Source organism: Dasypus novemcinctus, chromosome 6 (genome assembly GCF_030445035.2).
Source record: "Dasypus novemcinctus isolate mDasNov1 chromosome 6, mDasNov1.1.hap2, whole genome shotgun sequence".
Taxonomy (NCBI): Eukaryota; Metazoa; Chordata; class Mammalia; order Cingulata; family Dasypodidae; genus Dasypus; species Dasypus novemcinctus.
The window spans coordinates 79,849,871-79,985,133 of record NC_080678.1 but is presented as its reverse complement, the minus strand read 5'-3'; the positions used below and the strand labels follow the sequence as shown (position 1 = coordinate 79,985,133).

Below are 135,263 nucleotides of genomic sequence, written 5' to 3'. Positions count from 1 at the left end.
TGTTCTCAGCTGAGAAACGGGGCTAACAGTGACAAAGCTGTGGAGACAGCAGAGATGGTCACTGTGTTTGCCTGGGCTGGGGACACAGCAGGTCTCCAGCCATTGGGATTCCTCCATCTTACCTGTTCCCTTCAGCCATGAAGCCAGCTTTTCAGCACGAGATCCCAGGGACACAGAGCCCCGGAGTGGGAAGTGCCCAAGGGGTGCTGTCGCCTAACATTCCTTTACTCAAGCCCCTTCACAGCTTCCTTCCCAGGTGGTCCTCCAGCTTCTGCTTGTATGCCCCAAGGGACGGGGTGCTCACTCCACTCAAGTCAGACATTGTGAGGCAGCTCTGTCTGAAGCAGTGTTGTCCTACGAAGTGGAGATGTGCCTCCTTGGAACAGCCGCATGTCCCAAGTAAACTTTAGCCTTCTTGGTTCCCTGGGACCCCCTTCACCCATGGCCATCACCTGGGGTCCAGCCCAGCCAGTCTCCTCTGGGCTTTCAAACAGGGTGCCTTGCAGAAAGTGAATCTGAGGACCAAGTTCTACCCAGGGGGCTGCTCTCCCCTTCCCCTCCCTTTGATATCTGCCTCCTCAAATCACCCCTTACCCAGAGCTTCCTCAGTGCCCCCAAAACCTCTAATTCCTCTACTCACATGGAATGTGACAGGCCTAACAAGTGTTCCTTCTCCTGGGCCTCCGTATTTTGGAAGCTGGGACTGTTTACCTAAATTCATCCAAAGGAATGACTTCCTAATGGTAGAATATAAACATCATTGCATCTTGGTAGGAGGGAGATTTGGGAATGAGAGTCTTCTCAATGCCATGCTCCCCTTCGGGATAATATTTTTCCTTCCCTGAGACAAATAGATGTAAAAGGGGATCACAAGTCCCCGCACAGCCCTGGGCATGCTTTGGAAGCCACAGCCTGCTCCTCAGCAGGAGGGCTGTGACTTTAAGAATAACTCCTGGCCCAGAGAGAGGAGAACTGGAGGGGATTGATTTTGAGGTCCTCCAGGAGGCTGGGATCCAAAATCAATCTGGCAATTAACAGGCGAAGTGTGAAGTGGCTGCCAGATTCCAGGCTCCCCACCCCCACTCACCCACCCCACCCCACCCCCATCCTTCCCTGGAGGAGGATGTCTGCTGCCTCTGGAGCCGGATCCTGAGGAGTGCCGTCGCCTCCGCAGGGCCACGGGGTGGACTGCGCCGAGGGAGCAGAGGGTGGGGCAGCCTGGCTCCTGAGCATTACCCTGGTCAGGGAAGGGACAGCCTCTACCACCACCTCCTAGGGAGGGAGGAAGACACAGCGGAGCTTCCGGGATTTTGAACTTCCTGAGAGCCAGGGCAGTGGGGGCGGAGTCTGTCCTGCTAACCAAGACAGAGAGGGATCTGGCAATCTTCCCATCCCGCCCGCTCTCCCAGCACCTGCTCCAGGAGCTCTAAGGGGAGGTGGCTTTCAGGGACTGCCTAAAGGGGGAGGGGACTGGGTTTCAGGAAATGGGGAGGGGGGGCAGTCTCGGGAGAATCACAGCGCTAGGATGTTGGGGGCTCTGGTTTCCCCTTTCTGCCCCTATCTTGTGCATTCTTTTTTTTTTTAATTATTTGTTTATTTTCAAAAATTACATTAAAAAAATATGAGGTCCCATTCAACCCCACCGCCCCCACCCCCCACTACCCCCACAGCAACACTCTCTCCCATCATCGTGACACATCCATTGCACCTGGTAAGTATATCTCTGAGCATCACTGCACCCCATAGTCAATGGTCCACATCGTAGCCCACACTCTCCCACATTCCATCCAGTGGGCCCTGGGGGGATCTACAATGTCCCATAATTGTCCATGAAGCACCACCCAGGACATCTCCTCGTCCCGAAAACGCCTCCACATCTCATCTCTTCCTCCCATTCCCCAAACCCAGCAGCCACCTGAACGACCCCCATCTCTACCCTGAGGTGGGAGAGTAGGGAGGACTCTCAGATCTGGACCATGATGCCATTTTGGGTTTGCCAAAGTGGGCAGCGGGCTAGACTTGGCCAAATTCAGCATCTCAGAGACCCCAGGAGAAACAGGCCTCATTGTTGTGACAAGGTCCTCTGCAGCCTTCTGCAGGTACCTCCACATCCCACATGGGTCAGGACTCATCTGGGGACTTGCACCCCATTTTTCGTGCTCCAGCTCTCTCCCCTCCCTCCTGGGCCTGGGCTGGGGTGGGGGCTGCTACCTTGAGGGGCTCAGCTCTGTCCTTAACAGGCATGACTGACCCACCTGCATTGCTTGCGGCTGCACTCCAGGATCTGGACTTCTCTTTGGAGCCACCTGGAGGAGGGTGGTTGGACCTTGAGATCTGTCCTGCTCATGGTCTGTCCCTGTCCTTGGAGCAACCAGAGCCTTCCTCCTTCATCTCCCAAGGGCTTTGCAGCCACTCCTCCTCATTGACGTGCTCTCCACCCATAGGCGGCAGGACAAGAGCCCTGAGTCAAGAACAAGCCTTCTCCGTCCTCTGACCCCAGACAGATTCCTTGAGCTGCACCACACACACACACACACACACGCATGATGGGAAACCTCTGGCTGAGAGTCCCACCTGCCACGGTCAGTTCCCCCACCTGTCCCGCCTTCCCCTAGATCTCAGTTGCCTCCCTGCCAGAGGACTAGGCAGGAGCTGAGGACCGTGCTCTGGGTGGAGGTGAGAAGGAGACCTCCCTCTTATTCAGCAACCCAGTGGCTCAGGTCTGAGCTAGAGGCGTGAGTCTTCCTCTTCCTCTGCCCTCTCTTCCTCCCCCTATCCCTCCTACTCTCCCTCTACCTTCACCACCAAGTGAAAGATAGAATTGTTCTTACACAGCTAACTTTGCCCTTTGCCAGAAGGCATACAGACATACAAATAGAATAGGTCACCTGCCCACCTATCTGACCTCCCATCCATGCACCCATCCATCCATCCACCCATTCATCTAATCATCCATCCATTCCTCGATCCATCTGCCTATCCTTCCATCCATCCACCCATCCATCCACCCAACCACCCATTCATCCACTTATCCATCCACTCCTCAATCCATCTACCTATACTTCCATCCATCTACCCATTCACCCATCCATCCATCCACCCATCCATCTATTCACCCATCCATCCACCTACCCACCCATCTACCCATTCACCCATACATACATACATCTACCCATTCAACACACTCTGTGTCAAGCCAGGGACTGGGGACAGACCAAAAAGGGATTCAGCAGAGCCTCTCCCCCCAGGAAGCCCCAGGCCAGCTGGAGAGAGCAGGCATGGATATGACCAAGTGCCCCAGACCTGAGGAGGGAGAACAAGGCTCCAAGGTACCCAGGCACCAGCATCTGCTCTTCCAAAGAGACAAAGAGAAGGCAACCAGCCTCACAGGAGATGATACAGGCAGCCCCTATAACAACCATTCAAGGGGCCACACAGTAGCTGGGCAGTAAGGCCCTGGGAGATACCCACCACACGGACAGGCAACCTGAGCTCCCAAGAATCAAGATCCATTCAAAGTGCCAAGTGGAAAGAGCCCAGTGTTCAGAAAGGGAGGAATGGGAATGATTGCTAGCCAACCAGAGAAGCTTTTCTAGGGAGGTAGGGCCTTAGCTGAGTCCTCAAGGATGGAACTTAGAAAGGCAAGAGGGAGAAAAGTGGTGGGCTAAGTGCAGAAAATAGTTCCAGCTGATGTCAGGAGGTCCATAAGCAAGTCAGGATACAGAGCTTGAAAGACAGGGGAGGACAGAATGGCCCAGCTAAAGGGCCAGGGCACAGAGAGGGAGCCTTTGAGATGTGAGCAGAAGGTGGTTGCCCCAGTTTCTGTCATTAGCATTCCATCAGTCAAATCTCTGCCCTGAATGGTATTCAGGGGTCACCCTAGACCCACTGATCTGCATCTATTCATTGTTTTCCAGGAGGCCCTTCTGTCTGGCCGATTGGCTGGCGGTCAACAGTCTTCATTATATCTCCATTGCCCAAATTTCTTTCCCTCGTTTTTCTTGCTAAAGGACAGTTTTTAAAAATGAGTCCCTGAGCTCAGCCCTTTTGCAGCCTCGTTAATTTTGTGCCCCACCTCATTTGTTCAGGGGACCTGCCTTCCCCTTGTCCACTGCCGCCTTCCTCCCGCTAGCTATATTCGGATCTCTGCTCTGTCCTTGGTAACCTTGTGTGCAGCTCGGAATTCTGCGGGTGGTTTTCTCTGCCAAGGAACTCTGGACTTGAAGGAACCACAAAGGTCATCTCTTCACTTCCAACCCCCTCCTCAGATCCAGAGCTGGAATCCCTTCTCCAGCATCACCTGCCCAAGGTTATCCGGTCTCAGTTGCATCCCTCCAAGGACTGTGGTCTCTTGCTGCCCACAAGATAGCCCATGACACAGCGTGTAGCTTTGAGCAGGAGAAAGTTCTTCCTCGACTGAAGTGGAATGAGACTGGTTGCTGTTCCCTTGCTGTAGTTCTTCTGTGTGTTTATCTGAGTCGAGGCTCCCAGACAATACATCAGCCCGTGTGAGCTAGGGTCATGTCAGATGTTTCTTGGGTATCTTCTGGCTGTGCAGCTTTGGTTTGAATGTGCAGGATATATGGTGAAGCATCACCTTTTGCTGGCTTTACTTCCAGTGACAGGGCTCTCCTCTCCTGTCCCTGGGCCTCCAGCAGCCAGTGAGGCCCAGTGCTGACCTAGAGACTTCTCATTTGAACTGAAAATTACCCATGCCCCTTCCACCTCTGGAATCAGCTGTGCCACCAGGAGTCAAGAGAGCAATTCAGAGTTCTCTTCCCTGGGAAAAGGTCTTCAGACACTTGAAATTATCCTCCATGTAGCCTCCGAGTCTAGCTCCTGCTTCCCTTTAGTCATTCTGTACCACCCCACACCTCCTCCAGGAGACACTGGCAGTTTGTCAATGTCCATCCGAGGGTGACGTCCCTTGGGTTGTGATCCAAGCAGAGCAGGATGGATGTCACCTATTGATGCAGCTCCGACTCACACCAGAGCTCTGGCACTGCCTCACACTGTTGACTCAAGTGAAGTCAATAAAAACTCCCCAGCAGATTTTGCATCAACTTCTCTTGAGTTTATGCGTGCACAGTCAACTCCACCTGGAGGCCAGACTTGACGTTTTTCTCCATCCACACCCATTTCATTGATTTGACCCAGGTGCCCCAGCCTCTGGGCCTTCTTTGGGATCCTGGCTGTGGCTTCTCTCTGATAGGCCATCCCTCAGCCTGATGACACTCCTGGACCTGATCAGAGGCTGTCTTTAGAGGGTCGATGGAAGGAAAGGACCCTGGGGGCACCATCACCCCTACCCAGCCCTACTGTCCAGGCTCACCAGCAGAGAGAGCTTACTGCCACTTGGCAATTGCACAGACTACAGTTCAAAAGGGCAGGAGGCCCAACCAAGGTTGTAGAGTCCTCAGCAGAGCAGAGCAGAGAGCCCGAGACCTGAGTCTGATCCCAATCCCACTCTTAACCCCAGACAGAACAGGTGGGTGCCAGGGGTGCGGAGGGACAGGCAGGGGATGCTAGGGTCATCGGCGACTTTTAAGGTCTAGACAGGCCATGAAGGCCCAAGGTCTAGAGGGTCAGCTGTTCCCAGCCTGGAGAACGATCCAGAAATGCACACCCAGACCTGGGCAGGAAGCTCTTTCTCCTCCCCCCTTTAACTCTCGCTGGGTGAGGGCCCCAGGGCAAGTCACCAAACTCCTCCTGATTGGAGTGGGGTGGTGGGAGGTTCCAGCAGGCAGCAGACAGAAGGGATCCCACTGAAGAGGGCAGGGGCCTGGGGGCCCTAGGCATGCCCCTTTTGGAAGCAGCTGTTTCCCATGAGCCCTCTCCTTTGACACCCTCAACTTCTGTGGTCATTCTTCAACTCTCCAAGGCCTCCCTGATGTTCAGAAGGAACTCTCCTAGGAGCTGAACCGGCCACCAGAGCCTCCACTTGACTTGGGACTGTCACGGGGTCGCACTCCACTCGGGGGTTGTCAGGATGACCTGCTCTGGCCCCCGCCCAGGGGTTCCCCTGACCCCACGCCCAAGCACAACCCAGGAGTCCCCGCCAGCTGAGGCCCGGTCACTGCTGTGAGTGAGGCTGATGACTGCTCTGGGAGGCTGAAGCAGGACAACGGCTGGGAAGTGAGGATCACCAGACAGGCTCCATCACTGGCAAAGGGGAGGCCGAGGCCCAGAGATGGTGGCTGAAGCCGAGACGGGAGACGGTCTGGCAGGGCAGCCCCAAAACCCAGCTCCTGGCCTGGCCCCCCGTGTCTATGCATCTCGCAGCCTCTCTGGGGGATCTGGTTTCCTTCCTGGTTTCTGTTTGACCTTGGGCTGGCCCCCCCTGCTCAGTTCCTCCTCAGCCTGTCGGGCACGTGGAGCTGTGCGAGCAGAGCCGCTGCCCAGAGCAGGCTGAGGGGTGGAGCAGGCTGGGAGAGCTCGAAGGGCAGAGCCCACTGCCACCCCGCAGGGGCTGTCAGAGGACAGCGGTGTCAGCTCGGGACTCCTCACCTGCAGGGCTGAGGGAGCCTGGCTGGCCTGCCTACCCCACCTGTGCCCCCCGAAGTCTCTGAGTCCCACCTGTGCACTAGGGCGAGCCTCTCCAGCCATTCTTCATCCTGACTTGTTCATTGTTGTTTTTTAAAGATTTTTTAAAAATTTTATTTATTTCTCTCTCCTTCCCCACCCCACCCCTGTTGCCTGCTCTCTTGTGTCCATTTACTGCGTGTTCTGTGTCTGCTTGCATTCTTGTCATGCGGCACTGGGAATCTATGTCTCTTTTTGTTGCGTCATCTTGCTGCGTCAGCTCTCCATGCGTGCGGTGCCACTCCTGGGCAGGCTGCACTTTTTTTGTGCAGAGTGGCTCTCCTTGCACTTGGGGCTCCCCTATGCGGGGGACACCCCTGCGTGGCATAGCACTCCTTGCGCACATCAGCACTGCGCATGGGCCAGCTCCACACGGGTCAGGAGGCCCTGGGTTTGAACCCTGGACCTCCCATGTGGTAGGCGGACGCCCTATCCATTGAGCCACATCCGCTTCCCGATCCTGACTTGTCTCTCTTGTTGCCCCATCACCTTCCTTGGGGAACGTAGCTCCAGGGGCTGGGGGTGTCTATGTGTGTGAGTGAAGGGCGAGTGAGTGTGGGAGGTTGGGGGTGGGTGTAAAGGGATATGGGGGGAATGGAGAGTGTGTGAAGGTGTGGGGTGCATGAAGGTAGGGGGTGCATGGAGGTGGGGGTTCTGTCTGTATGCGGGTTGGAGGGAATTTGCATACCGCTCAGGGCATGTGAGAAAGAGCAAGTCCGAGGCCCACCCCTTGGTAAGCCGAGCAAGAGCTAGGTCTGTGCAAGGGCTTTCGTGGTTGGACCCGCCCTGCGTTTCTCCGAGGGCTGGAGCTGCCGATCCTGCCACTGGAACCTAACAGCAAATGGCAAGGAAGGGCAGGCTTCCCCCACCCCCATCCCATAAGTAAGTCAAGGCTCGGAGCACTTGGTTTGCTTGAATTTATGGGGTCAGCATGGGAGGGGGTATCCCTGGGGCCCTCTGCTCCCCCTCTCTGGTGAGTGACAGGCGACATCCAGCCAAAGCCGCGCTCTGAGGGTGGTGCCTGGGAGGGCCGCTCTGGGCCTGCAGAGGGGCCGGGGGCTTCGTCTCCAGGTCTGCTCTCTCACCGGCCCACCCCTCACCAGCAGCCTTCCCCCCTCCTCCCAAGCCTCAGCCCAAGCCGGTGGGAAGCAGGCGGGAGTGAGGAGAGCAGCGGGGTGCCCTGGCTGGGGACAGCTGACAGACAGCGGGGGTGGGCCACACGTGGGAAACTGTCAGAGGACAGGCCTGCGTCCCTCCGGCTGCCCCCCAGAGAAGAGGAGGGAAGAGCACAGAGCCGCCTGCCCCTCACGGCCCTCCCTCCCCGGCTCCCGCCTGCAGCAATGAGCCAGGGAAGTTGGCCTCGTTTCACAGAGAGGAGCAGGGCTGCCTCCTGCGTCGGGGGATCTTGGACATCATGGGCAGCAAGTTCTGCAGCCGCCCACCCCTCCATGTGCCCATTTTACAGAACGGAAGAGAGATGCCGGAGAAGGGGAGGGAGGGACAGACAGACAGCAGGCGAGACTCCCTGGCCACCCTGGGTGCTCTGCTGTGTGTGCCAGAACCAGCTCTCACCCCCTCGGCCCCCAGCTCCACTCCTGTGACCCGCCCCCACCCCCCTCCCAGGCAGCCTATATGCCCAGAGGGGCCACCAGAGCTCCTCCACCAGCCCAGCAGGGAGGGTGCTTTCCTGCAAGACGATCTTCAGCAGGACAACCAACTCGTTCTGGTTTATCGGAGACTTTACTGGGTTTAGCCCAGAAAGTCCTGCATCCCCACAAACCCCTTAGTTCTGGGTAAACCAGGACAGAGGTTCATCCCGGTCTTTAACCACCTCCGCTTGTTCTCGCCAGCCTCTGCTTGCATGCCCCCGGATCCTGGGAGCTCACTACCACATCAGGTAGTTTGTTGCCTTATGGAGTAATCCCAAATGCTAGAGAGTTCTTACAGCAGAACTTCCTGTAGGCACTTGTCCCCTCCCTTTGCCCCATCTTCATCTGAGAGCACACAGAACCCATGTGACTGTTCTTTCTTCCAGGTCACCGCCATTCAGAAACGAAGGCTGTGATCACGCGCTAGGGGCGTCTTGGGAATGCCCTTCCCAGCGAGTGATTTCCAAGCTCTTCAGCTTCTCCCGGGCTTGATGTGCTGATGACAAGCAGAGAGCAGACACCCAGGTCCCACGTCGCAGCCCCACGCGCCCTGCTGTCCTCACCCCTTTCCCAGCTCCTTGCCCTCCCAGAGCCCTACAACCAGCCCCCCTGTCTGCAAATTCCATCAAGCCCCAGCTGCCCACTTCCTGCAAACATTGCACACAAACTGAGTACCTACTATGTGCCTGCCCTGCCCTCAGTGCTCAGATAAAACCCTGAACAGGATAAACCCCACTCCTGACCTCATAGCATGCCAGGTCCCTGCTGACCGATGCTAATCAAATAACCTCACAAACCAGATCAGCCCAACCCGGGATTAGGTGACGGGAGAAAGTCCAGGGTGCTTCCCCACGGGGCGGGGCAGCTGAGCTGTCTGCAGCTCAACGTTTGAGCTGAGTGAAGAGCAAGTACTAACCAGGGGAGAAGAGAAAGCTCCAGAGAGGAGCGCTTCGAGGCGGGACCCGCCAAAAAACTCCCAGGAGGCCAGCGTGAGATGAGGTCCAGCGGTCTGTGGGGCCAGGAGCAGGAACCTTGGAGGACAGGCAGGAAAGGAGAGGACCCCAAGTGCAAGGGGACCTTTGGGAGGATCTGTGCGTTTTGAGAACACTCGTTTTGGTGACTGCACAGAGCACAGCCCAGGAGGCAGGGCGGAGACCCCTGCTGTCAGCGGGGAGTGGCGGCAGCTGCTGGCAGTGGGGGTGGCAGAAGTAATGCAGAGCTGCCCAGGTCTGAGAAATATCTGGGAGCTAAACTCCGTAGGTGGTGGAGGTGGATTAAGTGCGGGGAGAGGAGAAAATGAGATGCACCGCTGAGTCCCCGTCCCCCCGACGCTGCTGCACTCACCTGCTGACGCCCCTTGATGTCCACTGCCCTTCTGAGCCTTGCACACCTGGCCTGGGGTCTGAACATCCTCCTTGCCCCACCCCCAGGGGCCAGGTGCGGGGCGGTAGCCTTGGGAGTCACCCATGTCCCCAGGGGTGGGACCCCAGACAGTACCATGAGCCCCTGAACTCACTTGCCAACCAGCCATCAGCCCTTGGAGGGCCTCTCTCCAGGGAAGTGGCTCTCAGCCCAGGCCACCCTCAGGGCACGGGGGAGCCGCTTCACCAGGTCCCACCCCAGGTCTACTGACTCAGATCCCAGAGGGTCAGGCCTAGGCAGGGCTCCGTTTAGAGGTACCCGGGTTATTCTGATGCTCCATGGGAGTTGAGAACCCCTGTTCCAGGCCATCCCCCATGTACTAGAGATGGGGAAACTGAGGCCCAGGGAAGGAGAGGAATGTACCCCAAGTTACAATGTGCGTCTGCAACAGAGCCAGGACGCAGACAGAGGTCCCTACCCCTGCCCCTTCCCACACCCTGCCCAGAGCTCAGAGGCCCAGGCATTGGTGGGCTGGTTTGCAGCCCCTGAGAGGGGCACATGGGCTTGCCCGCCCCCAGACTTCATGGGCCAGTCTGCCTCACTCCCTGCCTGAGCCCCAGTCCCAGGCAGCCCTCCCTCTCCCCACCCTGCATCCCCCGCTCCTCCACGCTGTAAACCTGTCTTGTAAAAGCCGTGAAAGGCCTGGCTGTCAGCCACAGTCTTCTCAGGCCTCCACTCTGGCCGCAGGTGGCTCCCGGAGAGAGCAGGAGGGGGAAAGACGCTGGCATTCAGCTGCTCCGTAAATCTATCGAAGGTATTTTTTATCACTTCCCGACATTCCTCTGTAAAAGCCACTCAGCTGCGTTTACAAATTATAGAATTCATTGGATGCTGGGGACCTGGCTAATGGCCTGGGTAAATCCAACAGGAACAGATGGGGGCCCTCCCAGCCTGGCTCCTGGTCTCTGTGCTGCCTTTGGCAGCCGAGTCAAGGCACTGGAGCCTCTGCCTGCCCATCTGTAAAGTGGGAGGCAGGGGGCTCTGAGCATCAGTGAGCTCACAAGTCCAGCACAGAGTCGGCCCTCAATGAAGGACAGTGGTGATGGCATGTATTGGAGCTTGTTTTGGGCTAAGGACTGGGGAAGCAGTCCTTGGCCTGGGTTCCCAGCCCTGATTTGCCCCTCCTGCCAGCCAGGCCGTCCTGTATCTCCTCCTCCACTTCCTCCTCTTCTCACACAACACGTAGAATCCTTGAACCTGCCCACATCAAAGCTATTTCAGCTCTTGGTTGTTCATCTCCCAGAACAACGAATAGCACTCTGTGAACTGACTGGTGGAGGTTCCCTGGAGCCCTGGGTTAAGAAGGATTCTGAGGCTGCCTCAGGTTGTTTAGTGATGGTTGCCATTGGCTTTGGAAAGGGTGGGTGGGCCCATGTATGGTCTCAGGCTTTGCCATTCTTCCAAGGTCCAACCCCCTTTCCTATAGATGAGGAAGCTGAACTTCAAGAAGGGGAAGGCTTTGGAGCAGGGAGCTAAGACAGGATGACTTGATATTTATTAAGTACCTACTGTCTGCTACACACAGCCACCATTCACAGAAACATATTGTTGGAGCCTCCCAACAACCCAAGCCAGTTGACAGATTAGGCTGTGAGGTGCTGAGCAACGGCCAGCAAGCCGGCAGCAGCCACAGCTTCCGGGAGCTATCCCACCGGATCTCAGTGTCTCCAAGAGCAAAGGACACCAGTGACCAACTCCTTGGAGCAGAGGGTGCCAGGGGCCAGACAGGCAGATCGAATGGCACAGGAAGAATCTCACAGCGAAAGATGGATCATTTCAGGCTGGGAACATCCTCTTGCAAGGGTTTCCTTTTCAATCACTCATAAGGTAAAATGCAGAGTAAATTAGCAGCAGTGCTGGAAATACCAATCACTCTTTCATTTGAACAGTGCTGGGGACATTCCAGAGCTTTCACAGCTGTGACGTTGTCCAGTCCACAGGGAGGCCTTGGGAAGGACAATGGCAAGTTCAGGCTGCCCCATTTCATAAGTGAGGAAAGCGAGGCACGGGGAGGGGGGGGTGACACAACCTGCAGGAGCGCAGAGAGAGAGCACCCCTAGATCCCTCACTGCAGGCTTCACACGTGGTGCCACAGGCGCCCTTTTCTCCAGGTGGGAAAGACAGGACTATGGGCTGACAGGGACACTCTCACGCTTCTTGGTGTAGCTTCTGGAGCAAGGGATCCAGGCGTGCTCTCCGTCCTCCCTGTCCCACTCTCCTCCTCGTCATCGCCTGTCCTCAAGACCTCCCATGTGCCAGCACGGACCAGGGGCTCATAGACCCCTTGCTCAGCCCTCACCAGTGTTATGGGATGGAGGGACCTCATTAACCCGTGGTGCAGACAAGAAAACTGAGGCTCAGAGCAGATCAGGGTGCAACCCCAAGAATATGACTCCAAAAGTCTGCTCTTTCCTCTCAGCCACAAGCCTCCACTGCCTTCGGCTCTGCTGCCCGACATATCAAGGAAAAGAAGCTTCTGCCATGGCCACATTTGGGCACAGACCCACCCCTGGGGCGTAGACATTCATCTCCCAGATTCCTGAGCTGAAAATGGGGGTAACAATAAAGGCACATCCCTCCCAGGGTCATTGAGTCAGATGAGATCATGGATATGAACCCGAACTGACACAAATAAGCAGTTTTATTCTTTTATTATCACTGCTGCCGCTGCTTCTGCTATATTGATATTACACAAGATGACAAACAGAATCTCGAGAATCTCAACGTGCTGTATCCAAGGCAGGGACTGAGGGGGTTGGGCCGCTGCCACTGCCGTGAGGATTTGGGGGAGCCAAGGGCTCAGGGGAGGCAGGGAGATGAAGGACTGTTGAGCCTTTACATTTTCAGCCAGGATTTCGTGGGAGTGGAGCCTGGGAGGGAGGTGGCAAGGAGCTGGGCCCAGATGGAGTCTGGCTTCCAAACGTCCCCAGCGACAAGCCCCGGGGCTCTGCCTCCAGCCCGGCCCCCCACGGCCCCACACTGTCATCTCCTTGGAGCGCTGACTCAGTCATCCTCTGGCTTTTCTGGAGCCCTTGGAGGTGCCTGCTTCTGAGCAGGAGCAGTGCCAGGAGAGGAAAGACCTGCAGCAGAGGGAGAGGCCCCCGGTTAAGCCCTACTGGGTGAAGCTTCATCCCAGCTCCCTCATTTCCTAGCACGGGCCCAGCACACAGGGGGTCCGCAACAAAGATGTGGATGAATGCACGATTAAATGAATGAATGAAGCAGTCTAGCCTCTCAGTTCCCTCATCCATAAAGTGGAACGGTGACACCTTCCCTACATGGTTGTTGTGAGACTCAGAAGCGGTGAACATAAAACAGCACGGAGCCCATGTGGGTGCTGGGCCAGCGGGAGCTGTGACCATAAGAAGGGACCTTCGCCCTCCCAGAGAGTACACGCTAATTTGCCTCTCTACGGTCCTTCACCTCCAGCTCCTGAATGACACACAGGTCAGACCGCAGCCCCTGACACTCGCTCACTGTCTAATAAAATCCAGGGGCTGCGCACACAGCCACGCGCTCTTGGGAGATGTTACGGAAGATCGGGGATGGCCAGGACTTGAGAAGTCCTGCACACACTTCTGATTTTTTTTTTCAGAGAATGAAGCCATCGTGTGTGTCACAAAGCCATCTGACACACCTGTCACCATCCTGGGGTGCAAAGGAGCCAGGCAGCTGTCAGCCTCCAGACTGCACCAGCTCAGCGCCTCCACCTGCACAGCCCCCACCCAGAAATATCTGGGGAGCCTGGGGAGGCAGAGGGGGCTCTCCCTTCTGCTCAGGCCCAGTCCACTCAGGTGGCCTCTTGGAAAAGTTGCTTTTAGTGATGGCTCTGATCCCAGCCCCAGACGAACCCCTGAGGTCCAACCTGGCTGGGTCCCTTTGGGCCTATCTGCATCACAGAGGCCCTCCAGGTCCTTGGGCAGAAGTGGACAGGGAGCGCTTCTCTCTCCAGGTCTAGGCACGCTGCATCCCCAGGGTCCTGAAGCAGGCCCTCTCCGGACTGCAGTGTCTCCAGATTCCCTACCGTATGGTCTGCCATTCCACCCTCAACTTGTCTCCTCTCAGCAAGTATTTGCTGAGGGCCTGCTCTGTACCGGGCAGGGGTGCCCCAGCTGCAGCCAACAGCCTCCTGGAGAGCCGTCGCTATTCGACCTGCTTCCCCGAGGCCAGGGCTCTGGAGGGCTGCACATTGCTGGGCAGCGTGGCATCACGGGGATCTGCCGGGGGCCGAGGAATTGCCAAGCAGCGTGACAGCAGAGGAGCCAGCACGTGCGAAGGCCTGGAGGGGGAGGAACAAGACACGTGCGAGAGAAGGAAGGAAGCCGTGGACTGGAGTGGAGAGAGGTGGCCACAGTTCCCAGCATGGACGTGGGATCAGATCTCAGCCCAGGTTCCGAGCTCCCCAGATCCATTCACCCCATCTCTGTCCCCACACAATCACTCATGAAATTTCTTTTTCCCAGACTCACTCCCCTTGTGCACTGACTCCTGTAAATGGGTGCCTGGGGCAGGGGCAGTGTGATCCTGGGTCTCAACATAGACTCGCCCAGGACCTCCACACAAGACCTGCCCCAACCACATTCCCTGCAGCCACCGCCCCTCACACGTGCAGCTCCTTCAACTCAGCCTGCACCTCTGACTCAAAGCCACACTGCACTAACACACTGATACGTCCAACCCACGGCCACTCATGACTTCACTAGCAACCTAATGAACTTGGCAGTGGGCACATAGCGTGAGGTGGGAGGAGTCTGTTAAGAACCAAGACCCTGCGCCTCATATTTTACTCCAAAAAGAGGTGAGACGGGCACTGGAGGCCTAGGCGAAGGATCTACTTGGGCTCCCTTTAGAGTCAGAGAAAGGCAGGTTGGGCTCCAGGCCCAAGCTCTCTGAAGCCCAACCTGAATCCCCACTGTCACCTCCTCCAGGCAGGCTGCCCTCCTCTCTCCATACCCCTGTTTGCCCCCATTAAAAGCTGGACTGGGGGCATCATTAATCCTCAAGGGCTTGGGGAACTGGATGGACCATCCTGCGCTACAGGAAGCTGGCCAGGGAGATCACAGTAAACAACAACTCAAAATGAGCTTGGAGAAGCAAAGCAGCTTCCACTGGAAAAGAAGGTCTCACTTCTCTGATCTAAGAGACAGTGACAAAGAAAGATGGAGGGCAAGAGAAGAATGAGGCAAAGAGATAGAGATGTAGAGGCAGAAAAAGGGGGACTAAGGTGGTATCTGTCTGTGTCCCCAAAAGGCACTTCACTTGTCTTACTCTGGCCAGCATCTAGATCCAGAGCAGGGACCAATGAACGTTTGTTAAATGAATGAGAAACCACAAAGCAAAGAAGGAAGAGTAAGAGAAAAGGGCAAGAAGTTGGTCTAGGAAGGAGCTGAGTGTCCAGATAGATAGAGAGAGACAGATATACTTTCATATTTGTATTTTTATTCTTTTGGCTAGAGGAGCAGGTGGATGTGTGACAGGCCTGCCCTTTAGAACTCAGGACATCAGGTGCATTGGTGAAAGGGAAAGCCCTTGCTCCAGCTTGGAGCCCTGAGTTCCTTTCTCACCCAATCCCCACCCAGCCAGGTTACCCCTCATCCCCATCTCCAGGTGAGCCCTGCCCACCCAGGAAGCCATGCCAAGACACTCAGAGCAGGCCAGGGCCGCCCCTGCCCCGCAGGGCCCACCGAGCCAGGCTCACCCCTCTGAGGCTCCGTGCTGCCCGTGTGCAGAGAAAGCAAAGTGTCCACGTGGCGTGGGTGACTTATTGCTTTAATCTCCCTGATAGAAGGCCTTTAAAGATTATTTCAGGGATGAAAAAAATAATCCTGGGTAATGAATCACAGCCTTAAGAAGCTGATAAGCAGCAGGCAAGCTGGCAGGGTCTGAGTTCCTGATTTAATTAAAGTCTTACAGATACTCCCAGAAACAAAATCTATTCTAGCCATCAAGGTGATAAAACGACTGCAGGTTCCTTTAAACTAACTCACCTGCCTCGTGAATCTTCTTCCTGGTGCAGAGGGTGGGAGAAGTCATGCCATCAGGCCCCAGCGCTGCATCACTGCAGATTGCCTGGGTGAGAGTCTGCCAGGGACCCTTGGGTGACAAAGGTGTGTCCTTGGTGCCCAAAAGCCAGAGGTAGATGGGAGTCTGCCCAGACGGGCAGTGACGACATCTCATCCTGGCCTGGCTGTGCTGCCGCCTCACCACGTCCTGTGGCTATTCACTGTCCATCTCTGGGACTCAGTTTCCACATCTCACACAGAGGGAGAGAGGTGAGGTGAGCTTGCTCTCCAGGAGTCCTCGCAGAGCTGGCCTTTTCGGCCCTGAGCCCCATGACCCCAAGGAAGGTGAGGAGGGATGGACCATGTCTCCCTGCGGGAGATGCTGTCTCCATGGCCACCAGCTGGGTTGTGGGTATCTCAGAGCCCCCTCTCCCTTCCCTGCCCTTTCTGGTCCCTCTCTTACCCTGGTGAAGGGACAGTGCCAGGCACCTGGACACATGACAGTGAGCCACTTGGGCCCTCCAAGGGGCAGGGGGATGGTATGACCAGCCAGAATGCACCAGCCAGAGTGCACTAAGGGAAGGGCTCTCAGAGCAGGCAGAGAGCCATGGAGTCCACCTGGCTCAGCACCCAGGCTCTGGAGAGAGGCCAAATGGACCACACCTGGAATGACAGAAATAGAGCCCTGGAGAATGAGTGGTCAGTGACCAGTGGTCTCCACAGCCTCAGAGCCTAGCCAGGGTCTGGCTAGAGAAGGGATTTAAGGCACATACCATACGGATGGATGGGCAGATGGATGGATGGATAGACAGATGGATGGATGGATGGATGGATAGACAGACAGATGGATGTATGGATGGACAAATGGGTGGATGGGTAGATGGATGGATGGATGGATGGATGATGGATGGATGGATGGATGGATAAACAGATGAATGGGTGGATGGACAGATGTGTGGATGGATGGATGGATGGATGGATGGATGGATGGATGGATGGACAAATGGATGGATGGGTCAATGGATGGATGGATGGATAAATGGATGGATGGACGGATGGATGGATGGATGGATGGATGGATGGATGGATGGATGGATGGACTGACAGCTGAACAAGCCTCCAGGGAGGCATCTGTGTGAGCTGAAGCTGGTCGCAGTGCACCCCTGTGCCATCTCCCTCTCCAACATCCCTCAGCTCTGACAGCCTAGGCCAGCACCCTACATTCAGGGCAGATGAGTGACTGGCCTTATCTCCCACGAAGTCCACACTGTAGGGTTAGGCTTGCCAGGTAAAGTACAGAACCCCAGTTAAATTTAAATTTCAAATTAATGATGAATAATTTTTAGTATAATTATGTCACAAATGTACTTTTATGTTCTAAATCTGGCATCCCTTTGGGGGTGTTCCTGTACCCCATGCCTGACCCAGAGCCGTCCCAGAGAGAGGCCCCCACCCGGGCAAAGTGGAGGGTGAGTTTCTCATTCAAGGTGTCCCCTTGGGCCTCGAGGCCTCTGGAGCCTCTGGCTGGGCAGGCGCTGATGAGTGGACACTGAGAGAAGATTCTACCAACAAACTGCAGGCTGGGACGGCAGCAGCCCTTAGCCCGGCCCTCTCGTGGGAACGTCCTTAGCCCAATCCTGGGGAGACGGAGGATCTGCTGGGGGCTGGCTGCCACCTAGAGGCCAGAGTCCGAAAGTCAGGCCAGCGGGCCAGAGACGAGGGGGCAGGTCTGTGTCCCCGCAGAACAGCCTGTTCTGCAAGGTGAAGATTATCACCTCACTTGACAGAAAAGGAAACCGAAGGCCAGGGTCACCCCAAAACCCAAACCCATGTCTGGAGCCTAGCTTGGCCACAGCCAAATAGCCACCTCGAGTCCCCTCTCTCCTGGTCAGGTCAGTAAGTATGCCCTCAAGGCCTGGCCTCCCCCTGAACAGGCCGTCCAAACTTAAAAGCTCACACCTGAGCCCCTGGTCCGCCCCCAAAACCTGCTCCTCCCCCAGCTACGCCCATCTCAGTGGCATCTGTCTTTCCAGTTGTTCAGGCCAAAAATCTCTTTTGCACATTCCACATGCAATCCACCAGCAAAGCCTCTTCTCGCCACCTCGGCCTCTGCCTCTGGTCCAGGGAGGCCCACGCTTTAGTGAGCACCACACAAGGGCACCGTCAAGGGCAGAGTGCGGGCTGCCTGCACCTCCTGCCCGCCTGGGCCAGTAAGCAGGCCTTGTGCCCTTCCGTCTCTTCTCCACGCGGGGAGGCCCACCTTCACTCGCCTTTCATTCATTCACTCATTCATCCATCCGCTCACCCATCCATCCATTCAAGGGCAGACAAGACCCCACTGTCATGGGACTTTCACAAGTGTGGGAGGGGCGTACAAGAGACAGATATTAAACATCAGTGACACAATTATTTCATTGAAATAGTCGCTGCTGTAAAGGGGAAAGAGAGGAAATGACAGCAGCAATCAGCAGTTGGAGCCGGCGTGGTCGGAGGCTCAGGAAAGGCTCCCCTGAGGAGGGGAGTTTAATCCACGCTCTGAAAGATGAGTCTGCATTATCGAAGTGAGAGTAGGAGGAGGGGAGGAAAAGAGATCGGAGAGAGGGAAGCCCTGGGAAGAAGCCTGAGGGGAGGACATGGGCCGAGCTGAGGCTGGAGGGCCAGGCGGGGACGGGACCCCCGGGCCCACGGGCGGGTGGGTAGCCCAGTCCTACCCTGAGGGCCGCCGGGAGCCAGCCCTTGGAGGACTCGCCCCTCCTTGGAAGGGGTCTCCGCGCCCATCCGTCAGGCTTCCCGTGGGTCCCCAGGGGTAAGCCTGCACAGGACTGCCCGCCTAGCCCCAGTTCTGCAAAGCCGGAGCCCTGAGGGGTGAGCAAACACACACTACAGGTCGGACGGTGATGTGGGGACCGCAATTCCAAAGCCCGGCAGATCCTCGCCTGCCCCTCCCCTGGGTCCCCAGTGCCACCCCTTGCTGTGCATTTTGTGAATGCAGAGACCCCCAGGAGGCCTCGGCAGGCCCAGACAATGCAGGAGACCACCCTGGGCTATGACCTGGATGGCAGCGCTCACCCTCCCCACGGGCGGGAGCATGGTGGGGGGGTCAAAGGACCTCAGCTGCCCCGTGGGGCAGGATGTGTGCCCTGAGTTCACAGCCTGCTTTGGGGCGAGTGGACTGAGTTTGCCGCGAGACAGCCCAGAGAAGGAGGGCGTGAGGGCGGGGGCTCGGAGGAGTGGAGGGGAGAGTCTTGTACATAGAGGAAATGGCAGGTGCAAAGCTGGGGGGGGTTCAGGGCTGGCAAGCTCCAGGAGGGCTTGCTCCCCCTCAGGAGGGCTCAGGAACTCCTTACGGAAGGATGGCTGAAGGAGTCGGGTTTGACTGTCAGGGGGAGGGGGAGGAAGGGGAGGACGGGAAAGCTGGCAGAGGGGTGTGGCCCTGGCGTGGGGGTGGGTGGCACTTTGAGGTCGCCACTGGCCTCCTCGGTGGGGCGGGAGCAGTGATGCCGCTGACGCTGCACCTGTCCAGCACCGTATGGCTGCACCCGTCTCCGCGGCCCCTGGGAAGGTAGTGGGCAATGGAACAAGGGCAGAGGTAGCGCCTGGATGGAGATTGTGAGAGGTGAGAGTCCTCAGGGCATCTGGGGCCGGGCTCTGGCTCCCTACCTCTTGGGGCCTCAGTTGCCTCATCTGTAGACTGGGTCGATGATCATCCCTCAAGCAAGTGGGGAGGGGGGCAGTTTGGCAGACACAGAGCTGGGCACCTCCAGGTCTCCTGGAGGGAAGAGGGCAAGAGAAGGGCTGGACAGGGAGAGTGAGCAGATCAGCAGTAGAAAGGAATCACCGGGTGGGGACAGGTGCCAGGAGCGGGCTGGGCCTCTCTGTGCTACAGGAGGCCAGAGGAGGGTGGGGCAAGGTGAGCAGGTGGCGGGGGGCTTCTCAGAGGAGGGAGAGGGACTCAGTGGAGCAGACCAAGGCATTTCAGTACCCCAAGGTATCTGGTAGAACAGACACCTCTGCCATCCCATCCCAACACTGGGCAACAGTGGAGGGGGTGAGCTCCCCATCCTTGGAGGAGTTCAACAAAAATAAACCCCATTTGCTGAGCCCTTCCAACATCCTTGGAGGGCCTGGCACACCGAGGGCTTGGCGGGAGCTCTCTCATCAAGCCTTTGAAGGAGGCCTTATCATTCCTATTTTACCGATATGGAAACTGAGGCTCGGATTGCTGAGTGGGGGCAGCAGGTCCCCAATCAGGTAGCCTCCCTGTTAACTATCATGTCAGACTGGAGTGGGGGCCACGTGGCAGGTAACGAGATGGCCGGAGCCTTCTGGCGGGACGAGAGCTTGGAGAGTGGGGCAGGGGCACCTGTACCCTCTCGGGCTGCCCAGGAAGGCCTGACGCTCGTCCCGGGTTGGATGACAGCACATCTGAGGCAAGAGCTCCGGACCTGGATGTTGGGCCAGGCACTGTCCTCCGCCCACTACCCCCCACCCTGGTCTAAGGTAAGGACCAGTATCGCCCCCATTTTACAGATGAGGAAGTGGAAGGCCGGAGAGTTCAGCCAGGGGGCGGCGAGGCCGGGACACGGGCCCTGCGGACCCAAGCCCTGCCCATCACGCCAGCTCCACATCTCCCCCAGGGTCCTGGGACCTGGGGGCCTCCACTGCCCGGCGGATGGGGCAGAGGGGACCAGAGACCCAGAAAATGAAAGAGGGAGGAAAGAGAGAGAAACAGAGATGCAGAGAAACGGAGAAAAGCAGGGAAGAAGCGGGGGGGCAGGGGCAGGCAGAACGGGAGTCAACAGGCTGCGCAGAGAGAGGCAGGCAGGGCGGGCGGAGCAAGAGGGCACGGCAGGCGGCGCCGAGGTGGGAGACGAGCAGATGTTCGCCCGCAGCTGTGAACTCTCCGGGGAGGGTGCCAGCACACACTGGGGGCGGGGCTGCCTGCCCGGCCCCCGCCCGCGCCCTCCACCCCCGCCCGCTCGGCCCCGCTGACTTTGCCCAGCAAGGGCAGGGTGCCGAGGCTGCACACGAGGGCAGGGTCCAGCGGAGGACCAGGCCGGGCTCTCCCAGGGAGCCCCGGGCACCTCGGGCAAGTCTGCTCCCCTCTCCGGGTCAGCGCCCTTGCCTGGTTAATGGGCCTCCAGGAACCCCCTGGCTGCGTGAGCCGCCGAGCCACCGAGGCATGGCCCCCCCGCCCCACCTCACCTGCTCCTGCAAGGAAGCCCTTGGCATGGCTCCGGCCCCCCGCCCAGCCAACGCCCCCAGTGCGGGGCCTGGCCACTTTGGCACCACTAACCTGGGGTCTTCCTTTCCCAGCAATGCAGCCAAAGGCTGAGTGTGGCCTCCCCACCCCAGCTTCCTCTCCTTCACCCAGGGCAGGCTCTTCCTGCGAGTTCTGAGGAGGAGAGAGGTGCTCTGGGAGGGAAAAGGGGCCGATAGAGGGGGGACGAGGAGGCTTCCCTGGGGAAAGCTTTCCATCATCACCGTCTCCTCCTAGCACTGGCTGGTTCAACCAAGTTCTCCCAGAGAAGTGCTGTGTGGCCTGAGGCAAGTCACTCAACCTCTCTGAGTGCTCAGCTCTAAGGTGGTGACCAGGCAGCCCATCTGTTTTGCAGAGCCGGTATGAGGCTCGACAGACCCCACACGTGGGAGAACCCTCCCAGCCCAATACCGAGCGCTCCATGGCCTAAGAACATCTCCCCAGCACGAGAGGAAACACAGTGGCAGAGCCGAAGGGACTTTCGAAGGATGCGAGGAAAACATGCCGGCGAGGGCAGCGGGGCGGCAGGGCCACACGGATGCTGCTGGGGCCGGATCACACGAGCCTGCCTCCCCCGCTGCGCTCGTGGGTCTGGAGGGGTGCACGGAAAGCATGGAGGTCACCTTAAGTCTCTCCTGCCTCTTCTGCAGACGCAGCAAACGCCTGCCCCGTGGCGGCATCTGGAGCTGCCAGGCAAGAGTGGGCACAGGAGAGCACGGCGCCGGCCCCGGGAACCGCAGCCCTGCAAGGAGGACAAAAGAACAGGCGTCCCGAGCACCGGGAGGGGCATCTGCAGGAGGAGGCCCCGTTGAGGGGGGGGTCCAGACTGGTGGGGGGGTCGGGGAGGGGGGCTTGAGGGCTGGGGCTCGGGGGGACCCTCTGCCGCCAGCCCTGCCTGCTGTCCGCTCAAGCTCTGTCCCCTCAGCAGAGGCTCTGGGCTTGGGTGATCCATCGCTGCCGCCAGCCATGGCACGTCCGCCACTCCAAGAGGGCTGGAGGCATGAAGGTCACAGGAACTATGGGTCCCTAAAAAGGCTGCCCCGATGTCAGCGTCCTCCTTGGGTCTTTAATGCCAGCTGCCCTGCGGATGCCCGGCCCAGGCTCTGCCCGGCCTCACACTGAGGAAGGGAAACTGTTTACAGCCCCTGCTTAATTAAATCAATAAACCATCAATGCAAATCTGGCTGGGGGCCAGCTCTTTACGACTCACCACGCAGAGTGGGATACTGAATTAACAGCTGCCGCAGGAGAACAAGAGGCAGGGAAGGAGAGAGAGGAAGGAGAAGAGGGATGCTAACCTGGCACCAGCAGTGGGGGTTGGGGGATCTGAGGTTCAGAATCAGGGTGCCCAGCCCTCGAGGGCCTGCCTGTGGACCACACTACAGCCCACCCCTGCATTCTGCTCCTACCTTCAAGCTCTCTCTCCCCTCTCCTGCCAACATAGCTTCAGAAAAGGCTCTCTATCAGTCATTTACACCATAGTGAGATTTTGAAACTGGACAGGACCACAGAGATGCCCTGATGCCACCTCATTTGAGGAATGAGGAAGCTGAGGCTCAGAGAGGCAAGCATCCCAGGGCATCAGTGGCCAGCAGAGAACTCCTGCAGCCCAGCCTCTGCAGTGGCCTCCCCTGAAGGCAGGGCCTCCCTCTCCTGACAAACAGGCTGGGTGGGAAATCAAGTGCCAACATGGTGGAAAAGAAAGGAATGTACTTGTGCCTTGCTGACCCAGGGCAGGCTACCAGAGACAGAAATCCTGCTAGCCACCTTTTTCAGTGTTTTGGGGTCTGGGCAGGTCTGGCCAAGTTCCTACTGCCCAGGTGGGGTCCCAGGAAGGGCCTAGGCAGGCAGCCCCAGCTGTCCCTCTCTGCATTATCAGAAATGACCCAGTTATCAGAAAGCCTGGCCATTAAGGGAGACTTGTGGTCTCTGCTTAGGTCCTGAGGGGCTGGGAATTGACCATCTGTAAGTGACTTTCTAGTTTAGACACTTTCTGCATCTGAGCCCATAAGGGGACCTCGAGGCCAGCCAGCCCATGTTTGGAACCAGAGCCGCTCCAGCCGCTGCTAATACAGGCCTGCCCCCATTTTCCCAGCTATCGAATGGGGATAATGACAGGTGCAGCCCACGTGTGGAAGGAAAGCACACTAAGGAATACTCTAGAGCCTCAGATGGAAAGAAAGGGGCACCTCTGCCGGGGACAGGAGATGTGGGGAGGCAGCCCGGGGACCCCTGGGGTCAGGCTGGAAGCTGGACCTGCCCCACTTGGGCCTGACCCACTGCTCAGGTTAAGGCAGCCGTAACCTCTAGTCCCTGGCTGAGACTCCCCAGCCCTCGCACCCTCTGAGAACTTGAGAAGTGCCTCCCCCTCTCTGAACCCCAGCTCGCCCACTGTAAAATGGCTCTGAAGTCCAGCAACCCAATATCCCAACTCCAGGGCACGTTGCAGCATGGTACTCGTCGTCAGTCCCCCCACCCAGGACTTACGGAGCCTCACGCTGTGAGGGGCCCAGCAGAAGATGAGGCCATGTGCCCACCATGAGGCCGAGTGCTCCCTGGGCAGACAGAAGGTAAAGGAACAAGGGAAGTTTAGCATCAGTGTGTGTACAAAGGATAAGACAAGGGGCCTCATGGCCCAGATGCTTCCATGGGGAAAGCAAATGTAAGGCATACGTATGCCAGACTCCCATCCCCTGACCTGGGCAGACATCACTAATCGATCCCACAACTTTTTGCAATCGAGCCTGAATGCAGCCTCACAGACCTTCTGCGCCAGGGCTCCAGGCAGCCCCCAGCCTGCTCACTGGACTTAGCAAGCAAAGCACAATGGGACTCACGGCCCTCAGAACTCAAAGGGCTATGGTTGGGACAGCCAGAGGAGGCTTCCTAGAGGCAGGAGTCTGCACCTAGGCCTTGACAGAAGAACCTGGATAATGGAGGGGAAAGGAGAGGTGTTCTAGGCAGCATTTACAGAGTGAATAGAGCTGGAAGGAAAATTAGCAAGGCACCTTCAAGGACAGTGGGATCAGCCACGAGAGGAGACCATGCACAGGGGGCAGAGGGAGCAGAGAGGGTGCTAGCAGGCAAAATCAGGAGCCAATTTTTGCCCTCTCCCCAATCTGGTTGATGCCACCCATCAGCCCCATCACCCCTGCACCCACTCCCCAGCCTGGGGAGAGCCTGGAGGGCCTTGGGAGTGAGCGAGGTGGTGCTGGCCATGGCTGCCAGCCTCCTTGGGTGACAAGGAAATTTGCAACCTCGTTAAAATGACATGTTGCTTCCCGTTCCCTGAGTTTCAGGATAGGGGCCTGGGATGCATAAACCATCTCTGTCAGCCCAGCCTCACGGGTGATTTACAACTGTGTCCAGCCCAGTCCAGCCCCTGGCCCGGGAGCACCCACGCCACAAGGGAGATGTGCTCCATCACTGCACACCATGCACCAAATGCAAACTCAGGCACCAGTCCTTGCCTGGGGCTTCTGGAGCCCCCGGATGCAGGGAGCACACAGGCCAAGGACAGATAGGCCGTCCAAGGTCAGGTAGGGAAGGCTCACCACCTGCACCCTCCCCTCCCTACTTCTCTTCACCCGCACCCTCCTTCCGAACCTATCTTCGCTTTCACCGCTATCAGGGAGCCTCCCAGGATTTGCTCCTAAGACTGCTTGTAGTTCTGACCCAACGCTAACATGCTGTGAAACTTGAGCAAGTCACCCTCTCCTCAGGCCTCGTTTCTCCAGGGTCACCACGGGAGTCAACCAAGACAGTCCCTAAGGACCTGTGGCTTAGAGTTTCCAGGTGGAGGAGCCGGGATGCCCAGCTGGTCTAGGTCCACCTGGCCACGGGGTCATCTGAAGCCCATCTCCCCTGGTCCAGCCTTGGGGACTGCCAGTGCTGACCGGCAACGCAAGGAGTGTCAAGGCCCAGAAGTGTGACCACCACAGCAAGGAGAGCCTAACCTTTCCTAGGTGGGCAGTGGAGGCCACCCAGCAGCCACTCGCGGCTGGGACTCCTGCCTTACTCGGTGCACGGCTGAGAGGTGCAGAGGCCCTGCCGCTCGCAGGGGCCCCTCTGGGCAGGGGCTTGCTGGGCCCTGGTTGAGGGGGGAGGGCGGGCAGGACCCAGAAGAAACCAAAGAAAGGCCACCACCGGCCAAGACGCCCCCAGGTAAGATGAGAGCAGTGATTCCAGCGGGCAGCGGGAGTCAGCGAGAGGGCTGCCCTCTAAATCCCTCCCGGGCTGCCCACTGCCTGCCCTGCCGCCCACGGCGAAGCGTTGCTTGGAGATAAAAATTGTCCTCTTTAGAGGAAGGTACAAAGTAATTTCCTAACATTCAGTGTAAATGAATTTGTCAGGAGTCCTTCTTGAGAGCAAATAAGGAGCCCAAAGAGAGATGCTCCCGCTTCTTGTCAGAGTACAGAGAAAAGGTCCTGGAGTCTTCTCCCCACGGGCAGCCTGGGCCTCATATCCTGGTTTAGTTTACCCCAGCACCTGCCTGCACACACGTGCATGCGCACACAACTACACACGTGCACGCACATGCATGCACACACTGCAGCCAAGCCAGTGAAGGCGTGGGCCTAGGGAGGACCTCGGCGCCCAGAGCAGGCTTTCTCGGGGTGCAGAGCTGCCCGGGCCTGGAGGCGTTCGAGGCGTGGGTGAGCTGCGCAGAGGGGACCTCTCTTCCCACAGGCTCGCTCCCCCCCCCACCAGCCCTGAACGCCTCCTGGCCCGGAGCACCAGCCCATTCACAGCCCCTGCCCCGCCGCGCCCGCGCCCGGCGCCAGCCTTCTCCCAACGGCCAGACGCCAGGCCACGGCACAGCGGCCACAGTGACACGAGGCTCCAGGGCCCCAGGGCCCCACCACGCGGCCACGGGCAGCCCCTGTGCCGCCGGCGGAGGGTGAGTCAGCCCCCATCGTCCTCTACAAGCACAGCCACAGAGCACACACAGGCCTCACACCATCGCACTCAGGTGCACACACACAGTGCACACCCAGGCCTCACACCATCGCACTCAGGTGCACACACAGTGCACGCCCAGGCCTCGCTCACCACCGCACTCAGGTGCACACACAAAGTGCACGGCCAGGCCTCACACCATCACACTCAGGTGCACACAGAAAGTGCACGGCCAGGCCTGCACACCATCGCACTCATGTGCACACACAAAGTGCACAGCCAGGCCTGCACACCATCACACTCAGGTGCACACACACAGAGCACACCCAGGCCTGCACACCATCGCACTCAGGTGCACACACACACAGTGCACACCCAGGCCTCGCTCACCATTGCACTCAGGTGCACACACAAAGTGCACGGCCAGGCCTAGACATCATCGCACTCAGGTGCACACACAAATTGCACGGCCAGGCCTGCACACCATCGCACTCAGGTGCACACACAAAGTGCACGGCCAGGCCTGCACACCATCACACTCAGGTGCACACACACAGAGCACACCCAGGCCTGCACACCATCGCACTCAGGTGCACACACAAAGTGCACGCCCAGGCCTGCACACCATCGCACTCAGGTGCACACACACACAGTGCACGCCCAGGCCTCACACACCACTGCACTCAGGTGCACACACACACAGAGCACGCTCAGGCCTGTACACCATCGCACTCAGGTGCACACACACACAGAGCACACCCAGGCCTGCACACCATCGCACTCAGGTGCACACACACACAGAGCACACCCAGGCCTGCACACCATTGCACTCGGGTGCACACACACAGTGCACGCCCAGGCCTGCACACCATCGCACTCAGGTGCACACACACACAGAGCACGCCCAGGCCTCACACCATCGCACTCAGGTGCACACACATACAGTGCACGCCCAGGCCTCGCACCATCACACTCAGGTGCACACACACAGTGCATGCCCAGGCCTGCACACCATCGCACTCAGGTACACACACACACAGTGCACACCTAGCCTCACACACCATCACACTCAGGTGCACACACAATGCACACCAGGTCTCACACACTATCACACTCATGTGCTCACACACACACAGTGCACACCCAGGCCTCACAAACTATCACACTCAGGTGCACACACACACAATGCACACCCAGGCCTCACACCCCCATCACACTCAGGTGCACACACACAGTGCACACCCAGGCCTCACACACACCACACACCAGCATCAGGTGCACGTACACAGTGCATGCCCTGGCCTCGCACACCAGCCTCAAGCTCAGGTATGCACACACACACACCTGCTCTCCGCCTCCAGTTTTTGTCTGTTTGAGTCTCTGCCAGCCGCGCCGTCTCTCTCCCTCTGGGTCTCTGTATCTCTCATTTCTTCTTTCTGTCTCTACTGCTTGTTGCCTCTGGATCTTCTTTCTTCACTCCCCCCCCACACCCCCTCTCTCGCCTCTCCGTGTGCCCCCTCCCACACACACGCTCTGCCTCCCAGCCCCGCAGAGCTCCTCACTGCAGAAGTGTGTGCTGAGTTGGTGTTTCTGAGCCCAGCGGTGAGCTCGCTGTCTCCCCAGCAGATCCAGCCCGGCCTGCCCCCGCCCATCTCCACACCTTTCAGCATCTGGGTTTTAAACTTTCCCCTGGGGCTGAGCCCTGAGCCAGGCCCTCAGGCAGGGAGGGGAGGGGCCATGCAGCCCCATGCCCTGCAGCAGGCGCTTTCCACCCATTATCCTGGCATCCTCTAGCGTCCAAGGACACTGAGGCATGGAGAGGTGAAGCGAGCACCCCAGCATCACCCAGCCGGCAGGTGGTCACGCAGCGACTCAAACCCAAGTGTGTCTGACTCCAAAGCTCTTGCCCTTTCTCACTCCATTTTTCCGAGCTGGGCTATAGCCAGAATTTGGATGCCCAGCCCCCCAGGCTCATCGGACCAGTTTTGAGGCAGGAGATGTTCATGCATCTCAGCAGAAGAGAGGCCAGGGGCCCCAGTGGGCCCTGCGCCAAACAAGAGGCCAAGGCAGAACACGAAAGGAGGTCCAGCAGGCAGGACTCGCCACGCTGGGTTCAGGGAGGCCTTACAGAGAGGGGTGGGGCGCCGATGACAAGAGGAGAGGGCCTCGGGGCAGTGCACAAAGTCTTGAGGTGGGGTTGCCCGCAGCCAGGGAGGGTCAGCAGAGGCAGAAGGGGCAGTGCAGGCCGACCATGTCAGAGGGAGGAGTCTGAGGCTGTGGGGTGGGGGGTGCAGGGCTCGGGCCCTCCCCTGTCCTTGGAGGCAGAGCCCTGTGGTTTGCCGTGAAGCCACAGGAATCAGCCGAGCCACGTGAGAAGAGCCCAGGCCATCAGGAAGTCATGTGCAGGCCTAGCCTGCTTCAGACCTGTGCTGTGGCTTCAGACGAGTTACTTAACCTCTCTGGGCCTCTCTATAAATGGAAGCAGTGGAGTTGGACAGTCTCTGAAGGTCCCCTACCCTGACATGCTGTTGATCCTACAAAGCACCCAGAGGCTCTGGGAAGCGTTCAGACAGCCGAAGGTGCCTGACACACCTCCCCCATCACCAGGAACCACTGCCCAGGGGCTGAGCCATCCCAGGAGGGACTCGTCCAGTGTACTCAGCATGGCCTTGCGGGTGCCTCATCCAGGAAACCAGCGGCCAACTCCGGGTGAGCCCAGGACCCTGGGCGGCCTCTCCTTTCTCGTCTCATTCCCAACATTTAGGAAGTGCTTGGTGCATGCCAGGGGCTGAGTTTGGCCCCCAGGTGTGATGGCGAGGACCAGGCACAGCGCGGGATGGGTGGGCACATCCTCAACGAGGCGCACCTGCTGCCGGTGCCTGTGCTCTTATGGAGAACCAGCTGGCAGTGAAGAGAGGGGCCTTCCTGGAGGTGACTCTTAAACTGAACCTGGGAAGAAGAGAGGGGTGAGCTGGAGGGGCAAAGGCTGGAGCGGAGGCTGGGAGGCGGGAGGCTGGTGCTGTAACCTCAGTAGGACTTGGAGGTGCCCCAAGTCAGGGCAGGTGCAGGGGCTGCGGGTGGAGGGGAGTGAGTTGGTCTGAGAGCAACTTTGGAGGCAGAGTTGACAGGGAGTGGTGACTTAGTGGGGGTCTGCAGGGGGCTCCCGGGCCTCTTGGTTGAGTCACGAGGAACCCTGGCTCTCCACTTATTAACTGTAAGTCTCTTAAGGCCTTGTGCTCCGTTTCCTCATTTCTAAGGCAGGCATAATAATAGTACCTGGTTCATAGTTTTGTTCTAAGGATTAAATGAATTTATATGTATAAGTTGTTAGGACAGTACTTGGCACAAAGTAAGCTCTCAATAAACATATCGTATTATCATCATTGTTGTTATGACAAGAAGACGGATGGATGGTTGGATGGATGGATGGATGGATGGTTGGATGGATGGATGGATGGATGGATGGATGGATGGATGGTTGGATGGATGGATGGATGGACGGATGGATGGATGGATGGTTGGACGGACGGACAGACGGACGGACGGACGGACGGTTGGATGGATGGATGGATGGATGGATGGATGGATGGATGGATGGATGGATGGAATGCAGGGGACATTAATCCCCAAGTTAGGAAGCCCTGAAAGACAAGGAACAGAGGTTGAGCTCAGCTGGGGACATACTGCATTTCAAGTGCCTCTGCAAGGCAAAGGTGTCTGGGGGAGTGGAAAATACAGGCCTGAAGTCCAGCAGTATGGTTTGACCTGAGAATTCTCAAATTCCCAGCCATAGGAAAGGGGAACCCTAAGAAAGCATGGGGGAAAGGGGCCAGGACTGAACCCTGGAAGGCCAGGCAAGACTATCACAGTAGTTACAAGCGTCCAAAAACAAAACTCCAAAAGGCTTAAGGAAACAAATATATTGGCTCATGCAACCAAAGCATAAAATCAGATACCATGGACCCAAGTGCACAGCTGAGGTCTTGGGAACCTGCCTCCTTTCATTTGGTTTCATTTCCTTCATCATTTGGTTCCATTTCTCCAGCATCAGCTGCTTCCACTTACAGGCTCCCTGCAGCAGCCAAGATGCCCCGACGGCTCCCGGTTTACATCCTACTAACCTGAGGGGCACAAGAGGTTTTCTTTCCTAGCTCAGCAAAAAGCCAGGATGGACTCTCAGTGGCCAGGCCTGGGGACTGCCCACCACTGGGGCCAAGAGGCGGGTCAGCCCAGGCCCAACGACAGGGACTGAGACTCGGGTGGGGGTTTGGAGGAGAATCCACGTGCTGGCAGCCAGAGGAGGCGCGAGAGCTCTGGGCAGGCTCCCCTGCAGCTGCCCGCTTCCCCAGCCAACACCAGCAGTTAACGGGAGGGGAGGAAGTGGCACCCACGAAGCTATGCCTAGCTAGGTGGGAGGACCCGGAAGTGTTCAACACCATAGACACCAAGAAAGAGCAGGTTTCCAGAAAGAGGGCGTGGCCGGCATCAGCGGCTCTGGGGGTCTGCCAGGTTACCCACCAGGGGTCAAGAGAGACTGTGGCAAGAAGAGGCACTACCCATCAGCTGCTCCCGCCGAGGGGATGCCACCCTGGGCAGGGCCAGGCGGGGGAGGGCACACTAAGAGGGGACAGCCGCAAGAGACGGAGAAGGAGGCACAGATTCAGAAGAGCACGGAAGCCAGGCTGAGATGAAAGGAGCAGAAGAAAGGCAGGCAGGGCAGGAGGGCCGGGAGGAGCTGGGGAGGGCAGGAAGGGCGGGGAAGAAGAGTGACACCTTGGAAAAGGAGAGGGAGAAAACCAGGGCCATCCACCCTTCCTCCCCCTCCCCCAGAGCCAAAAGTTAAAAATAGATTGGGTGGCGAAAGGGAGACAGAATGAGAGCAGTTGTGTTAAGAGAGAGAAGGCAGGAGAGCGGGCACCGGGAGGGAGTCCCCGGGAGGCTGACAAATGACAGTGGTGGAGACGGTTGCACCTGCCCCCACCCTGTCTGCGCCCAGGCGGCGGCCCAGACCACGCATGCTCTCTGCCCAGATGGCCGGTGACCACCCCTCGGCCCAGCCTGCGCCAAGCAGGGGGGCCACGGAGCAATCGCCCTGCGCAGTGCTGGTGGGCTTGGGGTCTCAGCACCCAGACCCGGCAGAGCGGGCCTTACAGCGCCCACTATACAGACGGGCGACACCGAGGCTTGGTGACTCCTGGCGACTCCAAGAGGACCGGCCGCAGAGGAGATTCCCCACGTGCCTCAGGTGCCCCCCACCCCCGCGCCAGCCCCCGGCATCAAGGAGGACAGAAAGGAAAGGCCAAGAAAGGCCCCCGAGCCAGCCGGAAAGTGATCTGGGGTCACACATCCATGATGCCTCACCACCAGCAGCTCTAGTGGGGAAACCGAGGCACAGCCGCCTGCCCAGGTCCCCACAGCAGCGGCAGAAGTGGGCGCTGAGAGCGGAGAGAACTCTCAGTCCCAGCCCCACCCCGTGCCCGCTGGAGGCCGGGTGAGACACCCCCTCCCGGAGCTCCAGCTCCCTCATCCCCCGTTGCCCGAGGAGCTAAGTGGTGGCTGGTTTGCAGAGGCAAAGCCCCACGTAAACACGGGCGCTTATTAGCCCTGGAGCCCAGGAGGGAGGCCAGCTCGGTGCTGCCGCCGCCGGGCCGACAGAGCCGCTTTCCCTGCCCAGCGGAGGGTGGCATTACTTTTGTTAGCAGGCACCATGATTATTGGATGTTGTTAATAATCCCTTACGTTTACAGACGGCCTTTCTTCCAAGGATCTTAAAGCTCCTCTGCATTTAGCTTCCCCTCATTGCCAAGAGGTCCATGCCGTAACATGAGAGAGGCATTTATCTGTCTTTATGAGGCACAGAGAGGTTAGGCCACTTGCCCAGGGCCACACAGCCAATCAGCAACAGCGTGGGAAATAGGACTCGAAGTCTGCTGGGACCCAGGTAGTATGTGCAGACACTCACCTGCTTCTCTCAGCCTCTCTCCTGCCACCTCAGGACAGGTCCACCCCGCACACTTGCCTAGTGTATTCTTTCAAGATTTTGACCCCATTTGGTCAAGGCAGGGTTGATGGAAACTTTACCATTGAGCAAATGAGGGAATGGAGGCTCAGAGAAGTGAAGTGACTTGCCCAAAGTCACACAGCAATGGTCAAGGCGAGGACTCAAATTCAGGTCTCCGGACTCCCTGTCAGGGTCCTAACCAGGGAGCAGCTGCCCCCATCCCTCCCAGAACTGAGTTGGGGAGGGTCTGGGAGCACCGAGGTTGGAGCCAATACCTGCGGGAGGGAGGGAAAGCTGTTCTGTTGGTCCTTCCCGCAGGGGCAGGGAGGGCAGGCAGAGCCAGGGCTCCTCCACGCCACGGCCCCGCTTCCAGGGGCCCCCACAGGCCGTTCTGAGCAGAGGGAGGAGACAGGCAGCACGTATGCTAAGAGGAAGCACTCAGTGGGCCGGCTGGCGGCATGGGTCTCCACTGGCCCCTCCAGCTCCCCCACTGTCACACACAGCGTGGGTCTCCACTGGGCCCCTCCAGCTCCCCCACTGTCACACACAGCGTGGGTCTCCACTGGCCCCTCCAGCTCCCCCACTGTCACACACAGCGTGGGTCTCCACTGGCCCCTCCAGCTCCCCCACTGTCACACACAGCGTGGGTCTCCACTGTGCCCCTCCAGCTCCCCCACTGTCACACACAGCGTGGGTCTCCACTGGGCCCCTCCAGCTCCCCCACTGTCACACACAGCGTGGGTCTCCACTGTGCCCCTCCAGCTCCCCCACTGTCACACACAGCGTGGGTCTCCACTGGGCCCCTCCAGCTCCCCCACTGTCACACACAGGGGGGCTGGGCAGGGGAGCCCCAAGGTTCCCTCTGGCTCTGCGGTCGCTGAGGTCACTAAGAGCTCCAGGTCTGCCAGCAGCGCCCAGCCTGGCCCACCCAAGCCCTCTGGACAGCTCTGTGGGGACCCCTGCCAGCCCCTCCTATCCTGGGTGGCCTACTGGAGAGGGAAGAACCCAGCGGGGGCGGGCAGGGGGAGCAGGACACCCAGACCCTGGCCCACTCTGCCACCTGCCAACAGGGACCTTGGGATCATCCTTCGCCATCTCCGGTCGCCTGTCTCCTCGGCTGTCAAATAAGGGAATACCCCGAATGTCCCTTCCGGGCCCCGGGTGGGCCATGAGTCCCTACAGCTCCTGGTCATGCAGCCCTTGAAGTTGGAGCTGGCGCGGGGCATGCAGGAGCCGATGCGGACACCAGTGAACCCCTGGGGCACGCCCTGGCGTCAGAGGGAGGTGGGGAGGACGGGCCTGGGGGCACGGGGAGAGCAGGCTCCTCCCAGCCCCAGTGCAGGCAGAGCTGGCCGCCCAGAGCTCTGGAGGTGAGGAAGGGTGGGCTCGCCTGGGATGGAGGGAGAGGCAGAGGTGGGCAGGGCTGGGACTAATGGGAACTGCTGGAGCTGGAGGGGAAGAAGTGGCTGACGATCGAGAAAGAGGAGGAAATGGAGCTGATTGGACGATGAGCACAAGGCGCCCTCCTGAGAAAGCGGCCCCTGGGAGTGCACAGGGCAGCAGCCCCTGAGAGGGCAGCGTTGTGGGGGCACAGGTTGGATGAGGTCCTATCCCCCTATCCACAGCCCTCTGGCTATGTGCGGGTGGTTTTTTGGGGTGGGAGAGAAGGGAGGGTGGGCAGAAGCCGCAGATTACCTTTGTCAAAAGCTAGGCTAGGGAAGCGGATGTGACTCAACCGATGGAGCGTCTGCCTACCCACGGAAGGTCCAGGGTTCCATCCCCAGGGCCTCCTGACCCGTGTGGAGCTGGGCCACGCACAGTGCTGCCGCACGCAAGGAGTGCCCTGCCACGCAGGGGTGTTCCCCCCTTAGGGGAGCCCCACATGCAAAGGAGTGTGCCCTGCAAGGAGAGCCGCCCACACGAAGAAAGCACAGCCCAGCCAGGAGTGGCACCACACACACACAGAGTTGACGCAGCAAGATGATGCACTAGAGACACAGATTCCCGGTGCCGCTGACAAGAATACAAGTGGACACAGAAGAACACACAGCGAATGGACGCAGAGATCAGACAGCTGGGGGTAAAGGGGGAAGGGGAGAGAAATAAATAAAATTTTTTAAAAGCTAGGCTAAACTAATCACGCCCCACCCCCAACCAGCAGGCTCAGAGTTTTAGGGTTTGCATATCAGATTCACGAAGACGGTCTCCCTAGAGCCCCGCAGCCGCTCAGTGGGGCAAGTGCTCCACTCATTTTACAGGCGAGAAAACCTGAGACCCAGAGAGGAACAGAGACCCGACCATGGCCTGCCGGCCCCAGCTCGGCAGGCTCCCACCACCCCAGGCTCCCACCACGCCGGGCCCCCACCACGCCGGGCCCCGAATCTGTAATCTGAGCAAGCAGGAGGTCTGCGTGGCCCCTGCCCCCAAACGAAAACTGCTCCCCCCACCCCGCAGCCTCCACCGGTGCTGGCCCTTGCAGGCTTCCCCTGGGAAGACCCCTGCCCAGGAGGATGGACGAGCCACCAAGTCCAGCTGCTCAGTCTCACTGCCCGAGAGGACAGGCCAGCCGGTCCTCCGTCCCCACCCTGGCCACAGACGTGGGATTTCTCGTGGCGGCGGGAAGAGAGGTGCAGTGTGGGGAGAAGCGCAGTCTGTTCTAAGGATGGATCTCAATGTCAAGCCCAGGTGACGCCTCCGCCCACGGCTGACCAGGCTGGCCAGCTCCACGTCAGGACCTGCGCTCGGAACCCTCGCCCCTGCTGGTGGGCTCTGCCTCCAAGGGCAAGCACTGCGCGGCAGGCGGCGACCCGTGTGGAGAATGCAGAACGCCAGGCCACGCGGGGAGAGTGGGGCCTGAGCTGGGGGAGCACATCTCCCTCCCTCACCCCTCACGTCTGGGCACCTGCTGTTGGCGCCACCTCTTTATAGTCCCAGCACCCTCGCCCTCCTCCCCATTCTGCTGCGCCTGGGCTAAAGGGAGGCAGTGCTTGCCGTTAGGAGGAGCCAGGGAAGACCTGAGTTCGAATCCCAGCTCGGCAACTTCATAGCTCAGTCATTCTGAGCAATTCTATCTCTCTGAGTCATCATCGCCTTGCCTGAGAAGGGGTGATAATGACACCTTCACAGGGCATGTGCGAGGGTTAAGACGGAACTTGGTAAGCTTTCCATTCCAAGTTCAAGTCCTCATTGTTTTTCTCCCAGGCCCTCGTGCAAGCCTCCTGGCCGCTGCCCCTTCCTCAGCCCCTTCTGTAATTCCTCCCCCACACTCCGCAGAGGGGCCTTCCCGAGGGGCCCATCTGACCCTGGCATTCCTGCGTTTTGAAATCTGTCAGTCCTGGGAGTGGGATGAAGTTAAAGAATGACTGTTAATTTGGTTTAAGACAGGTGTGATCAGGACATTGCGACTACATTTTTCATAGTCCCTAACTTTTAGAGACATAGTAAAATACTTACATATGAAGTGAAACGGGATCTGCTTCAACGTGACCAGAGGGTGGGGAGGAGCCGGGGTGGTGCTGGAGCTGAAACAAGCCCGGCAAGTCGTTAACTAGTGAGCTGGGGGGCACGTCTGTGGGGACCCTTCTGCTAGTCTCCCTACACTTGTGCAGGCTTGAAATTCTCTATAATAGCAAGTTTCTAAGGTGTGGAGGGAGAATGCATGGGCGCTAAAGGCTAAGTGGTGGGTACATAGGGTCACTAAACTCTTCTCCCTACTTAGTGCCCACTTGAAAGTTCATAATTAAAACTTTAAAAAGAGAAACGCAGCGGCCCCTCCTCAGCTCCTCTCCCTGGCCGCAGGGCCCCTGTTAGCCACGCCCACACCTGCGTCTCCCAGTCCCGTGGCCCCCTCCCCTTGGACGCGCCAGCAGCCAACCCCTCTGCTGTGTGCTCTGCCGGGCTCAGCGGCCACTTCTCATCTTGGCTGAGCTCATGAGTCTCCTCTGACAGCTAAAGTAGATACGAGCCCAGGTACTGGTTCTTCTGAGGGCTACAGAGACCCACAGGTTCTATGGTCATGGCAGATGGAGTTCAGTGCCATCTCAGTTGGCCCTACTTTGGAGTTTGTGTTTCTGTGTGATGGAGCTGGACTCAGATGTGATCTTTGTTCACAAGCCTCTCCTGTTAATTTTACCAAAACTGTAGTTGATGCTGGGGTTTAATGTATACACAGGGGACTTGAATCTCTGAATTGTCCATGTGACAGCCAGGCCTTGAGCCTCAACAGACTTGCAACTCCTACCCTCTGGTTTATTGGACTTACCCCACTCAGCTAACAGGGAGGTGAAGAAGGTCAACCACCACACCAGAGAGCCAAGAGTGCCTACAACTGCAAGCAGGACAACTGCATCCAGCATCCATGTGGAATCTAAGCCCCTTCTTGACATAGAGGTGGAGTGGACACGGCCATTCTAAGGTCCACAGGATGGAGGATTACAGTATAGAGTAGAGTGGACTTACTGATATTCTATTCTGGAACCATTGTGATTATTAATGGAAGTAAATGTAGCATTGATGTGGAGAAAGTGGCCACGGTAGCTGCTGAGGGTGGGGAGTGGAAAGAAGAGATGTGATGCGGGGCTTTTTCAGGACTTAGAGTTGTCCTGGGTGGTACTGCAGGGACAGTTACTGGACATTGTATGTCCTCCCATGGCCCACTGGGTGGACTGGGGTAAACTATAATGTGGACCACTGACCATGTGGTGCAGCAGTGCTCAGAGACATGTTCACCAAGTGCAATGAATGTCCCATGATGATGGGGGAGGTTGTGGTTATGGGAGGAGTGGGGTGAGGGGGGTGGGGTGGGGGGGGTAGGGAGTATATGGGGACCTCATATTTTTTTAATGTAACATTAAAAAAAAAAAAGACAAAAAAAAAGAGTCCCCTCTGGAGAAATGGTCCCCACTGTCCCCCGACCTCCCTCCAACAGAACTAACAACCACTGAACCCTGGGAGACCCCACGGCCCCTGCAGACCCGGGCACGCAGCAGGCCCGGGGTGGGGCTCGTCTTGGAGTGCCCAGGCCCAACACGGGGCTTGAAGCTCAGGAAATGTCCAAGCACCCAAAGTCCTCACCTAAAACGGGGCTCAGGCCAGCCACGGTGGATCTCATTTCCTGAGGTCGCCCTGCCCCCTGCTGGCGGAAAGAAGCATTGCTGGGCGCAAACCCGGACCCCACCGTTGTTCTGTCCCCGTGCACCAGTCCCCGCTTTGTTGAGGCTCCGCGGGGAGGCAGCACGGGGAGCCCGGCGCCACCAGCCTCTGGGGCCTCAGTGCCGGGTATGAGCCCGGCGGCCGCACCGAGGCCGGGCCTCCGCGGAACTCGCAGGCTTGCCGCTTCGGCTCAGCCGCCCTCTTCCGGGAGTGGCCGACCTGCCCCCCACCCCGCGCCTCCGCGCCGCTGCTTGGCCACCTCCCAGGGAGCCGTCAAGGCCACCAAGGCGCATCTCCACCGCGCGGGCCTCCCCCCCACAGGGGGCCCCTCTTCACAGCCCAGCCACGCCTCTCCACTGCGGCACCTGAAAGAGGGGCCTGAGGAGAGCCTGGTTCCCAGCCAGGGGTGAGCCGCCAGGGAACCCCGAGTGGGAAGCGGCCTTCCGCGCTGCGGAGGGAAGGCTGGCTCGTCAGAAGGGAAGCGAGAGCGGCTGTGCCTCGCCCGGGACCCCAGACTTCCTACTGCCAAGGCCCCACCTGCGCTGCCAGCACCTGACGGCTGAGCGCTTGAGTACAGCGGTGCTGCTGAGAAGCGAACTCGAAATGTTATATACATGCGAACACCGAAACACAAACTGGGGTAGGTGACACTACTTCTACAACTGTGACTTCTACGAAGTCTCAATACAGATCGGGTATTTCTGATGGAAATTTTGCGACCAAATTGCGATGTGCTTGAGTGTAAAATATATACAGATTTCAAAGACTGAGAATGAGAAAAGTTGGGAATGTGAAATACCTCAATAATTTTTTATATTGATTACATGTTAAAATGATAATTCTTGGCGTATAAATGAAGTATATATTAAAATTAATTTTGCATGTTTATTTTTACACTTTTTTAAACTCTGAAATTTTAAATTGCCTGCACAGTTTGCATTTGGCTCCCACGTGCTTCTATTGGACAGCGTTGCACTAAACCAGGGTTTTGTTTTGTTTTGGTTTTTAAAGGAGGTTTTTAAAGGATTGAAACTGGGACCTCGTACATGGGAGGCAGGCGCTCAACCACTGAGGTACAGCCCACCCTAGACCCGGGTTTCTTGATCTCAGCACTATTGGCAGCTGGGCTGGATAGTTCCTTGTTGTGAGGGGTGGCCTGCGCCTTGTAGGATGTTTAGATGCATCCCTGGTCCATACTCACTAGTTGCCAGTAGTGTCCCTGTCCCCCAGCTGTAACAACCAAAAATGTCCCCAGACACTGCCAACTGTCCCCTAGGGAACAAGAGTGCTGCCACCACCCCCCCCCTCTCCCTTCCCCACCGCCCCCTCCTTCCCCTTTCTGAGAACCGCTGTTCTAGACCCGCCCCACAGGTAACCGTAGTCTCCTATGAAAGGTGAGTGGGGACAGAACCCTTTGCGTTGGGGATGGACAGAAGAAAGTGGCACTGGCCATGGCTCCAGGGACCAAAAAAGCGGGCTAAAGGGAGCCAGCTTCAAGGTTCCACCAGGCCTGCCCCTGCTGTCCTGTCCATGGGCTCTGAAGCTGCGTGGCCTCGGAAGAGAAATGCTGAGGGTCCCCGAAGAGCTGCCTTGGCTGCCCTGGCAAAGGGGCCCTCCTTTGGGGCACGCTCAGAGAAGGTGGGTTGCTCGCAGAGCTGCCCCTGCAGGAGCAGGGGAAGACGCTCCCGGAGTGGGGGAGCACGCTCCCGGAGTCGGGGAGGACGCCTGGAGGAGAAGCATCTGAAGCAGAGGGAGGCGCCGTGGGCAGGGGAGCAGGGGGCTGAGAAGGACACAGCCAGGACAGGCACTGGGGCTCCTGGTCAGTGAAGAGCGGAAGCCCTGCTTGGGGCCGTGTGAGCCCTGGGGTTCATAACCCATCTAGAGAGGCAAGGGAGCAGTCCCAAGAGTGTATATTGCCCTTGCAACCAAAAAAAAGAATTGGGGGGGGGGAGTTGCTCTACCATGTTCTAATTTAATTGAGACTATTTTAAGTGACACTGCCTGCATCCCCAGGGCCTGAAGCATCTATGCCTGCAAATATCATCTCAGTCTCTCCTTCCCAGCCTCGCCAGCCCTCGACACAGTGCTTGGCACATAAGACATCAAACAAAGTGCATTTGAGGAAAGAAGGGACGGAGAGAAGGGGACTTGCCTGTGATTTTCTTGCAACGGAGGAGATCATCCCCAAGGGGACACAGGAGCCAGAGTTAGGAACTCCTGGAAGCTTAGACCCGGCCAGGGCCTGAAGTCATCTGGCCAGAAGCTCCGCCCCCACGGCGCTGTTCCTCCAGTGCTCTAACGGGGTCAGCACACTCGAATATTGCCATCCAGCTATGGTGGCACTCTCTGCTCTTCAGGGCAGCCCGTCCCACCTGGGACAGGCTCAGCTGCTTCACGTTCTTCACATCCACTGAAAAATATTAGAATTCAACAGAAAGTTCATCAGTGTGGCTGGAGACCAGATAGCACATCAAAACCTCTCCTAGACACCCCGCAATAACCAATTAGAAAATGTAATGGAAAAAATATCCCATGCACAATGGCCAACCTAGACTATAAAATACCTAAGAATAAACTTAACGAGAAATGTCCAAGTTCTCTATGAGGAACACAATAAAACTTTACTGAAGGACATACAAGAAGGTCTGAATAAATGGAGTGATAAATCAAGCTCCAAGATGGAAAGACTCAATAATATGAAGATGTCAATTCTCCCCAAATTAAATCTATAAATTCAATGCTTTCCCAATCAGAATCCTAAAGGGATTTTATAGAACTTGACAAGCTGATTTTAAAGCTCATCTGAAAGAGTAAACAAGCAAGGGCCAAGAGCATTTTGAAAAGGAAGAAAAATGAAATGAGACTTGACCTACCAGATGTCAAAACAAACTATAAAACTCAAGTAATTAAAACAAGGTGGAGTTGAGAGATCAAAGGACCAGAACAAAGAATCCAGAAACCAACCTATGGCAATTAGGGGAATTTAGCATATTCACAGAAGTGGCATTTTGAACCAGTGGGGAAAAGAGGGGTTGATTACCCAATGTATTTATAAATAGTATGGGATGATTGTTTACCTATTTGAAAAATAAAATAAAGTTATTGGGGAGTAGGTGTAGCTTAGTGGTTTGAGTACCTACTTCCCGTGTATTAATACAAAATTCTGGGTTCAATCCCCAGTACCTCCTTAAAAAATAAAATTAAAAAAAAAATTATTATTACCACTAATAGTATTATTATTCTAGTTCACATCATGCCCTAAAGTAAATTCCAAGTGTATTAACAATCTAAGCATTTTTCACTCAATTGCAATGGTATTAGAAGGCAAGAGAAATCAATATTTTCTAATCTTGGGCTAGGGAACTCCTTTCTAAACAAGACATAAAATCCTGAAACCATCAAGGAAAAGTCAGGCAGATTTGACTATGTTAAAATTAAGCATTTCTCTATGTCACTAAACTAAAAAGCAAGTGAGACTGGGAGAAAATATTTTCAAGATATATAATAGGCAAGATCCAACAAATCAATAAGAAAAGGACACTCCAAAAGAAAAATGAGCAAGGATATGATCAGGCAATTCACAGAAGAAAAACTACAAATGGAAGCTTATGAAATCATCATGTGCCTCATGTGTAATCAGGAAAGGACAAATTAAACCTACAGCAGCAGCCCCACTGCTGGGCAGATGTGGGGAACGGCACTCTGCAGCGGGAGGGATTTGAACGGCAGACGCTTTTTTGAGGGTGGCATGGGAGCAGCTATCAAAACTTAAAAGGACAGTCCTCCACGCAGCCATTCTGATCCGGGGACTCTGTCGTCAGAGCGCTGCCACGTACAGATGGCTGCGCACAAAGCCCCACGCCTCTCCCGCGCTGGAAGCCCTCAGGAGTGCCGACTTCCTCCGAGGGTGGTTGTCTTGAACCCAGCTCCGAGAGGCGGTCCGCGCTGCGCAGAGCCCGCGGGAACGCTGGCCTTCTGACTCGGCCGCCTCACTTCAGGTGGCACAGCCCTTTACTCAGTGGCCCCAGCTCGCTGCTGTGAGTAAGAGCCCAGCCAGCGGGGCTGCTTCACGGGACGCGCGTCTGCCGTCCTGTCCCAGGTTCTCCCTCGGCAGGACGACCTCCCTTCTACTGCCATAGCGGGCGTCTCAGCTCAGGCCCCCCGACCTTGCCCCCGGGCTGCAGGTTCTGCTCCTCGTAGGTCACTTGCTTCGGTTTCCCCCAAACCAGTTCATGCCCTGGGTGGTCCGCAAGGACATCTGCCGAAGCACAGCTGTGACCATGTCTCTCCAGCGCTCACCGCCCTGGGATGGGTCCCCTCTGGGGACGCCCCTCAGCTGGGCACTAAGCCACCTGCCATCCAGCCCCATCCTCCTTTCCAGGCGTCCTCTCCTCCCCCACCACGATGCACGTCCCGCACTCGTCTCTGGCTAGAGAGCACCCTCAGGCATTGGCCTGCTCGGGCCTGGCTGCAGGGACTCTGGGGTGGCCCAGGGGAGGAGTGCGAGGCACCAAAAGGCTCTGCTACAGGCCACCCCTGGCACACTCAGATCCACTCAGGCGCCACATTAAGTCCAGGCTGTTCTGTCACTGACTCGTCAAGGTGATAGCGTTTTTTATAAGAAGACTTTAAGCAGGTAACGAGCAGGCTACCACTGAGGTCAACGGGCTGCATCCTGCTGGGGACCCTGTGAGAGACTGTGTAGAACACATAGATTTGCTCCACCGAGGGTCAAAGAAGGGGTGTTTATCCACTGACTCCTGCCCCCGTTGCTTGGGGGGTGTTAGCTCCCCACTTCCAGGCTGTCTGGCACGTGGACGGAGCATGTGCTGTGAGTAGAGAGGGGCAGACGGCCACCAGCCTGATGTGTGCAGCCACGGGCAGGAGCCTCAGGCGGCTGGAGAGGGCACAGGCGGCAGTGCCCGGCCTTTGACATGCAACACCTCGTTTAATTACGACAATAATCCTCCAAGGCAAGTGTTATTATAATTAACCCCAGTTTACAGCTGAGGAAACTGATGAGCCAGAAGGTCACATAACCTGCTCAAGACCCCGTGACTAAGCGAGGGGAGAAGTCAGTCTGCAGAGCAGGGGCTGCTGGGAGCCTGGGTCACCCTGCGTCCTGGGCAGGCACGGAGCGAGGTGGGGAGCCGAGTGGGTCTCTCTCTTCTCCCCCAACTTCTTCAAATCCTTAGTGCAGAAGCTGGCAAAAGAGTAGGGCCACACAAATGTTAGGGGCTCAGAGGTGGCAACATTGAGCGGTATTTCTTGAATATAGTTTATATGTTGCTCAGCAGCCATCTCCACTACAAAACAAAACAAAACAAAAAAAATTCACCAACATGGATTTGGGAAACATTTGACTAAGTGTGAAGCAGAGTACCAGGGATTCCAAGGTTCCAAGAATGCCATTTTTCATCTTTCAGGGGCAAAGGAAAAAAGGAAAGGTAGTATGAAAGCACAGAGGAAACAGGCCGGATGACAGGCGGGCAGGAGTGGGATGAGGCTCACGGTGAAGGGTCCTGGGCTGGGTGGATTTCCTGGGAAGCTCAAGAAGCCTGAACCTCAGGGCCCTTCACTTGAATGGCACCCATCCAAGAACCAATGTGCTCTCATGGCTGTCTGTTTTTGCAAAATTTGCAAAGGAAATATATTTTAAGGGCACCTAGATTAAGACCCTTAGGTTTCCTCTCTCCAGCTTTCTCATCACACTCCCCCTCTGGTGGAACTGTATCGGAGTAGATGTGGGCGTGTTTGGGAATCTGGCTAAGGACGAGTTGAGTTGGGGATACATTTAATTTGGGTTTTGTGGGATTCCTGTATGTGACTCTCAAACACGTCCACATACAGATGAGTGGCCTCCTGGTTACAGGACTTCTCCCACCCCTCACTTTACAGACTCACCCAACACCGCGGCAGCCATGTGCAGAAGTTGTACGGTGATAGAAACGTGTTCCACAGCCCTGGGCAGAAGTGTGTGGGTGGTGGAAAAGAAACAAGGTTTGATACGTACAGAGTCAGCAACTAATCTTTGAAAAATTCTTCTAATCATCAAACATGTAATATTTGTAAACAGTGAATTTTGTTTTTCACCAATACCTGGTCAAAATAGATATTCTCTCTCATTAGGAATATTCCCAATAATGTAATATATTCAAGTATGAATGCATCATCACTTTTTCATTTTGTTTTACATAGAATATATCAGAATTTCACTATCTGTCAGGTACAACCAGCAAGCACATATGTAGGTAAAGTGTGTGCATCCCAACTATATATAAATTTTCTTTTGAAGATTTATTTATTTATGTATTTATTTTCCCCCCTCCCCCTCCTCCTGCCCTGCCCTGCTGTTTTTGCTGTGTTGTCTTTTCATGTTCTCTCCACTAGGATTCACTGGGATTCTATCCTGGAGACTCCTGATGTGGAGAGAGGTTCCCTGTCAATTGTGCCACCTCAGTTCCTGGATTCTGCTGCACTTTACCTTGATCCTCCCCTTGTCTCTCTTTTGATGCGTCATCTTGCTGCGTGACTCACTTGTGTGGAGCACTGGCTCACCATGTGGGCACTTGTGCAGGCACAGGCTTGCCATGTGGGCATGCTTTCTCTTCTTCTTTTTCATCAGGAGGCTCCAGGAATCGAACCCAGGTCCCTCCATATGGTAGGAGGAAACTCTATCAGTTGAGCCACATCCACTTCCCTGTATATAAATTTTTAAAGCCTTTCTTCTCATATGGTTATGAAAATTTATCTTTCTGTTCTCTTTAGAAAATCATCATCATATGAAGAGGCGATCATATTGCTTGCCTAAACTGTAGGAAATAAAAATTATTTCAGGTGTATTTCCAGCAGATTAATGAAAAATACTATATTATTTTTCTGAACTTTGTGATGTTTATAGCAGTTGTCAGTTCTTTCAAATTTGCAATTTATTGTGATTTCCTTTTTAAATAAATGTCCACACTTGTGCTTAAATTTCTTTTTGTAATTTGTTTTCTCTTTGTTAAAGAGGGCCTCCAAAATTGTATGAGGATCAAGTTCCAAAAATCCTGGATCTGCCCCTGCTCCCTGGAAGGGATGACCACTGAGTCATTTTAATGGAGGGGTGAGATTCTAGGGACAGAATGGAATGAGCAGGAGACAGTCCAAACAGCCCCAGACAGCATTAGCCTCTAGACTCAGCTAGGGTCCTGGTTTCCCTGGGCCAGACCCACTCCTGGAGCTGCACATATTCCTGGTCCCCGTGTAGCCTGGGTCGCTCTCCCTTTATTCTGAGCCTGCAGCCAGTTTCTCCAGGTGCTTCATCCTGGGTCGGGGGACTGTGGTGGACCTCCACGCTGTTTATCAAATCTTTCCAGCTCCCTGCTCTCCAGGCATATGGTAAAATTGCACTTCCCCACTCCCTTTGTAGCTAGGCACAGCCACAAGAGCTGAAACTTAAGGTCCAGGGCTTATCTGCCACATCTCTATCCCAATTTTACAGTGATCACAGATGCATGCAAGAGATGAGGCCTCCATCAGCGTAGGTCCCTGTGTGACAACACAACCTCCATTGTTCATGTTGCGAGAAAAAGTATACTTTGTTGGGCTGAGCCACTGAAATATGGGGGTTATTTGTTATGGCAGCATAACCCAGCCCATCCTGACAGAGGCATCCAACAGGGGTTAAGGCTACTTCAGCCCAACGTGGGTTCCCAAACTGCCTAGTTGTTAATTCTTCTATTGATATTCCACCTCCAGAGAGCCTGGCTCATGAGTCAAAGCATATGCCACTGGAGCAAAAAGGGATCACAGGGGAATTCAAATTTCCTCCATAAAGATGACATGGCACTTTCACATTTAAACCCACCCTCTTAACCCGCCCACAGCACAAGCAATGACAGGCTAGGAGAGCCACAATAAGTACTCCTGTTCAAGAGAGGAGGAGGCACACAGCAGGCGGAGGGCCACGGGCTTCTGAGACCCAGCGTAGCACACGTCAGCAGTGCCTGGATCCCTGGGAGTGATTTTCTATGACTCTTGTCTCAGCCAACTGAGCTCCTGCCTCTGCAATCTGACTTTTCTTTTTATAAGAAATAGGTTCTTTGAAATGGAGTAGCTTCTCACTCTGCTTTCTACCTCTAGGTCACAGGGACAGAGGATTCTTCATTTTTCATTGTCTCTGTCCTTTTCAGTTCAAGTTGGTAGTGCCATTCCCAGTACAATTACCTTTAAAACTTGGTGAGGTTCCAGTGGCTCTTACTGAGCTTTATTCTATTAGATGAAAATTACACCCACGAATCTTTTCAAGAGAGGCCCCCCTCTTCCTTGGGCCGAGAGTCAGGATGCTGCCGGATGCCCCTCAGACTCACGACTCTGAAGATTCTCAGAAGCCCAGTCACTTACCTGAGAGCGTCTAAAAGATGCAGTCTTACACCTGTCCAAGGTCTCAACAGCCTTTCCGCTTCTCCCTTCCCCTGATCTCTACCAAGCTGTCGTGGCTTACTTTGAGAAGCTTTTGCTGGCTGGAGACATTGTCCTGAGCCCTTTCTCTGTCCTCTAAATTCTGTTCAGAAACGGAACAGCTCATTTGATAGCTCAGTGTTCTCTCCCTTCTCAGTGGTAACACAGGCAGCTGGGAGCAAGGCGGCACTTTAATATTCTGCTGAAAATGCCTTAGCCAGCGCCAAGGGACCACTCCGTGCCCTTTCTCTCTTCCAGGTCCCTGAAGGTGACAGTGATCCTGATTGTTCTTGAGTCCTCTTTTTCCAATAACAATTTCCTCAGTCTTTTTAAAAAACGTTTTATATAACATACATACAAAGCAGGACATAATTCTTAGGTGCGCAACTTGAAGAATTTTCACAAATTGACAGCTCCACATTCACAATACACAGATCAAGACATAGAAAATACCAGAGGCCCACTCATAGCCTCTTTCTGTCACTAAATTCCCGACAGCAATAAATACCCTGCGATTTAACGTGATAGATTAGTGTTTTTAAGTCAGATTTATTGAGATACAATTTACATACAGTAAAATTCATGCTTTTTAGGTGAACAATTCTATGAATTTTGACAAAGGCATCCACTCATGTAACCACACCACAATCAAGATACAGAATATTTTGATGACCCCATAAAGTTCCCCTCTGGCCCTCTCGTCAATCCCCTCCCCTCCTGTCACCTCCAGGCTGGTGCAAGCATTGAGTTTTTCTCTCCCTATGTTTTGTGCTTTTCAGAATGTAATACAGAATGTAAAAGAAATTGAATTACACAGTACGTAGGCTTTTTAAAATTTTTATTTTATTTTTTGTCTTTATTCATTTTTTAAATATTACATTCAAAATATATGAGTTCTCCATATACCCCCCCACCCTCCTCACTCCACTCCTCCCCCCATAGCAACATTCTCCTCCATCATCATCAGACATTCATTGCATTTGGTGAATACATCTCTGAGCATCGTTGCACCTCATGGTCAATGGTCCACATCGTAGCCCACACTCTCCCACATTCCATCCAGTGGGCCATGGGAGGACATACAATGTCCGGTAATTGTCCCTGCAGCACCACCCAGGACAACTCCAAGTCCCGCAAACGCCTCCACATCTCATCTATGCCTCCCATTCCCCACACCCAGCAGCCACCATGGCCACTTTCTCCACACCAATGCCACATTTTCTTTGATTACTAATCACAATAGTTCATGAATAGACTATCAGTAAGTCCATTCTAATCCATATTCTATTCCTCCATCCTGTGGACCTTGGATTGGTTGTGTCCACTCCACATCTATACCAAGAGGAGGCTTAGATTACACATGGATGCTGGATGCAATCCTCCTGCTTTCAGTTGTAGGCACTCTTGGCTCCATGGTGTGGTGGTTGACCTTCTTCAACTCCATGTTAGCTGAGTGCGGTAAGTCCAATAAACCAGAGTGTAGAAGCTGAAGTCTGTTGAGGCTCAGGACCTGGCTATCATATGGTCAGTCCAGAGATTCAGATCCTCTGGGTATATATTAAACTCCAGCATCAACTACAATTCTGGTAAAGTAACAGGGAAGGCTTGTGAAAAAAGATCACATCTGAGTCCAGCTCCATCACACAGAAACACAAACTCCAAAGAAGGGCCAACTAACATGGCACTGAACTCCATCTGCCATGACCATAGTACTGTGGATCTCTGTAGCCCTCAGAAGAACCAATACTCGGGGTTGTATCTACATTATCTGTCTCTGGGACTCTGCTGAGGTGTGTATAAGGGTGACTCCTCCGATAACCTCCCAGCTCTTTTTTGGAGACTCATAGCCATATAAACTCATTTGTCCTTTCCATTTCCCCCTTGATTCAGGTCAAAAAGCATTTTTTAACTCCTGGTATTATATGTAGACTGAGATTTTCTGCTGGTCTGAGTTGAACCTTTTATTCAAGGTCCTTTTGTAGTTACTTCATCAGCTGATACTTGGTAGTAATCTCTCGGCACCAGGGAGGCTCATCCCTGGGAGTCATGTCCCACGCTGTGGGGAAGGCAACACATTTACATGCTGAGTTTGGCTTTGAGACTAGCCACATTTGAGCAACACGGAGGCTCTCAGGAGGTAACTCTTAGGCACCCTGCAGCTCTAGGCCTTGTTCTTATTTCAGGTGTACAGGCTCACAAGCATAGTCATTAGTGTCAAGGGCTCATTGTTGGACCTTCATTCTTTTTTGATCATTGTTGTAGCACTTAGGGGATTTGCTGTCCCTTTAGGGACTGTGATAGAGCTCCCCTGTCTAGGAACTCAGCACTCCCTCAGTTGTTTTTAATTGTATCCACTATGAAAATATCCAAACATTTTTATGTATCCTGGATATATGCCCTGGAGAACTCCCTGCCAATCATGTGTCCCCTGTCAATAACATCCCACACTAGTATTCCTCCACTGCCATTGTTGAACCGCTCTGTGATCCAAAACTTCCTGAAAAGTGAAACCCAATATATTCCCAGGTTCCATTAATAGTAAAATGGAATATAGTGATGAGTTTAAAGGTTAGATATAGAATATATATTTGGAAAAATTACAGTAAAAATAAATTGGGGTATCAAAAAATTTAAAAATGCAAAAGCTTTGTTTTTGATGTTTTGCCTTCCATCACTGCAATAAGTGTTGCCCTGTATGCAAATTGGCAAGGCAACTACTTCCGTCTTTTCCTCAGTGTCTATGTCCTATCTTTTTCTTTTCTTTTTTCTAATTATTAAGCTTATCTTCACAAGAGTTTTAGATCACAGTAATTCATATATACAATATACAGTACTCCCACATATCCAATATAAAACCTTTTCCCTTACACAGCAATAATCTTTTTACATTTTCATACTATATTTACTGAAACTGATATACAGATATTGAGACAATAGCTTTCAAACAAGGTAACATTTGTGTTTACACTGTGGTTTATATTTTAGACTATACAATTTTCTAAATTTTTAGTTATTTTATTTTTACATTATGACTTACATTTTAGCCTATCAGCCCCTATATATTTGTGGTGTAATTTTACATGTCTTATATCCATCCTTGCGTACTCTTGTGAAACACTTCTATTGCCCACACAGTTACATTGGTTCCACCTATTCAATACCTCCTTCCCCCTCCCCTTAGGGCCCACAGTGACAGTCAATCTTCATTGTTTGAAGGGCCATGTTCAGAGATACTTGCAACAGTGTTGAGGGTTTGACAAGCTCAACTGCCCTAATGCCCTGGGAGCCACCGTTTCTCTTGAGAGATACAGTTCCCTCTATTTGATGGCATCAGTCCTCCCCAGGATGTGGGTATACCTTCACTCTCATTATATGGATCTCTACCCAATGATATAACCGACTATGGCAAAATGAGCATTCACATATTCCCTAGGAGCCTGTCCTGTGTCAGATTATCCCCTTTAAGCATCTTAAAGAGGTAATTTTCCTTATTATATTTTTGGAAAGGTTTTCTCAGCATTATACTCTCAACCAAATACCTGACAATCTCCTATGTTCATATGTTGCTCCATCCTCCCCCCAATTTCTTGGGCAATATTAGTACATAGCCTTTTGAGTGTAACTTCTGTCCCTCAGCCTAATGCTTTCAAAATTCATGCAAGTTGTTAAATGCATCAGGGGGGAGTGGACTTGGCCCAGTGGTTAGGCGTCCACCTACCACAAGGGAGGTCCGCGGTTCAAACCCCAGGCCTCCTTGACCCGTGTGGAGCTGGCCCATGCGCAGTGCTGATGCGCGCAAGGAGTGCCCTGCCACGCAGGGGTGTCCCCCGCATAGGGGAGCCCCATGCGCAAGGAATGCACCCCATTAGGAGAGCCGCCCAGTGCGAAAGAAAGTGCAGCCTATCCAAGAATAGCTGCACACACACGGGAGAGCTGACACAGCAAGAAGATGCAACAAAAAGAAACACAGATTCCTGGTGCCACTGATAGAAGCGGTCACAGAAGAACACATAGCGAATGGACTGAGAGCAAACAACGGCGGGGTTAGGGGAGGAAGGGGAGAGAAATAAATAAATAATAAATCTTTTTTAAAAATGCATCAGGAGTTCACTCCTTGATATTATTCAATAGTATTCCAATATATGACTGCACCACCATTTGTTTATCAGCTCAGTTGTTGTAAGACATTTACATTGTTTCCAGTGGGGCTATTACAAAGAAAGCTGCTGTAAACCTTGCATATAGGTGCTTGTGTGGACATTTAGTTTTAGTTCTCTTGGGTAGAGAACTAAGATGGGATCACTGATTCATAACTGAAGTGCATGTTTATCTTCATTAAGCTACTACCAAATTGTCTTCCAAAATCAGTTTGTTTTTTCCAGCAGCAGTGAGGGTTCAGGTGGCTCCACGCCCACCGCACAGGGTGCCATCAGGCTTGGGGGTGTCGGGTCATTCCAAGAGGCGTGTAGGCGCATCTCACTGTGGATCTAGGTTCCCTGATCACCTCATGCGAAGGGTCTCTCCACATTATCTCCATGCTCTTGCCTTTCTCCCCGTGGCAGCCTACTGTGGCTTGCCACTCAGCCCTGGTGTGGGGCAGGGAAGGGATGCCTCCGTCATCCCAGGTGGTGGAGTTTTCCCAGTGTCCTGCCTCCAGGCTCTGCCTGAGGTCCCACGTCTTGTGCCCCTCCCCGGGGGCAGCAGGCCTGTAAAGGAAGGAGAAGAGAATCCTGGGCCCAGAACCGGTCCTGCAGCTCCCCCAGGGGCCGAGGGCTTCTTTCTCCTCCCGGAAATGAAGTTACAATGGGTCTTTGTGGCGCCCTGGGAGCGACAGGGTTCGGTGGCCCTCTCCCAGCAGCTCAAGGCTCCTCTGAGACAAAGGTGGGGACAGGGCAGCAGCAGCCAAGCCCCTCCTGCACACCTGCACCGCTGGGGTATCTCGGTCCCTTCTCCTGTCCTTGCCCGAGGCGTTCTCAGGAGCTGGTGGAGGTCCACAGGGTAAAAAGCCTGTTCGCGCGCGCACACCCTCCCAGCCCGGCCCAGCTCTTCCAGGCTGGCAGCCCAGGCATGGCTTCCACGCGTGTTGGGGTTTTAGCCGAGGCCTTCTTCCCGCTTTCGCGGGGGCTGCCCCTTCCTCGGTGCTCTGCCAGTCTTCCAGTGCAGGGCCCGTCACCCTGAGTTCGGGCTACTCGGTAGCTCTGTGTGACCTTAACTTCTTGATGAGCTCAAGAGACGTGCTTTTGTAGTATTTCCAGGCTTTTCTCATTGTTAGAGTGGGAGCAACACTCTTTCCAGGTTTCTACACCCCAGGTGGAGGTAGAAATCCTCCTTTCTGTCTTTTATGCCTTCCTTCCACCTGTTACCCACCGCCCACTTCAGGTTTATCTCATGGCAACACTCCACTTCCAGGTACTAATTTCTGTTCCTGTTATCTACTGTTGTGTAACAAACACTCCAAAAGTTGGTGGCCTGAAAAAAAAAATGTGTTGTTACTTCTCACGGTTCTGTGGGTTGCCTTGTCCCTGCTGGCTGTTTTCTCTTGGGGACTCAGGTGTGACTGCGGGTAGACAGAGGTGCGGGAGCTGAAGTCCATCCAAAGGCTTGGCCGCTCTTGACCCCCGATGGCTGAGGCAGGGGGCTGCAGATGGGAGCTCCCCGAGATGCGGACCAGTGCGCTACATATGCGTCGCCTCTCCCTGTCTCTGGGCTTCTCACAGCGTAATGACTGGGTTCCAAGAGAGGGCACCCCAAAGTGAGAGTTTCCGGAGACCAAGGCAGATGCTGTAGGCTCCTTCTGACCTAGCCTCAGAAGTCACACAGTGACACGTCTGCCACATTCAGTGCAATAGAGCCCAGATTCACTATGGGAGAAAACTATACAAGGGCATCCAGTTGGGGGCCAAGTTCCACGGGGAGCCATCTTTTGGAGACTTCTAACATATTCCTAACACTATATGCAGAAAAGGACCTTCCTCATTTAAGTCTTAAATTTATGTAACTATAAAGGTAACAGAAGAAAAAGATTATTTTTGTGACAGAGTTGAAAAAATACTTATAAAACCAAAATAAAGCTTCAAAAACACAAACTCATAGGGCAGAGAGAGAAAAAAGATGAATCCTATTAAATCAAAACAAAAGATTTCTACAAGAAAGGAAAGCATGGAAGCAGTTAGTGTACAAATGAGCAGAATGGGAGGAGATATTTGCAAGATCTAAATTAACAAGCAATTAATGCCCAGTTGTAAGTTCCTGCAAATCAACAACAACAACAAAGATGACACTCTAAATTTTTAAAAAATGGGCAAGGATATTAAAAAGCAATTTACAAAACAGTAAGCCCCAAATGTTAACAAGCATATGAAGAGGTGCTCAAAATCATTAGTAATCAGAAAACGCAAATAAAATGACAGCGAGCTATCATTTTATACCTATTAGCCTGGCAAAAATTAAAAAGCTAGATGATGCCAGTGCAAGTACATATGGACAAGGAACACAGGGAAACCGGAACCCATACACACAGCAGGAGAGAAAGAGGGTGGCACAGCCATTCTGAACAGCATCTGGGACTATTATGAGCTAGATAAATGTGAGGAGAATTGTGGGATTTATAGAGTATGCATATATTTAAGGACATCGTCTCAGGGATATTCACACAGGCCATGGGCTATGGGACGAGGCTGCTCACTGCAGGGTCATTCTCTGATGTTCTGTTTAGTGTGTGGATGCACATCTGTGCTTGGGGTGTGGGGTGGGCAGTGCAGGGAGTTGGAAACACCCTGAGTGTCCATCACTAGTAGAACAATGAGCCATGGTGGAGTCTCACCATGGAAGACTAAGCAGCCATTACCACTTATAGATTAAGTACCCAAATAGCAACATGGATGGATCTTAACTTTCCACTAAGTAATAAACACTTGTAAAAACAGAATGATATATATAAAATGATGCTAATTACATATATTTAAAATACATATAGAACAATACACATTTTTCAGGAATATATAAAACAAAATACATATTAAAATATTAGAAAGATTGTTATAGGGAGAAAGAATAAAAGAAGAGTATAGGGGAAAAGTTAATAAAAAAGAAATTCTTTTTTTTTTAATTAATTAAATTATTTATTTCTCTCCCCTTCCCCTCCACCCCAGTTGTCTATTCTCTGTGTCTATTTGCTGCGTCTTCTTTGTCTGCTTCTGTTGTTGTTAGCGGCACTTGAATCTGTGTTTCTTTTGGTTGCATCCTCTTGTTGTGTCAGCTCTCCGTGTGTATGGCGCCATTCCTGGGCAGGCTGCACTTTCTTTCGCGCTGGGCGGCTCTCCTTACGGGGCGCACTCTTTGCGCGTGGGGCTCGCCTATGCGAGGGACACCCCTGCGTGGCAGGGCACCCCTTGCGCGCATCAGCACTGCGCATGGGCCACCTCCACACGGGTCAAGGAGGCCCCAGGTTTGAACCGCGGACCTCCCATGTGGTAGACGGACGCCCTAACCACTGGGCCAAGTCCGCTGCCAAAAAGAATTTCTATTCTAAGAGGACTTAAACTGCCTGACTCCAAGGTTTTTTAATCAAGCTCCAGTAATCAAGACAGTGCACTACTAGGGAAGCGGATTTGGCTTACCTGATAAAGCATCCGCCTACCACATGGGAGGTCCAGAGTTCAAGGGCCTCCTGACCTGTGTGGAACTGGCTCACACACAGTGCTGATGGGTGCAAGAAGTGCCATGCCACGCAGGGGTGTCCCCCGCATAGGAGAGCCCCCCACACAAGGAGTGCGCCCTGTAAGGAAAGTCGCCCCGCACGAAAATAGTGCAGCCAGCCCAGGAGTGGTGCCACACACATGTAGAGCTGACGCAGCAAGATGACGCAACAAAAAAGAGACCCAGTTTCTCAGTGCTGCTGATAAAAATACAAGCGGATACAGAAGAACACACAGAGAATGGACACAGAGAGCAGACAAGTGGTGGGGGTGGGGGGGAAGGGGAGAGAAATAAATAAAATAAATATTAAAAAAAAAAAAGACAGTGCACTACTGGCGTCAAGATGGACAAATAGATCACTGGAAGTTATTAGAGCCTCCAGAAATAAATCCATACGTACAGGGTCAACTTAATATTTTTTTTTTTACAAAGGTGGAGAGGAAATTCAGTAGAGAAAGGAAGTACTGAATGTCTATATGCAAAAAGTAAATTTGGATTCATAATTCACACCATATGAAAAATCAAAATGGATCGTAGACCGAAATGTAAAACCAAAAACCACAAAACTTTTCGAAGAAAACAAAGGAGAAAATCTTTGTGACTTTGACTTAGACAAAGATTTCTTAATTATAACACCAAAATAGCAATCCATAAAAAAAACTTTGATAAATTTAATTTCATAAAAATTAAAACTTCTGCTTTTTGAAAGACGCTCAAAGAGAATGTAAAGAAAATATTTACAAAGCATATAGCTGATAAAATTCTTGCATGCAAAATTCAGTAAGAACACACACTCACAAACAAAATGGGCAGGAAATTTGAAAGGATAATCTGGCAAAGATGATTTGCCAATAGCAAATAAATACCTGAACAGATGTTCAGCATCATTAGTCATTAAGAAGACCCAAATAAAAACCACAAAGGGGTATCACTAGACATCAATTAGAATGGCTGAACTTTTAAAGATTGACTATACCAAGCTTTGGTGAGAATGTGGAGGAATTGGAATTCTGTATACCAATGGTGAGAATATTTTTTGGAAAAGAGTTTGGCAGCTTCCAAAAACATTGTAAACATACACCTACCATATGACCCAGCCGCTCCACTCTTAGGTATTTATCTAAAGAAATGAAAGTATATGTCCATACAAAGATGTTTATAAGACAAATGTTCACGGCAGTTTTATTTGTGATAGCTCCTAACTGGAAGCCACCTAAATGTCCATCAACAGGTGAATGAACAAACTGTGGTATAATATAAACAATAAATAGTGAGACACTATAAATAAAAAACACATTTTAGCAATACAAAGGAAAGAACTACTGATAAGAGCAACCACATGACTGAGTTTGAAAATAATTAGGTGGAGTGAAAGAGACACAGAGGAGTGCATACTGTATGATTAATTTCCACTTCATAAAACACTGGAAAATGCAGATGTTAGTGACAAAGCAGGCCCGCGTTGCGTGGAGATGGGCTGCGGGGAGGGAAGGGTTTCAAAGGGGCGAAGGAAACTTTAGGTTCAGAATCGTGACTGCGGTGTTGGCTTCACAGAAATATACATGTGTCGAACATACCAAATGGAACACTTTAAATTTGTGCAGGTCATCGCATCAATAATACCCTAATAAAGTGCTGTTTTTTTACAGGAAGTGTTCGGTGCTCTCGCGCCCAGGATGCCACAGCAGCGAAGGCGCAGTGCACGGCCCAAGGCGCGGAGTCTGCACTCGGAGCAGCCTGCACTCGGAGGCTCCCGGGAACAGGGCACCGAGCACAGCTCTGCGGGGAAAGTGCTGGAAAGGAGCAGAGCCCGGGGATCCGTCTTCCCGGGTGAGCGCGCCCGTTAATCATTACCTGGCTTGGCGGGACCCCTCCCCGGCTCGGGCTCCTCCCCGGCCCGGGGCGGCCCTTGCCTGGCCCCGCCCGGCGGCTCGGCCAGTGCGCGGCCCGCGGCGCTGCCCCTCGGCTGCTGCTCGCCCGCGTCCGCCCCGCGCTCGGACATGGTGAGAGGCGGCCCTGTGCGCGCCGCGCTCGGGGCTGCGGGGTGCGGGCTGGCGCGAGAGGGGGCCCCGCCGGCGGCTCGGAGGGGAGGCTGGGGCCCCGCGCAGGTGCCCGGCCCGGGCGGGCCTCTCTCCGTCCCGGGCCCGCGGGCCGCGAGGTCGGGAGTGGGAAGGGCCGTCCCGAGTCCCCTGCACACCTGCCGCGCGGGCCGCGGAGTGGCGGCCTCGAGTTCACCGCCTGCTCCCACCTCCCGGGGGCGCGCGAGGGAAACTGAGGTCCAGCGAGGGGCGGTGGCCGCGACTCCGGAGCCCAGGCCCGCGGCCGCTGACGCCCAGGCTGCTGCTCCCTCCACCGCAGCGCGGGGGTGAGGCGGTGGGGCCTGGGGAGGGGCCACAGTGAGCGAGCAGATTTCACCCCCCTTAGTGGCTCGGGTTCTTTTTATTGTTCTTTTTGTTTTGTTTTGCTTTGTTCTTTTGCTTGTGTTTTATTTTCTTCTGTTCTGTTTTGGGGGAGGTGCCTCGGGGGGCGGGAGCTGTGAATTTGCGTGTTCCTCGGCTGTCACTGCCCCTCCTGCACCTCTGACCTCGCCGCTGGGCACCCGTGCTCTGAGGCAAGAGGCAGAGTCCAGGCCTGACAGGTGATTTACTAAGCAGACAAGGCCCCTTCCCCCTCACTAATTCGAGATCGCAGAGGGGCAGTCTCTTCAGCCCCAGGCTGGGGGACCTGGGAGATTTCAGAAGCCTCTAAAGAAAAAGGGGGTTCCCTGGGAGCTACCCCTTCAGAACCAAGGGAGTAAACAGCGGGTTCTAATGGCTTGGCTGACGTTGGACATCTGGTTGCTTGGAAACACAGACCAGGCTCATCAGCCACCGAGAAACAGCAAGTTCTAGAATAGAGATGAGCTTCGGCAGATGATGGCAGTAAATTCTGCCATCTCTGCAGCCATCTAGAGGGGAGGGGAGGCAAGGGACCAGACCAGATCAGTCTGGACTGAATTTCAGGAGGGAGGACTTACCAGAACATTGCAATATGCCTCGGGTCCTACCCAAAACCTATGGTGTCCATCTCAAGCCCATTGGCCTCAGAAAATTTTTAATAAATGCAGATAACTGCTCGCTTAATAATAATGCAGTTTACTAACTTGTCCCACTGGGCCCTTAGGCTGACCCGTTAGGGGGGTTCTTGTTCCCCTTAACCTATAAAACCAAGAGAGATGACACAGCACGTGGCCCCATGGCTGGTAACGGCGGGCCTGGGGCTTGAGCTAGTCCTGCCGATGCAGCCCAGGTCTCCTCTTCGCGAGGCCTCACAACGTTCGGGGAACATCTCTCACATTCTCTCCCCAGACCAGGTGATTCATTTAGTTTTGCATTTTATCTGCTTCTGTCCTCAGTGGTTCTGTTGTAGGAGTCTAAATTCTGGGATCCTTTAGGCTCGTGGACTAGATCCTCCTAGAGGACAGAACTGACCTTTGCCTCCTGGTATTCTCAGAAGTTCGACACATGGCGTGCTCGTCCCAGTTTGGGCTGACTTGGGGCCACGTTGCACAATAAGTAAATAGGATGGGATCAGTGTTTGTTGCTTGCCCTTGGCCATTTCTGGGGCTGAACTCTGCAGTCTGGCAGTTCACGACCAGAGGCTGTGTGGCAAGCGTGCAGAGTGCCCACTGCGAGGTGGTACCGGTGGCTGTCAACTGTGGTGTGCCCAAGAACCGCCCAGGGAGCTGGCTAAATGCTGGTTCCTTCGCCAGGCTCTCAGGGATGTTGATAGAGTAGGTCTGGGACAGGACCTAGAATTTGTATTTATTGGCCACAAGTGGTCCACAGACCACACTCTGGGTCAGGGTATGGGGGTGGGGTATGGGGGTGGGGTGGGGAACGGTGGACAAGTTCTTTGCCTCTTGGCCCTCTTGTAGGCCTCAGTTGTTTTTTTTTATGCCTGAAAGAGCAGGAGTGGACAAGATAGATCATAGGAAAAGGAAAGTTGGAGAGTTGAGGGTAGTTTTCCTGAAAGGTTGTGTTGCAATACATTTGCCTCTGGGCTTAATTTCACTTTTATTCCTCATTAATGTAACAGACCTGAGGGAGGGGTGGTTCTCAGCCCAATGGCTTTCTGGTGATTTGCATGGCACTTTATTTCTCTGAATGAGATGTAAAGCCCAAGAAAAAGGACCCACCAGTGAATGAGTCAGGACCCTACCTGCTGCCCTCTGACAGTGTCACTCTGTGCCCAGGATCTACTGGAGGCTGCCCAAAGTCCCCTAGAGGGCCAAGCACCTTTTTTTTTGATCTGTGAAAAGACATGTCCTCAGGCCTCTGCTTTTCCCTCTCAGGCCGGCAAAGCACACAGGCTGAGTGCTGAGGAGAGGGACCAGCTGCTGCCAAACCTGAGGGCCGTGGGGTGGAATGAGCTGGAAGGCCGTGACGCCATCTTCAAGCAGTTCCATTTCAAAGACTTCAATAGGGTACGGGGCCAGCGTGGGACCGTTTTCTGACACCAGGGCTGACGGGGTCACGGTCCAGAACTTTTCTCTACCTTAGGCGCTCACACACTACACTAAGCCGGGGACTGCGCCAATGGGGAAATTAACTTCCCCAAATTACTTGGAAAGTAGTTGGGGAGTAAGGAGATGGCTCTTGGGCTATCTGGAACTTTTAAGAAAGATCCTAAGAGAAGACACTTCAAGCAGGGTCACATCTGGAAATAGAATGTAGTTCTGAGGCTGCAAGATTCACCAGCACTAAAGTTCTTCTGGTGTTTCTACTTTGTGATCAGAGTAACAAGACTTCCTTCCGACTGTGGAAAGGCAGCCTTCCACCAGAGCCTCAGAACCAGGGGCGGGCTGCCAAGGACACAGCGCTGAAGGCTAAAGGGTCTCCCTCTTGGCGAGCTAGTCCATCCTCCTGCACCTAGGCCTGAACCTGGCCGTAGAACGGTACCCCGGGGGCCTCTCTCTCAGAACACTAACCCGGGACCCTCTACTTCCACAGGCGTTTGGGTTCATGACAAGAGTGGCCCTGCAGGCTGAGAAGCTGGACCACCATCCCGAATGGTTCAACGTGTACAACAAGGTGAGTGACGGCGGGCACCTCTGTTCTGCTCGGCCCCCACCTGCTCTCAGAACACCAGCTCATTCCGAAGGCCCCTGCCTTGGACTTGACTCTGGGCCCACCCCACTCAGAGGCTGTCTGTCCTCACATTCCTGACCTCTTGAAGATTGCCCGCTCTTAGAATCAATGTAAACACCCCTGGAAAATAGTCTTACCACAAAGGAAAGAATGCAAATTAAAGCACACATAAGAGGCTGTGGTTAGACGTTGAAAAGGCAAACCCCAAGGAAGCACAGGCTATGGGAAGCAGGCATGACTTACTCATTGTTAATAGCTCTAAAGGGCTATTAACAATGACTTAATCTTTCTGGAAGTATGAAAGAATAAAGAAGGAGACTTCGTTTAAGAAAACCTGTGTATAACAAACAGATCTGATTGTGCTTCATGAATTGAGACAGTCATTCAGTGCCTGCCTTGTGCCAAGAGCTATACTGGAATGTTTATGAAAACATTAAAGCTGCAAGAGGCTATCTGTAAATTGATGATGTTTAGGAGCTGGGGTCAGTTTGGGGCCTTTTCTCAGCTTTTAGTTTGCTCTTGATATTTAGCTGTTTAATATTTGTCCTATAGCTGAAGTTACCATTTTTGGAAAACATGCCGGGGAGAGGTGTCCTGTGCTGTTGTTGCAGACACGTCCACAGTTGTCGGGAAGGCAGCCCAAGGAGAGCCTAGCTGCCAGCTGCTGACCTGGAGCTCTCAGTGGCTGAGCTGCTGGCTGCTGGCTGCCTCCTCCTCCCGAGCAGGCTGGGGCAGGGGAAGGAACTGTCCTGCATGTCTGGTTTTGTTTCAGGTCCACATCACCCTGAGCACCCATGAGTGTGCCGGCCTTTCAGAGCGGGACATAAACCTGGCCAGCTTCATCGAACAAGTAGCGGTGACCATGACATAGACCCTGTTCTTCCTCGTTTAATTCCTCAGGGCCAGGGGACTGGACTGGGAACCCAGGGAGGGAAGCGAGGAGTCCTTGCAAGTCAAAACTGCCAAGTCTGCTCTTTTGCCTCGGGGGTTGTATCCTGGCTGTGGAAAGAGGCCATGACTGTTTCACTGCCAACACCAAGATGGGAGCCCTTTCCCCCACCCACGCCCCTCACCCTTGGGGCCCTGTTACGTGTGCACTCATTTGAATAAGTTTTTCCCTTTCTTTGCAACCTTGCAGCAACAGTCATTTCTTTCCCAGCCGCATCTTGCTCCCTTCGTAATTCACTTCCAAAGAAACTGTGATAGAGGGTGAAACAAAGTCCTGTCTTAGAAACCAGAACCCTAAAGGGATGAAAACACAATGTGCATTTATGTCTCAAATAAAATTCTTGGATCTCTCAGTCTCAAGATCTAGAACGTTCTTTTCCACAGGTCATTCCAAACTGGAGTCAACTGAATAGGCATTTAAAGCTTTAAGTACTTTAAGGTACTGGGGGACAAGCAGGGACTAGACTACCCTGCTTTCGTGTTCATTCACTATCATCTAGGGGAATCAAATAAGGGGACAGTACAGAAGTGTGGAAGAATGAAAAACTAGACTTGTATTAAGCAAGCCCATAGCAAACCAATCTGTCTGCTTAATGAATCGGAACCATCATTAAATGCCTGCCATATGCCACACGCTACAATGGACTGTTTATGACTAGGGAGGATAAATTAATGCTAGATGGCAGGATAAGAAATAAGCTATGTGAACACAAAGAAGCAAGTAATGCTGGCAAGGGCAAATCAGGACAGAGGCTTTCATTTGAGCTATGCCTCCAAGACCCGAGTAGGGTTTTTGAGAGGCAGCAATGGCTGAGGAAGCATTGTAAACAAAACCAAAGTGTGTCGGGTGCTTGTGGGAGATGTATGGTGGGCCCTCTGATGAGCAAGGCTGTCTGGGGCCAGATTTCCGTCTTCCTGGTCAGTAACACAGCTGGGATTTCGAGCTACTTTCTAAGTAGTTTCCACTTAGAAAATGTTTCAGGACTTGTCTGCTTTTACTCTTCTAGAGAAATGACACAAGGCACATCTTAGGAGTTGACAGGCTGTTTACCATCCGAATAGTTAAGGAACTGGTTTGCACAGGTCAGTTTTCCAGCCTGGTATCCCTCTAGGACAGAATATTCTCACTGATGTGCCATGACTGGGATAAGAGGGCACAAGTTACTGATCCCTTTAGCCCTTGGAATGGCTGGGTGGGGGCTGGGAACACTCATCTCTATCCAGTGTGCACACCATGCAAATACATAAAGATGCAAAGAAGATTGGGAAGCCCTTCTCCAGGGTTCTCACCCGAGTATCCTAATTTGAAGCCTGGGTTTTAAGCTTTCTTACAAATGTCCCAGGTAACTGGGGAGTGATGCTGCTAAATGCCAGTGGTACCTGGAGAAGGCAACTAGCAGCATCATTCCCCAGTCCCCTGGGATGGAGCGATACCCCAACAAGGGCCTGAAAAGAGACAGGTTGGTGAATGAGAAAGCAGCACATTGTTAAGAAGAGGGACTAGCAGGCCCCCTTCCTAGCCCATGTGCTAGACAGGCGTATCAGGGCCCATGTTAACAGCAGTTTCTCCACACAGGTTAACATCAGAACCAACAAGGTCCAGACAGTGGTCTCTCTGCTACTTTTTTCTAAGTGTGTTTTGATCTGATGCCAGAGGATTAGGGGACAGAGGACACCAGACAAGGAGGTGCAGATTCATGTTGTAGTGACACCTTCCTACTTCTGCTTACTATTAGGGATCAAGGGTGGAAAGCTGCCGGCCTAGAGGACACTAGGTAAGAGTCAGTGTCATGTGGGGCAGACGCTCCCCCCCCGGCCATCCCATGCCCACCCACCTATTCACCTAGCTTCTAGAGCAGCCTCTAGGCCATTTTATGCCACAGCACTGAAAAGCAGCCACAAAACCTAAGTGGCAGTGATCACATTTCTTTCTGCTTTAAGACCCTTCTCTTAGATTATGCATTAACTTTCCTAATAAGTTTTTTCAGGGCATGGGCAGCTTTTCAAAATGCTGTGTGAACGGCATTGTGGGTCTGAATTAGCTGCAGAGCGAAAAGGTCATGGTCTCTTTCTGAAATGACTGTCAACCATCTTGTAAAGTACTCTTATAGTAAAGTCTTATTTTCTAGATAGAAAGACACAAAAACACTTTTTAGAAGTAAATACATTTATTCTGAAATTAATCCAAATAATTCAAATTATAGGGGAGAATGTTATAGAAAGAGATTTTAAGAGGAAGGCACAAAAGAAAGTAAGGCAATTAAGACTCCAAGGAAAGGCTATCAAAAGCTTGATTTTTTTGTTTATCCAACCTGTAGTTGGTGGCTATCAAATTAAGCCTCAGCCATTACTGCATCACTACTGGGTTTAGGGAAAAGCTGCTCATTGCTACCACGAGCCCGAGGGAAAGCAAAGGCACCTGTAGCAAGCCGCTATAGGCAGCCCAGACATTACTTTTACATGGGCCAGGCCTCCTAATCCAAGCATATCCTGGTCCCCCTTTCTCTGCGACCAACCCGCGAAGCAAACAGGTGCTTGGGGAAGTGAGCCATCTGGTAGAAAACTATAGAGAAGACAACGCTCCTTGGCTTGGTTCTGGCAAAGTCGGAATGCGCTGAAAGCCAGAGTGAAAAGATGGGTTATCTGAATGACAGCCTTCAGATCCTTAGCCCTTTGGAAACACTTCTCATTCTCATTCATAATGGAACAAGATGCCTGGCGGTTACTTGTACTGAGATCACTGAAAGGCTTGAAATGAGTGGCCTACAGTCTCTTGGTAAGACACAGCCACACTGCCCAGCTGAGTGGAGACACCCCAGGGTGCTCAATCCACCATTAAGGTGTAAGCAGAAGTGGATGAGGAAGAGGACAGAAAAGCTAAGGCAGGGCCCTGGCCCTGGCCCTGGGGCACTGAAGGCCTCAGTTCCAGACCTCCCTCACACAGGAACAGCCACCACTCCCACCACTCCTGACCGAGACAACCGGCTGTCTACTGAGTGCTTAGAAATCGGTGGGAATGTGGCTCAGCCATGTCTTCCTATGGGATAACTGTCACTGGCCACACAGGACCATCTCACCACGAGGGAGCGACCCCGAACCAGCTGCCAACTGAAGTGCTGCTACGGCCCCATTTGTGATCCCAGGTAAACAAATGAATACAACCATCCACAGTGATCGAGATTTGGAACATTTAATTATGTAATAGCTTTTTAAGAGGTTATTGCTGCAAGTGGGAAAGCAGTGCCGAGCTGGGAAGAGGGAGGTTAGGGAAAGAAATGGAAAAGAGTAAGAGGCAAGTACCATTTTCCAAGTATAAAACTGATACTATTAAAAGTAACATGGAAATATAACTGCATGACTACTTCTAAAACAGAAACAACGCAGTACAGTTTCTACAGAGCCAGTATCACATCTGCTAGGAACATGGTACAATTAAGACACCATCCCACCTCTGCCACAGATCAGCTATTACTATGTGTGTGCACATACACAAATACATACCAAAAACCTAAGAAGTTAAATCAAACTAAGGCTCTTACTCATAAGTTAAAATGACAGCAGTAGGTCCCTTTGAAAACCATGCTGACCCCCTGCACCAACAGGGACAGTGCAGAGGAAGTTGGTGGTCTGGGGGTGTGGTCCTGGGGAGCCTCTGGAAGCATGAGTGCACTGGAGGGCACAGGCTTCTGTTTTAGCAGCTGGTAAAGAACAGCAGTGCCTGCTGGGTGGTTCTAGATCCCTGGACCCCCTCCACATCATGCTGGAACCCCTAGACAGAATTCGTGCACAGCTCTGACTATAGATATTCCCTCAAAAGGACGTGCCTCCCAGTTCAGCAGCTGGGTGGAAACACGATTCCATGTCCAGAGGACCTCAGCCTCTCACCCTGACACACACACACACACCATACTAACTACCCTTGCAGCCCACACTGCACTACAGTGCAAACAGGAGGAAGACACACACACACACCACATCAGCCCTGAGGGACACGGCCAGCTGGTCAGTTACTGTGCAGGAAGTACAATGCTAACGAACATGTCGGGCAAACAGGCTGAGGAGCTTGGTACTCCTGGCTCTCCCGGCCCGCATTCCCAGGCAGGGAGGCTAGAGCCCAGCCTGGAGAGGATGGATGTTCAGGAAACCCTGAGAAAGGGAACAGAATGAAGTTTCTCCTGATTTGTCCCAAGAACTCCCTACCCAAATAAAACCCTCAAAAATGGATCATTTCCCCTAGGCCTGAGTCAGGAACAGCTCGCTGCTCACTGCTGAGAAGAAAGGCACACAACATGATGTCATTAGAGCAGGACAGTGGCTCAACCCGGGCCAGAGGCCAACATGGCAGAGGAGGGTAGGAAGCGGGTGCAGGGTCTGGTTCTGTCCCTGCACCACCCTGAGCAAAGAGTCTTATGAAGGAATTCCAGGCCTGAGGCCACAGCTGATGCTTGTCATCCTGCTTTCCTAGTCACAAAAATTCATCTTGGCCTCAGCTGCTCTCTCTTAGCCAGGGCTGAGAAATGTCCACTATCTGAGGCTGAATTGCCATAGTACCTTTGGGAGCTGAATAAAGGGAGAAGGGACAGAAGAACACACTGCAGGAGACAGAAAGTTTTTCATACCACTGGGGCGCTCTCTCCTCATACCCACCGGGGGTAAGTCAAGGCAACTCGTGACAGGGCTCTGAACTGTTACTTCAAGCAAACATATTCTCATTACATGTTAGCTTAGAGGCAACTAGGGAAGGGAATCACCACTAACTTTGGGGATATCTATTTGAACTTGGGTGATCATCCTACTGATACGCAGAAAAAGTAAGAGACAAGTATAGAAAAGGGTCTAATTTCTCATCATTACCACCCAGGAGAGGGTTCAGACTTGCATAAACCACTGACAATTCTAGATCCTCTGGTAACCATGTTCTCTTCCTAGTCCATGGAAATAAGAACAAATAGGAATATCATTTCAAACAAGAATCTACAAAGATGGTGGCAGGCAAGTGTGAAATGGGACTGCAAGCCCGGGAGGAGGCCAGTGGGCCACTCCAGCCCTGTGTTAGGCAAATAGGCCCAACCCCCCCAGTCCTGCCTGAGGGAACGATGGCCTGGTCAATCCATGTCCTGGAGAAATAAATCTGGATGCAATAAAAGTGACTCTAAGAGGGACAACTAACCTACTCTTAAATGAGGGCATCCTGCTTAGGGTACACATTAGACCCACCTGGGGAAACATCAATTACTTCAATGCTTCTACCTGACTAGTCAAAGAATCTGCCTGAGAGCACAAAGATAACCTTGAGCTAACTCAGAAACTGTACCCAAGGTCCCTAAGAAGCAGGACTGGTCAGAATCATCCCACAATGATTAATGAAGGTGAAAGAGAGATTAGAGAAAGCTATGGTTAAAACAATTCCTAGGGCAACATTTAAAACAAAGGCAAAACCATTAGGTAATGGATATCTTCAGGGTATTCAAATTAAAACCCTCAAAAGGATGAAAAGGAAATAAAGAAGAATCCTGAGAATCAAGCGGTCATGTAGTTGTCCCGTGCTCCACGGAGCACGACCAGGTGCTGAAGTTGCAGGTGCCCTGTTCCGTACCCCCAGCACCTTCTGAAGGCCAGAAGCCCCTCGAGGCTAGGAAGGGCCCAGGCTCAGCGGGGCTTTGGAGAGCCATTCATCTGGCTGCCCTGGGCTACAGTGTCTGTGTCGTAGAGGCTGTTCAAGAAGACGGAGGACAGTTCTGCTACCAGACTCCTGTCAACGGTTGTCTGGGCCATGCCATAGATGGCACCCTACAAATCAATCAAGGATGCATTCATTAGTGGGGATGGGAACAGGAACAAGAATCAAGCTGTGTTTCTGAGCTCCTTCTCCCCCAATCCTAGCTCCCCGTGTGTCCCTCTATCCCCCATCACATGCTTGCCCTTCCCATCCTACCCAATTTCTTATCATAAGCTGCCATTGTATATTTTTCACAGATACTTTTCTAGCCTGTCTTTCTGTCCAAACGGAACTATCCCATGAGATTTACTGTAGAAAATTCCAGAGAAAACAAGTTTTTTTGTCCTTTCCTAGGTCACAATTTTCTTTTCAAATGAGCATGACCACTGCCTACAGTGTACAGCATTCCTAGTTCACAAGTACTTTATAGTGTCTCATTTGGGACCCCCAACAGCCCCAGGAATGGCTGGGACCAAGATCATCAGCTCGAATTAGCAAATGGGGAAAAGAGGTTTGTGGGAAAGGGGCAGAAGGAGGAAGACTAAGAGTCCTCTGATTCTTTCAACCTCTACCCCCCCAACACTGAAACTTCCAAAGGAAGAAAAAAGTCCAGAGTCCCTACCATTCCTGTGGTCTTTGCCTTAGGGTTCTTCATGATCTGGGTGACAGATTCCCGGGTGTCCTTGAGGAACTGGATGGCTATCCGCTTCTGGGCATGCAGCAGCGTGATGCAGAAATGAAGACTGTGGGAGGAGAAGGAGGTAAACAGAGAGAGGTGAACCTTGGAAAAGGAGAAAAAATTCTGAAATAAAATAGCCCCAAATACAGGAATTCAGTGGTTGCCTCTTCACATCACTTCTGACAAATGCAGCCAACCAAGTTGTCCCTAATCCTGGCAATCAGGGTTCTAAAGTCCTCAGTCCTGGGTGTTGGGTATGGGCCGGCATCGGGGCTGCTCCCCGGGACCAAGACCCAGCACAGAAGAGAAGGAGCAGAGCTGCCCATCGCTATTCCTTCTGTTGTGTGGCACCAGTGGGATACTTAAATCTTCTAGGATGAATCCTCATAGAGACAGGGCCAGTGGCCAGGGTCTGGGAAGACTGCAGAGCAGAGAAGAAACTCTACCCTGGAGGGAGGACGGTGTACAGAGAAGCTGTGAGGTGAGAAAGGACAGTCCAGATGAGACTGGCAATGGCACCAACATGGGACAGGGTAAGTGTACACAGAGGCTGCTAAGCAGTCCTCTTCAGATGGAATGGAATATCTGTGTAAAGATGGCATGGAAGATTAGGTTACGAAAACATATTCAAGAAGACAGTAGCAGGCTCCAAATGATTAGAGACCCTGTGAAGGATTTTGAACTAAATATTGCTCAGATAACAAGTCACTGCACTCGAGAGTATAGAGGCCAGAACCAGAGTGGGAGTGGGGGGAACTCTCATGACCATCACTGGTCTCAGGAGGCTGTCACCTAACTTGACCTTGGCATTCAAAGCATTTAAAGTTAATAGCCTTCTCCAAGTTGCAAGACAGAAATCCTATACATGCCACAGTCACCACTGAAGTGCTAGGCTCTGCAAGTCAAAAATCTTTCCTTCTGTTACCTTGCTATCTAAGTTTGTCAAAAGTCATGGAGCAGACAAACAAAAAGAGTTTTTTCAAGCTTACCTGGGTGGGAACTGCAAATGGTTCAAGTGCCACCCCTTAGCAGTCAACAGGTTAAATAGTCGGTAGATGTCAAATTCACGGGAGCCCAGGGCAATGACTGACAACTGGGGATTCCCCAAAACATAGATGCCTTTGATGTTTTCCAGTCTTAAAACAAAGAAAAGGTGGGGGGTAGAGATTCAGTCACATATATTCCTCTTGGCACTGTCTCTTTAATCATCCGAAGTCTCCCTCATTATACCAATCCCACCTTTTGAGGCTACAGTTTTCTCATCTTGTAAAATAAGGCTAGAGGTTCTTATGGAAATGTGTCAAGAATTACAGGTGGAATATTAAAGCTACTCTAAGACCCAAGCCCCACCCAGAACTAATGCATCAGAATCACTGCCCTACCCCCAAATTAGGATATGCCCCCAGGGCATCTAAGGCAGAAACAGCTCTAGAGTTTTAAAAAGTTGAATGTGTAATCCTTAAAGCAAGAAACAGTACAGTGGTTCTCAATAGATGGCCAGATCAGAACCATATGAGGACCTTTTCAAATGAGCCTACTGGACCCCCTTCCCTTACCATCAAAAGATTCTGAAAACACCTCCAAAATCCAGTGACACAAAGAAAGAGGCAGGTAATGCATGAACAGAAATGCTAGCTAAAGCATACAGCCAGGTCTAGCCTTAGCTTCACCCCAGATTTCTGTACTCTCCCTTTCCATTCCTTCACACACACCCCCAAAGCAATTTTTTCCTTATTCCAGTCGTTTTCCGAATGTGATTCCTGGACCAGCAACACTGTATCATGAATTGCAAATCCCTGAATGCCATCCCAGGTCAAAAGAATCAGAAATTCTAGGAGTGGGGCCCAGCACCCTGTGTTTTAACAAGTCCTCCAGGTGATTATGATGCATGCTCTAGTTTGAAAACCACTGAACATCAGTAGTTGGTTAAGAGCTGCCAGTTTAGACATCTTTACAGACAAGGTGGCCTACAAAGGAAGCCCTGATCTTAGTGGTCTCTGGCTCTGAAGAACTTATTTTCCTGGGCCAGCACCACAGTCCTGGGCTGCTGCCTAAACCCTTTGACTCAGGGGGTGGAAAATGGGCTAGGACTAAGGGTGCTTAGCCAGGCAGATGCCTCAAACCTACCAGCAGAAAAAAGCAAGAGAACAGGCAGAAGCCCAATCTTCCATACATACTCTGATTTGAGGAAACGAGAGGTTTTGATGATCTGTTTGGTAGCGTCAACGTAGCCACTCTCACCGAAGTGCATCAAGGTGGCCCAACAGGCTGCGCTAATGCCACCAGGCCGTGAGCCCGCCATGGTTGGGGAAGCGTAGACGCCACCAGGCCAGTCTGTGGCAACGAAGTACTGGTAGTTCCTGTACTTCTTGTCACTGTATAACACCACTGACGAGCCTTTGGGGGCGTAGCCATACTGTGTGGGGAGAAAGCAGACAGGTGAGAGTGCAGTTCCACCTGGCACACCTTGACCCAGGATTCTTCTCACACAAAGCATTCCTGTTACATTGGTCAGTTCCTCTACAATGTTTCCCACAAACTTTATAGTGGGAGTGTTTGAATAACTTAGACTGTTAAAAGGTGGAAGGGGCTTAAGTGGTGGAGTTCCAAGTCTCTGTTTCAGAGATGGGGAATCTGAGGTCCAGAGAAGAACAGGAGTCTTGCCCAATTGGCTCACTTCCTCTTTCCAACACATGGTTTCCTGATTTAAAATTCTGCAGGGATGGTATGTCAGGACAGAAACAAGGATCATTTCCACTGGGAACCAGGAAAGAATGGAATTCAAGTACCTTGAAGCAACAATGTGGCCGTTTTCCCCACCTTTTTTGCTAAGTATTACATTTCCTTTTCAAGAACATCATGGTGCTCAGAATCTAAAAGCTATTTAATCCAGATTTACAATAAACCATGTGACTGGTTTTCCTTATAGACAATGTGTCCTCTTAATGAACTCCCAGTAAGGCTAACATGGAACTTACGTCACCCCTAAACCATCCAGAGGTGCAGGAAGGACACAGGGCTCAGGAGCATCTGAGTGGTAGGGCAAGAGAGACTGTGCTGGAAACTTTGTTGCTGATTTAGAGTGTGAAGAAGAGGTCTTAGCGCTACCATAGTTTAAATCATGCTCTGAAATTGCAACCAGAACAAGGCACACATTCCTGAGACTGCTAATGCCTCTTCCACATCTGGATATGGTTTCAGAAGAGTTCCCGACAGATCTTGACTTTGTCACAGTTCACTGGGGTGGCAGATATAGACATTTCCAAACATTTCAAGCCTGAAGTTCCCGGGCTTCCTTCCCAAAGGACCCTTCCATGAGCATATTGCTGTCCCCCAGGTTCAGGAGCCCCAGCAGCATGGCAGTCCCAAAGTCAGCCTTCTTAGGAACGCCACTATCCATCCTCATCCCCCTTTCTTCCTCCACCCCAAATAATCTTAAGGCTTCAGGGGACTTTTTCACAAGAGATACCACACTCGCCCGCCCCAGTCAGTCAGTGAATTCAGAAACTCTCAGAGCTAAGATGAGATAAAAGATAATAGGTTCCTTTTCACTATTGCACCTCTACCTCTTGTTGTGATCACTAAATCAACTGCCCTGGTAAAAGTAAAGGGTCAAAAGATGTCATTTGATATTTTGGGAGGAAGCTCTGCTTAGTCAGTTCCTTTTGTCTATATTAAAAATAATCAACTGGCCACTTTGGTGAACACTTGGTCTCTTCCTCAGCTCACCTTATGAGTATCAGCTGAAATGCTGGTCACCCCTTTCACCCGGAAATCAAACGGTTGCTCCAGTGGGTACCCTGCTTTCTCCATAAAAACGATGAGGAAGCCTCCGAGACAAGCATCTACATGAAGAGGTATTTTGTATTTGACAGCCAGCTAGTCCCAAAACAAAAACAAAGGCATAAGAGAATTTCACTTATAGTGCTATAACAAAAGACTCTACAGGACATGGGTGGAAGGTGAGCTATAAATGCCAGGCTCTTTTGTTCTGTGTTTCATATGTTTTAAAAAGCTGGCTACTTTTGAAATGACAATAAAGTTCACCTTGCAAATGTATTTAGACTTCAAAATAATTCATCTGAAATGTGGTATCTATTTTAGCTTCAAACATGCATGACCTTAAACTCACTGTAAAATCAAGTAGGAAATGGGCAGAGCTGCAAGGTATGCCAGAGGGCTGGTGAGAGCGCATCGTCACCACTGTGGTCAGCCCTAAAATCAAAACCGCTTGTTTACCAAGTACCGCAACACTGGATTCTACTTTGGATGCCAAATCTCGACCTGATTGCCAAAAGTAGCGCATGTCTCTCACGTACCTTGGCCACTTCAGGGACAGGATCTATCACACCATGAGGGAATTGTGGGGTAGAACAGACGAGCATGGCGGTGTTCCTGGAGATGGCTCTTCTCATGGCCTAGAGATTTAAAGTGCACAGGAAAATGAGCATCATGTTAGAGTTACTCTCCTCTTCCGCTGCCTCGGGCAACCTGGGCCACCAGCTTAGAGTTCCAGTTCCTCCAGTGCCCCGTCCTTCACCTCTTCAATCTGGGAGAAGACTGCCACCCACGCATGGGGGGCAAACACAAACAAGTCCACTTGGGTCCGCGAGTGGAAAATTAGTCAGAGGGTACAATATAAGAACAGCAAAATTGCTGTAGAAGTGAAAAGAATATCGGCCTGGAAGGTTAAAAGAGCCAAATGTGAGTCCCAGCCCCACAACCTGCGAGTAGTGAAACCTTGAGTACGTTCTTAACTTCATCAAGGCTGTTTCCTCGGCGGTGAAATGCAATACTACTAATAGCTGTGACAACCTCCCTGGATGGTCCAAAGGACCAGGTGTGATCCTGGTAGCACTTAAAAAACTAGGAAGTTTTCTACACAAATACAAGGCATAAAAATAATTACTATTATGACAATGGCACTAATTCAAGCTACTCAAAGCCACAGTGAGAGTCTTGGAGCAGGTTAGTCTGCGCTCATTTTACAAAGAGAAAAAAGGAAAATGATGGTTTTGAGAGCAAAACCCAAGTCTTCAAAGGCCTAGGTTAGGGACTAGATCAGCTCCCTATTAGAACTTGTTAATCTCTGAAAAGACCGCGGTTGCCATCACCCACATGAGGGACTGTTTTTGGTATTCTGGCTGCTACAACTAAAGGCATTTAGAGCCCATCCAAGTGTGACCCTGGAAAAGGCTAGTCAATCTGATGCACCTCCTGCTTCTCACGGCCCGAGAGAGAGCAGGCGCCGTGGAGGAACTCACCCGAACATCCACCTCCATCATTTTGTTCAACGGAACATGAACGATCCTCATGCCGAAATAATGGGCTGCTTTGTCAAATGCAGCATGGGCACTTTGGGGGACCACCCTAGAGGACAGGGAGAAGAACCATGAAATTCAGACCAAAACAGGGTTTAAGAAAGAATATAGTTAGCAGCTAACTGAAATCACCCAGAGTAAACTTCTGTTCTTCTCCCTCTAATTTATTTAGTCTTTATGTTGTCTTACTTTTCTTTATAAGGAGAAACAAAAAGAGGTTGATTTTCCACAGAAACCTGCCAACTACTTAGGAAATCATTTTGACAATTGGAGGAACTTGGAAATACTCCCACATCAAGAGATCCACAGGGTGAGTGATGAAGGGACAAAAACTGGGCTCCGATCAATATAAGGTAAAGCTTCCCACGGCTGGCTCTGCAGAGACGGGCGCCTCCATGGGAAGTGAGCTTCCTGACATCACACACATTCAAGCAGAAAATGTACAGCTTGACAGGGATGTTAGGCAGCAGTCAAGCACCCGATCAGTGCCCCTTCCCTCAATTATTCCACTCTTAATAATTAATCTGTTCCCTGAAAGGAAGAGGAATCTTTATTACTAAGTACCCAAGCACCAAAAGAAGATTTACATATGAAGTTGGCAAGCTGATTTCTTCTCTTAGACTGAAGTGTGAATCTCAAGATGAGACCAAATGCAACGAAACTCCTTAGTCACTGACACTTGTGGCAAAAACATTAACTCAAAAGATGGAGTATAAGCACACTGTATACAGAGAGGGTCTAGAGATAGGGAACAAAATGCAGGCAAACATCAAATTATGCCCATGGGGTGGCCATATGGGTAAATCTCAAAAAGATTTTCTAATTTTTCCTCCCAGAAAACAGCTCTCAGTCTGAAGTTTTCCTTGGGAGCCCCCAAGGCTGGCCTATTATGGCTGACTTTCACTGAGGTAAGACAGGTAAAGGGCTTTCTTCAGGCTATAGTAATTAATACTAAATATCAAGGGATTCCAAGATGTAGTTCTGTAACACTGTCACTTTTGGAAAAAGGATCTTATTCTTGCTGGAGAATATACCACTTATAACCTGGGGAAAGGGATCTTTAGATTCAGTGGCTGGACAATTTCAAATCTTGCTGGATGTGAAAAGATAAGGGCTGAGGGGGCAGAGCAGGGGGAAAGAAGACTGGAATTGCCAGAGGAAAACAGCTGGTCAGGCTCAGCTTCACACAGCAGTACTACAAACAGACACCTCAGGGGTTGGGAGGGGGCACAGAGATACATACATTTCTGGATTTTTGATTCCTTTCTCTAAGGCCAGGTCCCGATATGCTTTGCAGACCATCAGTATGCTTTCTGTCCCCCCAGAGGTCACCTGTAATAAAGAAGAGAAGCCATCTGTGGGAGGAGCCAGGAGCAGATATTAGCAAACACTTTCTGCTCTGGTCTTAAAGATGTTTGATGATGAAACAGACAAGTTCTTGGACAGATACTTCCAGGCCAATGTTCCTATGTATTCCAGGAGGAAAAATTGACTTTGCTGGCTATGTCCAATCTTGATTTAGGGAAAGGGTAAAAAATATTAACTATCAATGAGCTTCTGCTCATTTTTCCAACTCAGCACTGTCTAGACAAATGCACAACTGCCCAGCCCCACTCCCATGTACAGACCATTTACATCTCAGTGTTAGTGCATCTGCATACAGAATATGGCATTTCACTCCATTCAGAATCATCAAGATTGACTTTGATTTAAGCCAATCACTGAAGAACATGAAGCTGTGAAATGACCCCCAATTCATTAGAAGCTCAAAAGGGGGCACTTAGACATTCCAAAGTGAGCTGGTAGTTCTGAAGTTTGAAAGACAGAAAAGCAGGAATCTCTAATTATTAGTTTGTTATCTTACTTATCCGAAATCAAAACAAAAATCCTCATGTTTTTAAATGAGGTAAAATGTTTTCCTGAAGCAGCACCTGTCCCCTGATAACGGCTAATTTCTTTACCAGCATTCAATCAAAATGACTAGGCTATAAACTCCAGAGACTCATCTGGCCATCACAACTTTCCCAGTACCCAGCACAAGAGGAGATGCCTAATCACTCAGTTGTCATCACCTGATGACAGTCTTTTTTTTTCTTTTTTCCATTCAAAAAATATAAGAGGTTCCCATATACCCTCCACCCCCCTCACCCCTCTCCTCCCACATCAACAACCCCTACCACCACCACCACAGCACACTTGTTGCACTTGGCGAACACACCCGAGAGCACCACCACACCACATGGATAACATTCCACATGGTAGTTTACACTCTCCCCCGGTCCACCCAGTGGGTGACAGCAGGATATATAATGTCCAGCATGTGTCCCTGCAACATCATTCAGGACAACTCCAAGTCCTGAAAATGCCCCCACATCACATCTCTTCTTCCCTCTCCCTGCCCCCAGCAACTTTCGTGGCCACTTTCTCCACATCAATGCTACAATATCTTCCATTATTAGTCATAAAAGTTCCATAGTAAAATATCAGTAAGTCCACTCTAATCCATATTTTATTCCTCCATCCTGTGGACCCTGGGATGGTGATATCCACTCCACCTCTATATCGAGCAGGGGCTTAGATTCCACATGGATGATGGATGCAACTCTCCTGCCTGCAGTTGTAGGCACTCTCGGTTTCCTGATATGGTGGTTGACCATTTCACCTCCCTGTTAGCTGGCCTGGGTAAGTCCAATGAACCAGAGGGTAGAAGCTGCAAGTCTGCTGAGGCGCAGGGCCCAGCTGGCATATGGACAGTCCAGAGATTCAAAGTTTCCTGAGTACACACCAACCCTAGTGCCAACCACAGGTTCAGTAAAAGTGACAGAAGAGGCATGTGTGGAAAGGTCACATCTGAGTCCAACTCCATCACACTGAGGAACACAAATTCCAAAATAGGGCCAACTGACAGGGCACTGAATTCCAGAGCCATTAGCCATTACCATAGAACCTGTGGGTCTTCATAGCCCTCAGGAGAACCAGTACCTGGGGTTGCATCTACTTTGGCTGTCTCTGGGGTCCTGCTGAGGCATGCCTAAGTGCAACCCCTCTGATGACCTCCCGACTCTTTTTGAAGACTCTTAGCCATATGAACTCATTTGTCTTTTGCATTTCCCCCTTTTATTCAAGGTCAAAAAGCAGTTTTAACACATGATCCTACAGGTAGGCTGAGATATTCTGCTGGTCTGAGTTGACCCTTTTATTCAAGGTCTTTTTTTCTAGTTACATTACCAGCTGGTGCTTGGTAGTAATCCCTTGGCACCAGGGAGGCTCATCCCCAGGAGTCTTGTCCCATGCTGGGGGGAAGGTAATGCATGTGTGTGCTGAGTCTGGCTTAGAGAGTGGCCACATTTAAGCAACATGGAGGTTCTCAGGAGGTAACTGTTAGGCACCCTGCAGCTCTAGGCCTACTTCATATTTCAGGCACACACAGGCTCATAAGCATAGTCATCGGTATCAAGGGCTCATTGTTGGACCATCCTTCTTTGTTGGTCTTTGCCACTGCTCTTGGGGGATTGTTGCTGTTCCATTGGGGAATGTGATAGAGCTCTCCCAGCTAGGAACTCAGCGCTCCCTCAGTTGTCTTTTGTAATTGTAACTACTATGAGAATACCCAACATATATCCAAACATTTTTATGTACCCTATATACATGCTCTGGAGAACTCTTTCCCAACCATGTACTTCCCATCAATAACACCACAGCAGTGTTCCTCCCCTGCCATAGTTGAACCTCTTTGTGGTCTAATACTTCTTCAAAAATGAATCCTAATATATTGCCAAATTCAATTAATAGGAAAATGAAATATAGTGATGGGTTTAAAGATTAGAAATAGAATACATACTAATTTAGAAAAAACTAAAATAAAGTAAAAATAAATTGGGGTATTAAAAAATGAAAAATATTATAGGATTTAGTTTTGACATTTTGCATTTCATCACTGCAATAGGTGTTACCCTGTATGTACAGTGGCGAGGAAATTTCTTTCATTTCTTCCTCAGTGTTTACATCCTTTCTTTTTTTTCTGATTTTTAATTTTGTCTTTATAAGAGTTTCAGATCACAGTAATTCACATATACAATATAGGGGACTCCCATATATCCAATACCAAACCCTTTTCCCCCTTCCCCAGCAATGATCTTTTTACATGTTCATGTTATATTTGCTGCAGCTGTTGTACAGATATTGAAACATAGCTTTCAAACATGGTTCCATTTTGATTTACATTATGGTTTATATTTTAGACTGTACAATTTCTAAATTTTTAGTTACCTTATGTTTTACATTATGGTTTACATTTTAGCCTACAAACTTTTATACATTTTTGGTGTGATTTAATATATCCTATATCCATCACTGCATGATCCTGCGAACACTTCCACTGACCCCAGTTACCCTGATTCCATCTATTCTATACCTCTCTCCTCCTCCCCTCAGGGCCCACAGTGACAATCAATCCTCATTACTTGAAGGACCAGATTCACAGATAATTGCAACAATGCTGAGGGCTTGACATACTAGACTGCCCTAATCCACTGGGAGCCACCAACTCTCTCAAGACACAGTTCCCTCTGTTTGAGAACATCAGTCCTCCCCAAGGTGTGGGTACACCTTCACACTCACTGTGTGGGTCTCCACCCAGTGATATAACACACTATGACAAATCAGCACTCACACACTCCCTAGAAGCCTGCCCCTGTGCCAGAGGCCCTCCCTTAAGCATCTTCAACAGGTAATCCTTCCTTATTATATTCTCTAAAGAGTTTTCTCAACATTATAGTTTCAACCACATACCTGACAATCTCCCTTGTTCAAATGTTCCCCCAGCCCTCCCCCAGTCTTGGAGCTCAGTGACCCACGACCAGCAGAAGCAGGGCATGCCCCTCCAGTTAGTTACCTTTGATAATATCTGAGAGAATGAAAATTTTCAAAACAAAGTAAAGCAAACAAAAAGCCACAGTACAGACTAGATGGTCATTTTCTTAGCTTTCCCATCTCTGTAGAGTCACAGTTTTAGCAGCTAAGTTTTCATTTTATAGGTGAGCCCTGAGAGAATAAAGCACTTTGCCCTAAGTTATATGTTAGCATCTGTTTTTAAGAAGTGAAAACTGTCTACATTTTGGTATTTTGTGTGGTTTAAATGAGATGGAATGAGAGGGGGTGATTACTGAAGTTTCCCAAAATAATGCCCACATATTGGACAAAAGAACTTTTGGATACACAATCCCAGTATGGTCAGGAGTTATATGGAAGATAAGCTGAGAAAAGTTAGCCATTTTATGTCTCAGAACCTCTTCATGAAACCTCCATCCACAAAGTAATGCATTTAACTGGGGTGCCAGATACTTATCTGTAGGTCTCTGCATTTCTAAACTGGGGAAGATGAAGTGCTTGCAGTCCAGGTCAGCTCTGCAAATCAGCAGCATGTCCTGTGGTGTGGCATCAAACCTCAGAATGTCACATGAGGAGCCGAACCAGTTGTGAAGAAAGTCGGGGAAGGCCTAGCAAGGTCCAGTCTGCAGTGTCAGTCTCTTACTAAGGTCAGGCAATGACCTCAGCAAAAATATTTCCCTAAACCCTAGTCACCCACTTTGCATGTCCTATTTTTAGTCCAATAATTTAATCAAATCTATACCATTATTTTGGACAAACACCTGCATACTTTTGTCTCTTAAAGCACAAACACCTAAATTCTACTTCTAGGTTTTATTTCTGATTGCAAATTTTCTTTTTAAATATGCTGCTACTCTCCCACATCCCTCCATGCCCTAAGAAATATACCCAAAGAAAAACAGAAATTTGTGAAGTAAGAAAATAGAAGCCTCAATAACTACTTGTTAGGTTATTCAACTTCTTTCAACTTTTATTAAAACTCTCATTATAGTAAATGACATGTATTTCAGAAAACAAGAGTAGAACATAACCTACTTGGAAATTTGCCTTTTAGATGCTGTTCAGACCTGATGACCTTTGCAGAAGCCAAGAATATTCTACATGACAACCTAGTGTCTTGTAGTATAGCTGCCTCTCAGCCACTGTCACTAAGGCAAATGAAGTAAAGGAAAGGAAAAAGAGTTTGAAATGGAAGAACAAAGAACAAGAGTTTGAGATCTTAGTTGGGAATAGTCTAAAGACTGCCAGTTATTTGGCTTTGTCTTCTTCTTGCTTTGCATTGCTGAACCTTTCTATCACCAAAAGCTGCTCATCAAGAGGGCAATGGGGAGGGGGTGGGAGTGAGGAGAGGGAAAGTGGGAGAGAGGGGGTATGGATGAGAAGTTGAGAGAGAAAGGGAGGAACTCAAATAATCCTAGAGTTCATTTGTTTCTCTTGTAAAAGTCTATCAGAAGAGACTGTGGGTCTTAGACTTTCTTCTAAATCCCGACATACCCACTAAAAATGATCATAATGGAAGAGAGATGATTTAATTGTAGCAATGTAAAACATACTTAGGTTAAACTTCTAGATTAAGTTGGAAGATTAAAACTATTCCACAGATTTTCTCTCCCTCCAATACCTGAAAGAAGGAGCAAAAAAATAGTCCAAACTTGCAATAACAAAAACAAAACAAGGAAAGAGAAATGAAGGAAAGAAGAGAGGGAGGGAGGAAGGGAGAGAGGGAAGTGTCTGAAGCCAAGCAGAAAGGTACAGCAAAACACAGCTGCCCCTAATCCCTCCTCTAAGCCTGGTGACTATAGGGGTATGTCAGCAAAATCCTGCAAATTCTCATTAATACCCCTCAACTGTTCAGAGATGCAAGCAGAGTGGTTTTCCTTACCTCCTTCCTCTTCTGATCGATGAGCGGTGGAAATGGCTGCTAGTGAGAAGCTGGCACACTGGGGAGAAAGAAGCTGAGGACCAACTCCTTAAACGTGAAGGCTTCAGGGCTCCAGGATGAATGTAAAAAGAATCACAGCCTGAAGGGGTTTGTGGGAATGGGCATTCACCCAGCTGGGCAGAGTGAATTTGGTAGATAATTTTTAACAAAATCTCAGAAAAAAAACAGACCCAGATATTCTAGAAGACACAGAACAAAGCTTCAAAGCTGAACCCTGGCTTTAACCAAACAGTCCCAGATGAGAAGTGGCCCACAGTACATCAGAATAAATAAAATGTCTAGAAAGAGCCACTGAAGGATGGGTAAAATGAAGAAAATGACATAGCCACTATGAAAACATACTAATAGGAAAAAGTTAAGTAGCATGTAAAATGCAAAATAAAAGCCCAACTCAGAAGGAAAAAAACCCAAGGAACAGGAGGAAATCCTATTTCTTGCTATAGGGCAATATTATATGTACAGGAACTCAAGAAAACAGAAGTTGAAAAGAGTGAACAATGAATGATAGAATGAGATGAAAAGTGAAACTGCAGACCTTAAAAAGCAAAGTACCAGTAACACCAATGCAGAACTAATAAATACCCTGGGAAGAGCAAGGAACAGAAGAGATGCTGCCAAGAAGAACAATACTGACTCAGAGGAAAGGTCTGAGATCATTTTAGTGGACCCAGATTAAAGAGAGGGAGAGAGAAGGATCACGCTGCTCCTCACTTGTAGGACTGTGCTCCAGCTGGCCAGCCACAAACAACCCAAAGGCATTGTGAAAACAAAGACTGCAGGTTGGAAATAGCCAAAATCATCCTATAAGGAACAGCTGAGTAACCTAGGGAAAAAAATACGAGGAGGAGAAGATCCAGGGGAAAAGGGGCTTTGAAATACACAAAGGTCTGTTACATGTGAAAAGAAAGGAAGAAAAGAAAACCAATTATAGGACTTCCGCTTCCAGCAATACAGATATATATCCCAAGCAATCCTCCCAACTAATAAAATAACTGAAAAGCTTGATAAAACATGAAAAAAAAGTTTTAATCTGCCACTGAGCTAACATAAAAGGAATATGCTAAACGATAAAATAAAGCAAAATCAAGAATTCTGGAGAAGTGGGTATAAAGCTGGCTTCACACTGAGGCTTGGTGCCAACCCCTGGAGTCCTTGAGCTCCCACTGTGACACACAAGCAGAACAGGGCCCAGGACCTACATTTAGGGCCTGCCCAAGCTAAGGAATCTTACTGGAGATGGCTGAAAAATCTGGAGCTGTATGCATACTCTTAGGAGTAAAATAAAATAACCCCAGTGGCACAGAAGAGGCAAGCTAGAAAAATATTGCTTTTCCCAGTCCTTTTGTTCAGATAAAGACAAGAGTCTTTCAAGAATGTGTAACAAGACAGCTCTTAGGAGTGTGCATTCCGAATTCACACTACCTCTCTGGTACAATATACCAAGCTGAGAATTTGACTTAAATTTGTTCCATTATGGTGGTACTCACCAGCATTCCCCAGCAGCTGGCAAAAGTAATTACAAATCTTCCCTGGAAGAACTTAACTTCAGTCAAGGCCTCAAAGAATTCCCTGAGTTTTGAGTTTCCAGGAAGATGAGCTGCTCACAGTATTTAAAACACACATACACACAAATATAAGGAAATAAGACACCATGAGTGAAACCAGTAGATCCAGACAGGTAAAGCCCATGGATACTGGAATTGTCAGACACAGAATATAAAATAACTATGCAGAATATTTAATAAAGTAGACTATCCAAAATAAAAGTCAAGGAAAGCAACTACAAAGAGCAACCAAGCAGATTTAAATTAAAATTTAAAAAAAAAAAGAAACCACAATTCTCAAAAATGAAAAATTTAGTAAATTAAATATAAAAGCCCAATGGGAGAATTAAAGAGTAGATTAGACACAGGTAAACAAAGAACAGGCAATAGCCTGTCCCCATCATACAGTTCCAGAAACTGTCAACTCATGGCCAGTCTTTTCATCTATTCTACTCCCCACCCTGATCCCTGCCCTTGTTGCCATTGAGAATATCAGTTTTAATACGTATACCTTTATAAGCTATTTATTTTTCTTCTCTGGCTGCTCTTAAATAACAACCAGATGTATGTTAGCCCTTCTCACTCTGTTCTTCAGATCTCAAACCTCTCCTTCATACTTTCTATTTCTTTCTCTCTCTAGATTGCATTCTGGTCAGTTTTTTGGATCTGTCTTGTTCCATACACTTGACTTTGGAACCACATAAATATCTCAGTTATTAAATGAGCCAGGGCTCCTTGGACAAATGACAGATCCCAGGTCTACAGTGAGAAGTTTACAGGATGAACCTGGATTATTTCATCACACCAGAAAGGAAGTTTTCAAGGACTACTTGAGTCATGCAAAGGTATCCAGGAACCAAAATTGATTAATAATAAACAATCACATTGTTTGTACAATAAAATATTTTGTGTGGTTTTTTTTTATTATTTTTTATAAAATATTTTTAATGAACTCTTCTACCTTCAGCTTAAAAAGCGCGTGCGCACAAGAGAGGCTACTATTTGGGTGCTGCTTGCATATACTTACACATCCACAGGAATCTGGTCCTCCATTGAAAAGGGAACAAGCTATCCTCACAATTTCTGCCTCTATTTTACGTAGTCCTGGGAAGATTTCTGGATGCAGTGGATTACTCCATGCAAAATCTCCATAAGCCTACAAAGAAATACAAGCAGATATGAAGTAAAAGTTTACCACAGTGGGAAGTGGATGTGGCTCAAGGGATAGAGCTTCTCTGCCTTTTATACAAGAGGACCCAGGTTTGATCCCTGGGGCCTCCTGGTGAAAAAGAGGAAGAGAGAAAGCTTGCCCATGCAGTGAGCCAGTGCCCACACAAGTACCCGTGTGGTGAGCCAGTGCCTGTGTGAGAGCCTGCGTGGTGAACCATTGCCCGCGCAAGTGAGTCACACAGCAAGATGATGACGCATCAAAAGAGAGACAAGGGGAGAGTCAAGGTAAAGCGCAGCAGAAACCAGGAAGTATGGTGATGCAATTGACAGGGAACCTCTCTCCACATCAGAGGTCTCCAGGATTGAATCACAGTGAATCTTGGAGGAGAGAAAATGAGAAGAGAAGACAACAAAGACAGCAAAAACAGCAGGGTGGGAGGAGGGGAAAGGGGGGAAGTCTATCACAGTATGTATAGGACAAAGAATTATGCAATAAACAGAAGTTTCTAGGTATTAGGCATGACACTAGGAACTGGAAAAAGTGTAAGAGAGGTGTTCCACAGACTAAAGAAGACAAACACACAAATTATTTTAGCGCGTATTAAGGGAAGTAGTATAGGTGTGGTTAAAAGCACACTCTCAACTAACAAACCCAGCTTGAAGCCTTAGCTTTGCCTACAACCTCAGCTATGGCATCTCTGTGACAATCTCTCTGATGCTTAGTATCCTCCTATACCAAAGGTGGTAGTTATGGCACCTACGTTACAGGGTTCTAGTAATGATGAAACAACATAATGCATGCAAAGCACTGTTATTCAAAGCACTTTGTAGAGCATCTAGCACTATTAATACCATATTCATGTACAGTGCCCAGGTGCCTGGCTCTGAGCATGGCATAACCAGTACCCTGAGACATCTGGAGGTGTCTAGCCAGTGGAACCTGAAAAGATTGAATAGTTCACCATCTGGAACAGGTGGAATGAAGGAGGGGGAGGAATACAACATGATAACAGCGTGACCCATTCAGTAAAAACAAAAGGCAGGGGTTAGCATTTCTATGGGAAAGTAACAGGAGTGCCTTAAAAAAAAAAAAACAGGTGGGGATTGGCTCATGAAGAGACTGTATTCTCAGCTACAGTATAAGCTTGGGTAGTAGCCTGTAGATAATGGGAAGCCACTGAAAGGATTTTAAGCATAGAAGTAAGATGAGATCAGTTGAGATATAGCTAAGCAAAACCCATAAAATTCATAAGGTGTGAGCAGTTTCATAGTTCTAAGAATAAAATACAAAGACCTCAGAGATCATTAGGTCCAACCCTAATTTTATGCAGCAAAGTGGATTTCAAAAATAAATTTGATTAGAAATGGAAGAAGCTAAAGGCAATTCTAAAGTCAACAAAGAATTACTCAAATCACAAATGAGACCACGGCTTATCTCAGATCATCTGCCCTTCTACACAGATAGATGTCTATAAAACCTGAGACCATAAATATTCTTGTATTTTTTTTTTACAGATTGAAGATTTGCCTGTTTGGGTGAAGAGAAAAACTTTCTAAACCTCTGTGGTTTTATTTGAACAACAGGCTTTCCTTAAGTAAATTTTTTAATAGCAAAAATAAGGAGAAAAGAAACGAGAAAGTATCCACTGGCCTAGACAACACACACTCTCGGGTAAGCGGCCCCTGCCAGTCCTCCTGGTACTCAGCATTCACCTTCACGAGGAGTTCGGTGAGCTTCTCCTCCCCGCTGTACACGGTCCCCGAGGCTCTTCCCTCTTGCCAGCAGGTATCTGCAGAATAAATGAAGTTCACTGGGTCAGTAAGCAGGAACCTTTGGGAAGACAGGTTGGAATAAAGAAGAAACAGTCAGGAGTAACCCCTCTGGGTACAAAAGGAAAAATGAAGAAGTTTGAGTAGAAACCCAATGGTATTCTCATTTAAAATCAATAAAGAGAAGAATTTCAAAAAGAAGAGCCATCGCAGCAAAATAAAGGTTAAAGATCATCAACTGTCATCCAACAGTGCAAAAATGTTAACGGCATCTAGGTACAATAAAGAGGGTGCAGGCATAAAGCTGTCTCCATCCCTAACTGCCTTCTGACAGCAGAAAAAGGCCCCTTTGTCCATGCTTTTTCTGTTCCTGTATGGGGTAGTGTGACCTTTCTTTGCAATAGCATCCTTCTTCTCTCCCTTCCTATCCAGTTGAAGGGCATGGGGACCCGTTAAGATCAAAGGTGGCAGAAAAGAGGCATGAACAAAAGTACAGAATTTCCATATACGATCGTCAAGTCGGTACCAGGAACCTGACTCCAGGACCAGATAAACCACAGTGAGATACCGACAACCAGCATCCTGACCTCAGGGACCTCTCCTTTCAGGCGGGCCTGGAAACAAACGCTCACCAGAATACACTCCCTGATCCCAGCAGCAAGCGGGGGCAGCACTCACAATCAGGAACACAGGCGACCTGGGATGAAACTCAGAGGAAAGGCCCTGACCAAAAAGTAAAGATGCCCCACTTCCCCTCTGACGTGCCCCCCCTGGAGACTTTCTGATTCTGCCAGCAAATCTGATGATGTGGCTGTCTCGCATCCTTTGGCCACAACATAGCTGTGCTCTACTGAACGTGGCTGGTGAGAAAGCTGTACAGAATCATACCAAATGAAAGCCGGGTCATAGCAAAGACCTCTGGCCCTCTGACAAGGAGCACATGACTGGTAGTAAATATACAGACAAATCCTCATTCTCCTAGCATCTGCCAAGCTCTGGCTTGCTACCAGTTTAACTTCTACTCTGTCCTTAGCGGACACTGCTCTATCACCACACCTTCAGACCAGTGGTTACCAGTCTTTCAAAAACAGAATACATGGTTTCATTTCCTATTCTTTTGCCGGTACTAAAAAGTATGGCAATGGATAGTGACTTAAAAATTGAAGAGAATAAAATATGGTGGCAGTAACCAGCCTTCGAGTACTACTTCTACTTTATATCATAGATCACTAAACCCTGAACTAAATCTAAGTATGTACCATCCAAAGTCAAGAACTCAATTTGTGCCAATAACAAATATGGTATCCTGGGTTGGATACTATAACAGATAAAAAAAGGACATTAGTGGAAAAACTGGGGAAATACAATTAGAATTTGTACTCTACTTAACAGTACTGTACCAATATGAATTTCTTGGTTTTGATAAATGTGCCATGGTTATATAAAATCTTAACATCAGGGGAAACTGGGTGAAGGATATATGGGAACTCCCCATGCAACCTTTGCAACTTTTCTGTAAATTTAAAATTATCCCCAAACTAAAAAGTTTATTAAAAAAGCTGTAATATACATGTATGTGTTTGTGTTAATAGTAGTAGTAATAAGAGTTAATTTTTTTCAGCACTTAACTATATGCTGTACTGTAAGACATTTATGTATATGATCTCATTTGACCCCCATAATTATCTTTTCACATAAGTACTATTATTATTATCTCATTGTAGAGATGTGGAAACTGGGGCAGAGAGAAACTAAGTATCTCAACCATGGTCATATTTTAAGTGGTACAACCAAAATGTGAAGCCATGCTTCCATAGGTTGCACCCTTAAACATTAAGCTACTTGGTGTATTTATCCTTCGTATATGTGTGTGTGTATTCTTGTGTATGTGTGTATTAGCATTTTGTGTGTGTACATATATGCACACACACATACATATCACCTGGGTTTACCTATTGATCAGAGAATTACAGACATTTTCTTTTATGCCTTTATACAGGTTTCACAACTTCTACAATCAATCTGTATTTCATTTATTATATATACTCTCTTTTTTTAAAAAACACAAATGGATCCATTCTGTTCATGCTTATAAAAGGAAACAGGAAAAAGTTCAATTGTCCCTGAGGTTTGCTTACTTTATGGATGAAGGATCAATATTTTTTTTCAAATGCTTTTTTAATTAAAGTTAATAGATCACAAAGAAAGGATGAATCTTAGTACAATTTTCAGAATATGATATTCAGCCTTTAAAACAGGCTGGGCCCTCCTAAACCCGCAAGTACCAGGGAAGAGCTATTCGTAACCTCTGCCAACATGAAGTTATGACAACACTAGTCATTTTAAGGAAGCAGAATCATGCAGTCATACCTGTAGAGCTGTACTCCTTCAGCTTCTCCAGAACTGCAGATGCACTCAGGCCTTGGGATGGCAAAGCTTTCACATATTCTTTCTCCACTTTCAGGAATGACAAGTTCTTATTAATATCATCCTTGACCTTGCCCAATTTGTTTTTGATCTTGAAAGGTAAAAAAGACAAAGTTACCTCAAGTGAGTGGAAAAGGACCAAGACAGGACAAAGAGAAGGCAGGACACCATGTGCTGGGCACAGAACCAGTGCTACAGAACTAGGATGCATTTTTTTCTTAAAGTGCTGTGGTGGAATTAGAAATGTTAAGCTATTTTCTGGCATGTACAATAGCCTCTTAAAAGTTTGAAAATCCAATTTTCTTTGTCACAGTCAAAGATGCACTCAAGTTCCCTAGGCCCATTCTCTCTGCAGCATTGACATCATCACTGCTTAATTGGTTTCCATCTGCTGGAGTTAGCACTTCTCAGAGGGTAGTATTTGGACCTTGTTCCTGCCATGGCAGTAGCTACAGTCCTGTGTGCTAAAGAAACAAAGGCAGAACCAAGAATAGTAGCCAGACAACAGGTCAAGCTGAAGCAAAAGGGCTTCTGGTCCTTTTGCAAGTGCTGAGCCCCTTCACCAGAGAAGCACAGAGCACCAGAGCACCCCAAGAACACAGAGGCCGGGAAGCAGATTTGGTCCAACAGATAGGGCATCGGCCTACCACATGGAAGGTCCAAGGTTCATAACCCAGGGCCTCCTGACCTGTGTGATGAGCTGGCCCATGCAAGGAGTGCCGTGCCATGCAGGGGTGTCCCCCACGTAGGGGAGCCCCCCACACAAGGAGTGTGCCCTGCAAGAAGAGCCGCCTAGAGCGAAAAAAAAAGTGCAGCCTGCCCAGGAGTGGGGCCACACACATGGAGAGCTGATGCAGCAAGATGACACAACAAAAAGAGACATGGATCCAGGTGCCGCTGACAAGAATACAGGCGGACACAGATGAACACACAGCAAATGAGCAGAGAGAGCAGACAACTGGGGGGCTGGGGAAGAGGGAGAGAGAGAAAAAGTAAATCTTTAAAAAAAAAATTGTTTTCTTGTTTACCTGTTAGAAAAAGAGGGACTATTAAAAAATCACACAAGACCTCCCAGACTTCTGAAATTTAAAGAATATTTGGGATGGATGTCTTAGACTTCAATTTCCTAGGCTCTTTAACAAAGCCCAAAAGGTGTCCTTATTTTACATGAATTATGGGTAAAAGACCTTGCCCACAGAAGTTTTCTATCTGTATCCTTGACCATCTTTGCCAAAATAATGAGTGTACAGAAATAGTTCTGTATATTTCAGCTTACGACAAGTTTTAGCATCTATATAGCTTTTATTCAACTAGAGAACTTTCCTATGAAAGCTCAGTAATTTTCATTAAAAGATTGCTGTTATTCATGCAAAACATGAAAAAATTGTTTAGTGGAACGGACAGTGTGGATTTAGTGTGGGATTAAATATTCAGTATTGTGATTGCATTTAGAATTTGCAGGAGGAAATTATAGTGTATTATTTTTCCTTGCCCATATCCAGTTTTGTTCCACTTCCTCTCCTTCGCTCCAGACAATAAAACTTAACATCTCTACAGTAAGTGCCTCTGCCAGCCTGACCCAGGACAGCAAGTTGACTTTGCTATGTGGTATGCGGGGCAGTGCAATGCATTGCATTAGGCCACAACTCAAAAGTGCTACTGTTCTTAGATTTAGTAGATATTGTATTAAGTTGATGGAAGGTTTGTTTGATTTAAGATGTACAGCAAAAGCCTTTTAATTTGGGAGCCCTCGTGTTTTTCAAATGTGTACTTCATTTGTGCAATGTATCAGATTCTATCTGTGGGTTGTGCTTAACAGATAGGTCTTAAGTTGTGTATTTTTTTTTTTTTTTTTTTTTTGAGAAGGAAAAATGGTTTATTGACTGCCAGCCGGACTCAGGAGCTTTCAGTTTGAATCCCAAGCCTGTGTATTTTTTTTTTAAGTTTATATAATTGCTTGGAGATCATTGTGAAAGGGTAAAGAAATCAAAATAGCCATTTCTTTAATAATCATTTAAAATCTATTCATTTAATGTTAGAGGGACCATTAACTTGTCATCAATTAGGACTCTTATTTAAAACAAAATTTAAAACATTTGTTACCTATATGTGTTTAATCCTGGTTACAGATAAAGCTTCATAATGCTGTTTTTATTCAGCACATTAACAAGCTGTAAAACAAAGACCTTTCTCAATAGCAGGCAAAGAATTTCAGGATTCTTATACAGATAGCCTATAAAGTCATATAATTTGAAAAGCAGTGTTTCATTATGAAAGAGCTTTCAAGTTGCTTGTAAAGCTAATCTAATTAAAAAGAAGTATAAATGCTCTTGAGAATAGAAAAAGAAAAAGAATTTGGAGGCCCTACAAACCTCCTCATAGACAAGTACAAGACATTTTAAAAATTGCCTGGAACCCACACGGAATAGGCTGTTGGACACAACTGGGGCTCGGGGAGGAGAAGGGGCAGTGCTCCCTCGGCCTCTACAAGCAACGCAGTCACTTGTGGTCCGCAAGGACAAGACTGTTACGCGCACCTGAGGCGCCATCCCCATCCACCCCTGGCAGGAGAGGAGGGGTGTCGGTCCTTCATTGGTCTACTGAGGCAACTGTCAGTTTTGACTTCCATGGCTTAGTTTGCTGCCCACTCCTGCAACTCCATCCGCACCCCAGGTAGGGGAAGAAGGGGTCTGGAACTTCATTAGTCTCTCTAGCAACTACAGACATCTTGGCCTGCTCATCTTGGATTACTACATAGGCTGGACGTGATTACTACATAGGCTGTGGCTCTGTCCCTACCCCTGGCAGAAGAGAAAGGTGGGAAAGCTTTATCGGCTCCCAGTGCAACAGAGGCAGCTTCAGCCTCCACGGCTTACAGGGCAAACCACATCCTTAGCTCCTACTCCATAAGCAGCAAGGTAGAAAGGGCAAGAAACAGATGAAAAAGGGAAAAAAAATTCAGACTGGCTAAACACAAGCCGCTATAAAGTTCTAAACTAAGTTGAAACAAGTATCAAAGAGGGGCTGTAGCACAAAACCAATCAAATAGAATGCCCTAGACTAAAGAAAGAAACTGAGCCAAGAATAAATACATCAAGTAAATCAGATGCCAAGACACCAACAAAAGGAATCCATACCAAGAAACAGGGAGATATGGCCCAGTCAAAGGAAAAAACTAAGCCTCCAGATGACATAAAGGAGTTGAGAAAACTAACCATAGATGTTCAAACAAATCTCCTTAATAAATTCAAGGAGATGGCTGAAGAAATTAAGGCTATAATGAAGACACTAGGTGAGCACAAAGGATTTGAAAGCATATATAGAAAAATAGATTTTATGGGAATGAAAGGCATAATAAATGAAATTAAAAACACACTAGAGGGAAGCAACTGTGGCTCAATCAGCTGGGCTCCTGTCTACCATATGGGAGGCCCTGGGTTCACCACGTCCCAGGGCCTCCTTGCGAAGGCAGACTCACCCGCATGCTGCAGAGAGCTGCTGGCCCGGGCGCCACAGAGTGCCGCCTGGCCTGCCAGCACCATGGAGAGCCGACTCAGTAAGGTGACGCAACAAAAAGGGAGACAAGCAAAAACATAGGAGAGTGCGCAGCAAATGGACACAGAGGGCAGACAATTAGCAAACCTCAAGGAGGGGTGGGAAATAAATAAATAAATACAGACAGAGAAGAACACACAGCGAATAGACACAGAAAGCAGACAAAGCAAGCAAAAAAGCCACAAAGGTGGGGGAGGGAGATTTAAAAAATACACTAGAGGCATAAAACAGCAAATTTGAAGAGGCAAAAGAAAGGATTAGTGAGCTTGAAGACAGGGCCTCTGAAGCAAACAGAGAAAAGAACAGAAAAAAATGAAGTGTCTCAGGGAACTAAAGGACTGCAAGAGACATGCAAACACACATGTCATGGATGTCCCAGAAGGAGAAGAGAAAGGAAAAGGGGCAGAAGGAGTACTTGAGGAAATAATGGTAGAAAACTTTCCAATCCTATTGAAGCACAATGTACTCCCATCTGAAAATCCAAATAGACCAGAGAAAAAGAGAGAATCCTGAGAGCAGCAAGAGAAAAGTGATTCCTCACAGTCAAGGGATGCCTCATAAGATTAAGTGCTGAATTCTCATCAGAAACCATGGAGGCAAAAAGGCAGTGGTATGATATATTTAAGATATTAAAGAGAAAAACTGCCAGCAAAGAAGCTTATATCCAGTAAGACTGTCTTTCAATCATGAGGGTGGTTTAGAATTTTCACAGATAAATAGAAACTGAGTTTGTAACCAAGAGACAGGCTTTGCAGGAAATACTAAAGGGACTGCTTCTTCTTGAAAAGAGAGAAAAAAGAGAGGTTTGGAATAGTGTCTAGAAATGAAAATTATATCAGTAAAATTAACTAAAAGTGTAACAAGAGTGGTGAAAATAAGATGTGACAGATAAAACCCAAAGGTCAAAATGCATGAAGTTCAGCCTTGAAAGTAATAACGTTGACTGTTAATAGATTAAACTCCCCAATCAAAAGACACAGACTGGTGGAAAATTTGAGCCATCTTTATGCTATCTACAAGAGACTCACCTTGGACCCAAGGATACAAATAGATTGAAAGAGAAAGGCTGGAAAAAGATATTCCACACATGAAATAACCAAAAAAAAAAAAAAAAAAGGCAATTCACCAGGAAGAAGTAACAATCAAATTTATATGCACCTAACCAGAATGCCCCAAAGTACATGAGGAAAACACTGACAAAACTGAAAAAGAGATGTTTCAACAATAATAGTTGGAAACTTCAATACACCACTCCCAGCACTGGACAGAGCATCTGGGAAGAGGCCCAATAAAGAAACAGAGAGTTTGAATAATATGATAGATGAACTAAACTTAATATACATATACAGAACACAGCACCCTAAAAGAGCAGGATATACATTCTTCTCAAGTGCTCATGGATCTTTCTGCAGGATACCACATGCTGGGTCACAAAAGAGATCTCAATAAATTTAAAAAGATCAAATTACACAAAGCACTTTCTCTGATCATGATGGGATAAAGCTGGACGTCAACAACAGGTGGAAAAGGGAAAATTCACAAACAAATAGAGATTAAACAATAAGATTAAACAATAGGTAATTGCAAGAAATTCAGTAAATATCTCGAGACATGAAGATGAGAACACAACATTTCAGAACCTATGAGATGCAGCAGAGGCAGTGCTGAGAGGGAAATTTATAGCCCTCCTGCTTACATTAAAAAAGAAGAAGCACTAAAATCAATTACCTAACTACACAGCTGGAGAAACTAGAAGAACAATAAAGTATTCCTAAAACAAGCAGAAAGAATGAAATAACAGAGAAGCAGATTTGGTTCAACTGTTAGAGCGTCCTCCTACCACATGGGAGGTCCAGGGTACAAACCCAGGACCTCCTGACACATGTGGTGAGCTGGCCCACACGCAGTGCTGATGCACTCAAGGAGTGCCGTGCCACGCAGTGATGTCCCCCACGTAGGGGACCCCCATGCGCAAGGAGTGTCCCCCATAAGGAGAGCCGCCCCGCATGAAAAAAGTGCAGCTTGCCCAGGATTGGCGCTGCACACACAGAGGGCTGACACAGCAAGATGACGCAACAAAGAGAGACAAGAGATTCCCAGTGCTGCTGACAAGAATACAAGTGGACATAAAAGAACATATGGACACAGAATGGGCACAGAAAGCAGACAACTGGGGGTGGGGGAATGGGGAGGGAATAAAAAATAAATCTTTAAAGAAAAGAAGGAAATAACAAAGATCAGAGCAGAAATAAATGAAATTGAGAACAAAAAAAAATACAATGAATTAACAAAACCAAATGTTGGTTCTTTGAGAAGATTAACAAAATTGACAAACCCTTAGCTAGACTGACAGACAAAAAAAGAGATTAGATGCAAATAAAATCAGAAATGAAAATGGGGATATTACTACTGACCCCACAGAAATAAAAGAGATAGTAAGTGGATACTATGAGCAACTGTATGCTAACAAACTAGACAATAAAGATAAATGGACAAATTCCTAGGAACATACAAGCAACCTACACTGACCCTAGAAGAAATAGAAGACCTCAACAAACCAATCACAAGTAAAGAGACTGAAACAGTCATCAAACTACTCCCCAAAATGAAAAGCCCTGAACCAAATGGCTGCACAGGTTAATTCTACCAAGCATTCAAAAAAAAAACCTTAATAACCATCTTACTTAATTCTTCCAAAAAATTGAATGGGAAGAATACTATCAAATTCATTCCATGGGGGGGAAAAATCTCTTTCTATTTAGCCAATATCACCAAAGCCATATATACAGAAATCCTCAACAAAATACTTGATAATCAAATGCAACAACACATTAAAAGAATTATTCATCACGATCAAGTGGGTTTCATACCAGGCATGCAAGGGTAGTTCAACACAAGAAAGTCAATCAGCATACTGCATCACATTAATAAATAATATGAGAAAAATCACACGATCATCTTGATTGACACAGAAAAGGCATTTGACAAAATACAGCATCCTTTCTTGATAGAAACACTCCAAAAGATAGGAAACTTTCTCAACGTGATAAAGGGCATATTTGAAAAACCCAGAGCTAACACTGTAGTCAATGGTGAAAGACTGAAAGTTTTCCCATTGAGATTAGGAACAAGACAAGGTTGCCCATTGTCACCACTGTTATTCAATATGGTCTAGAGACATAGGCTAGAGCAATCGGGCAAGAAAAAGAAATAAAATGTGTCCAAACTGGAAAGGAAAGAGTAAAACTTTCACTGTTCATAGTTGATATGATCTTGTACCCAGAAAGTCTTGAAATACCTACAGCAAAGCTAGTAGAGCTAATAAACTAGTTCAGCAGGATACAAGATTAATGCACAAAAATCAGTAGAGTTGCCGCTGATTTATAAATATGATTGTGGTTGAAAAGGGTCATCTGTAAAAAAAGAAAGAAAAGGGTCGTCTGTGGATGTAAATGTCAACAGAAAGGAAACTAGAGAATAATCTATGGTAAGTACCAGTGATTTCAATGGTGGATAAAGATTGTGGTTAATAGTATAAATATAAAAATGCTCTTCTTTTACAAAGTGCTAAGAATATGGTGGTACCCAGGAAAATTACAACCAATGTAGCTTATGAACAATAGTTGACAGTACTATTGTAATATTTTACAGCAGTGGCAAGAAGATATTTCAATATCAAGGGAAAACAATGGGGGGATATAAAGAGGTATGGTATTTTTCCTTTTGGAGTAATGAAAAAGTTCTAATGTTGACTGTGGTGATGACAGTACAACTCCGTGATGAAAATGAGAGCTACTGAGTGTACACTTTGAATGGATTATACAAAGCATGGGACTGTACAACACAAGGAACCCAGTGGTGGATGATGGACTGTGGTTAACAGGACAAATATCAGAACATTTTCTTCAGAACAATAACAAATATATAATATTAATATATGGTTTTAGTAATTGGGTGGATTGGGAGAAAATACACCAAATATAAGACAGGGGCTACAGTTAGTAATACTATTTTAAGATGCTTTCATAATTTGTAACAAATGTTTCACGACAATGCAAGGTAATGGCGGTAGGGAGATATATAGGACCACTGTTTAATGATATTCATGTCCGTTCTATAAATTCACAAATTTTACCATACACTTATTGTTTAAGTAAGTTCATGTATAATAACATACTTAAATAAAATTTTATTTTTAAAAAATCAATAGTGTTTCTATACTCTAGTAATGAACAACCTGAGGAGGAAGTCAGGAAGAAAATTCCACTCACAATAGCAACTAAAAGAATCAATTATTTAGGAATAAATTTAACTAAGGACATAAAGCACTTACATTCAGAAAACTATAATGCACTGCTAAAAGAATCAAAGAAGACCTAAATAAATGGAAGAACATTCCATGTTCATGGATTGGAAGACTTAATATCATTAATATCATTAAATTGATAAGATTCAATGTAATCCCCCCAAAAATTGCAACAACCTTTTTTAAAGAAATGGAAAACCCAATTATCAAATTTATTTGGAAAGGGTTAGGGGCACCAAACAGCCAGAAACATCTTAAAAGGGAAGAACAAAGTTGAAAGACTCTCACTTCCAGACTTTAAATCATATTACCTAGCTACAGTGATTAAAAAAACAGCAGGGTACTGGCATAAAGATAGACATATAGGCCAATGGAACCAAACTGATGGTTCAGAAACAGACCCTCACATCTATGGTCACGTGATTTTTGACAAGGCTGTCAAGCCCACCCAGCTGGGGCAGAACAGTCTATTCAACAAATGGTGCTGGGAGAACTATATCCAAAAGAAAGAAAGAGGACCCCTATCTCATACCTAATACAAAAATTAACTCAAAATGGATCAAAGGCCTAAATATAAAAGCTAGAATCATACAACTCCTTAAAGAAAATGTAGGGAAACATCTTCAAATCTGGTGGTAGCTGCGGGTTTCTTAAACCTTATACCAAAAGCATGTGCAAGAAAAGAAAAAAAGAGTATAAATGGAACCTCCTCAAACATAAAACACTTTTGTGCTTCAAAGGTTCTGTCAAGAAGGTAACAAGATAACCCATTCACAATGGGAGAAAATATCTGGAAACCACATATCTGATAAAGGTTTGATTTCCATGCTATATAAAGAGATCATACAACTCAACAATAAAAGAGCAAGCAATCCAATTTAAAAATGGACAAAAGACTTAGACATTTCTTCCAAGAGGACATACAAATGGCCAAAAAGCACAAAAAAAAATGTTCAATATCATTAGCTATTAGAGAAATGCAAATCAAAACTACAATGAGATATCAGCTCACAACTCACAGAATGGCCATTATTTTTAAAAAAAGAAAAATAACACAGAAAGCAACAAGTGCTGGAGAGGATATGGAGAAATAGGAACACTCCTTCACTGTTCCTGGAACTGAAAATGTCTTGTGGAAGACATTTTGGCAGTTCCTCAGGAAGCTAAATATAAAACTGCCATATGATCTAGCAATCCCTCTACTAGGAATATATCCAAAAGAACTGAAAACAGCAACACAAACAGACATATGCACAAGGATGGTCATAGCGGCATTATTCAAAATTGCCAAAAGATGGAAACAACCCAAGTGTCCATCAATCAATGAATGGATAAACAAAATGTAGTATATACATACAACAGACTACTATGCAGCAGTAAGAGAACATGAAATTGGGACACATATGACAACATGGATGAACCTTGAAGACATTATGCTAAGTGAAATAAGCCAGACACAAAAGGACAGATATTATATGGTCTCACTAGTATGAACTAAATATGAAGAATAAACACATGGAGTTAAAACCTAGATTATAGGTTAGTAGGAGACAGGATGAGGACTGAGAAGGGGCAATGATGCTTAATGCATGTAGAATTTTCAATTAACTTGACAGTAAAAGTGTGGAAATGGATAGAGTTGATGGTAAGACATTGTAGAAGTTAACAAACGGGGCTCATTTATAAATGGAATTGTGGCTGAAAAGGGTAGTTAAGGGACATAAATGTCAATTGACAGAAAGAGAATAATCTAGGGACTGAAAAATAACCCAGAGGTGGATGAGAATTCTAGGTAATAGGACAAATAAAGAATGTTCTTAGATGAACTAGAACAAACGTCTGTCACTATTACAAGGTGGTAAGATAATGGTGATGCATGGGAAAAATACAATTAATGTAACTTATGAACTATAGTTAACAGTAATGATGTAATATTCTCACATCAGTGTCAAAGAAGGTACTATATCAACACTAGGGGACAATAATAGGGAAATACGGGATTTTTTTCCTTTGGATTACAGAAAATGTTCAAAAATTTACTGAGGTGATGACTGCGCAAATCTGTGATAAAAGTGAGAGCCACTGAGTGTACACTTTGGATGGACAGTACAAGGCATGGGACTGTATAACGCAGTAAGCCTTGTTATGGAAGACGGATTGTGGTTAACAACTATGAGAGCGTCCTCTCATGAACTATAACAAATGTACAATACTAATACATGGTTTTAATAACAGGAGGTCTAAGCAAAAAATATACCAAATGTAGGCTATGGACCATAGTTAGTGTTAACAGTCTGATCTTCCATAATCTTTTACAAATGTTCCGCAACAATGCAAGGTTTTGGTGGAGGGGTGATGTATGGGAACTCTGAATGCTATGCCTGATTGTTTTGTAAGCTCACAACTTCTCTAATAAAAATCTATTTAAATAAAAGAATATATAAAGAACTGCAACCTAACAACAAAAAAACAGCTCAATTTAAAAATGGGCAAAGGACTTGAATAGACATTTCTCTAAACGAGATGGTCAATTAACACATGAGAAGATGTTCAACATCATTAGCCATTAAGGAAATACAAAGTGAAACCACAAGGAAATACCATTTCAAACCCACTGGGATGGCTAAAAAATAATAATAATATTAATATACCTGTGCTAGTAAGGATGTAGAGAGTCTGGAACCCTTATATATTTCTGATGGAAAGGTAAAATGGTGCAGCAGTTCCTCAGAAAGTTAAACACAGAATTGCCCTATAAGCCAGCAATTCCACTCCTAGGTATATAATCCCAAAGAATTAAAGCAAATATTTAAACAGACATTTGAACACCAACACTAGAACAGCACCATTTCCAACAGCCAAAAGATGAAACAACCAATATGTCCATCATCTGATGAATGGAGGAACAAAATGTAGGCTTGCCATACAAAGGATTATTATCCACCCAGAAAAAAGGAATGAAGTTCTGATATATGCAACAACTTGGATGAATGTAAAAACATTATGCCAAGTGAAAGAAGCTAAACCCAAAAAGCCACATATGGTGTATGATTCCATACCTATGAAATGTCCAGAACAGGTAAAACCAGAGAGACAGAAAGCAGATTAGTGGCTGAATTATATCTCCTTAAATTGTCAACAGCTTATTGCTTTACCCTAAAATGCCAAGAGGAACTCAGGTCCTTTTTGCTATGTAATTCACCAAATATGATTATTTCTTTTTCATCTTCATTGCCATAGCTTTGAGCCATTTTCTTTCATTCACTCATTTACTCACTCATTTATTTGTTGAGCAACTGCTAAGGGTTATGGAGAGGGAAGGAGAGGAAGGGAAAGGGAGGAGGGGGAGAGGGGAGAGAGGGGGAGGAGGGGAAGGGTGGAGAGAGGAAAGGGAAGAAGGGGGTGAGGGGGAGAGGGGGAGAGAAATACCCTTGGCTCTGAACCTCAGAATCTGCTTCTGAAAAATGAAGGTAATTAGACGGGCTTTAAGAACTGTCCAATTTCATTATTTTAGAAAGTTAATAGTGAGTTCTGGAACCTTAGCATTTATCTGTCTCAAAACATGAGGACTGAAGGAGAAAAGTGAGAGGGATAGGACACAAAAAGTACTGAGAATGATAAGGGTAAATTCCATTACCCTTTGTGATGATATGAGCTATGGGTGGGGGCTGTGCGTCTCTTTGTAAATAACCTGGGCTGTGTGTGTCAGACAATGAAAGGCTGCAGCTTCACCTTTCATAACCATGCCAACCACCCCAGTCCTGGGAAGCCAATTATCAATGTAAGTGCTATAAACTTTGAATATTCAGCCTGCCCCAAATGTAGGAAATACATGTTAACTCAAGCTTATCAAAGATTCAACCAAAGGATCATTTGGTTCTTCCTCTGTATAAAAAGAATCCAAAAATCTTATTTAGGTTTTTGGACAGAGAAGCTCCCAAGCCTGGCTGGTCATAAATAAATTCTTCTTTTCCTTCCCAAAATTATTACTGAGTCCTGGCCTTCCATATGCAATTATTGAATCTCTTGACTTCTACAACAGTGATACAGTCAATCCTCCATCCCATCTTCTCTACCCACAACCTGGACCCTCTAAGGACTAAAGTACATTTACTTTTAGGGCTTAATATGATTTAAGGAGCAAAGAGAAGTCCACCCACTGCCATTCTTCCTCCCCACCCCTGCCACTTCCCTACAAGAAATGAACCTGAAGATACTTATTTCTGGGAGAGTTAGTCGCATAGGAGTCTGAATGGATTTCAGTCAAAGGCTAGATAACTACCATCTTTCCTGGTTTAGCCAGGAAAGGGAAAAGGGAATTGGAAGGCAAAGGTGAAAGAAAGGTTGAAGGCAGTGACAGGTGAGGCTGGGAAAGGCCAGGGGAAAGCTGAGGGGCAGGGCAGGGTCCTGCGGAGAAAGGAGACACCATGGCCTCGCCCCGCCTTCTTTAGAGCCAGCAAAGGGTCTGCCCTGTGTACCTTCATCTGTGATAAAGAACTTGTGATGCGCTACCCTGCTTATCCTCAGCAGGGTGGGGCAGAGGGGCACAGTGAGGCAAACACACGACACAGAGGTGCAAAGAGCAGAACTGCTCTGCTCTCCCTTTAAGTACCTAAACCTGGGGTGGGGCAAACTACAGCCCGAGAGCCAAGTCTGGCCTCCAGTCTGTTTTTGTAAAGTTTCAAAGGAACACAGCCAGGCTCCTTTTCTTCTATATTGTGTTATGCTTGCTATCCCTCTAAAATGCAACAAAGAGTATTATTTTAGACTACAAAATCTAAAATGTTTCATATCCAGCCCTTTACGAGGAAAGTTGGCTAAACCCTGATCTAAGCCATGTAAGTATCTGGTCCCTAGACAAATATCCAAATTTGACCCAGCCAAATATTGCTCCAAAGCACCACTTCACTTCTGCCTGACTTTCACATTTCAAATCCTTTTTCCTTAACACTTCTCATCTCTCTAGCCAAATATGGTGAGGCAAGGGTTAAGCCAGTGTATCTCAACCTTGGCACTCGTGACACTCTGAGTCAGGCAGTTCTCTGTTGTGGGTGCTGTCCTGTGCGCTAGGGGACACTGGGCAGCATCCCTGGGCCTAGCAACCAAATGCCAGCAGCACCCCAGCCACAGCAGTGACAACCAGAAGGTCTCCAAACATTGCCAAACGCCCCCTGGATGGGTAGAGACAAAAATCACGTCTCTGCATTGAGAACAGGGTAAGTAAACAGAAAGAAAGCAGTAACTGACCAACTAGGGGGATGCCGGCAGATCTGCACAGATTCTACTTACCTTTCTATTGATAAAAGGTATCTTCCTGATGAGCTTAAAAAGCTTCTTTTTAAACCTTGACCATAAACCTAAAAGAAATAAATGGTTCTGTTATCCAAAAAATTTTCTATGGCTATGACCTACTAGTTATAATGTATGAACTATACAATGTGTCCCCTGCAACCTTACTTGCCTTTGGATAACAAAGGAAGTTTCTTTACGCTTTTATAGAAGCTTTTTAAAATTACTTTTTTTGAATTTATTAACATGGTTCTAAAGGTACACACACACACACACAGACACAGTGTCCTCTCTCACTCATCCCTCACCCCAGATGAATACTACATTTGGTGCTAGTATACCTTTCCAGAGTTGCCTTATGCATATATAAGCAACAATAAAGATACATCCTTATTTGTCTCCTTTTTTACACACAAGGTAATATACTCTAGCACTGTACTAGACCTTACTTTTCTATGTAGGAATATCATCCGGAAGATGAGGGCTTCGTCATTCTGCAGAGTATTCTACTATACGGATGTGCCATAATTTATTTAACCTGTCCCCTACTGATGAACACTTAGGTTGTTTCCAGTATTAGCTATTACAAACCTTGCCTTGCTGAAATAAATAAGCTTTTAACATACATCATAGTTCATTCTAGTCCTGTGTTCTACATACTGTAATACAAGCTGAGATCTTACTAAATATGCACAATACTGTATCCTCTTCTCACTTACTAGTGTTTTTCTACATCAATAAAAATTCTTCCAAAACACATTTGAAATAGTATCATACTAGTTCCTCAAAGCAGTATTACTCCCATGCTGGATATTTAAGTTGCTTGTTATTAGATCATTTCTAACCATGTTAAGGCTGAAAGATTGAGACCCACTTCCATATTTAACAATAAAGTAATTAATGCAATAGAAAGAGGTCTGAAAGTCAGCAAACTGTGCCAGATATCCAAAAAGTCTAGTAATGGGAGGAAAGTATAGATAAACTTTATGAACTCTGACAAATGGTGCAGGGCAAACAGAAGAGATTACAGGAATAGAGGAAGAAAAATTAAAAATGAAAAGATCATGTAGTCATAACTCAAAAAGGATTATCCCAAAAAGTAAAGCCTCACAGGTACAGAAAGAAAAGTTCATTAGAATGTTTTAAGGTAAGAAAATAGGAAATTCCCATTTAAGAGCAACACGCATGGCTCCTTACACTTTACAAATCCCTTTCACGTGAATCAAGCCACTCAGTCCTCGTAATACCCCTGCGAGGAGGTAAGGCAGGTATTACTATGCCCATTTTACTATGAGGAAACAGCAAAGAGAACTTAAGAATATTGCCCAAGGTGCCACATCTAGAAACTGGGAGTGTTTATCCCTACTTCCCACTACAAAAAAAAAATGGATTCCTGCTGATCAGCAATGGACAATGGACAATCCCAACAGTTCAAAGTAACGACCAAGTGAAAGATAAGACCGACATGGGCAGAGTTAAGGAAGCGATGACTCGGAAAGCAGAGCATCCCCCCCCCCCCCCACCACCTCCAGCCTCCTGCCGACTTTTCCAATTCTCCTCTACCACAGGGCCACCTTTGTTCCAGAATTACCCTTTCTCCCCCTCAGGAAGGTATATAGAGTTTGAAGTCCAGTAAAACTTATCACTAGTCCAGACTTTAGACTCCTCTAGTGCAATATACTAAAATAAGTTGATTGTTTGGCAACACACAGAACACTTCTAATGATCAAGGTACTGAAAAACTGGCAACCCCAACAAAATTACCCACAATCTCTGGAGGGAAGATTCTTATCTGTGCCTAAACTCCAAGTTGGAAGGTACAAAATAAAAATGTACTGTGTTTGTATATGTGTTAAGCTATATGAAATTGCCAATATTCAACACTTTTGACCTACAAAACTATATTTTGCATAAGCCAACCTGATTTAGGATAAAAACAACTGCAGATAAATAAACAGTAGTTATCTTCAGGTGGCAAAATTTTAATTTCCTTCTTATGGTTTATCCATATTGCCTAAATTTTCTACAATGAACATGTATTACTTTCATAATAAGAAAAAATACATATTTATTAAAAACAAAACAGTGAAAAATGGCATGGAGGCTACCACAAAGATTTAGATGTCACTTCCCATTAATACACTGCAACTAGTCCTTTTCTCCTGGACTGCTCAGAGGCCAGCATCTTCCTTCTTGAACAGTGAAGGCAGGTAAGTACCAGGATCAAGGATGGTTGTGCCGTGAGCACCAGGTAAGCAACATGCACAGCACAGTGAGTGCACAACTGAAAGCAGAAGTGAATGCCTACAGCTAATATATAACCATAGCCAAGAAATGTAAATCTCAGGACCTCTAACCTTGGTCTGTTTTCACAAATGCACCATCTTAAAAAGAAAAGTACGTTGACTGCTGTTCTTTAGAGTTCTATGGAATGGGTCACTTCACCCTGCAAGATGGTAGGTGCCTCCCTCATCAAATCAAATGCTTCTGTTAAAGGAATAAACCTGAGTGGAGAGACATGGTCATGTCCATAGACAAACCTTGAGGCAGCAGAAGGTTCAGTCCTTCTAATTTGTCAAGCTTTATGACAAAATCTTTCAAAAACTAGGAGCAAAGAGTGAGGACATGGGGTTTTCTTAACTGCAGTGAACTGCAGTGTTTGGATGGGTCAGTCACATCTCACTTTCACTTAATTAAAAAGCTCTTAACACTGAAACTTGCTTCTTGGCTGTCACATTTTGCATCATTTCCTATGCTTGAACATCTCAATGGCTACCTGGATGGTAAAGAGAATCTGGCTTCTAAGCTGACCTTCCTGATAAAGGAGGAAGAAAAGCAGAGAAAGTACAGGTAAAGAACCCCTTCAAACTGATGCTATCAGAGAAGCAAATAACTATGGAAATTTCAAACAATGAGAAAGGACATTCTCTTCAATGTTATTTGGGGTCTCTTACCCCAAGGATGTTAACTCAGATACCCTAGCATGAGGGAAGTGTTAGGCGACACCCACCACCACTCCTGCCCTCTTTGTGGTTAGGTGAAATCAAGCAAAAATTACCAAGCCGAGCCTGCAGAAGGGCAGTAATTACTTCACAACAAGAACACGGGAGCAGTTTCAAGGTGGGCAGGAAAGTGTTAACATGGTAGAAGGGCTGGAGGACTCACACTGATCACTAAGAGAACACCCCCGTACCCCACCCTGCCATCATCTCTGCACTCTCTGGTTCCCTGCAACGCTACCCAGGAAGCTCAAGGTGCACGCCCCTGGCATCAGGAGATCGGCTCCAAGAACCTGCAGTCGTGTGGACATGCCCAGAGCCTAGCACAGCGCCCGCACGGGCACAAGAGCTGTTCCACCTCCACCTCATCTTTCTTGAAAAGGATGATCGAAAATGAAAGCAGTGAATTCCTGCTTTGGGAATTCCAGGTAACAAAAATACATTCTAGACAAGAATCTGGATCTAAGCTACATTTTAAGATATATCTGTAGATCCTTACAATGACTAATTTCTCCGGAGTTTTTACATAAGCTACAAATCCAGAAAAAGCAACATACACAGCAATAGTTTTTTTTTTTTTTAAGTCCTATTATAACTTTATGAACCAGAAGACAGTGGACTGCTTCTGCGGAAACCAATTTTAAATATCAGAAACAAACCAGAAGGAAAGAAATGAGTCTGATCTCCCAGTTGTGAGTGTCAAGGCTGGTGAAACTCCACTATACCTTTACTGAGGGGACAGTACACTTACTCTCTGGCTGGAAGATAAACTCGTAGACCCAGACTATCAGCAGGGTCCACGCAACACTCCACGCAATGAGCTGCCACGGCTCATACTTGGTGCAATGCCCATTTACATAATTCTTGGCTTTTGTGGCGTACGCTTCCAAAATCTCCAAGTAGGGCTCAAAGGCCTTCTAGAAGTACAAGAGAAAAAAAAGAAATATTACATTCAGAGAAAAAAGAAGTCTGCTCTTCGCTCTTTAATTCCCATTTTTCTGGCCCCACCCCCAATAATAATCTTATCTTCTACATCCCTCAAATTGGACTTTGACAAGATTTTTTATCTTTCTGCCTCTTCTGTAAAATAAAAGGGTTGAGCCAGATCATCATTTTAGCTCAAAAGCTTTTATATGACTGCCAGTATTCACTGTCCCACTCTCATAACTCAAACTAATCCTCGCAAGATGAATGTCCTTTCTTGGAATCTCTCCCATCCTCTAACCCAAGGGGTGGCAAACTGTTTCTGACAAGGGCCAGAAAGCAAATATTTTAGGCTTTGCAGGCCATAAGGTCTCTGCTGCAGCTACTCAACTCCACCATTGCAGCATAAAAGCAGTCACAGACAATATGTAAGCAAACAAGTGCAGCCATGTCCCAATAACATTTTTTATGGACACTGAAATGTGAATTTCATATAATTTTCATGTGTCACAAAGTATTCCTCTATTTAACAATTTAAAAAATGTAAAAACCGGGAAGTAGATTTGGCCCAACTGATAGGGTATCCACCTACCACATGGGAGGTACAGGGTTCAAAAACCCAGGGCCTCCTGACCCATGTGCTGAGCTGGCCTATGCTCAGTGCTGATGCGCACAAGGAGTACGGTGCCACGCAAGGGTGTCCCCAGCAAAGGGGAACCCATGCGCAAGGAGTGCGCCCCATAAGGAGAGCCGCCCCGCACGAAAAAATCACAGCCTGTTCAGGGGTGGCGCAGTACACATACGGAGAGCTGACGCAGCAAGAGAACACAACAAAAAGAGACACAGATTTCTGGTGCCCGCTGATAAGAATACAAGTGGACACAGAAGAACACAACATGAATGGACACAAAGAGCAGACAATGGGGGATGGAAAGGGGAGAGAAATAAATAAAAAATAAATCTTAAAAAAAAAAAAATGTAAAAACCATTCTTACTTTGTAAGCTATAAAAAAGAGGCAGCAGGCCAAATTTGGCCCAGAAGCCAAAGTTTGCCAGCCCCTGCTCTAAGGCCTTACTTTGTTGTAAAACTCTCCAGGCCAGGGACCTTATCTTACAGTTACCTGTATTCCTCACAATACCTGGCATCAGATAAAGAAAAAATCCTCTCATCCGTAAACTTACCAGAATACCCCATTCACTAGAATTCCTCTCCCCCTTTAAGACCCCTCAAGCAGTCAGCTGTGCACGACAGAGAGCCCCTCAGCCTGCCTTGCAGGTTCCTCATCTTATCTCCCTGACTATACAGTTAGCTCCTTGAAGAGAGGCCAGATCTTACTCATATTTACAACCCTCATACCACCTCATACCATGCCCTGCACAAAATAAGTTCATTGGATGGCTTGTTAATTCACTTCCTCAACATTTATTAAGTGCCTACAAGGTTTAAGGCATTAAGCTGGGAAAATCCTCAGGTAAATATCGTAGGTTCCAGGCCTTTCTGAGCTTACAGTCGAAGTGAGGGGTAGATGTGTGTTTGTATACATACATACACATACATGCACACACATGCAGACACAGAGATAAACAAGTCACTGAAATTCCTCAGGATAAATGCTATTAAAGATGTAAGTGGGGGGACGGACTTGGCCCAGTGGTTAGGGCGTCCGTCTACCACATGGGAGGTCCGCGGTTCAAACCCCGGGCCTCCTTGACCCGTGTGGAGCTGGCCCACGCGCAGTGCTGGTGTGCGCAAGGAGTGCCCTGCCACACAGGGGTGTCCCCACGAGGGGGAGCCCCACGCGCGGGGAGTGCGCCCCGTGGGGAGAGCCGCCCAGCACGAAGGAGAGTTCAGCCTGCGCCACACACATGGAGAGCTGACGCAGGATGGCGCAACAAAAAGAAACACGGGTTCCTGGGCCGCTGACGGCAACAGAAGCAGACAGGGAGGAAGGCGCAGCAGGTGGACACAGAGAGCAGACAACTGGGGCAGGGGAGGGAGAAATAAAATAAATAAAATAAAATAAAATAAAAATAAAGACGTAAGTGAAATCTTAGAGCCCTCAGGAAGGTCTATCTAACTCCACCCGAGGGGAGATGGGAAGATAAGACAGAACATAAAATTAAAGCATAATTTTAAAAGCATAAAACAATGAGAAACAAAAATTCTCTCGGGCAGAAAAGTTAAAATGAAATAAAAGTCACACAGACAGAGAAAATAGTAGCTGCAAATGCAAAAAATTCTGGTACATTCAGGGAATGGCAAAAACTTCTACATGGTTAGAGTGTCAGCTACTTGAGGGCAGGGACCACCTGTCTCATCTGGTGCTAAACCCAAAACATCAGCATAGCAGGTAATTCTGTCTGAATAAAAACATGTACAGGGTGTGACAGTGATTAAGAAAATGAGTAAATACATCAGAGAAATGAGGTTGGGAGAAGACCAAGTCCAGATTTAAAATGGTCTTGAAAACAGGTTAAAAAACACAAAGAGAGGGAGTACAAATTGAAAGGCATTTTTGCTAAGGTTATTTGTCAGTATCTATTAACATTTTAGATATGTATTCATTATGACCCATAAATATCACTTTTTTGGTATCTCTCTTTCGTGTACAAAGAAACATGTTAAGGACATTCATGTCAATATTCTTTGTAATAGCAAAAATATAAACGACATAAATGTCCATCAATAGGGGAATGGTTAAATAAACTATAAAATACCCCTTTCATGTAACCACACTATGCAGCATTAGAAAGAAGATGGATCTACACGAACCACATGGAAAAAGAGCCGGGACCTAATATTGAGTAAAAAAAGCAAATTACAGAATAGCAACAACAAAACAAAAGCATGAATTGTTAAACGAGAGTAATTTTTTTAAATTTACATAATCTGGTGGGAGATGAACAGGAGGACAAAGATCAGAGACAAGAGTTAAACTAGATTGCTGAACTAGCCTAAGGGAGAAATATACTGGGTTCGACCTTAAGCAGTACAATAGTAGGAATGAAAAAGTAGTATGGATTTGAAAGACAGATTTGGGGATGGAACAAACAAGATCTGGTAACTTACTGGATATGGAAAATATGGAGTTAAGTAGGAGGAGTATAGTTAATTTCAAATTTTCAAGTTTGAGATAATGGGTAAGTTGTGTCACCATTACCAGGGGTAAAACCAGAAGGGAAAATGAAGACGGCTAGGGGACATGTGGAGAAAAGATAATGATACTGGTTTGAGTTATATACCTGTTGGAAATCTACATGCAACAGTCTAGCAGGATTGTGAAAGCTAAGCAGGGGGCCAGGTGTTCAACAAGTGTTTGTTAAAAACATTTATAGCTTAGCAATTAGTCTGGGAAATAAAGCATTATTTATTAGGCAAGTATTGGGTTCCCTAGAGAGCATTCCATGGAAACACAGATTATCTGCAACCCCACCATAGTTCCTGGTGGCCTGTCCCTGGAGCCCACTGTGGCTATCAATCCACTGCAGTGGCAGTGCCAGTCAAGACCTGGGAAAGACCAGAGAGGCCTGTGGTCATCAAAGTTACTTCAAATAGTCAGCTTAAAAAGTCTTCTAGTGTTAAATCTGTGATCAAAGCATAAAGTTAAATAGTGCAGGGGAGCAGATGTGGCTCAAGGAGTTGGATGCCTGCTTCCTATATGGGAGGTCCTGGATTCGATCCCCAGTGCCTCCTAAAAAGCAAAAAAACCAACAAGCAAACGAATGAAAACACAAACTCAGGAGGCCGATGTGGCTCAGTGGTTGAGCTCCGGTTTCCCACATACGAGATCCCGGGCTCAATCCTGTGCCCACCGTATGTAAAAAAAAAAAAAAGTTAAATAGTGCATATGAACAAAATAATGGAAGGGCAATCATTCAGATGAGCTTTTCTTCTAATGATACTAGTTTCTAATTCACCCAGAAAAACAGTGATTACCAGTGTCACAAGTTAACTGTAGATATTTATCAACTCTTCACAGCACTCGACGAAAAAGTAACTCGTACTAAAAGTGACAGCAAACAACCAGCAAATGCAAACTAATGTGACACTGTGAAAGCTACAAGATGTAGAGGCATTCCTCACTGATATTTATAAACCATATTCAGCAAAAATATACTTTCTTGGTAAATGCTATGATAAGAAGATAATGGGAGTCCTTCAATTCAAAGGGGAGCCTTTGGGAAGAGATATATTTCCATATTCTCTTACTCCAAAGACAATGATTCAGTACTTCGATGGGTCCTGGCAAGCATTTTTAATTGTCAACTAGTTGGTCACCGAAATCAGGTCTCCTGGCCTCTTTCCAAGGTCTTTCACCAGCCCTGCGTTACCACAAACAACCTAGGCTCAGTCCCCAAAGATGAAGCACCTCACACACTGCCAGCTCACGGCATTATTGGGCTCTGTGGGGTAATGTATCCTATCTCCTTGGAAAAAAGGATAAGGCAGTTCCCCGGAGCCCTGAAAACAGCACAAACCCCAAGATGGGCCCTGACGCAATACTCCAGCCCTTGGGAAGTACAGATCTAAAAGCTGAAGAGAACCCTAGAGGGCAAGGCCAGCGTTCTCAGCTTACCAGCAGAGGCCCCAGTGTGACCTGGCATGCCTAAGCTCATCTGGATAGGTTCGCGTCAGAGCGGACAGCAGGAACCCCAAGCCTCCTTTCCATTCTTCATTCCCAGTGTTCACAGGATCACTTAACACATTACCATCCACTGGCATCCCAAATGTTTCCGTTTCACAATTTATGCTCTAGGCCACATCTATTTTGGATGTATGATATAGTTCATGAACTATACCATACATCATGACTACAGGTAAGCATCAAGAAAGAGATGGCATAAGAATTTAATGGAATTATAATGTATTTATAATTATTTCACACTATTTGCTTACAGCAATACCTTTTTATAACTCTACACATCTGAATATTTATAATTACAATACTTAGACTTCCATATATTTCAATATAACTTATGTAATGTACCCTCTGGAAACACAAGAACTATGAATGATCATCTGTGAATCCACCAACTTATTGTGCAACTCCAGGGAAATTATTTCATCAGTCTATGCTTCCATTTCTTCATCTAGAAGAACAGACACAAGACTAACACATCCACAGCATAAATAAACTTGGGGAGAGGGAGGGCTACCTTCAGCCCTTGCTTAACAAAACAGAGTTTTGGTAAAGTCTGCACAAGTAATGCATTCCTTCCTTCACACATCTATTATAAAACTGGAAATGTATTCCTCTAGAGGAAAAAAAAACCACTTTTCCCAATGAATGTATATAAAATGATAGTAAAGAATAGCATAAATCTTTTTTAAAGTATCATATCAAAGGAAAAACCAAGAGAGGATTATGAGCAGATGGAGGAGTAGGGAGCTCTAAAATCCAATCCTTCCATCAGAACAACTATTAAATAGGCAGGAACTGTCTGAAACCGTAATTTTGAAACTCCAGAGGCCAGTAGAGCACTGTATAGGATCCAGGGAAGAGTGCGAGGAAAAGATTTTGCAAATTACAGTAAGTCACAGTAAACTGCTCTCACCACATGCTGCCATGGGACCCAACCCTTGACTAGCTCGCTGGTGACAGGAAGGGACATAAAACCCTCTTCTCCAAGACCGGGGTGGGCATGACCCATCGTTGATCACAGCTTTTTTTTTTCTTAATATGGAAGGCTTCATGAATTTACAGGTCATCCTTGCTCAAGGGCCATGCTAATCTTCTCTGTATCATTCCAACTTTAGTATATGTGCTGCCAAAGCAAGTAGTAAGCAAGTAGTATATGTACTGCCAAAGCAAGCACTGATCACAGTTTTTGATCGGCAACTTCAGATCACGGGGGGCCTGGCTCTGAGGGCAGCCATTGTCCCAACCTGCTGCAGACAAAGGCGGCAGCAGAGGAGACTTAAAGACGCTGCGTTTCCTCAGGGCTGTAGAAGACATTTAGGTGAAGGGTTGCGTTTGTTGGGCAGGTCCAAAAAGCTCAGCTTTGGGGAGCCATGGAAGAAGCTCCTGGTATCCTTCCCAAATCCTCCCTACAGCACTTTGGAGCCAGTCTGCAGCCCCTTCATGGGTCCCAGGCCCTGATCCGGCTGGGAAAGACTAACCTGGGAAACTCCTTTCTGGTGTGCCCCCACTACAGGAATTGCCCTCCAGGCAAAAGCAGCTTGACACAAGGAAAGGAGTATAAGAAACTATAAAGGGAAGCAGTCTGGGGCAAAGGCTGGCTTGTTTTAACCACCTGAGAGGTCTGTCTCCTGGGAAATAGAGGGGGTATTCAAACTTCTCTAACAGAGGACCTCCCAAACAACTAAGCAGCACAAGCCCTGGACAAGACACAGACCCAGAAAAGACAAGAAGGACAGTCTGCATTCACCTGGACAGGCGGGCTGGAGCGCAAGAAAAGCTGTCTTATCACTTGCTAGGTACAAAATCAAGAAACAGACATCTCAGAGAACAAATCCCAGAGTTAACATTTTAAAATATTAAAACGTACAGTGTGCAACACAGGAGTACAAGGCAAACAAAGAAACAGGAAATGATGGCCCATCCAAAAGAGGATAAAAACCCAGAAAATACCAACAAAGAAGACCGAAATGGGATATACTAAAAAAAAAAAAAAAGAAGATTTTAAGAAAATTATCTTAAAGGGGAAAACAACTGATAAGCCTTAGTAATAAGAATATTCAATATTATACCTGCTTTAAGAAGTTAAGAACCGTTTCTCTATACTATAATGGGCCCTCTTCTCTCCCTATCCTTTTTTTAAAAATGAAAGAATCACCCAATACTTGGGCTTGACATATTATGGAGATGTAATCATCAAACTTAATGGCTCTCCATTTCTCAGAAAGGGGGAAAGAGACATCCACCAAGATTTCCTAGGAAGTATTAAAGTTAGTGCCCAGCCAAGCCAATACAGGACACTGACACAAGTCAACTAATTATTCCCCAATTGTTCCTGGTTAACAATGATTCTTTGGACAGATACAAAAAATCAGAATCTCCCATCTAGCAATCCTGCAGAGAAGAAAGGATTTGCTTTCCTTCCTTGCACATTCTTCACCTCTAATACAACTACACAATTCCAAACCCAAGTTTTCCCAAAGGAGTCGCAAATTTAAGCTTTAACACAGGACTGAAAAGAAAATCTGTTTAACCTGGTTCACCTACTGCCTTAAATGTCTTAAGATCAAATGGTAACCTAAGGCCTGAGACTCAGGTTAAGGAGTAAAGTTAAAAAGAGACCCAAAAAGGTCATGTATTTATTCTTACTCTATTTCTGCCCTAACAACACAGAAAACAAAGCTAACTGAATCTGACCCTCTTTCATATCACATTCTGCAGAACTTGAAAGTGCAAAGTAAAAGGGTAAGAAAACACTACTGTTTTCAGAGCCTCAAAAGGCATTACCATTTATCAGCAAAAACAGAGCACAAGCCCAAAGGGAAAATTCCCTTGGGTCATTAAAGAAGAAGTAAGAATTGAGCAACAAAATCAGACAAACATTCCCAGCAACTTCTAGAGCAACTGCTAGTGATCATGATACAGAAATCCTTAAAGAGACTGAGTCATCATTTCTTTGGAGATAAAGAGCAAACCATATACTTCCTCAAAATTCTGCTATGTGAGTAAAGAGATCCAGTATCAGCAAAGTCCATCTCAAAAATGTTAACTTGCCATATTTTCCCTTCCATATCTAGTCAATGTCAGATCAAGCTCAGTGTTACTCCACAGACACTTCTGGACTCTTAACTGCTCTTTATTTAGCCCTGGAGTATAGCAGAGCACCTTACCATCACTGCAACACAAAGCAGTCCTGGCCTCACAAAGGAGACAGACATGCAATGCGGCCCAGTCACTAGGGGTGTACTACTGGAGAATCAAAAGCTTCTAAGCTTATAAAAGCTGATGGCCCTACGTTATTCACCATCGCCAAACGATGGAAAGAACCCAAGTGTCCATCAACCAATGAATAAATGGATAAACAAAATGTGGTATATACATACGATGGAATACTAAGCTGCACTAAGAAAAAAAGAAATTGTTACACATATAAAACATGGATGAATCTTGAAGACATTATGCTAAGTGAAATAAGCCAGACACAAAAGGACACGTATTGCATGGTCTCATTAATATGAACTAAATATGAAGAATAAATGCATGGTGTTAAAACCTAGAGAATACGTTATTAGGAGATAAGAGGAGGGTTGTAAAGGAGTACTGATGCTTAATGTATGTAGAAGTTTTAATTAACCTGACCGTAAAAGTGTGGAAATGGATAGAGTTGATGGTAACACATTACCATGAGTAGCAGCTGGTTTATAAATGGGATTGTGGATGAAAAGGATAGTCAAGGGATATAAATGTCAATTGAGAGAAAGCTAGAGAATAATCTAGGGACTAAATATCACAGTGAGCCCAGAGGTGGATGAGAATTGTGGTTAATAGTACAAATGCAAGAGTGTCCTTCAGTGAACTAGAACAGTGGTACGTTACTTTTGAAGGGTGGTGGGACTTTGGAGAAGCATGGGAAAAATACAATTAATGTAACCTATGGACTACAGTTAATAGTAATACTGTAATATTCTTGCATCAATGCCAAAGATGTACTGGGTTACTAATAGGGAGGTATGGAAAAAAAATGCCAAATGTACACTATAGACCATAGTTAGTCGTAATAGTCTGATGATACTGTCTCATAATCTGTAACAAATGTTCCATAACAGTGTGGTGTGTTTGGTGAAGAGGTGTTGTATAGGAATTCCACACATGTGCATGACTGTTTTGTAAATTCACAACTTCTGCAATAAAAATATATTTTTTAAAAAATTAAATTCAGAATTACATTTTTTTAAAAAATAGCTTATGGCCCTCAACACTGCCAGATGGACGTTTTACTCTATTTACTTGTGGTTAGGACAAGGTTATCAAGTGAAAACAGATGCTGATTCTTTCAACTAATGATTATGAGCACTGCCTTCTGAAATCTATCAAGCAAAGTGCCATGGGAAGCTGAAACTGGTGGAGAAGACAACAATGCATAAAACTAAGTTCCATAAGCAGAGGAACAGACTGAGGGATGTAGGGGTGAGAACAAAGACGGTTTTGTTGGTAAATGTATATACTCTTAGCCTGAGGCAAGTAGTAAAGATGTGGGTGAAAAAGGACTCAGGACTCGCAAACTTGCAGGTGGCAGGATGCCAAGTGTGTCACCCAATCCCAGAGAACCCCTGCCCTAGCCAGATGGCCTCCTGTGAGGGTACACAGAGGCTCCCTTTGAAAGCACAAAGGAAGAGTGTTGGCATTAACCAGTACCCTTGAACACTGAAAGGAGAATTCCTTGAATAACTAGCAAGATCCCACAGGCTTCACACAGAAAGAAGTTTCTCTTCCTCAAGTACACCGCGGTGGACCAAGAAGTTCTCTCCCTCCCTTCCCACACTTCCATCACTAAGAGGATGATCTACATTTGTCACCCAGTTAAGATATCTAGACTTTCCAAATTTATAATCATTTGTAAAGACCCCCTTCCTGCAAGTCATGCTGCTATCAGAGAAAATAAATATTGGATATTTGCTGAGAAGCGTAACCTAAGGAAGTTACAAAGTCTTTCTCTGGAAATGTCTAACATGTAATCCTATTCAAAAGAATAAAACATAGAACTTATCCCAGGGTCTCTAATTACCTTCAACCTATATAAATAAACACCCTTTTGAAAGTCTGCCTTCAAAATCCAGTCACTTCATGCTAATGTGCTGGAGGTGCAGTTAACGTTGGGATTTAAGATATATTTAGGGGATTTGAATCTCTGGACTGACAATGTGATAGCCAGGTCCTGAACCTCAACAGACTCCAGCACCTACAATCTGATTTATTGGACTTACCACACTCAGCTAAGATGGAGTTGAAGAAGGACAATCACCACACCATGGAGCCTAGAGTGATTACAACTGAAAATGGGAGGATTGCATCCAGCATCCATGTAGAATGTGAGCCTCCTCTTGACATAGAGGTGCAATGGACACAACCAATCCAATGTCCACATAGAAGAGGTGGTATTGGATTGAGAAAAGTGGACATGGTGGACGATGGGTATGGGGAAAGGCAGGAAGAGATGAGAGGTGGAGGTGTCTTTGGGACATGGAGCTGCCCTGGATGGTGCTTCAGAGGCAATCACCGGACATTGTAAATCCTCACAGGGCCCACTGGATGGAATGGAGGAGAGTATGGGCCATGATGTGGACCATTGACTATGAGGTGCAGAGGTGCCCAAAGATGTACTTACCAAATCCAATGGATGTGTCATGATGATGGGAACGAGTGTTGTTGGGGGGGGAGAGGGGGGGGTGGGGGAGCGGGGTTGAATGGGACCTCACATATATATTTTTGATGTAATATTATTACAAAGTCAATAAAAAAAAAAAAAAAAAAAATCCAGTCACCATGAAGCTACTTTTTAAAACTGAAGTAAGCAGTTGATGAAATCCAAATTAAAAATTAAAATTTGGAGGAATTTCAGTCTCTTTTTATAATCTGTTCAAAGAACAGGAAAACATGTGCTTCCAATAGAAATTATGCATTTTCTAGGACACCCCTCCAACTTACCTGACTCTGATTCTATGGAAGCTATTTTACAAATCTGAAAGTTATAGATAATATATATAAACAGAGAGCAATGCAAAATAAATTTCATCTATAAACATGTAAATTCTGCCATGTCCAGTAGATAATCAATAGATTTCCCTCCCCGACTATGAAAGAAACCAGTTCTGCCTGCATCTGCAAAAGTCATTTCAGTATTCCTGATCTAAAAATGTGCCTGTCTTTGAACTTCAGCTTTAAACAAGTTATATCTGCCTGCATTCTTCATTATGAGTAAAATAAAATCTTTTACATGTGTTCATTTCATACCTATATAAGAATCACCACTTTACCATTCTTTGAAAATTGTCTTCTAAAAAAGCTAGAGATCTGCTCGGCACCAACCCCTCAACACCCACCCTCCAAATGCTTGCAAACATAAAATCTTGCAAATAATGACAAAGAGTTCAGAACATTCTGAAGTCACTGGGGTCATATGGGACAGGCTAATAACCCTGGCTCCAAAATGAATCACAGATATAGCCTTAGTATTAAAAACTGTCCTGTTATACATAGAGTAAGCCCAAGGCACCTCTGTCCCCTCAAGGTGAGCACAAAACAAATACTATTGGATATATCCATTACTTAAAATTCTCTAGAAAAAGTCTTATGACTGCAATAAGAATGAAGTACTGATACATGTTATGACATGGATAAAACCTGAAAACGTTAAAATGAAAGGCAACCACAGATTGTATGATTCTGTTTATATGAAATGTCCTGACTAGCCAAATCTACAGAGACAAAAGCAGATTAGTGGTTGCCTGGAAGCTGGGCTGGCACACCCCTCCCTCCATCCCAGCCACAGCCCAGTTTAGGACCTGGGGGTTGAGCGGAAATGAGAAGTGACTACTAATAAGTACGGGTTTCTTTTGAAAATGTTCTAAAACTTACTGTGGTGATGACTGCACAACTCTGTGAATATACTAAAATCCACTGAGCTGTACCACTGTATGCAAACAAAAGCTTTATGACCCAGCAATTCCATTTATGCTCACCAAATATTCTCTAAAGTAACACCAACCACCTATGGTTCTTTGGATTCACAGGTTTTACTACAAAAAAAGGGGGGGAAGGGATTGTGAAAAAATTTTATGAGCCACCAAAGACAGAAAGAAACTTTACAATTCCAAAAAGAGAGTAAATCTAGAGAGATTCCCAAATCATAAGTTTCTAAGAATAACTTGGAAATTTGTAGAGCAATTATATATAAGCCAGGCAAAAAAGCTGGTTATTGTCGACAGGCAAAATTTTTGAAAGGGTCTATAAACAGAATTACTGCCTGCTAAAATGATGAAACTTTTTTTAAAAAACACCTTCTTTTCTTCAGCCACTCATAAGCACATACTACTGCAAATACCCAGGTCAGCTGAAAAGCAGAATTACCTCTGAGTATTCTCCTAAACAGACGCCTCATCTCTATTCTTGGTGGACCTCTTTAAAAGCCATGCTAACAGTGTTCTTCAGAAAGCTAGTTACGGTGCAGTGGAATGTCTGGACTAGTACTCAAAAGCTTCGACCCTCATTTTAGCTCTCACTTAGAAGCTGGGTGACTTTCAGCAACTTGATTTTGATCATCTGCGAAAGGAAAGTTCCAAGCAAAGTCCCAAAGGTGGAGCTGGGAGAAGCTTTAAGCAATTTGAGTCCCAGGTCTATGTTGCACTTTCTCGTAAATAGTGATAGTAAAATGCACTTTACTAGTGGGTTGCACTTTCTTGTAAATGGTGGTAATAAAATGCACCTTTATAGTGAGCTGCACTTTCTTATAATGGTGGAAGTAAAATACACCTTAATCATGAGTTGCTCCACAGTTCTGTAATAGAGACATTACGTCAACTCTTAGCCTTTCATTATTTATTCTACCAGAAAGTTCCAAGTGCCCTTTTACCTAACAATAAAAGAGGATCAAGTCCCTTACCTACATATGTTTACAGATCATAAACCTTATTTCAGCAATCCAGATAGACTACTATTAACTGAGAAACCAAGTGAATCTTAAGTTTATCAAAGGGCTGGGTAAATATAATCCTAGACTTTCTCTGCCCTGGCTGCAATACAACTAGTCAAGCTGGTCCACCATGGTAGTCTTATATTTGCCCTAGATACCCTCCTATGATAGTCTGAAAACAGAATTTTCTACTGGGCTCAACGGTCTCAAAGACCTGGCACCACAGAGACTAGAAGTCAACATAGGAGTGAACGATATTCCTTTGCAGAACCATCTGCCAAAATGCATTTCAAAAGAGTGAATTTAAATACTTCAAGAAAAAGCTTCCAAAGAGCATGGTGCCCCCAACACTAAGTATAAATATACCACAACAGACATTTTTATTCCAAGAGTTCCAGAGGATTATGATTTTAGCCTTGGAATTAATGCCCTCAACAGGGTCCTTTTAATACTCAAAGAATCAAGGTTGCTTTGTACCCACCAAATGTTTGTGAAAATGTAAAGACTAGAGACATAAGAACACAGTAGGTTTCTACCCTGCAGGGAAATTACAGAAAAGGAAAGACATCTCACATTGTAAAATGTGAAAGGAAACAATTCTCAACGCTATCTCCAATGTTTAGTATGCAAGTTATAGAAATTTAAGGTATGTGACCCAAAGCTAAATCCAAAAGTTCTGTATTAAGAAAATCCTATAGGAAGGTAAATTGGTACAATCATTTTGGAAACCTGTTTGGCAGTATATACTTTATACCCAGCAATTTCATTTATGTTCACAAAAAGATATGTCCAGAATATAGCAACATCATTTATAATAACCAAAAGCTAGAAACAAATCTTCAGCTGTAGAAAGAATAAATAGCAATATTTTCATACATTGTAATAAAGCACAGAATGAGATAGGAAAAAAAAACTAATGCTGTATGGCAAGATGGCTGAATCTCAGAGATAAAATGTTGAACAAAGATGCCAAAAGAGAATATACTGTATGATGCCATTTGTAAGAAGTTGAAAAATCAGTAAAACTAATCTATGGAGGGCAGAAGATTACTTCTGGTAGGTAACAACTGGGAAAATGACATGAAGCTGTCCAGTGCTGGAAATTGCTTTTATCTTGATCTAAGTGGTAGTTACAGTGTATGCATACATAAACACTCACTGACTTAGACAATAAAGATGTTTACCCTTTACTGTATGAAAGTTATATCTCAAAAAAGAAAAACCTATACTTATTTTAATTCAACAGTAATTTACTCACTTCATGGGCTAGTGCCACTCGTAAATGACAGCGTGCCAAAATTTATGGGCTAAGAGGACTATTCTGCAGTTTCTGTCTACAGGCAAATCATTCATTCAGCAAGTATTTAAGATTTGCCTTAACAAAAGACTAGGGAAACGGACTTTGGCCCAGTGGTTAGGGCGTCCGTCTACCACATGGGAGGTCCGCGGTTCAAACCCCGGGCCTCCTTGACCCGTGTGGAGCTGGCCATGCGCAGCGCTGATGCGCGCAAGGAGTGCCGTGCCACGCAGGGGTGTCCCCCGCGTGGGGGAGCCCCACGCGCAAGGAGTGCGCCCGTGAGGAAAGCCGCCCAGCGTGAAAAGAGAGAGCAGCCTGCCCAGGAATGGCGCCGCCCACACTTCCCGTGCCGCTGACGACAGCAGAAGCTGACAAAGAAACAAGACGCAGCAAATAGACACCAAGAACAGACAACCAGGGGAGGGGGGGGAATTAAATAAATAAATAAATCTTTAAAAAAATAAAAAAAAAAAAGACTAATGTAGCTCTCTTCTGTTAAGGCAAAAAGCATTATTAGACTTTTTAAAAATCAACTTACAGGGTAAGATTTTAAGTCTGTATGTACCTATTAAGATTCAACAGAAACAAGACAATTGACAAGTCAAAACATAAAGCTGCACTCGTAAAACTGGAAATCCAAATGATCGATAAACATTTAAAGAGACTTAACCTGATTAGTAATCAGGGAAGTGCATATTGAAACTATAATATTTACATTTACATAGAGTGACAAAAAATGTACAAGTCTTATAAATACCAAGTCTGCCAAGCTGTGTAGGAAAGAACACATACTGCTGATGAGAGTAAAAATTTAATCACGCTCTTCAGAAAAGTTTGATATTACCTAGTAAAGTCAGATGTCTGTCCTTTACAATCCAGCAATTCCTCTCCTGAGTATAAATCCTAGAAAAACTCTTGCACTTGTGATCACGTGTCATAGACAGAAAGTTGATAATGTTCAAAACAGCCCCAAAGTAGAAACAACCATGGGAGTTGCTGAGGGCAGGGAGAGAGAAGAGGTGTGATATGGGGCATTTTCAGGACTTGGAGTTGCCCTGAATGATATGCAGGGAAGATGCAGGACATTACATATCCTGCCATAACCCACTGAATGGACTGGGAGAGGGTATAAACTACAATGTAAACTATAATCCATACTGTGCAGCAGTGCTCCAAATTGTATTCCTCAAACGCAATGAATGTGCCACATTAATGAAAGACGTTGCTGATGTGGGAAAAGTGGGGGGTGTGGGGAGTGGGGCATATGGGAACTCCCTGTATTTTTTAATGTAACATTCTGTGTGATCTACATATCTTTTAAAAATAAATTAAAAATATACTTTTTCAAAAATTCATACTAAAAAAAAAGTAGAAACAACCCAAATGTCTACCATCAGTTAAATGGATACATAATTTGTGGTTTAGTCATACATCGAAATACTATACAGCTATGAATATGAATGAACTAAGATATATATAACATGGATGAATCACAAATATTGAACATAGGAAAATCACCAAAAAATATACATAAGGCCATGTATACTAAGTTCAAAAACAAGCCAACTAAACTTAGGGAAACATAAGTAGAAGGAACACTATTTTTTTTTTTAATGCTAGGAATAGTTATTCTAAAAGCCAGAATAGTGGTTATCCCTAGGTAGGAGGGAAGGGGATATGAGAGGATGAGGCACACGGGATTGGGGGTAAATGTTTCATTTCTTAAGCTGGGTGGTAGAGATGCAGTTGTTTTTTATTATTCTTTAAAATTTCGATGAGAGCTTTACAAACTCTTCTCTAATAGATTTCATGCAAAAACATTTTTAATTAAAAAGAGAGGCAAGTCTTCCTCCCTTTCCTCTTTCTGCTGAATGAAACGTGAACATGACAGCTGGAGCCCAAGCAGCTATGCTGGCCAAGTGGGGCAGCACTAAGGGGCAACTGCAAGAGAGTGGCCTGGGAGTTAAGACCTGGGAGTTGCCACACCAGCCAGGAACCATCTACACCTCCAGATTTCACTTACTTTTTTTTTAAGATATTTTTTTTATTTCTGCCCCACCCCCACCCCACCCCTGCACTTCGTTGTTTGCATTTGCTGTCTGCTCTGTGTGTCCATTGGTTCTGTACTCTCTGTGTCTGCTCGTCTTCTCTTCAGGAGGCACTGGGAACTGAACCCAGGACCTCCTATGTGGGAGAGAGGCACACAATCACTTGAGCCACCTCTGCTCCCTCCTTTGTTGTGACTCTCATTATGTTTCCTCTTTCTGTCCCCTTGTTGAGTCAGCTCGCCATGCAAGCCCGTCAGGTCAGCTTGCTCATCTTCTCTAGGAGGACTGGAAACTGAAACCAGGCCCTGCCATGTGCCAGGCAGGCGCCCAAATGTTTGATCCACATCTACTTCCCGATTTCACTTACTTTAGAGAGATATAGTTCTATCTTTGTAAAATCCCTATTACTTAAGAATTTTCTGTTACATATTGCCAAACCTAATTCTAACTGAAGCATTCAGTGATTTGGTCAAACGAAAAACTTTCTAACAATGGGAGCAATTTTCTGAGAAAGAATTCCACACCTTCTACAGGCAGCGTATTATGGAAGGGATTCCTACCCAGCAGGGGAAACGAGGCTACAGGTTTTCCAAAGGCCCTTTAGGCAATTAAGATTCTAAGGCTACTCCTGGAACAAAAGCTCTCTGGACTTGCCAAAGTATGGGAACACTGCCTCTGAATCAGTCCTTCTGTTCCCATCAGTGAGAACACTCCTCTATAGCAATCCATATCCTACCTACTCTGTGAGACTTGCTCAACTGTTAGCGCCCCGCTTGTGCCTTTCAAAACTAACTCACCCTAATTCTTATTACTTCAGCATGCCGGGTATCCTCCCTTTGCTCTTCCAGATCCACGATCGGACCTTCACCACCTCAGCCACATGTCCCACAAGGCCGCCCTCTACAAATTAGATCAAGCAGATTCCCTTATCCTCTGGTTTCTACTTGGGGTTCACAAGTGGGAGGCTCCAGTACATCAGAGGGCAGGAGAAGAAAGAGTCCGAGGTATTTATTTTTTGTCCTCAATTCCCTTCCTGCTGGGCCACTGGCTGGCAGTGGCTGCCTTCCTACAAGGCACCATCTCCTGCAGCTACAGCTCCCTCCAGGGTTCCCTCCCTGTCCCTGCAGACCTAGGAGTCATGACAGCTGTTGCTAGCCCTGCACTGTTTTCTCTCTCCCTGGTTTACCTTAACTCTGCATAGCCTCTGTGACTATCCCTCCATCTCCTCAATCACACTGCTGGCATGTGCCACGAGATACATCCAGCAAGCTACTTTCAACCTTCACATACTTCCATCTTCTCAGATGGCTCCAATCTCCCCCTGGTTCCTCTCTCAATAATTGGGTTCTGTATGTTTACACATATTGACTGATTCATCTACAGTCCAATTCCCTGTGGAAAATTCTTAATCCCATGCTGATTCGCAATTGTGCCCATGTATACAAACTGTATGTTATTTTAGGTTGGGCAAAGCCTAATTAAGAAGGTAAACGTTACTAAAAACTTCTAACACATAGATTACAAAGTTAAGCCAAATACTGGCATTTGGGGTTTATCTATTTATAACTCCCCTTTCCCTTCGCCCAAAGGCTGGAGAAATTATATTTGTTATTACAGTTCTGCTTCATTAAAAGAGTGGCACAATGACAAGTACTGTGCTCATCCTACATCAAACACTCATGTGTCAACAAATTTTTAAATATCCCAACCTGTCAATCCCAATGAACTGTCCCTATCTCTAGCTACTCGTACCAACAAGACACAAGATGCAAAGAAGAGAAATGAGCTTTCAGTGCCAATTTTTCAGCTTAGCAATGAAATCTCATTTAAGACTCAGAAGTTGTACCTGAAAAAGATTCAAGGGTCAAAGATAAAACTCTCAGGCTTGGAGAGATTCGATTTTGGAACCCCCCCAAAAAAACAAAGCTGAGAGGCTTGCTCTTTCTAAATCAAGAAAAGAGTGCTGCAGAAATGTTGCAAAGGCAAGCATTTCTTCAGAATTTTACTCTGCTACAGAAGTTCATGCTGTATTCTCCAATACATACTGCAAAGCAGTGGGGCCTGACCACAGGCAAAACCACCCCAAATAACAAGATAACATACCCCATACCCATTAAATGCCAAGAGAAGACTTCTTCCTCAGGCCCTTTGAACTCACTGGCAACAAAGACACCCAGTTATCTATGTTAAGAAACAGACCAGGGTTTCCCAACTTCAGAACTATGGACATTTTAAGCCAGATAAACCTTAGGTGTGGAAGGCTGTGTGCATTGTCAGATGTTTAGGACCATCCCTGGCCTGACCCACCAGATGCCAGTAGCACATGCAGGCACACGCACTCTAGCTTTGATAACCATAAACATCTCCAGGACTGCCAAATGTCCCTGGGGTTAAAATCACGCTGGTTGAGAACCACTGCCCTAGATAAAAAGTATCACTCAAACCCTACCCAGTACCACCAAGGAGGCACATGATTTGACTCACCTAGGAATACCAGTTAGCTTCTTTGGGAGGGAAAAGAGAACGACCACCTAAGAAGTAGACCTGGTTTTAGGAAGTATTTTCTAACTTAAAAGCTACCAGTATTCGGCAACTTGCAAAGTGATGCCACTCCTTGAAGTACGTGGATAAAAAGGATGGCGCCCAAGTGGAGAAAGGTTGCTACAAAACTGTCTGACTCAAATTCCCTCTGAAAGTATCACAACTCTCAGTAGGTGAATGCACTCGCTCATTTTATTCTCTCTGAGACGTGGGTGGAAAGTATTACAGTCCATGACATGTTATATATGAGAAAATGGAAAAAAGTCAGGTAAAGCACTGAAATCAAATGAGGGTAAAATTAAGGAGGGAAGAGACTGAGGGCTGACAGCTCCTTAGGCTGGAGTTCAAGGTTTGTCATATATGGATTCCAGCCAATCTTCAGTTTTATATCACACGAGGGTTTCAATCCCATCAAACCCAATGCCCCCTTTTTATAACAAATATTTTGTAATACTTGTAATGCCCCTTAATTATTCTGAAATGAAATTCAAAGATAATAATATACCTATAGGAACAAACTAAAAATTTTTAATATAACACCCTAACTGTAATGTAAAGGAAAATAAAACAAGAATATTTTATAATAAAACATGTATTTTCAGACAAGACACACATACATTCTCAAAATGTCCCCTAGAGGGCAGAGCTCTCAACAGCCTTTCTGCTCTATGTAAACTCATCCCCCATCAGCCACAATGGTCAGCACCTTCTGTCCCTGACAGTGAACTTGGCCAGGAGGCAGCATCACACAGTAGAAAAGAATTGAGAGATTAGAAGTCAGACTAACTGGGTTAAACCTGGCTCCACCACTTAATGATTGTGGTACCTGAGACAAGCAAGTCATTTACCAGCTGCAAGTCTGATTTTTCACGTGTAAAAGGAGGACACCAGCAAATTCTTCAAAAGGTTTTTGTGGAAATCAAATGAGTATGTAGCATATCTATTTCTGCACTAACATGTAATACATGCTCAATAAATTTTAGCTATCAGATACATATTATTTCTGAATCTATTTCACATTGTTTCCTAGTTTTTGCTCATTTTATTCCCCCAGCAGAAAGGATAGATGGCTGGATATCCATTTATCAGAGATACTCTAAAAATGATCCATGCACAATACAAGAAATTGCATCAAATGACTTCTAAGATGCTCTCTCTCTCTCTCTCTCTCTCTCTCTCTCAGGAGATACCAGATATTGAACCCAGAGCTACACCACTCTGCCTAAGACTGTTTCTAATTCTGAGTCTATGAAATACTGCCGGCATTGAGGTTATTTTTTCATTCATTTGGTTCTTTTCTTCTCAGGTGGAGGGCATGTCCTATAAAGGACCTAGCGAAAGACCTTGAACTCAGATCATGATGGTATAGCGGCACGTCGAAAAGTCAGCCCTGGTCATTCGTTCTTTACCATTTAGCCTCAAATAGCACAGTACAGTTCAAGGAAGTGATGGCAACTTTTCCAGCAAAAGCACTTCATGCAACATGTATGCTGTCCTCAGGAAGTGACAATTCTCAGGGACAATTCTCAGGGCTGGTGTATCCGTATGAATTAGTTCTTGACAGCAACAAAAACAAAAGCAACACCCTTATGCATCCTTGATTATCAGGTGAGGAAGTGAAAGACAGAAAGGTTAATGAATTACTTCAAAACAAAACTGATTCCAAAGTTAATGTTCTGAGTAAAAGTAATCACTGCTCAGACTTAAACACAGAAGCCCAAGAAATAACAAGAACATCCCTGTGGGCAGAGATTTACATAGTTATCTACAATTTACATAAACATATCCACCTCTAAGAGGGAAAACAGGAATTACCAATTGTTACAAGTCACCTTTTAACCCTCCAAGTTACTAACAGTGGTTATCTCTTTGTGAGGGAATTATGGGAGGGAGGGGAAGGGAAGGAAAAGCTTCTTTTTGCTTGTTTTCAGTTTCCAATTTCCCTATTATAAACACATACTGTTCTTGTAATAAGAATGTAATATTACGTAAAGTTAGTCATTACTTTTGAAAATCCATGAAATCTGGGGCAAGAAACTATTGGAGGTGAACTCTTCATTTGGATTTAACTACATCTCTCACGGACATGCTAAAATGATTCTTGCTCCCTGCCTCCAATCAGAACTAATCACAACTTAGTTTCCTCTTCTTCACCCCTCACCACAACCTTACAAGTTTTGTCACTAGAGGAAATCAGCACCAAGTATAAGAAAACTGCACTATTAGTTTTTACCAGCTTCCCAGTGACAACAAGCAACTCTGAAATAGGGCGAGAAAGAGAGGATAAAGAATTGTTTTAAATCACTGACTTTGCACAAAGAGAAATGACGTATTAAACAAAAGCCAAGCCCTTACACTTTTTCTATACCACTATTTGAAAGCAATGGGTTCCCCATAACTCTCACACTAAAAAGCTTCTTTTTTGTCCCAAAAATAGTCATTTTGGGAAACACTCATTTTACAATACCATTCTCCCTGCTGGGTTAAAAAAAAAAAAAAAAAAAAAAGGAAAGAAAAACAGCAAGGAAAGATGTCAGGAAATAGAGCGCTTACCAAAGCAGCCATATTTCCCATTCCAACAACAACAAAAAAACCACTTAAATTCAGATTAGTTGACTACAACAGGCATTTGTTACACACTTCTTATTATATACAGAGCACTATGATAGGTGTTTACTCATCTCTAGACAAATAAGACCTAGCTGCCTTTCAGGGGGTCCTAACTTTAGTCTGAGAAACACGTATAAACTATGACAGACTGATAAAGTGTAATAATAAAGTTTTAAAAATCTCCTCTGATAATATGGGAAGGGAGAAGTTAAAACCAATTGCTAGAATTTTGAAAAAGATTCTTCAAGAATTTTCAAATTTTACACATATTCGTATATTTAATTCGGTCATTTGTCTATCCTGATCATTAAACCCAAACCAAAATGTGCCGTAAAGGTTCAGCTGCTCCACAGCAAACATTACAGATAAAGTGTAGACGCTCAGATTCTTTAGACTAAAACAAGTGCCTGGTAACAACGAGGGTGTCTGGGAAAGCCTCACCAACATCAGAAGGTCCGCGCTAGGCATCTTCCTCTTCCTACCGTCCTTCCAGCGCCTTCTGTCTGTAAAAGGGAACCAGCTTTATTTACTTCCAAGGCTTTAAAATCATAGCATCTGCCTGCTGGGATATGCCCAAGCAGTCAAGCAATGGTGTCTACCTCTTTTGAGAGCTCAGATTTCACTCCCAGACATCACGTTCCACCCCTAGCTCCCCAAATCAGCCAATCAGGGTCCTGTGGCAATTGTGTTTCCCTCCCACACACAACCAAACGAACCCAGACCCAGCCTCCTAATAGCACTCAACGCAGGTAGACGGCAGGGCAAGGTCCTGCAGCCCGGGGATTCAACCCAACCCGGCTGAAAGCAGCCCGTCCGGAACCCCAGCTTCCACCGGCCGCCCTTCACTAACCAGCTGACCTCGCTCTCGACCTCATCCCTCCCTCCCGATACTCCTCGCCCCGCGTCTGAAGGATCCGCAAATCCCGGCCGCCCCCAAGCCCACCCCCGCCCCGTCTGGAGTGTTCCAGCTCCTTCTCGGCCCGGGCGCCCGCGCTCCAGCCGCTCTCGGACGTGGTCCGGGCCCCCAGCGCCTCCCGGTGCGGGTTCCTCTCCAGCGGGTCCCAGACCCTCCTCCCCTGGACGGACTTTCCCTCCCTACCCGGGCAGGACCCACCCCCCTCCACTGAGTCCAGATCCTATCCCCCGCCCCTCCTCCTGCTCAGCCCGGAGCCAGCGCCCCCGCTCCGCTCCCCGGACACCGCGCAGCGCGCCGGGCTCTTCCTCACCCGGCGGCTGATTCGCGAGCCTCCACGCTCCGGCCTCCGGGACGCGGAGATTGAAGATATGGCCACCGCCGGCCCCGCCCCTCCCGGCCCGGAAATGGCTCGGGCGGTGCCGGCCGGCCTCCCCGCCCCCGAGTCCCGGCGTGCGCGGCCCCGCCGCTGGCCGCGCGCACGCCTCGACCCGGGCGCCAAGCCTCCCTCCTTCCCTCCAAAGCCCCGCGGCGCGTGCGCGCTTCCTGCTGGTCAGGCTGGGCGCGCACCCGGTCCCTCCTGCCAAAGTCAAAGCCGCGGCCGTTCTCTGCCCTAGGAGGTCAACAGTTTTTGGCAACCTTTTTAAAAAAACAATTTTCTGGTCACATTTCGGTCACTTGGAGATCCCGAGAGAGTCTGCTTGCAAAACACAGTACAAACTGGCCCCAAAAACGACCCTCTAGAGGTGGCCTTTCGGGTTTATTAGGTAACTCCGTGATTTACCCCTTGTCTCTTTCCTGGGTTAGAGATTTCTTTTTTTACCGTTGAGGTCTGTGGTGCCGGAAGAAAATCATGAAAGCTCCCTTAAATAGAATTACCATCCTTGTGCCCCTCTTACCCGCAACCCCACTCCACCTCCCAAATGGAGACCAGAGACAAAGGGTATTGGACAAAAATGCTACCAGTACTGTACTTTCGTGATCAATGTTGAGAATTATCTAATATTCGGGTGACAACATGGATCACCAGGATCACCTAGGTCACCCTTCATTTCCAGTTGAAGACATCAAATCTCAAAAGCATTTTCCATTACTTGCTCAGATTGCCATGAAACTAATTTAATGGAAATGAAAGGCAGCATAGTGACAGGTATCTATGATCAGTGATCTTTGATAAGATAAAAAGGCAAAGGGTGGATTTTTTAAAAATAGCAAACAGTGATAAATTAGAAGATACTTACCTATACACAGTATTTTTTTTTAAGATGAGCTACTCTTTATTGAAGAGAAAACATAGTACTTAGAAAACAAAGGCCCTCTTCAGGCAATACCAAAACCTTATGAATCTTGCTCTTTCTTTGCTCCCCACACCTACTTTTTTTTTAATCAAAAAAAAATTTTTGGCCAAACTTTTTATTTCGTATTCTTTAATTGTTTAACATACACTTAAGTGGTCTTATTGGGGGAGAGAGAAAAAGGAGGTTCTTGCAGATTCCTAAAGAAATATCAGAAAGACAAAATATGGCCAGCATTATCCATTTGTTTTTTTGGGTGTACTGGGTGAATAATACTTTCCTTGCATAAGCATCTGATCTCAGTTTTTCAAACTGAGAACATAGAGATTTCAGTTTGAAGACATCCTGAAATCCTAAAAGTAGCATTACCCCGACCATCCTCTAATATCTAGACTGTCTAGGCAGAAAGATTCATCTCTCCATTTTATTTTATTTTATTTTTAAAGATTTATTTTTATTTATTTAATTCCCTCCCCTCCCCCGGTTGTCTGTTGTCTGTGTCTTTTTGCTGCGTCTTGTTTCTTTGTCCGCTTCTGTTGTCGTCAGCAGCACGGGAAGTGTGGGCAGCACCATTCCTGGGCAGGCTGCACTTTCTTTCGCGCTGGGCGGCTTTCCCTACGGGGTGCACTCCTTGCACGGCGCACTCCTTGCGTGTGGGGCTCCCCTACACGGGGGACACCCCTGCGTGGCGGGCACTCCTTGCGCGCATCAGCACTGCGCATGGGCCAGCTCCACACGGGTCAAGGAGGCCCGGGGTTTGAACCGCGGACCTCCCATGTGGTAGACGGACGCCCTAACCACTGAGCCAAGTCCGTTTCCCCATCTCTCCATTTTAGATGGCGAGATATTTATGGAAGTTCTCAGGATTGCTTGCTGCATTTACTGGGGAAAATCAGATAGGAAGTGACCTTTAGGGACATTTTTACTTGGAAAGTTACAACACTAGTACACAAGTCATTGTTGAAAGCAATGTCGTAAATCAAATAAAATTAAACATGTTTTACTTTTCTTCACAAGATCATAAAAATTATGGAGGGGAACATAGGAAATTTTTAAAAGGTTGCAAATTTTTCTCTCTTATTAGTTATGACACTGTTTGTTTCTTTGAAACAGAGGGTTAAGCCCATAGTTTTGGTTTTTTTTAGTATCTGCTTTTTCCTTCACTTCTGTCAGATCAGCTTCCTCCATAGCCACCACCTCTTGGTGCTCCGCAGCTTGAACTACTGTAGAAATCACGTGGAGGAGGATACTTTCTGTAGAAGCAAGGAGCCCTCTTTCCTGTCTGCCAACGTGATCACGACCACTTGAGTAGAGATCACTTTGGCTGCTTAACTGTCTTGATTTCCACCATATCCATCACATGAGCTGCTGTAATCCTCATAGCAACTGCTTCCACCAAAAGATGGCAGGGCCCTCGTGTGGAGCACTAGGTGAGTTACCATAATTCTTATATGAATCTCTGTAGGACCCTCCACTCAGATGATCCGAATAGTCTCGATCACAACCATAGCCATCTCCATCACTATAGTCACTTGAAGGACAGTCATCACTGGAGAGACCATAATCACAGTATGGATAATCTCTTGGTAGTGGTACATGATTCCTTGTATTACGAGACCTTGGGTAATTGCTGCTTGAATAATGATCTTTAGTAGAATATCCGTCATCTCTTGGGGGCAAATAAACATTTCTACGAGAGCACAGGCCTCCGCTTCATGGTGGACCTCCATAACTGTCTATTCCACTTGATACAGGCGCTTTCCCCACCCCCCACCATTCCACTGCTGCTGCGAACTGGTCCTGAAGGGGCAGATCTTTTAGGAGGAGGCACCCCATTCGGTGGTGGTCTTCTTTTTACTGGAAGAGGTGCCCTGGAAGAACTCATGCTAAAATTCATGGAATATCCAACACCATCCATGTACCCTCACATGAGGGAGGTCCCGTAGTTCTTCCACTTCCTTCTCTTCTGCCCCTAAGACCTCTGGGAAGGCCTCTGCTTCTTGGCAGTGGAGGCGGTCCATATTTACCACTTTCAGATGATGCTGTAGTGGCTTATTCTACCTTGATGTCTTTTCCATCTAAGGACTTCCCATTCCTGTCTCTGGCATCTGCCAGGCTTTCAAAGGTGACAAAAGCAAAACCTCTTGATTTGTTGGTTTCATGGTTTTTCATCAAGAGTACTGGTCTTTCATCATGAGTACTTCCATATTCATCTCTATGTGCTAAATACTGCCTCAAGGGTTTTCTCATTTGTGTCTGCACTGAGCCCTCCAGTGAAGAGCTTTCCCAGACAATGCTTCAACCATTTGTTTTTCCCTGAGTCAGAGAGGTGAAGACCCTTTCAGTTTTCCAGGAGCTCGCCAACAGGCGCATCCTAGTGACTCAGCAGGCGCCAGGGCTGTCGGGTTGGGCCAGAGGACAAGGGGCGAAATCTCCTAGCATTACTGTGCAATGAGCTTTTAAATCAATGTTATTGAACCACATTCATAAACCATCCATCTAACATGTACAATCAATGGCATGTGGTATAAATCACAGAATTGTTACGAGGCCCCGAAGCAATGCTACTCCTGGCAGTTCCAGATGAGAACCTGGGACTGGCCTCGCAGCTCTGTGCATCTATGAAACTGGAGTGGGGAGCTGCTTCAGGTCCCCCTGTGCTCTGACCCCACCCCACCCCTGACTGAAGAATAGTATCAGGGATTACAAGAGAATATCTGTTAGAAGCAGCCAGAGACAAAGGACACGTGAGGATTAAGGAAGGAAACGTCAGCTTTCCCAGGGAATCACACTACAAGATGAGCTAATCCCCACTGACTGTCAGTTTTCCCTGCCCTAGCCATATTGTTGGGGGCTTGGAGCAGGGCGATAGAGAAAGGATGGGGGCAAAGGGGATATAAGTAAAAGGATTTTAGTTGATGGATACAAAAAAGGAAGAAACGTTGGCTATGGAGGGGACATATCCCAACTACTCTTCCTCCCCCAAATAACAGAATTTCCATGAAGGAGAAACTTGGCTACATGGTGGGAGGCACAGATGGGGTTGTCTACAGATTTAATACTCAAAATGTGGTCTACACCCGCTCTCTAAAAAGCAGGAGCACACTCCCCATGCCCCTATTCCTGTCTCGGAGACCTCCCCACCTCCGTGCTGACCCCCACCTCCATCCACCGGGGGCCTCTGTGCACACTCACCTCAGGACAAGGCTGTGAGCAGATCTTAGGGGGTTGTAGTTAGCCCCTCCTCGAGAGGAGTCGCTCACAGGAAAGCCCCTGGGGAGCCCCAGAGAGCCTAGAAGGCCCAAGGCCGAGCAACACACTTGGAGGTTCACGCCAGAGCTGCCAGTAGGGGCAGGAGAGCCAAGCGGCAAGCAGACGTGGGAACACCCACAACAAAAAAGCAAGTGCCCAGAATTGCCACATTGGAATGAGCAGGAAAGTACAGTGAGTCACTGAACTATAATGGCTTGACCAGTTCCCCTGGCCTTGCCCAAGTGCATGTCCAAGATGCCAATTCAATCAGAAGTCAGACTGGCCAACCCCTCAGAGGATCAGGAGTTATTTCCCAAGGAAGCCCCACTCTCCCAAAGAAGCCTGCTGTTCTTATTTAGGCTGCAAGGTCACTTAGCAAAGCATCAAAAACAGAACATGTCTGGTTATGAAAAAACAAGTAAATACCAACTCCCTTTGTCAATTGAAAGATTCAGTTTGAAAGGCAGGCTGGCAGGCCTTCCTTTACCCTCGAGCAAGTTATTCTGTCCAAGCCTTTGCTTTGTCATTTGTGAAATGAGGGCTGATAACATCAATCATAGGACAGCTGTGAGAATTGCAGATGGGTGTGAGAGCACCCAGCACCTAGCACAGTCCCTCCTGAGCCTGAACCACTGGGCACCCCAGAACTGGTAGCCAAATGCCTCCACATCCAGGGTGAGTTCCAGAAGACTCCAGCCCCAGCCTTCTGTCTTGGATGCCCTTGCCCTGGGTTTAGTCCCCATTAGAACCCGACCCCCACAAGTTGATTAGTCCTTCCAATGTGCCTGTCTCCCTCTTAAAGGACCCTTAGGCCTTTGCAAGCTTTTTCAGGGAGCCAGAGAGCAACTATTTTTCCCACAGGTTTTGTTGCTTGATCAGTAACTCCCAAACCAACCAGACCCAACATCCCCTGTTTATAACAAATATTTTTCACAACTCTCTTTCACTCACCTGAAATGAAATTCTTATGTGATATAACCTACCTACACGTAGGATTCTTTTTACAAAGAAGTTATAGTGCCCTAACTTTTATAAAGACATGAAAAAGTCATACTAAAATCCTACGTAATTTTATGTGTAATCCTCAGAATTCACCACACTAGAAGTGTGGCAGTGAAGTTGGCAGATACATGAATTTACTTACAATGGGTAAGTATGTATTTTAGAGAAGACAATATTTAATTAGATATTGTATTAGTCAGGGTTCTCTAGTGAAAACAGAATCAACAGGAGATATCTGGCAGTAGTGAGAGATTTTATAAGTCTCTCATGTGACCATGGGGATGCACAAGTCCAGGTTCCGCAGGCAAGGTGCAACCAGGGGCTCCAGTGAAATTCCAGTGAAGGTCTTTGACGACTTTCCGGGAAACGTTGGCAGTCCAAGGACGAGCTGGGAAATTCTCTCTGAATGTTGAAATCACCTCCCCTTTTAAGGCATTCAACTGATCAGAAAAAGTATCACTCATTGCTGATGGCAATCTCCCTGACTGATATAATTGTAATCAGCTATCTATGCAGTAAAGTCTCTGGTGACTAGAGTCCAAAAATGTTCTTGTGTTACAATTAGCCCAGTGCTTGCTTGACCAAACAACTGGGCACAATTACCTGGCCGAATTGACATGTTAGTCTAACCATCACAGTCCACCCCTTGTCAACTCAGCAACCATACATATTACTTTAAACAATACTAAGTCTCTAAGTAAAACAATAACAAACAGACATGTGTTTATATATATATATATATATATATTTCCACCTAACAATGTTCATCTCTCTTGCATATAATCAGTAAAACATTAATTCCCTACAGAATAGGGTGCAAGTTCTTAAGTAATATTCACTCTTAGATTTGACATCCTCAAACATTATGACATGAAACTGGTACAACTTATCATATAATAATGGAAAAGTTTGAGGAAGAAAACTAAGAAGTTCGTTTGTGTACATATACAATCATACTCATAACAAAATGACGCAGAAAAATTCATGGCCATTGCAGTCCTCATTGCTGTAACTGGTCACATGGTTGAAGTTAATTTTTATAACTACCTTCTTCCACTACCCATTCCATGTTCCCATTACCCTTAGCAAGCACTTCAGCTGGCCATGGTTCTTTACCTGGTGGGGTGACCCAAACTTTCATTCCTGAAAATTCTGGGCCATTGTTAGTCCTGCTTGAATTGGGTTGTTGCAACTTTCCATTGACTTTAATCGTAGGACATGGCAGTACTAGGAGATGCCCTAGAAGATCTCCTGTATTCCGGGCAAACTCTTCTTTACCCCCATTATGTAGATGCAGTCCTATTTTCCCTTGATATTCTGGTCAATCACCCCGACCAGTACAGTAATTCCCTTCTTTGCCTGTGGATTCAGAGGTAAGAGGAACGCAAAGTGGCCAGGGGGCTGTCTTAAATTCCAGTTCAATGGAATCATTGTGTTCCCTACTGGCAGCACTCCTCCTTTGGGACCAAAACCTGTAGAACAGCAGGGTTTGAGGTTGCAGGGACAAGAACCAAAACTTTTCCTAGTGGGTCAGTAGGGGTAATAGTGAGTGGTGCCACTCCCATTTCCACCCCTTGATTCCTGGACCCATGAATCCTGGCTATGGCGGAAACAGTATCATTGAGTGGATGCTAATTTAGAGCATACACAATCTTCTGGAGAACATTGCCCCTGTCCTGCAAGGTTTGGCCACCTAGTTGGCGCCATAATTGAGTCTTCAAAAGGTCATTCCACTGTTCTATCAATCCAGCTGCTTCAGTGTGATGCGGAACATGGTAAGACCAGTGAATTCCATGACCATCTGCCCATTCCTGCACATCATTTGCTGCGAAATGGGTTCCTTAATCAGAAGCAATGCTGTGTGGAATGCCATGGCAGTAGATAAGACATTCGGTAAGCCCATGGATGGTAGTTTTAGAAGAAGCATTGCATGCAGGAAATGCAAACCCATATCCAGAGTATATGTCTATTCCACTTGAAACAAATTGCTGCACCTTCCATGATGTGAGTGGTCCAATGTAGTCAACCTGCCACCAGGTAGCAGGCTGGTCACCTTGAGGAATGGTGCCATATTGGGGGCTGAGCATGGGTCTCTGCTGCTGGCAGATTGGGCACTCAGCAGTGGCTGCAGCCAAGTCAGCCTTGGTGAGGGGAAGTCCATGTTTCTGAGCCCATGCATAACCTCCATCCCTACCTCCATGGCCACTTTGTTCATAAGCCCACTGGGCAATGATAGGAGTGACTGGGGAAAGAGGCTAAGCATTAGCCACAGAGCAGGTCATCTTATCCACTTGTTTATTAAAATCTATCTCCACTGAAGTCACCCTGGTGAGAATTCATGTGGGCCACAAATATTTTCATGTTATTTGCCCACTCAGAAAGCTCTAACCACACACCTCTTCCCCAAACCTCTTTGTCATCAATTTTCCAACTATGTTCCTTCCAAGTCCCTGACCATCCAGCCAAACCATTGGCAACAGCCCATGAGTAAGTGTGCAAATGCACCTCTGTCTGTATCTTCTTACAAGCAAAATGAACAACCAGGTGTACTGCTCGAAGTTCTGCACACTGGGAGGACTTGCCCTCACCACTATCCTTCAGGGATATCCCAGAAATGGGCTGCAGTGCTGCAGCTGTCCGCTTTCAGGTGACCCCTGCATATCGTGCAGAACCATCTGTAAACCCTCACCCTCAGTCAACTGATTGTGAGGGACTCCCCACAAGGCCAAAGCTGTGGGCTGGGAAAGAGAAGGTAACATGGCAGGGGTAGTGGCGATGGGCATTTGGGCTACTTCCTCGTGTCACTTACTTGTGCCTTCAGGACCCACTCGAGCCCTATCTCTTTATTATGGAGTGCTGCTGTGCACACCCAACTTTATGGTTTGGTGGGTCAGACAATAACCAGCTCATGATAGGCAAATCAGGTCTCATGGTAACGTGATGGCCCATGGTTAAGCATTCAGTCTCTACTAAGGCCCAGTAGCAGGCCAAAACCATTCTCAAAAGGGAAGTAGTTAATCTGCAGAGGATGGCAGGGCTTGCTGTAAAATCCTAAAGGTCTGCGTTGTGATTCTCTGATAGGGGCCTGCCAAAGGCTCCAGACAGGATCTCTATTTGCCACTGAAACTTCCAGCACCATTGGATCTGCTTGCACAGCAGCCTGGACCTGTCTCCGATCCTCCTCTTGTTCTGGTCCCCAATCAAAACTAGCAGCTTTTCTGGTCACTCAGTAATTGGGCTGGAGTAGTACACCCAAATGAGGAGTGTGTTGTCTCCAAAATCCAGAGACCAACAAAGCATTGTGCCTCCTTTTTGGTCATAGGAGGGGCCAGATGCAACAGTTTATCCTTCACTTTAGAAGTGATATATCGAAATGCCCCACACCACTGGACACCTAGAAATTTCACTGAGGTGGAAGGACCCTGTATTTTAATTTGATTTATCTACCATCCTCTCTCACACAAATGTCTTACAAATAACTTTAAAGTCTTTGCTACTTCTTGCTCACTAGGTCCTATCAACAATATCATCAATATAATGGACAAGTGTGATGTCTTGTGGGAAGGAGAGACAATCAAGGTCCCTGTGGACAATATTATGACCTAGTGTTGGAGAGTTGATATACCCCTGAGGCAGGACAGTGAAGGTATACTGCCGGCCTTGCCAGCTGAAAGTAAACTGTTTCTGGTCGTCCTTCCTGACGGCAATTGAGTAAAAAGGATTTGCCAGATGAACAGCTGCATACCAGGGACCAGGGGACATGTTGATTTGCTCAAGCAATGCTACCATATCTGGGACAGCAGCTGCAATTGGAGTCACCACCTGGTTAAGTTTATGGTAATCTACTGTCATCCTCCAAGATCCATCTGTTTTCTGCACAGGCCAAATAGGAGAGTTGAATGGGGATGTGGTGGATCACCACCCTGCATCCTTCAAATCCTTGATGGTGGCACTAATCTCTGAAATTCCTCCAGGAATCTGGTATTGCTTTTGATTTCCTATATTGTTAGGTAGGGGCACTTCTAGTGGCTTCCACTTGGCCTTTCCAACCATAATAGCCCTCTCTCCACAAGTCAGGGATCCAGTGTGGGGATTCTGCCAGTTACTGAGTATGTCTATGCCAATTATGCATCCTGGAACTAGGGAAATAACCACAGAATGGGTCCTGGACTCACTAGACACACTGTGAGACAGAACTGAGCTAAAACTCCATCAGTTGTCTGACTTTCATAAGTCCTAGTCAGGACCACAGTAACATTTTGGGTCTCCTGGAATTGATGTCACTTCTGAGCCGGTGTCTAATAATCCCTGAAATGTCTGATCATTTCCTTTTCCCCAATGCACAGTTACTCTGGTAAAAGACTATAGGTCTCCTTGGGGAAAGTTGGGAGGAAAATTAACAGTATAAATTTTGGGCAGTTTAACAAGATCCTTCCCCAGGGACACCTGGCCTCCTGCTCATTCAAGGAGCGCTGGGTCTGTAACCTGTCTCAAGTCTGGGAATTGCTTAAGGGGCTGTGATTCTCTGTGTCTGTAATTTGAGTTAGGGTTTTGTTCACTCAACCGAGAACTCTTCTGTTTATGCAGATCCAGAAGAAAATTTAGTAGATTGCCCATCTATTTCACTTCTAGGTACCCCATGATGTATGTGAGTCAATGCCATAACTATGCAACTATTTTGAGGCCCTTCTGAGTCTGCCTTTCATTGCAGTAGCCTCGCCCACCTTGACTTTGGCGATTAACTGCTGACATTTGACTTTTACCAGACCGACATCCAATCATCCCAGTAATGTTTAAGGACTCTAATTCCATAACAGCCCTTCCTACAGTAATATCTGGATTGCAGAGAAGTGCAAACACAGAGCTCTTCAGGGAAAATGGAGTCTGTCTTACAAATTTATTCCTCTCAGTCCTGGTTAAAGATGTGTCCTCTGGACATTCCTGGGTGGGTGGGCAGCTCTCAAATGGTAAATCCGTTCTAGGATTCCAGTCTCCCTAAGACTTTGAATTCCCTCTTCTACTGTGTACCAGGGCAAATAGGGCATCTCAACCTCAGACATGTTAGGCCATCTTTTGGCCCAAGTTTCAATCAGCCACCCAAACAAACTGTTAGAGCCCTTCCTAACCCCTCAAGCTGCAGTGTTGAATCCAGAATTTCTGCTTAGTGGGCCCATATCAATAAATTCAGCCTGATCCAACTTAATATTTCTTCCACCATTATCCCATACTCTCAGTATCCATTCCTAGACATATTTTCCTGATATCTGTCTATGTAAGTTGGAAAACTCATGCTGTTCTTTCAGAGAATACCCTACTTCCTCATGGGTCACACTTCATATTTCACCTTTGGGGGCTTGTGATTTTAGTTTAGCAATAGGTCTTGAAGACAAGAGGGGTGTAGGGGATGGGTAAGGAGAAGGATTAGAAATGCCTCAGAAGTGACTGACCTCAGGGCATCCTTTATATTTTCTCCTGGCAAGACAGGCATAATATCTTCAGGCAGGGGTTGGAAGGCAGATTCCTCAGGGTAGACTGGAGGCTTGGCACTGCCTGCTGGAGTTTAGCTTGTACCTGCCTTGGGCTGGGAGGAGGTCCAGACTACCAGGGGCAGGCCAGAGGCTGGGCAGTGCATCCTGGAGGATTTTACAGCAAACCCTGCCATCCTCTGCAGATAACTACTCCCCTTTTGAGAAAGGTTTTGGCCTGCTACTGGGCCTTAGTGGAGACTGAATGCTTAACCATGGGCCATCAAGTTGCCATGAGACCTGATTTGCTGGTATCCACCTCAGGGCTGGGAGGAGGCCCAGACTTCCTGGGGCAGGCTGGAAGCTTGGTGAAACAAGGTGGCCAAGGCATAGTCTCCACAGGGTAGGCCATTGCAGGCTTATCTGGTAAAATCTCAGCAGAATTTAGGGTTCCAATGTCCCCCCCAATATTATCATCATCCCATAGGTCTCTATTCCAGTCCTCTGGGCTCT

The 135,263-nt window shown here is 47.7% G+C and overlaps 2 protein-coding genes, 1 non-coding gene and 1 pseudogene across 4 annotated transcripts; 1 reads left to right on the top strand and 3 right to left on the bottom strand.

Annotated features, from left to right (window-relative positions):
* Window positions 1-54,995: 54,995 nt before the first annotated feature.
* On the top strand, window positions 54,996-59,243 carry PCBD1 (pterin-4 alpha-carbinolamine dehydratase 1). 2 transcript variants are annotated; one of them, XM_058298982.2, is made up of 4 exons: window positions 54,996-55,109; window positions 57,440-57,571; window positions 58,098-58,178; window positions 59,008-59,243. In XM_058298982.2, exons 1-4 carry the CDS (start codon window positions 55,107-55,109, stop codon window positions 59,104-59,106), a joined length of 315 nt encoding a protein of 104 aa, XP_058154965.1. In that variant the 5' UTR covers window positions 54,996-55,106; the 3' UTR covers window positions 59,107-59,243. The 2 variants fall into 2 exon arrangements, with proteins under 2 accessions (XP_058154965.1, XP_071071945.1); XM_071215844.1 differs by lacking the exon at window positions 54,996-55,109 and adding an exon at window positions 56,322-56,458.
* Window positions 59,244-61,332: 2,089 nt separating this feature from the next.
* Window positions 61,333-124,185, bottom strand: SGPL1 (sphingosine-1-phosphate lyase 1). Its single transcript, XM_004470567.3, has 15 exons — window positions 124,050-124,185; window positions 123,265-123,326; window positions 101,546-101,711; window positions 97,796-97,863; window positions 84,589-84,736; window positions 82,162-82,238; window positions 80,306-80,434; window positions 72,146-72,234; window positions 70,846-70,951; window positions 69,901-69,999; window positions 69,311-69,460; window positions 67,759-67,997; window positions 66,571-66,717; window positions 65,525-65,645; window positions 61,333-64,973 (listed from the first exon to the last, which is right to left on the bottom strand). The coding sequence occupies exons 2-15, from the start codon at window positions 123,289-123,291 to the stop codon at window positions 64,833-64,835; spliced, it is 1,707 nt and encodes a 568-aa protein (XP_004470624.1). The 5' UTR covers window positions 123,292-123,326; window positions 124,050-124,185; the 3' UTR covers window positions 61,333-64,832.
* On the bottom strand, window positions 107,394-107,496 carry LOC111767082 (U6 spliceosomal RNA). The gene has a single exon (XR_002798982.1). It is a non-coding gene; the product is annotated as a U6 spliceosomal RNA (small nuclear RNA).
* Window positions 124,186-126,359: 2,174 nt separating the features above from the next.
* On the bottom strand, window positions 126,360-129,904 carry LOC101413593 (uncharacterized; annotated as a pseudogene).
* Between the last annotated feature and the right edge of the window lie 5,359 nt (window positions 129,905-135,263).

Excerpts from the sequence above, each read along its gene's own strand:
- PCBD1 (XM_071215844.1), top strand. The coding sequence starts at position 56,384 with ATGCAGCCCAGGTCTCCTCTTCGCGAGGCCTCACAACGTTCGGGGAAC. Across the intron at positions 57,572-58,097 it reads ATTTCAAAGACTTCAATAGG|GCGTTTGGGTTCATGACAAG; the intron begins GTACGGGGCCAG and ends CTACTTCCACAG. Across the intron at positions 58,179-59,007 it reads GGTTCAACGTGTACAACAAG|GTCCACATCACCCTGAGCAC; the intron begins GTGAGTGACGGC and ends GTTTTGTTTCAG.
- SGPL1 (XM_004470567.3), bottom strand. The coding sequence starts at position 123,291 with ATGCCTAGCGCGGACCTTCTGATGTTG. Across the intron at positions 97,864-101,545 it reads GTTTATCTTCCAGCCAGAGA|GTTTATGGTCAAGGTTTAAA; the intron begins GTAAGTGTACTG and ends TATTTCTTTTAG. Across the intron at positions 65,646-66,570 it reads CATTTGCAGTTCCCACCCAG|TCTTCATTTCTGCATCACGC; the intron begins GTAAGCTTGAAA and ends CTCCTCCCACAG.